Raw genomic sequence first — 125,027 nt, forward strand, 5'->3', positions numbered from 1 at the left:
TTTTACCATATTCCATTCATATATTTATGGATAAGGTAGCCCTTTATGTCCTTAAATTATGTCACTATCAATTTTCTTTTCCCTTTTAGTTCCATCATCTATAATAAGTTGTTTTTTTGTTTTCATTTGAATTGTAGTTTATTTTGGTTTAACTTTTTTATTTTTTATTTTATCTAAAATAAAACTTTATCTAATTCCATTTCATATTTTTTTTTCAAAGGTCATTGCTTTCTTCTTCCTTTTTTTGGGTAAATATCATCGTTTGTGTTACTAAAAAGTAGGAATAAGACGGGTAAGGAAAGATTTTTTATTTAAATAAATGATTGTTTTCATTTTCGGAATGAGAGACCTCATTGACATGGCTGACTATTCTTTCTCCATCTTGACAAAAGGTGAAATCCTTAAATGTATCTAATGATTATAAGACAGCAAATATAGCAGAAAAAAATATGCAACTTTTTAGGATAAAATCTATTTTTCTTGTTTGAAGTCCATCACTAGTATGAAGTGCAATTTTTTTATTTTTAATTTTATCATGCTCAGGGATATGTGATAATATATTAGAAACCATATAAAATTTAATTTAATAGTATTATTTTGCTTTGTGAGTGAGATTGAACTTGATCATCTTATGTTGTGTAACAAGATGACCATTCACCAACTCTTTTATATGCTTTCTTATTCGCTTTTTAAATTAGGAAAAATTATTATTCCATATCTGAGGTTTGACCAACTTAATTAAGTAGTTCCTATAGTCTGGTCAAATATGTAGTGCATACTTGACATTTGATTTTGTCATTCTAAATAATCTTTCAGTCCAATTTTTTCGGTTTCTGTCGTTGAATCATAAGAAAAAGATTTTAATATCCTCACCATTATAAGAAGACACGAAAATCTTTTTATTAACCGTCTTGTCATCTTCTACAACAGCTTATGCAATAATACCCAAAATTTTTTTTTATTAATTAGGCACATATAATTATTTATTGGCATAATTATAAATATAGTGTCTCAACTCTTGAATTTTTCTACTTTGGTGTCTCAACAAAAAAGTTTTGCAATCAAATGTATGAACTCCAAAATTATTTTCAATCGGGTGTCTCCATCCTACGTAGCATGCTGAAAATATAAATAGGACGGGAAAAATCCACTAAGGTTTAAAATAAAGCCAAATAAGGGGACACTTATACTGCCACATTGGATTAATATGTAAAAAACATTATTAGAATTTATCAGATGACATTGGTGCCCTTACTATTAAAGCTTGTTTTAAAACTAGAAGAATGATTTATTCAAAACAACGTTGATTATGCTTATATGGCAACAGAGAAATACAATGAAGCTTCAGTTCAGCTTTTCATGAACAAGCTTGGTTATATCAAGTTCAAGACACCTTCTATTCTTGTAAATCTACTTAATCATCGATCTTTACGTGTATTATCAAGCATTCAAGTAACCAAACCCAACCCTCAAGAAGCTGAGCTTCTGTATTGCAAATTCTTGAATTCAACTGAGCTTTTTCCAAATGATATAAGCAATATACTGAACAGAGAGGGAGGGAGACAAAGTATTGTACCCAAAAAAAAAAAGAATTCCAGTCTTGGATTACCTAAAAGGAACATAAATTCAAAAAATTGGCACCTGATTTTCAAAATTACTTTAAAATAAGATCACCTTTTTTTCCCAATTTTTCTATAAAAATGAATTCAATAAATTAAAAAAATCAAAAAATAATTGGTGTTTCATTTCTAGTGGACTTGATTCAATTTTGATAAATAAGGAAAAAAAAATACTTATAGAAGAGATAGAGATAAATATCACATCAAATGGAGGAAATTCTAGTAGAGTTAGACTTAAATCTAAAAGCTAGGTTACCAACGAGAGTGGAAGGAGAGGGAATAAGATCGAGAATTGACAAGTGGAAGAGCAATCAACAACAAGATTTTGTTCAGCGATGAGGAATATGATGGTGTTATTGCCGATGATAATGAAAACACTGACTATGAAGCCATTGAAGTCTTAACTTACCATAGCAACTACAGTCATTTTGTCTCCCTCCCTCTGTGTTCAGTGTTCACCTTCTTTGGAGTTTTACTTGGAATGACCGTTGCGTTGCCTGAAGAGTAATAGTAAGGGCAACAACATCATTTCATAAATTCTAATAATGTTTTTTACACCTCAATCCAACGTGGTAGTATATGTGTCGTCCTATTTGGTTTCATTTGAAATCATCAGTCGACCCTTCTCATCCTATTTATATTTTCGGTATGCCACGGGATGGAGCACCTGATTAAAAATAATTTTGGGGTTCACACATTTGATTGTAAAACTTTTCCGTTGAGACACCAAAATAGATTATTTTCAATTATTAATTATTTAAGAATCAATTAACTAGTAAATTTATAAGAACGACATTTTCTTTTCTCCATTTTATTTTCCTCCCCAATCAAAGATAAGGTGGAAAATAATAAGGAGGGACAATGAATAGTAACAATCCTTTCTTATTTTCCTTTCTCCCCTTCCCAAAAATAGCATTAATCATTTTGTCACTACTAATTCTTAATTAATTTAATTTTTTCCTCTTTTGCCTATGTTTAATATTTAACATTCAATTGATTACTTTTATAGATTTACAATTATCACCAAACAGGGCATCTTTGCTTCTCTTTCCTTCTCTCCCATTAATTCCTTAATTGCATACAAAACCTTATTATTTAGCATCATGCATGCATCTTTCTATCTTCTCAGTATTTTAACCCTTAACGAGAGCCTCATAAAAATATTGCGCAGCAAGCATATCCACAACTGCAGAACCAACAGATTTCAACATAATAATCTCTTAATAATCTCTCCTTCTAGCTTCATCCCCTTTGATCAACTACACCAAATACCCAATATCCTATTTCTCAATCACTCCCTCTCTCGAGAGCTCTGAAAATCTCCCAAGCCTCTAGTAATGCAACCTCATTATCAACAAACACTCTCCCTCTCTTAATTGTGTAATCAACACATTCCTTTATTTTCTCCTTAAACGATCTAACCAAATCCAAATGCGCTCCTGCCTTCAGCTTCTCTCCTTTCACTAATGGCCTATTAACATTTAGCACAACACACAATATCACCCAATCCTAATCTTTATCCCACTTATGATCTAAGAAACAATTGTGAAACATTACATATATAAATGTTATTAATATTGTTAGTTTTGTAAAAAGTATCATCTCTAGGCTTATTATTAATGAATTATTTCTCATCCCGAGCCGTCATATTTTTTATCTCTGTTTTTTTTCGTAGAGCTAGGACTGGCGATGATAATACTTTTTAATCTCTCTAGGATCTTATATTCGATACTTGATAACTTAGTTTGATTACGTGTTATAAAAATATAGAAGCTATCATAAATGTACACACTTATGCCTATAGTGTGATGTTGTCATACCTTAATAAACAATTAATTTTGAAAGATTACACATGTAAAGTTTATTAATATTGTTAGTTTTGTTAAAAGGATCATCTCTAGGCTTATTATTAATGAATTATTTTTCATCCTGAGCCTTTATGGTCTTCTATCTCTGTTATTCTTCTTAGAGCTAGGACTGGTGATGATAATGCTTTTTAATCTCTCTAGGATCTTGTAGTCAATACTTGATAGCTTAGTTTGATTGCGTGTTATAAAAATATAGAAGCTATCACTTATGTACACACTTATGCCTATAGTGTGATGTTGTCATACCTTACATGATATTCAATAGGACCATTTTGTTGAGATATATTAATTACTTAATCTCTAATAGAGGAAAGCTCATGTTGGTGCATAATCACACTAAAGAACATACTCTTCCCAACCTAAACAAATTAGGGTGAAAAGTGAATGGATGCCATATGCATGAAACTGCATATATTTGCCTTTCCGATAAACCATCTCGTGTTAGGACCTACATAGAGCTTAATCAAAGGATCCACTTTTTACATGTTTCAATAATTTGTGAATTTGTTATGTTTCTTTCTCATAAGATACTTGAATTGCTTTGACAGGTAAACACGAGTCATTATGGAGTTGTTCTAGAGTCTTAAGAAGTTCAAATATTTTTACTCTAGTGGTATCAAAGGTAGGAATTTTATTGAGGAACTTAACAAATTCACTTCTCTTTTGATTTGCATATCTTTCTTTCAACATTGTCAAATGTTTCCTTTTCTAGGCCTATGAATGTGAAAACCTAAAGAAGTCTCCCCGCTTTCAAGCTATACTTCGAGTTACAAGTGCACCTAGGAAGAGGTTTCTCCACCAATATCAAAAGTTTCTCCCATGAATTGAATTCCAAAGGTGTACGACCTTTTCCATTTTGGAAGCCTCGAGGATTAAATAACTTGGAGGTAATTAACGTGCTCATTTTCATTATAACACATCAGATGATGAATTGTGCTTAGGGTGTTGCATACCTTCCTAATCCAATTGCTGTTTTATACATGAAATCTTGATTGTGATAAGGGCAAAATTTGACAAAGCAAAGGAAGAAGTGAATTATGATATGACAATCCTTACAGCTGATTTGAAGAAGTAAATATGATGTAGGTAATTCCTTCATTTTGTTTTAATATTATTGGATATGTATATAATAATTACATTGGCAAAGGAACATCGTATTTTATAATTTTCCTCTAAAATCAAGTTGTCTTAATTTTTAAATTATTAGATCACATATTTAATTGATATTTTTTTTCGCAACATACGAGTTGAAATAAATGTTAACTATTAATTTTTTTTTTGAAATTTAATGTAAAATATATAATTATGAGATTGCTTTTGTGTCTTGTTATATAGCCAACCTGATGAGACAATACTTAGAAAGTTAGGAATAGATTTATGATGTTATGCAATTGCAAACAAAGTCATACTTTTTTTTTTATTATAAATCATTTTGGCATTTACCATTATTCAATTATTTCAAATGAGGGTTTCATTGTTTTTCTTAATAATTTGATAATTTACAATAGTTTATCAAAAATAATAATATAATGAATTACAACAATTATTAAAATAATTATTTAAATACCCACACGTAAAGTGTGTTTTTTCGACTAGTAACATGTTATATTAGCAAACTATGTAACATGTTGAAAGAATTTTTTTCTAAAAAAGCCAATTATGAAGTTAATTATGTGCTTATAAACTTTAACAAAAAGTAAAAAAAAAAAGGGGAAAAATAATAAAATTATAAATGATGCTCTAAAAAAATGATTAATATTTTAGTTATTATAATAACTATCTATCTATAATATAATATCTACATATAAATTCAATAAATAATAAGCCAATCCAAATTAATCTTTATTTTAAGAAAATTTATTATTTTTATTTTATAAAATGCTAATAGATTTTGTGAATGTTTTTAGATAATATTATAAATTAATGATTACAAACAAAACAACAAGTACAAATAACAACAACACTAGATTTATTTCAAAAACTAAAGCACATTTATCTACATAATATAGCTTACTTACCAAAAAGATTGTAGCTTGAAAACTTGTGCAAATGTCACAAAAGGAGAGTTAATTTCATACAAACTATCAAAGTAAATCATAAAACAATCAAAATAATCGCAAACACCAAATCAAAATAGACATCCAAAGCCATTTATCATATATCCATTAAAAACATCTACAAAATTACAATAGTAAAAAAAAATCTAAGTATAATTATTGAAAATTATGGATTGCACAATTTATTTTCCGTCCTTCTTTAGAGTACAGTGAGTTATCTTTACTTCATTTTCTTCTCAACATCTTAATAAGACCAATAACAATAGTATGACGCATGGCACTAATAAAAAATCGAACTCAATGGATAATACTCGGAAAAGGTTTCCACCATCATGGACTTGGTTGGTATCATCTTCATGGACTTGATTGGTATCATATTCATGAACCTAGCCTTGGAGTATTTTGGGTGTTGTAGCAACTATTTGCAAATATGAAAAAAAAAAAAAAAATTCAATGAGCAATTGAATACACATAATGATCTAATAAATTAAATTGAAAGGAAAAAAAAAGAATAAACTATTGTGAAAGAAAAAAAAACATACAGAGAATAACCATTGTGAAAGAAAAAATATATAGAGATTTGAGACTCAACCAAGGAAAATACATATAGATAGATAGTTTTAGATAGATAAGATTAATTTCAAAAGTATTGTTTAATATAAAAAAATATTAATTTTTGAATTTTAAAAATATTTTAGTAGCCAATTAAATTGTAAATAGTAAAAAAATATATTTTTAAATAGATAAGATTAAATTTCAAATATATTGATTAATATCATAAAATATTAAATTTTCAATTTAAAAAATATTTTAGAGGCATCAATTTGTAAAAATGATTGAAAGAAGAAGGAAAGTAGGAATGTTCAAAGAATAGAGTGTCACATCATCATTTTTGAAATATTTTTTTCTTTAGGATTAAATAAGATAATAATCATTCTAATGAGATGCATTTTTCAGATATTTAATTAATGTTGATTTTTTTTTTGTTTTAAGTATTTATTTCTTTCCTAAAAAAAGCATTTGTTTTTTAAAATTTAATTTAACACATGCAATCATAGATATGTATAGATAAGTTTTGTCTTTTTTTCTATTTTTTTTATCTATATCTTATCACTTTAGATTTTTTAAAAATTTAATTTATTGTTATTAGATATTAGAGGCTTAAATGAAAATGAATTCTCATCTATGTATATATTTTTCTTTTAAAAGGATTTTTAATTACGAATTGATCTTTTTTCTTTAACAAATCATTTACTACTATACGTTCTCTTGCTTACTAGATAGTTTTATTCAATTACATAATTCGAAAATTTGAATTGTCATTAATTGAGATACTCATTTATTAATGTGACGAGGGTATAGTTTCAATGCAGCCTTTTTTTTTTTTTAATTATGATTTTCATTTTAGTTTTGTGTACGATGACTTAGTTTGTATGTTTTTATTTTAGTTTTGAATTCCATTGTAAAAAAACACCCATGTATTGGATGGACATTGATCTAGTTAACTTATAGTTCAGTAGTAATTACACTTACAATTTCATAATAGACTGGGTTCAAATTCTTTTACCAATACTTAAAAAAAAAAAAAAACAAAAGACTGCAATTTACCGAGTTGGTTGGATTACAGTTACAAGTTTTACAGTCAACTTGGTTTCGGTTTCTTCGTTTTTACCATTCAACGGCTAATGCCGGACCGGAGTCAGCAGACCAGATCAGTCGTTTAAAGACTGCTCGATTCCCATGTTGTTTTCCTTTTCCTTCCTTCCTTCCCCCACTTCAGTCTACATCTATTTTATATTTGCTTCAACTTCAACCCCATTTCTCTCTCTCTCTCTCTCTCTCTCCCTCGAAAACCGCTACTGCAACTACTGCTCTTAATTTCGACAAAATCAAATCAAATCCTTTCAATGTTACTATTTTAGCAGCCCTGCATCATCCATGCTAGGGCTGCAAAACTAGAAGAAATAACAATGGTGTTTAAGAACAAACTCTTCTTTTCTTCAAAGAAATCGGATCCCTCTAGTCCTGATGGATCATCCAATAGTCCTCGATCAGTTGGCTCTAATTCTCCGATCCGATCCGACAAGAAAAAACCCAAATCTACTTCTTCTTCATCTAAAGAGGAAAGTCCAACTGCTCATACTACTTCTGGTTTTGCATGTAGACAAACGCAAGTCAAGGATGGAGTCAAGAAGAAGGAATCATCGGTAAAGGGTAAGGAAACTGCTGCTCAGTCGCCACGTAGACTAGGTTTGTCGAGTTCTGCCTCCAAAAAGCCTGCTGCTGCGGCGGACGCGAAGGACACTCCCGCCTCTTCGGTGTCTCCGATATTGGCGTCTTCCTTAGGATTGAATAAGATAAAGACGAGATCGGGTCCATTACCGCAAGAGAGCTTTTTCAGTTTTAGAGGGGATAAAGGGTCTGGAGTGCTGGGGTCCAGTAACTTATCGAGGCCTGGTGGCGGAGATGTGGGGCCCACTTCAACTTCTGGGTCAGGGAAGAAGAAGGAGGTAGTTGGACAGAGTAGGATGATGGGATTTCAAGGGAGTAGTACTGGTGGTGATAACAGTTATAACCGGGGTATTATATCACCTGGAAGTGGGCAGTCTAGAGAGGTAAGTCCCAATTTGCAGGCAAGGTCCCGGTTGCAGAATGGGGATTCATCAACAGAGGCAGGTAATGCCTTTTTAGCTAGTTTATTTGTGGATGTAATATTCAGCACTACTTGCATACTGTGACTTGTTATGGTAATTTGATGTGAGGGTGAGTGCACTTGCAGTTATCTGCACTACTCATTGATCTCATATTTGGTCTTTTATCCTTTGATTGATTGGGATTTTTTCTTTTTGGGTTTAGTAGTGGATTTTGTTAGTGACTGTAGGAGATGCTTGTTTATTTATAGGTCGCTTTTGCTTGAAATGGGGATTGAAGATGATAGTTTGTGATTTGGGCTTTAGCTTTTACGAGCTTTAAAGGATAGAGTGGTCTTGTTTTGCCATTACAAGTTACATTGGTGGCAACTATAGATGAATCTCTATCTTACTTATATCGTTATATAGGTTCTTAAGTATGTACCCTACTGGTGTCTCGCTTTGATTCTGATGGAGAAGATTACCGTCATCCAAAGTAGTTAATATTGATAGTTTGTGTATCCCTGAATCCCAAGGACATAGGAATTCATTTGAACAATCATTATAGCTGTTTTTTCTAAGAAAGTTTTAGCACTCATGCCTTTAAATCCTAGAAGTTAGGTGATTCAAAACGCATAATGTCTGGAAGAGTTGCCATCCATTACCTTTTTCAAAATCAAATAAAGGAAGTGTTGTAAGGGGTTGCTTGCTCTTTGCTGTATTAGAATATCGACATTGCCCCAAACTCCTGATCCATCCTGGTTCTATTTCACCATGCGTCTAGGCTGGGATTCTAAATTTTGTACTTACATTACATAGAAGCTTCAAAGCCTCATCTTTGTGTTGTCATCCATTATTTGTAGGAAATAAAATCTAGAAGGAAGGATGGCATTCTAAGTAGATGTATTTGTAAGTCTGTTATTGGCTCCTAGGTTCAGGTTTCATATTGATACTGATAAGATGCATAAAGTCTTTGAGCTTGATTTGCAGCATTCTTGCTTAGTGGTTCTGTGTGATCTGACTTGTTACCTAATGATAAATTATGTGATACAGGGATGGAGTGATATGGATTAGAAAACTTAGCTGGCACCATAGTTGTGTATTTAATTTATTCTACCCATCATGTTTCCCCCCTATTTAGAATATATATAAGAACAGTTCTTACAGTTTTATGTTTAAAATTTCTGACATGAAGAGACAATCAAATTCTTTACCAAGGTTGCTCAGTTTGTTAGAAAACATATAATTGAGAAGTTATATAGAGTTTGCCCACTTTTTGTTTGCTGAATTTCTTCCTTCTCTTGTTTTGTAATCTGAAAGTTAGAAGGCATTTTTAAACAGATGTCAGTATGGGGTTGGGAGGGAAGAGAGTTACTTTTTGTAAAATGGGAGGTTCACTCTCCCTATCAGCAAGGATGAACTGGAGTTAAAAATAATCTTGCTTTTTGACAAATCTTTTCTTGGAAAATTCTTATGAAACTGTGTTAGAGAGAACGGTTATTGTGGAGTTAGATTTGTTGGGTAATGATCTTTGAATTTCTACATGTATATACACTAGTTCATTATATTTATATGTGTGCAGTAAGTTGGTCTTTTATGTGTAAAAAGATGAAAGATGGTCAATCATCATATTTGTGCTGTTAGGTTGTAGCGGGACTGTGGTCACTGATCTTGCATTTTTTGCTGAATTCCAAATGGTTCAAACTGCTTTAAGCTGTTCGAAAGTTGAGGACAATGCCTAGCATGGACGATGCTTGAAGGCAGTGTTGTTCTAGTACTGTTTGAAAATATGTTGTCAGATAGGAGAACTTTTCAGGGTTTGAGTTTTCTATAGTTGCAGATAAAATTGAGGATTATGTATTCTCTCTATTCATATTTGCACTTATTATTAAGTGTTCTAGCTATTTTCTCAAGTTTGTTAAGGCCCATCTTTGTCTTTTCTTGTTTTCTCTTTTAGGTGCTTTGCTTTTGTATATCATTGTAGATAGGTGGTGCTTGCCTTTATGCATCTAGCTAGCATGTTTTTTTTTTTTAATAAATAAATAAATACTAAATCAGGAAATTATACTGTAAGTATTTTGTGACCATAAAAGGAACTGGGAGTCTCAAAATTTAAGACAACAATGCTATTGTTAAGGATTAGTTGTAAATAGAGTTCTATTAGGAGTTAGATTCCTAATTAGTTTATGATTTGTATTCCTAAATAGCTAGGTAGCATAGGAATTCTTTATATATAGACCTATGTAATCGATTGATGAGATACAAGAAATACAACTACAATATTAATCTCTCAACGTGGTATCAGAGCCTTCCATTCAAAAAAAAAAAAAAAAAAAAAAAAAAAGCCAAACTCAAATCTCTGTCTCGCACAAAAGCAAGCCATGGGTCAAGGACCATCTGGCAATCGGCAAGGCCTTCCCGGACACTGAAAATCCAATGGAGGCAACAAGAAAGATAAGAAATTCGAGCCAGCAGCACCACCCGCTCGTGTTGGTCGCAAACAGTGCAAGCAAAAAGGACCAAAGGCTGCTGCTCAGTTGCCGACGTTGGCTTGAAGAGAGACGTGCAACCCAGTGAGTTGCATCGTCATTCTTGGGCTTATTCAATAGGTTTGTTTGCTGTGATTCTGTTACAGCTGTGTCGGGCAGTCCTCTGCTACTGTTGTTGCTTTAATTTGCTGCGGAAACATATTTTTCCTTTGCTGTGACAATTGGTTTAGGTAATTTTTGGTGATTTTCTAGTGATTCCTTATTGCATTAGGGTTTGGTACTGCACCTTTGCTGCAGTTATGGGTATTCTGCTTTTGAACCTTCTCCTTTGTCGAGAGCACTGCAACCCCAGTGAGTTGCATTGTGTTCTTGGCCTTCAATGGTGTGCTCCGTTTGCCAGATTTTCCTTTGTTGCGTTTCTGAATATTTGCGCTACTGGGCTTCCTCTTTGAGGCATTGATTATGGAAGCTTGAAATAGTCCTGTGAGTTGTTTTCTGGTTCAATGAGATTTGTTTAGACAACCTAAGTGTGTTGTCTTGATTCTACTACTACTATTTGGTTTGGGATTCTTTATTGCTATAATGAAGTGGGTACAGTTGCTGATTATGGTATTGTGCTTTGCTGAAAGTAGTAGTTTGTAACAAGTTGAGCATGATTAATATCTATGCTCCAACTTGAGGGGGAGTGTTAAGGATTAGTTGTAAATAGAGTTCTATTAGGAGTTAGATTCCTAATTAGTTTATGATTTGTATTCCTAAATAGCTAGGTAGCATAGGAATTCCTTATATATATAAACCTATGTAATCGATTGATGAGATACAAGAAATACAACTACAATATTAATCTCTCAACAGCTATTTTCAAGAATGATTCTAGTACAGTTTATAACATGCATTAGCAACTTCCTTGCAAATGCTCTATTTCTTTTCAAAGGTTCATTTCAAGCTACATAAGTAATCACTCAACATGATGCACAAGTTTGTAGGTGAAGGAAGTTTGAACTTTCAGGTTGAGTGCCTTTTTAGTGCTTCCCTTTTTGTCTTATTCTTACCATATTTTGTTAGTTTAATTTTGAGTGTATGGGAATGGACAAACACATGTGAGTCGTTCTTTTAAATTTTTTACCCATGTTACATAGGACAGTGGATGATAAACACACAACCACTTAAGTTACATTGCACAAATTGATATTTGATAATAGTGATCCTTGTACTGAACTAGTTGTTTGAGTGTCATTTGCTATCTTTATCGTATTCATGATCTAAGCAACAATTTTGAAAGATTACACATGTAAAGTTATTACTATTGTTAGTCTTGTTAAAAGGATCATATCTAGGCTTATTATTAATGAATTATTTCTCATCTTGAGCCTTCATGGTCTTCTATCTTTGTTCTTTTTCTTAGAGCTAGGACTGGTGATGATAATGCTTTCTAATCTCTCTAGGATCTTGTAGTCAATACTTGATAGCTTAGTTTGATTACGTGTTATAAAAATATAGAAGCTATCACATATGTACACACTTATGCCTATAGTGTGATGTTGTCATACCTTAAATGATATTCAATAGGACCTTTTTGTTGAGTTATATTAATTACTTAATCTCTAACAGAGGAATGCTCATGTTGGTGCATAATCACACTGAAGAACATACTCTTCCCAGCCTAAAACAAATTAGGGTGAAAAGTGAATGGATGCCATATGCATGAAACTACATATATCTGCCTTTCCGACAAACCATCTCGTGTTAGTACCTGCATAGAGCTTAATCAATTGGATCCACTTGTTACATGTTTCAATAATTTGTGAATTTATTTTGTTTCTTTCTCATAAGATACTTGAATTGCTTTGACAGGTAGACACGAGTCATCATGGAGTCGCTCTGGAGTCTTAAGAAGTTCAGATGTTTTTACTCCAGAGGTATCAGAGGTAGGAATTTCATTGAGGAACTTAACAAATTCACTTCTCTTTTAATTTGCATATTTTTCATTCAACATTGTCAAATGTTTCCTTTTCTAGACCTATGACTGTGAGAACCCAAAGGAGTCTGAATCTCCGCGCTTTCAAGCTATACTTCGAGTTACAAGTGCACCTAGGAAGAGGTTTCCTGCTGATATCAAAAGTTTCTCCCATGAATTGAATTCCAAAGGTGTACGGCCTTTCCCATTTTGGAAGCCTCGAGGGTTAAATAACTTGGAGGTAATTAATGTGCTCATTTCCATTGTAACACATCAGATGATGAATTGTGCTTCAGGGTGTTGCATGCCTTCCTAATCCCCTTGTTTTATACAGGAAATCTTGGTCGTGATACGGGCAAAATTTGACAAAGCAAAGGAAGAAGTGAATTCTGATCTGGCAATCTTTGCAGCAGATCTGGTTGGAATCCTTGAAAAAAATGCAGAAAGTCATCCCGAGTGGCAGGAAACCATTGAGGACTTATTGGTCTTGGCTCGGAGTTGTGCTATGACATCACCTAGTGAGTTTTGGCTTCAGTGTGAAGGTATAGTGCAAGAATTGGATGACAGACGCCAAGAACTTCCTCCGGGAATGTTGAAGCAGCTTCATACCCGAATGCTTTTCATTCTTACAAGGTGCACTAGGTTATTGCAATTTCACAAGGAAAGTGGGCTGGCTGAGGATGAAAATGTTTTTCACCTTCGTCAATCTAGGCTTCTGCATTCTGATGATAAACGTATTCCTCTTGGCCCTGGAAGGGAAGGGAAAAGTTCTAGTGCTGCTAAGGCATCAAAAACAGCATCAACTAGAAAATCGTATAGTCAAGAGCAGCATCATGGCTTGGATTGGAACAGAGATCAGATTGCACAGCCGGGAAATTCACTCCCTACTACTGATGGCACTTCAAAGAGCATGGATTCTCCTGGGAGTCGGGATCGGATGGCTTCTTGGAAGAAACTCCCATCTCCAGTAGCAAAAAACATGAAGGATGCTCCTTTAAAGGAGCTTGGTAGCAAGGTTGAACCTCTGAAAACGTTGAACAGCAGGATTGGAATTTCTGATGCAGATCTGGTTGCCACTAAGCTTTCAGAGATTCCTACAGCTAAAGATTCACATGAACATTCCACAAAGCACCAACATAAAGTTTCTTGGGGTTACTGGGGTGATCAGCAGAATATTTTTGATGAGAGTTCAATAATTTGTCGCATTTGTGAGGAGGAGGTTCCGACATCTCACGTTGAAGATCATTCAAGAATTTGTGCAATTGCTGATCGCTGTGATCAGAAGGGCCTAAGTGTGAATGAACGTCTTGCCAGAATTTCTGAAACTCTTGAAAAGATGATAGAGACATTTGCACAGAAGGATATCCAACATGCAGCAGGAAGCCCAGATGTTGCCAAAGTATCGAATTCCAGTGTGACTGAAGAGTCTGATGTTCTCTCTCCGAAACTCAGTGATTGGTCCCGGAGAGGTTCAGAGGACATGCTAGACTGTTTTCCTGAAGCTGATAATTATATTTTTATGGATGATTTAAAGGGTTTGCCATCAATGTCATGTAAAACTCGTTTTGGTCCAAAATCTGATCAGGGAATGGCAACATCATCAGCAGGTAGCATGACTCCTAGATCTCCATCATCATCATTGACACCTAGAACCAGTCAGATAGATTTGCTCCTGGCAGGGAAAGGAGCTTTTTCTGAGAATGATGACATTCCACAGGTATTTTTGTAGTGTAATTTATTCATCTTCCGTTTAACAAACCCTGGTTGATCTTTATTCATCTTCCTTCTTAATAAAACCTTCGTGATATTTATTTAAATTCTATCCATCTTTACCTTAGTATCTTTATCAAGATACTTATATATTATATAATTTCTCTATGCAGCAGTATGATATTTGACTTTCTTTTCTTTTAAGTTTTAAGTCTAATCCTAAATGTTTCTTATGTAATAGTCTATAAATTAAAAGACACGTGAAGACGATGCTTTGAAAACCTTTTCTTTGAAATTGTTAAAGAACACAATCAATTAGCTTGATGTTTTGGTTGTCCCATTGTTGTCAAAGGACCAGAAATCCTAGCAGCACTTTTAGGTTTGGGTGAGAGGGATTCTTTTTAGTCTTGAAATGGTGTTTAGATGGACCTAATTGATGACTTTGCAAATAAATTTCAGTAATGCTGTTGTCTAGCTAAATTTCCTTTTACTATGATGCAGATGAATGAACTTGCTGATATCGCTAGATGTGTAGCAAATACACCTTTAGATGATGATCGTTCCATGCCCTATTTACTTACATGCCTTGAAGACTTGCGGGTTGTCATTGACCGAAGAAAGTTTGATGCACATACTGTTGAGACTTTTGGGACACGCATAGAAAAGCTTATTCGGTAGGTAATATTGTTTAATCATTATAATGTTTGACCGTGTTGAGCACATCTTATGCACTTTGAAGTTTCAATTTATCTTTCAACTCAAAGTCAACTCGTGTTCTTGTGGAAAGTTTCAATGGCTAACTTCCTATTAAAGATGTTAATTGCCCTTGTTTTGTTTTGAGCTCTGATTCTTCAGGGAGAAGTATTTGCAGCTCTGTGAACTTGTAGAAGATGACAAGGTTGATATAACGAGTACTGTAATTGACGAGGATACCCCTTTGGAAGATGATGTGGTCCGAAGCTTGAGAACAAGCCCCATACATTCTAAGGACCGTACCTCAATAGATGATTTTGAGATAATAAAACCAATCAGTCGTGGTGCATTTGGACGAGTTTTCTTGGCTAAAAAGAGAACAACAGGAGATCTTTTTGCCATAAAGGTACTAGGCATTTTGTTCACATTTTACTCCAATTTATTTTCCTGTATGCTTCTTTTCAAGAGCTTGCCATTCTTACCAAGTTGATTTCATTTCCCATTCAACTAACCATAATGTTGGAGCTTTTATGGTGTCCCCTCAAGTTCAATCCTTTCTCTAAATTTGATTTGTTAAAATTGGCAATTTATGCAATAGACTTAGGAATATTTGAATTGAGAACAGTTTCTTTGGAGTTGTAATATGGTTTAGCTTCATCACTCTAGAATCAGATTCCTAGCCATATGTAATAGCTCTATTGCCAGGACCTTCTCCGAGTTGTCACATTTTCTAAATGATCGTTTCCTGTTTGCATATACGGTATTAGGACAACTGTCTAGAAAAATAGATGAAAACAAGAAAACTAACTATTTTCGTCATCCAAACATATAGAATTATTCTTGCTATTTATAATTAGAAATAATTGATTTCTACATAGAGATACCAGAACTAGGTAATTCCCTGGCAACCGGCTTGGAATTTCCTGATAATGGTTCCTTCTTTTTCCACATTTCTAAATTTATATTTCATTCTGCTTAATCTGTAGTTTAATTTTCTATCACTTAATTAAGTTACTGATCAAATACTCTAATTAATAATGTCCTTGGGATGGGAATGAAATTCAATTGGACTTAGACATACATCCAGTAAATTTTAGTGTTAGTTCTGTCCTGTAGAAACAGAGTCATTAATCTAATTGGCCTGATTTGTGTTTGATTTGGGATGGATAGGAGATCTGTCTGGTGGTGCTTTTATGTCAAGCTGGGGCTTTAAAATAGGAGACTTTGGGGTTTGGGCTTTAGGAACAAAGTCTAGGTGATCAAGAGCAGCAAGAATTTGAGAATCAGCTTCTAGGCAGCAGCAAATTATTAAGTTTTGGGTTTGATTTAGTTGCATTGAGCAATAGGAAATATAGGAGAACTATACTAGTATTTATATTTTGTAATGGTGAAGCAATAGGATGAGTTACAGGGTTAGTTAAAGCAAGAAAAGAATGAAATTTGTCGCTGTTGGGATGCTGGCAGCAAAACCCAAAGAGAAGTGAAGGGGGGAAGTGAGTCTACCACAGAGAAGATGAAGAATGAAGGGGAGAACAAAAGGAAAAAGAAGTTATACAACAGCCAAAACATTGCTGAAGTACAGGAACTAGATTGAATTTAAACCATTGTGAATGAAGTAATAATGACTTAAGTGTCTATCGCAAATTCAGAAAAACGAATGCAACATGATGTGTAATTTATTAATCTTCCTATTATTTCTGTTCTATGCCTTTCTCTTAATGACTATTGGGCAAATGAAATGTGAATTTAATTGTCTATGCATTTGTTACAGGTCCTCAAAAAAGCAGACATGATTCGTAAAAATGCTGTTGAAAGTATACTCGCAGAACGAGATATTTTAATTTCAGTTCGCAATCCTTTTGTGGTGAGCAGGTCTAGCTTGCATTAGCATTTTGGCATGCCTTGAGATATACTTGCCTATTCTAACATGAATGTGAACTTGTCAGGTTCGATTCTTTTATTCTTTTACTTGTCGTGAGAATTTGTATCTTGTGATGGAGTATCTAAATGGAGGAGATCTATACTCCTTGCTTAGAAATTTGGGCTGCTTAGATGAAGATGTTGCTCGTATATATATTGCAGAAGTTGTAAGTATCTGTTGGTCTTTGATGATATGAAAGGGGTGATGTTATTTCTACAATCTAAATGACTGCCACAACCTTGAAAGATATAATTAGTATGAGTTGACATAATCTACATTTGCTCAATTATCATTTCTTTACTATGACCTGTTTGTTATTCTCTTTCATTTCTCTGTCAAAGGCCAAACCCCAAGTCCTACCATATTTGGTGTTTTTTAAGAGGTTCCCTAACTATCTAGCTGAATCAAGATCTCTGGACTGATTAAGAAACGTTTACTCCACATGCTATCCCTCTTAGGAAGTGGATATTCAAAAAGTTTGGCCAAGCATATTGCAATTAACCAAAGGGTAAAACATATATAAGTTGAAAACCAAGAAAAGGAAAAAATCTGCACTTAATTTTGGGTTACTGTATGGTATTTTAAAATGCCACTCAAATTGAAACAGAGAAAGGTAGAGATGGAGTTGGGCGTTTTTTTTTTTTTTTTTTTTTTTTTTTTTTTTTTGGGGGGGGGGGGATATACGAGGAGAAAGGAAGATCAAATAATAATATGGATATTTTGGTCTAGTTAGACATTGAGGTTGTGGATTTAGTAAGAATGGTTGTGGAACTAGCCCCATCCCTACAAAAACTTTTTGCAATATTGGACAGCCTGTAAATTTGATTATTATTTGCTTCTAAGGTGCTGGCTTTGGAATATCTACACTCGCTGCGTGTGGTACATCGTGATTTGAAACCTGATAATCTGTTGATTGCACATGATGGTCATATCAAGGTAATTGCTTGTCTTACATTTTCAGCTACTCTCTTTCTTGATAAATATGAGGAGTTCTACATTTTAATGCCATTCAAGTATTTTTCTAGACATGGATTATAATTATTCTTGAACAACATGCAAGTTTGGTGTGATGTAAAACCAGGGAAGAAATTGAAACACACAAGAAGAATAAGTTTTGAGGGCTATGAAAAGTACTCGTGCTTACTGTAACCATAGCAAAAGAAGATCCAAAAATGGAAAAAAAAAAATCAAAACTAATTTAATGTTTTATCATCAAAGTACAAAACTGAACTTAAAAGAGTCCCTAGTGGTGTTTATAAATAGGCAATAAAATAGCTGTAAACCCAACAATAAAGTTAATACCTAAAGTAATTTAAATAATTAAAATAACCCTAAATAAACTATTTACAAAATTTCTTTCTACAATAGGTTGACCTAAAATCTTTAACAGACAATCCTGCATCGTTCCCCCTTGGTTGAGGAAAACTTGACTTCAAAGAGTTGAATTGCAAATAAGATTACTGAAGTTTAGAATTCAAAAATTGAAATTCCTCTTTAGAATTCCATGTAGGTTGTAATTTGGATGACCAAACCACTTTACAAGAAATCTTCTAGGACCTCATTGAGAGGAAGTCACAAATGCATAATTTAGCAGCTTCAATCTCGTCTTGTTGTTATGAAATATGTGGTGGTGTAGGTATTTGTGAACCTGCAGAAAACACTAGAAGGAAATTTAAGCGGCTTAAAATTGCTTGATAAGGTGTTAAATTCTACATGTTGAAAACAACATAAATATTCATGCGATTAGGCAAACCTAGTAGATAATTGTTAGATTCGAGTATATGAACGTTGGAAACTGGCCCAATGGTTGAGGTATGTGATTTCTTTAGGGGATCTTTAGGGTATCTTTCAGGGCAGATACGTACCATGTCATAATCAACAACATTGAACTCCATTTTTATTATGCATGTTAGTCAAGTTTATAATTTCCATTAGTGCAATCTTTTGCTGATCTTTGCATGTAAATCATGAATATGTTGGGCAAACGATTTATACGGTTGTTAGATTTTGAATATCTGGAAGAAGAGGAACAAGGTCAATGGAAAAGGAAAAGGGCAATAACCATGAACTGTTTTAAAAGGACTTTGTACCTATTGAATGAGTTACAGAATTATTATAGGCAAACTTAACAATAGAAAGAACTAAATTCCAAATATAGTTCTTCTCTCCTACAATGTTCCTAAGAAAATAACCTAAACTACATTTAACAGCTTCAATTTGACCATCTATTTACAAGTAGTGGGAAGTAACTTCCAAAGTGTTCCAAAACCAACCAGCAAATTTAACGTTCTATTAGACACAATAGAATGTGGCAAACTACGGAATTTAACATTTTTAAGAACAATAAAACTATATGTGAAGTATTAGTTATTTTACTACATGGAGTGAAGTTTTTCATTTTAAAAACCTAACTACAATGAGTAAAGTAGAATCATGTTCTTGGGCTTGTGAATTAGTGAGTTTATAAGCCACTGTTATATTTCTTAGCCTTTGCTAACTGACAAGTTTGAGGCTATGATACAATCTCTAGCAACATCTCTTTTCAAAGATGCCAAATAAAATTATCCTCAACAAGTGCATTGGTCGTTTTTACTAAAATCTCTAGCTAACCCACCTATATGCATCTCCCATAACAAAAGTCTAAGTGAAGTATGAGGAGTGCATAATTTAGTCGCTTTGAACAAATAACCATTATAAATAACAAACTCAATGTAAGCTTGACGGTTACCATTATTTGCCTTTTGAAAAATTATCCTATAATTAGGACAAATGGTTTACTCATCTTTCATTATCTCAGATCTAATCACTTGTGAATTCATCGCATTAAGGATTGCAACTACACAATTATAGGCATCAACTGCTTTTTTTTTTTCCAACAACAAAATATGCTTGAGAACCAAAAAAAGAAATAAAATGTTCGGTAAAATGGCACAAGGAAAATGACGTACTAACAAAGGCTCTTCTGACTACTACATTACTAAGGACTTAATTGAGACAAAGCATTGATGAATTTGGTTTAAGACCCATAACCATGTCCAATCCATTCTACCAAATTTACTTAAAGACCTGTGGAATATTAATGTTATTAAAGCCCTTGTACGAGCAACCAAATAGTCAATAAACATATATCTTAAATGGTATAAATATCTCCTTGTTTCCTTTGTCAAGGTGTTAATGCATCAATTTTCTTTTTTTTCCTTTTATTAGAAAACATAGTGCTGAAAGAAAAAGAAATGTTCCTTTCTAGAGGAAATATAAGGATGACCTGATTTAGAGATACGTAGAATACAGTTTAGTCATGGTCCCACCAATACGTATGTTCATAGTCCTCTTGGTAGAAGCATTATTTAAAATTTAGGTTACTGCCGCCATGACTTTTAGAAGGTTGAACTGGAGCATAATTTTGGTGCATTTGGCATTTCTTATATCCATGTGTAGGAGGTTAAGGTGAGGTGGGGTGCTAGGAACTTCTCAATGATGAGAAAAAAGGGATAATAGAAAAATAAAGTGGCAGATTCAAGTGTTGCAACTTTCATTCTTTGTTTAAATGATTCTTAATCTTGGTCTTTTGAGGATTGGCTACATTGTTAAAGGCGCAAAGGGTCTTAGAGCCTAGGCGCAATGCGCAACGCGAAGGCGCATGCCTGAGCAAGATGAGGCGCAAAAATAAAGAAAAAATTGGAAAAATATAAAATAATTCTAAAATTGAACAAAAAATTCATATTAATAATATGAAACATATAAAATCTTAAATCACACTATAATACTTGGAATATCTAAATATAATTGAAACTAAATGCATAAAAAGATGTTAAGAATTATAACCATAGCTTTAATATATTCTATTTCTTTTATTTATTTTTTATTAATAGCAGTCTGTAAACACAAACAAGACTGCATATATGAAAAAGGAAAACGCTAAAATTTGTTGGTGGCATAAAAAAAAAGGCGCGCTTTTCTTTTTGCCTTGCGCCTGCGCCTGGGCGAGGGCTTCTTTCTAGATGCGTGCGCCTCCGTAAGGCCGCCCACCTTTTTGCTCTTGAGGCTCCAGGACTTGCACCTTGAGTCAGGTGCGCTTTTCACAACTATGCCTCAAATTAGGACTAATATAGCATGTTGCTCATTAGGAATGTTGATCTGGCAACAATACATTAGCTGTCACCTACCATAACCTTTCTCTTTTATCCAAGTCTCGTGACTGACAATATACAGTCCAACTTCATAATAATGTACTATAATGCATTGATTTACACAATAATGACAACTAAGCCTTGTCCCAAATTAGTTGGAGTTGGCTATATGAATCTTTTGTTTCTAATATCCTCTCTAATCAAATTAATAGCAGTGCAAGGCGAAGTATAAGTCGGAAAAATTTTGAAATACTTTTTGGAGAAAATTTTTGAAAGGGTAATTTTAAAATCATTTGATATATTTATAAATAGAACAAATCATAAGATAGGCAACACCAACAGTTTCATCTATGAAACCCTCCTTCTGGAACATAGAGCTTAGATATTTGAATGATTGCACTTGAGCACCACACTACCATCTAATCTAACCTTACTTTCTTACTTATCACCTAAACCAAACTCGTAGTGCATGTATTCCATCTTACTTCTGCTTGGCCTAAAACCCTTATCCTCAAGAATTCTCCTTAGTTCCAGCTTTTGGTTTAGTGCATTGATTTATACATTGAAAAATCATGTAACTAGCAAATAAGAAAAACTAATGTGCGATTTTTGGAATGGTATGTTGCAAATTTCTTTCCCTAAAATACATTCTTTAGATGATATGAGGGGAGGAAGATCAGTAGCACTTATAGATGAACTTGTTTCACATGTTATTAAAATGTCTAAGGCCTCTTTCATATCTTTTTTGACTATGGATGATCAAAAGGTAAAAACTGAATGATGCTGAACTTATATGACTATAAGGTCATGCTTCAAGCTTTCTCCACGAGCAATATATGCTTGGAAAACTAAAATGAAGATTTATATTCTTTTTGAACAGTTGACAGACTTCGGTCTTTCCAAGGTTGGTCTCATCAACAGCACTGATGATTTATCTGGCCCAGCTGTTAGTGGGACCTCTATGCTTGTGGATGATGAACCACAAGTATCAACTTCTGAGGATCAGCAGGATAGACGGAAGAAACGTTCTGCTGTGGGTACGCCTGACTATTTGGCACCAGAGATACTTTTAGGAACAGGACATGGTTTGTATAGCCCTTTTTACTTTAAGGTGCTGTTATTATCTTTGTCTTGTTTGGCAATTTGACATTAGATAAATTGTGAACTTTTTGTCCTGGTTGGACTACCTAAGATGCAAAAAATCACTGTTTCAATCTCAAATCCACAAACATACCGATTTCATTATTGGCCAATGATTACCCACCATCCCCTTCCCCCTCTCTCTCTTTCTCCTTTGTCCTTTTTCTCAATCATACTAATGTACTGGAAAATTGATTTTGATCTTTGATTTTCTTCAGGCACAACTGCAGATTGGTGGTCAGTGGGTGTTATCTTATTTGAGTTGATTGTTGGTATTCCGCCGTTTAATGCAGAGCATCCCCAGGTTAATCTCATTTTTCTGATAAGATTTAGTTCTGAATTGCGGATTCTATGCTTATTTGGATTTCTTTTTAAGGATTTTTGTTTTTCTTATGTTTTTTCATTTTGTTTTTCTTGTTTTTTCGCTTTTGTTTTGTTTCTTTTGTCTACTTAATGTGTATTCTCTGAACAATGAAGTAGAGATCTTTTTTGTTCAGGACCCGTTGAATAAAAGTATGGAATGCTAGATTTTTATCTAAGGTTTTTTTCCCTTTATTGTCTAAGTATTCCCCTACATTGCTTTATTCTTGCCATGGTTAGTATCCTGGAAACAATACGAGCTGACATGTTATTTAGGGTGATTTATATTGTAAGTTTAACGTGCATTTTCTCTGTTGCTGTTCCATCCTTTTCTATATTTAATATGTTGTGCACTTAACATGTATAGTTTGCTTCTTGAATGTTTTGGAAAGATGCACGTGTTAAATGAATGGTGCCGGAGTTTATTTTTATTGATATAGGCTTGGTGGGGTATTTTATATTGGTAAATGGGCCTTTGTGTTTTGGGATTGACATGCTCAGGTTAGTCTCAGGGAAAGTATCAGTCTATGATTCGAAAGACATGTTTTCATTAGAAAATTTCTAGTGGATGAGACTGTTTTTTGTATTTGGGACCATTTCTTTTATAGATTTGAGACTCTGTGTAACTGCAGTTTGATCCCGTTGGATTGTCAAATGAATGGATGTAATGGTTTGTTATGGTCAGAATTGACCCTGTCATTTAGATTCATCTGTCAGCTGCATTTCAATTATTTCTCCTGGTGGATTTGACAGTGATGGAACTGTAAATTATCGTAATGATTACGATCAGGAGACCAAAGACATTTCTTTTCTCTTCTCATTATTTCATTGTTCGTGCTACAGGAAGGTACAACTATGATGTGAAGAAATTGATAGAAGGAAAATGAATCATGTTGAGTCCAAAATCAGATTTGATAAATTAACCTACTATGTTAAGTCTCAGGGACCTCAGTTTAAATGCATATATGATGCTGGTAGACAAACTCACTATAATTGCTTCTGGCTGAGGCTTACGTCAAAGTTCTGATGATATTTCAATACAATGAATTCCATTTCATATTGCTATGTCTGCAATGAACTCTGAAAAATTTTATAAATATGCAAATTCCTTGTTGTATGATGCCTTTGAAATGGTTAAGTAAATAACTAAAATCTACCTGGAGTGTAGCATAATCTGCCCCTTCATCCCTACCATTATACAATTAGGCGTTTTAGTCAAAGTGCAAGACTTTGTGGGACTATTGTTTTACAATATAATAGTTTAGCACTAAAATAAGATCAATTTTTAAAATTGTTACTACTAATAGTCTAGTTTAAAGTTCAGGGGCTGAAGTATAATGAAAAATTAAGTATTATATTACAGACTAAACAGTGTGAAATCAGTAATAAACCTCAACAAAGAAAGTGGCCAATTTTGAAATTATATGGATGGAAGTGTATGTTATGCTAAAGCTTGGTAGGTGTTAGTAATTTGCTCATGGTATTTCAATCTTCTTTTTACGGCTGCACTCATATTTTCTCTTTTGCTTCTAGAAAATATTTGATAATATTCTCAACCGCAAGATACCTTGGCCCCGGGTGCCTGAAGAAATGAGCCCTGAAGCATGGGACCTAATTGATAGGTAAGAGAGCGATATAGTATACGTGGCAATTTAAAAATATTGGGAGACCTGAATTTTTTGTTTGGTCTGATAATTTCTTTCATCTGCAAAATTGCTGACTTTTTTGTTTCATGCAATTATTCTTTGACATGCAAATGTACCTGTTAGAATATTTAATTATTTATTTGCATATATTAGATTACTAATCCTCATTTGCATGGCATATAGATAAATTATTGATAATGTTAAATCTAAAGTGCTAATACTATCACTCTATAGGTTATTAACGGAAGATCCTCATCAGAGACTTGGAGCTGGAGGAGCATCTGAGGTGATGTTGGTTTCTATTTCCGTTTTTCATTTTGAGCTGAGTGCATCTTATGGCATGGTGTTCTGTAATCTTGTTAGACATTGCAATAATAGAAGCCGAAATTTGATCCAGGTGAAGCAGCATGTATTCTTTAAAGATATTAACTGGGACACGCTTGCTAGACAGAAGGTCTGAATGCCTTTTCTATCAATCAGTAAAATGACTCCTCTCACAATCTTTGGCTAAATTGGTTTTATTGTGACACATCAACATTTGTTGCTGTTTAGGCTGCATTTGTTCCCAGTTCAGAGAGTGCGCTTGACACAAGTTACTTCACAAGTCGCTACTCATGGAATCATTCAGATGACCACGTATATCCAGCCAGTGATTTTGAGGATTCTAGTGATGCTGACAGCTTGAGTGGCAGCAGTAGCTGCCTAAGCAATCGCCAAGATGAAGTGGTATTTTTATTCTTAAAAGCGGGTTAAAGTTTTGCAAATTTCTATTTAGTTCAATTGCATAAGTGGAAAATTTAATCTTCATGCATAATAATAAGCAGGGAGATGAATGTGGGGGTCTAGCAGAGTTTGAGTCTGGCTCGTCCGTCAATTACTCATTCAGCAATTTCTCTTTCAAGGTATTTTCTTCACCTCTAACCCTGAGTTCGTTTCTCCATAGTTTATCTCATCATGGACTTAAAGTTCTGAGTTATGTGAATGAAAAGACAAAAATGTTTGGGTTTTAAAGTTACCTGTGTTCTTTCAAAAGTGGAGAATAAATTAATTGATAATATAAATATGTGAACAAAACCTGTATTAACTGCAATACCTTTGGTCAGGCTCAGTTCAAAAAAAGAAAGGAAAAAAAAAACTATGCAAAGTAAAAAAAATTGTTCTTGGCCCCCTGCTTGCATGGAAAAAAGCAGGCCATAGTTGGTTTGGTTTCCCTAAAATTTAGTGCAGGTTTTTTATTTTTGTCCATGCTTTTTGTTGTAGAATCTCTCCCAGCTTGCATCTATCAACTATGACCTTCTCTCCAAGGGTTGGAAGGACGATCCATCCACGAATCCTAATTCATGACCTCAGTATTGCATGTGAAGAGCTGCAACAGTGTCTTTTGGCGTGGATCAAATTGGGAATTTATAAGGGTGCCCGATTGTTGGTGTTGTTTGTATACCCTGTACATGTATGACTTTAATAAAATGTCTACATGCGTGAGTTTTTCAGTAACATCTTTTGACTTGTTTAACGATTTAGTAAAATATAATAATGTCTCTCTTGCAGAAACAGAAGAGAAGTTGAAGTACTGAAGCTGCTTCGGGATGTGCTTTTTACATATTATAGGTGATGCATTCCGCGCTGGGGTTCCAATTTTATTGTCTGAGTTGTTTTGTTTGAGCTGAGGATGTTAGTGTACCATAATTTAATGCCACAGTGTTGGTTCACTGTCGTAACCTATGGTGTATTGTTTGTGATTTTTGCCCCATACCAATGAGACACGTCCCTATGTTCAGTTCAGTGTAACATGTTGTACATTACATTTTGATCAAACTTGCAAACTTCTTTTGAGTTACAAAATTGTTACAATTCGACATTGGCCTCATATATCTATTATCTATTTTCAGGGTCACTGAAAGCTAGCTTTCTATGAACTTAAGCTGATAATTTATTTATTTATTTTGGTAAAGATGTATATTCTATTAGCAGTTTAGCTTGGGAGGTTTCTTGCATTTAAGCATTTTTTTTTTTTTTTTCTGTCTCCTTTCTATTTCATGCATATGAATTCGTTTAGCTTTTTCTCTCTTTTCCTGATCTGGTTTATATGAAAATTGTATGTAACATATCTATATTAATAGTATTATGAAATTAGTAGATGTTCTATATATACATGTGACTTCTCATAAAACAAAGGGATGAAGGAATTAGTGAGGATTACTCTCATATTCCCAACAATGGAAAAGTAATAACCAGGCAATAAAGTCCAATTCCAAGATAAAACGTTTTAATAATAATTCATTTACTTGGGGGAATTAAAGCATACACCTGCAGTAGCTCTGACAAGAATTTGAAGAAGAAAATAATAAAAAAAAAGGAACAGGAAATTGCCCGAAATTCTTGAAATTCATGAAGAGACACGTTAATAGTAATCGTGTTGGGAATAGCAAAGCCCTCTATCTTTCGTGGCGGTCTTATTTCTAGCTTCAGGCATGGTTATTTCTTAACTAGATTATTTTTTCATTAAATGACGCGTTTTGATTATTCTATTTCTTTTTATTTCTTAAATCTAGATTTTAAATATATATATATATAATTCGCGTGATATCCACACGATCAACTTTGATTTTTAAAATTATTTTCATTAAATATTTAAGATTTCAAAAGCTTTTAGGTGTTGTTTGTGAAGCTGCTTCATCTTGGTTGTGGGACCACCAAGCCTAACACTTAGTTATGGCTTCCTCCTCCAATTCAAATATTTGCAGTCCTAATCTTCTTCTCTTTTCAGATGCGATCCAGGATTTTCCACCATCTTCACAACGAAGTTGCAAGCTTAAGATCTTAGACATGTTAGCATTGTAGCTCATTATTTTTCAACCCAAATAATCACCGCCGTCTCATTCCAATATAGAATCAACACAAAAATAAAAATAAACTAAGCATCAAAAGAAATAAAAAAAAAATACCACTAAAAATCAATCGATAAATATCAGAAAATAATAAAGCTCATAAAAGATCTAAGTTAAGCGAAATGAATATAATTTGGAAATCCTAAGCCAAAGCAAAAGCTAATAAACTTCCTACAATTACTGTTTGGCGAGAATAACTCTATTAACTCTGTCGTCGTAAGCAAAGTTATCATTTGATAGCACTTAGCCTCACTCTACTTGCATTCCTTTTGATCTATTGATCATTCCTCAAGTTTTATGAATTTTTTGGTAATTTTTTCATAAAAAGTATAAAAATTTCTATAGGTTTTGATATTGTGTAACTTTTATTATTGCGTGTTTTTGTTTCTGTATCCATTAAAATTTGTTCTTGATCTATGATTTTTTTTTTAGTAAAATTGAAAAAGATTGACGTTAGAGAAATTCTTAATGAAGGCAAAAAAAAAAAAAAAAAAAAAAAAAAAATTAAAACACTTAATAATCGGCTGTGACAACACGGTAGTGGATGTGACTTGTAAATGCTCAGCTGATAGTTCTGGACTTTACAAGATTTTCAATGGAAGGAGACAAGGATTTATTTCTTTTTTTTTTTTTTTTTCATTCAATGTATTCTATCTCACGTACTTTTTATACCATGTACATCACGCGTGCTGATCCAAGATGAAAAAATGGGTTTATTAAGCCATTTTACTTAAATTGCTGGGTTATTTTTGACAAAAAAAAGTTGAGTTTTGCTCATTTTGAATATCAGGCCCAAATTCAGGGGCCAGATTGACCAATTTTCCAATTAATTTTGGATGAATTGCTCCTTCCATGCCAACCAGCTAAAATTAATCTTCAATAACAGTTCGCATCAGAATAATATATAAATTTCTACAATTTTCCTCTTTTTCATCTGATCTCTTTTTTCATTTCGTTCTCTTATCCTCTCTTAGAAAATAACCCTAGCCGCCAATCACCTATCAAAAGTTACGGCAAAAATATAATCACAACTTCTTCTTCTTCTTCTTCTTTTATGTAACCGAACCCTCCATCGCTATTCAAGCTCATTGCTACCCTTGTCTTTTGCCAGCCGCTTTCAAGCTTCACTATCCGCTGTACCTTTTTTAACAGTCCAGCAATCTGTTTTCTCCTTTGTGAATTTGGTGTTGAAAGGAGTCGAAGTGACCGCTCCGTCTCTCTCGGTCTCACCATTGGCCTTATCAGTCACCGGTGCCGTTGTCGCCAATTTCTATCGGTTAGTCTGGGTACTTCCTAGTCCAGATCTCATTTTTATTTTTTTATTTATTTATTTTTAAGTTCTGATGGAGAATTTGAAGAGTAGTCGTCTTGCATTTGCATATTTACTACTTCTTTTTTTTTTTAATTTCTGTCTGGAATTCAGGTAACTTAGTTTCTCAAATGGGTGTTTATGATTTATGATTTCACAAATAGTTAATTGCAAAGTTTTCTGTCTTATTATCGATCTACTGTTCTTTTTTTTTTTAAAAAAAAAAATTTATTTGCAATTTCCTTTTGGATTTCAGGACAGTTCCTCAGATGAAAATGGGTTCCATCTAGATAGGTTTTTGGATTAAAGAAGCGTATATGTACTTAAGAAATTTGGAAATGAGCTTGATTTTCAGGTTAAGAAATCATTTACCAAATGGCTTTTCTACAAAAAGCTTATTTTCGCCATTGGTCCCATTGAGTTTCATGAGCTTGAATGGGGTGTTGTGTCGAGGTTTTGCCCAATCTCTGAGAAAAGATGAGGATGAAGAAGAAGAGGTTGAAATTGATCAGAGGAGACTCCCGACTGATTATGATCCTGCAACTTTTGATCCCACGGAGCATCGTAGTCCACCAACTGAGCGTGTTTTCAGGCTTGTTGATGAAATTTCGGGGCTAACTTTGGTGGAAGTTGCTGAACTAAGTTCCATTATAATGAGAAAGAAAGGAATGACTGAATTGCCTGTTGTAGGGATTATGAAGGGTGGTGCTGCTGGATTGGCTGGAATGGCGGTGAAGGCATCAGCTGCTTCTGCCAAGGAAGAGAAGAAACCTGAGAAGACTGTTTTTGAATTGAAGTTGGAGTCATTTGAAGCTGCTTCAAAGATTAAGATAATCAAGGAGGTTCGGAGTTTTACTGATTTGGGTCTTAAGGAAGCCAAGGATTTAGTAGAGAAGACGCCATCAGTGCTGAAAACTGGAGTATCAAAGGAAGAAGGAGAGAAAATAATTGAGAAGATGAAAGCAGTTGGGGCCAAAGTTGTGATGGAATAAGCCTAAGCCATTTTTTTACATTAGGCACTTCAACATCTGCAATATTTATCAAGTTTCAGGTGAGGATTTTGCTGGCTGTTACTCTTACTGTGTTATCTGTATTGCCAAGAAGTTTTGTTGTTGAAATTGAGAAAAAGAAAAGTGGTATTATCAGTTTGTTGTTTAATTGCTCTAAGGGAGGAAAATCTTTTTTACTTTGATTTTTTTACTTATTGTTAAATGAGTCAAAGAAGGATAGTTAAGATCAGTCCAGAATATTGCATAAAACTTTGCTATGCTTCTGGTTTTAGAGATCTTCTATATGGAGATTCAACTAATAAAGAATAGTTTCTTTTCTTCATGTGCCTAAAAACAGTCCTTTTATTTCCATGTATCTGTTGTTCCACAAATTTGATTTTCACCATTTCTCCATCCTTGTACAACATAGGCACAACCCTTTGTGGTGATGATACAATGAGCAAGAGCATTTGGTCTTAGAATGCTTGGCATGTTTATGCGAATAATATAAATTTTTTTTATGCAATTATAAATTTACATTTGGGACCTTTTATTCGTTCATGTTTATGAATAGCAATTAGATGCAGTTATATGGAGACATATTCCCAAATGTACATCAATAACCTTTTGACATGTTAGTGCATTCATTTGTTTTAATACGAAGATTCTATCTGATGCAATTATTTTGTTGGGGAAGAGAGAGGACTGTTGGTGCTGTCTTTTGTGATTGCTTTGAAAGTTAAAGGTTCAACCTTTGGAGATTTTATTGAAATAAATTTGTATTTTCCAAAAAGTGTCCTTCTCTTGGGCTTGCTTTTTGGATGCATATGCTGGGGGTTAGCAATTTTTAGATTAAGTTTTAGTTAAAATGACCCAAATGACTAGAATTGACTCACCTAGCTCAGATGCTTGAATTAATAACCAATAAAAATATTGTTTTATTTAAAATAATAATTATTTATGATCATTTAGTGAGAAAAAAGGGTAATGGAAATAGTTTTAAAAAAATATGTATTTTGTTTAGTTTTGATTCATTGGTGAATCTATAAATTAAGTCTAGACAAGTCTAATTTCAAATATTCATTTTCTTGTTTGAATCTGATTAGGTTTAATTAGTCTTCATATTTTTTATAACAAAGCGGAGAATTGAGTTCTTTTGACTACATAGATAATTTTTACCATTAAATGATATAAGCATGCAATTTAAATTTATGAATTAAGTATTGCAATAGAGGCAAATATTCTATTATATTATTATCATTATTGCATCTTTTTTAGAAAAAAAAAAAATTAAATTCAATGTTACTTTTTTTTTTTTTTTTTTAACAGTAGTAGTAAATATATAAATCAAGAAGTTCAAATGTAATACTAGAATACAATATGAATTATTTAAATAAATGTGTGTGTATATTATATAAAGTGAAGAATTTTTTTTATAGAGTCCTTTTGTATTAGGGGTTTGGATTTGAAATAAATAAATTAAAATATAAAATCATTTATAGATGAATTTTCTGTATATAAATAAATTCTCGTATATGAAATTATATACAAATCAAATCAAATCTGAAACTTTTATCCTTAATGTAATAACTTATTTCAAAAAGCAACATAAATGTACCTAGTAGTTATGATTAATATCTATTTTTTAAAAATTATAAAAAAATCCAATTGAGAGAACAGAGAAAAATACACAAAAGATGAAAAGATGGAAACATTAGAGAGAGAGAGAGAGAGAGAGAGAGAGAACATTGAAATACATAACTATTATTTATAAACATTTATGATTATGAATTATTATATTAAATTTGATATAACAAGAAATTGTACATATATTTATCAATTGTATGATTATTAAAATATTAGATATAATATGTGAGACAACTTTCAATTTATATATCACATTTATAATAATAATAAATATTTTTTAAATGATAAAATATGAAAATTGTTGTAGGTTATATGATATATCTAAAAAATTACTATTTCCATATCATTTTATGTGTCTTTTAAATTTTTTTTACTTAGTCCCAAATTATATTGTTTGACAATAATATTTTTTTTTCTTTTAAATATTAAAACAATTGACCTTCATATAGTTTTTATAAATATTTTCAACAATAATATCAGATAGATGGTTAAAGCTTAACTGTTGTTGGTAGCAATTGGTAGCTAGTGATTGATTAAAAGGTATTTGGTACCATAAATAGGCATTTCTTAATGACAATATCCGATAGTCAATGCTTGATGGTGAAGATAGTGATCAAATATTAATTAATTCTCATGAGTCGGAACTGAAATTAATATAATATAATCAAAAGTATTTCTAATGTAATTATGATTCATGAGACGCTAAAAATATTTTCACTTACATTATATTATGTCTCGTTACCAAGTGTAATGTAAACCTTGAAGTTTGAATTTAGAGGTGAAACTCTTAGACAATTAGATTTTTTAAACATGCAGATTTAGTTATGCATTGCTCACTCCGTCCAACGTTAATAACAACATTTTATCTTTTTATAAGAATTAAGAAAATGATTGAAACATATTGATTTTATAAAAATATATAGTAAAATAGCTAAATTGCGCTTTTTAAAATTAAAACTTTGTCATTCAATTTTACTATAAAATTAATGTAATTTTATCTTATATTAAAGCATCGCCATTAGAGTAGTACTCTTATTTCATACCTTGATATGATGAAAAGTTTTCAGTTACATGTGTAGTCAAAATTTTAATTTTACTACAAGTCAAAATTTTAATTTTACTACAATCAGAGTAATGATAAAAAGAAAAAAAAAATTTAAATATAAAAATAAATTACACCTAATAAATATAGATAAAATTAAAAAAATAATTATTAATATACTAAATGAACACTTCAAAGTAAAATCCATATATATATATATATATATATATATATATATATATATATATATATATATATATATTAAAAAAAACTTTAAATAGCTGACTTGACATTCTTATTTCTATTTTTTTTCTTTTTTTTTACAATTTTTTTAATTTTTTAATCTCATTTCTTATCATTTCTTTTTTCTTTAATAATTTTTTTATCTATATATATAATAATTATATTAAATTTTAAATTTTAAATATTAATTTAAGAAAATTCTCTATCTTTTCCTTTAAATGCCAAAACTCATCTTCCTTTTTTCTATTTGTTTAATGACTCTTTCCTTCGTGAAGAATTCTCTCTTTGTCTACTCCACAACGTGAATATAAAGAGGAGGCAAAAAAAAAAAAAAAAAAAAAAAAAAAAAAAAAAATCCAACTTGAGAATAGTTTGTATATTATGGATTTCTTTTTTCATTATCCTCGTCTATGTATATTCCAAACTGGCCTAGATTATGACATGATATTATTTTAGTGACATTAATTAATGAGAAGAAGAAAAATGAAGCCGTTACATTTGCCATGAATGAACTGATTCACATAAAAGGTGATCTTGAAGACAATTTAAAATTGGCCCTCTATTTGAAGGTATATTATATACAACATATGCTTATCCATTTGATTTTTAGTACTGTTGACAGTATAGCCTAAATTATGGGCTCAAAAATTTTTCCAAATTAAGGAGATTAATAATTTTGTCATCTTATGATTTATATATAAACTATAAATTATAAAGTAAAATATACAACAATGAATCAATCCGCGCAATACGCGAGCCCGCAACTAGTTTATTATAACTAGCTCATGTTATTGTCCCCTATGCCTAACCAATAATACTTTAATAAGAGGGGGGAAAGGAAAAGAAGAAAGACTTACATATAACTAGTTTCTTAAGTTTTATAAGCGTTCTCCTCGGATAGAACTTGTGCTTCCTGTGGTAAGAAGCATATGGGCATTTGTTGGAGGATTTCTTATTCATCTATGAGATGTGGATCCACGGAGCATATGATCAGAGACTGTTTGAGGACTACAATTGGGATTGGACATGAGATTTGCGTCTATAAATTCAAGTGCCAATAGTCCAATGCTCATTGGAACAACGATGACCTTCAAAATATTGGCGGTTGTTTATTGTTAAGAAGGGCAACAATTGAATCAAAATATAGTGTGCCTAGTATGACATTTTTGTTGTCAATCGCTCTTATTAACCTACTCGGTGCTCTCATCAATCAGTCATCAATAAGCTATAGGTGTAGTTCTTCTATAACCTTTTTGGTGGATTCTCATCCTTTTTAGATTTTCTACTTGTGAAATCTACTTGAAAGTTTTAAACTTCCTAAAACTTTTGAGAAATTCCTACATTATGTAGGTACTTATCTTCTTAAATTTTGTAAGCTTAAGCTTAGCTTATAGAAATTTGGATGTTGGCTTCTATTTTAGACTAATGGGTCGGAATGGTCACAGAATGGTGTCAAAGAGTTTGACTTTGGATTCATTATGTTGGTTACCTAGACCAATTTTTGCTGCTACATCAATTACTATTCTGATATTATATCCTTGCAATTTGAAGCTAGATGATCCCTTTTGTGTAAAATTTCATTCTTTATACTATGTTTGAATAGAGGATCATTTATTTGACCATCCACATGTCTATTAAGTTTTTGACACATGAAAATGGCATCATGTCTATGATTGTATTTGAAATATCTTCATAATATTTTTATGATAGAGACTTGGTAATCATATTCATATGACTAAATTTCTTGTAATTGGTCATGTGTCTATGTGTGTGTGTGTGTGTAACGTTTGTGCATGGCTTGCAAGGTTTGTATACTTTACACCATTATATTTGCAATTTGCTAACTAATCAATAGTAGAATGTTATACGGTCGAGCTAATTGCATGAGGTTGTTAATCTTAATGCTCTTTTTTTGTTGCATTTAATATGAATTGAATATTGTAATTAGCATAGTGATGTTGTATGCTCATATTACCATTTATAGTTTACCATATGGTGGTCAGCACAAGAATTTCTCCAAAAGAGGAATATTTCAATTAATAAATGGAAAAGAAGTCTAATTGATGCAACTTGTCATATATATATATATATATATATATATATATATATATATATATATATATATATATATATATACTCTTAAAGTGTGTATATTAGAGCTTGAGAACATCCTAAGATAAGTCTTTTAACTCTCTTATTTATCTATTATAAACCACAATCTCCAAGAACTAGCTAAGGTAAACATATGGTTCAATATCGTCAGCCTAAACATAATGTAATGTAATCAAATATATTATGTTATATCTTTAGCCATATTTGTCTTATGTTGTGAAATATAATATAATGTAATCAAATGCATTACATTATATCTCATGCCGAGGAACTAAACTCATCCTAAGCAAAAAATCAAACATCTTCTACGAGTTACCCATCAAACTCCTTAAATCAACTTATATACATAATTGATCCATAAAGTATTAAATTTATTTTTTTTCAAAAGAGAAGATCAAAACACTACACATACATCCTATATTAAACTACTCAATTAATATTATGATGACATGAGTGCCCCGAAAAACAGCTTTAGCTAGGTTTGCTCACTAGTGGGCATAAGGATTAACTTTGTGAAAGTATGAGTGACATTGTAAATTCAATCCCTCACTAGCACCTGCTTGATAGAATTAATTGAGGGAGCAACTCTTTGAAGATTCAAGATCAATCCTTTATCATTTTCACAACAGTGATATTATCACATTAAACCCTCCAACTCAAAGTGCAACCTTCATTTTCTTATTCCATGAACGAGAACTATTAAATTTTTTATGGTACTTTTACACTGAAATAATTTGAATATTTAAATTTATGTTGCTATAATACTTACTTAGAGAGAGAGAGAGAGAGAGAGAGAGAGGGCGAAGAAATACCATCCATGTGTTTAATATATTATTAATTGTTATGGCAACCAATAATAAGCTACTGGTGCATGAACTTCCCCTATAAGCTCCATCATTATACTCCTCTTTGAGACTATAACATCCACACAAGTGATAGCTACCTCATACTACTCATCAAATACATCTCTAGGGTTTACATAGCTGTGCAAAGAAGCAAGGGATCCCTAAGGGTCGATACTCATATGAAATAGAGAAATCAAGTCAAACCTCAATGTCAAATTCTAGAAAGAGAGAGAGTAAGTAAGTTTACCAAGTCAACAGTAAGATGGTTTAAGCAATATTGATGATTGGAGAGATTTTCTATATGAATGGTAGTCAATCTACTCCCTCTATACTAAGGGCTTGAGAAAGAAGAACATTCTAATCCTCATTGGGATAGACACAGTGGGCTTCTAGAGAAGCCCATACTTGATCCCATATATATGGAAGTAGATGGAATAAAAGAAAAAAAGTAGGTAAAACAACAAAATAAAAAAAAAAAAGTAGAGGAAGAGAAAACAAAACGTATCTTAATGTGCCACCAAAATTTGGCCTAGACTTTCAAGTCCATACCATTACAATAACAAATGAAGTAATATCGGGTAATAACCATGTCTATCAATAACTGTGAAACCATAAATCATTTTTATAAAAAAATGTGAAGTAGACACAATGGGCAATACATTATTTTCTCAAGCATTGCTAAAAACCTACATTCACTGCTATCCCTCATACTATATATATCATTTGGCCAATATCCTTCTTTTCCACACCACTAATCTTTTAAAACACAAATTTAAAAATCAATAAAACATTTGTTATCAAATCATACTTTCTTCCTCTTAAAACTCATAAAACATCAAAACAATACTTTCTTAAAATTATAAATCAGTTTGTGAAAGCATATCTTAAAATCAAAAACTTCTTAAGTTTAACCAAAAACAGAAAAGGAGTAGCGCACTAACTAACCTTCACTAGGATGCTCTATTAGCTTCTCCCTCTTATCCAGTGGTGTCTTCTCTGATCCTCTCCTCTCAGAAGCTGTGGCATGAAATTAACACTAACATTAATTCCATACTACTAAAAATTCATACATTCATATTCTTAAGAATGCAATTAAGCATTGAATCAAGTAGTCATGATTTTCCTTAAATTATCCTTTTTACCCATTTTAATATTATGAGATTTTCTCTTAAACATGAAATGCTTAAATTTCAACACTTAATATCACTGAATAACACTAAACTAACTCACCAAAAACAAGAAAATATAAAAACAATATCAATGCCAAAAATTCAAGTATACGTCAAATGTCTCCTTGGCATTTTCCATGAAATTCCTGTTCTAATCAATCAATTAAACCACATATTCTTTAATAGCTCATCAAGTACTAACATAAAATCACTTGAATATAATTTCAATACTCCTCCTTTAAAAATCCTTACCTAGGTATCTTTTTATGCTTAAGATCTTCTTTCTTTCTTTCTCATTTAGGCATAATTTCATCATCATTTCAAGTTAAATAATTTATTAACAACTTCAATTTTATTAAAGTCATTCATAGCACAAAACCCTTAAATTACATAATTTTAAGCAAAAACTCCAAAATCTATGCCAAAGCATAACAGACAAAGAAATCACCATAAACATACTTAAACATTTCCATACACTCTGAAAACAACCATAATCAATCATCTCCTTAAATATCTCAACAAACCAAAAACTTCCATAACCATATTTCATAATTCAAATTCATGATATGCTGAAGATTGACCCGTAAAATTCAAAAAAAAAAAAGTAAGAGTTCACTAACCTTATGTGATTTCTCACTTCTAATCCTCTTAAAACCAAGTAGTTCTTATGATTGAAAGCTTGAAAATTTTCTTCTCTCTAATGGAGGTTCGGCCAAGAAGGTAAAATGGGAGGAGGTAAGTTTTGTCTTTAGCTTATATGTTATGCAAATCTTAACAAATTCATCAATCCCCCTCCATGTCCTTTTTGCCGAATTTCCAAATGGTCCCTCCATAAATTTACATACTTATCTTTAATTATATAATTGGTTTCCAACTATTTAGTCATTCTAATTTATAGCGAATTTGATTTAATATTAATCCATTAAATGCTAAATCAAAGTGCTACATCCACATAATGTCAAAAAAAAAAAAAAAACTAAACATCCATATAAGTTTATCGGTTACAATCCTACAACTGCGGAGTTCACTAACAGATAGATATAAATAAGTTTTTGTACATATAGCTATATAATTTAAATAACTGCTAACTCTAAAGGTTACTTTTCTAGCTCTGCGGTGGAGGAAACAGAGCTTTAGTAGAAACAGTGAGGAATCTACTTCCTAGAAAAATTGAATAAAAGAGAAGTGAGTTTTATAATGAATAATGATTAATGCATAATACAAGTATTCACACCAAATGCTTCCTAAAATACTAAAATGGACACAGTCAAGCATACCACCCATAAGTAATCGCACCTTCAAATAATCAAACATGTGAAAATTGGTCAGTAGCATCACCAAAACCCCCGACAAGCCGTTATCACACATGGCCCGCCCTCTCAAATGTGTGCACCAAGGAGCTGATCCCCATACATGGTCGACCGGTCTCATTCTCGTTTGACCAACCCTCTTATTTTTTTTCGTCCTCTCTTTTTTTCCATTACGTGGGAAGAGAAGGAGAGAGAGAAACCGGAGCTTCATCGTCGACTAGAGAGAAGTTGGAGTCGACCGCTCATACAGGAGTCGTCGAAAAATCAAGGAGCTCGAGACCAGATTTCTTGATCTAGTGAAATCACAGTTCTCCTGCAATAGCTACGCTAGTTGCGCTAGCGGGAAATAGCAGATGAGAGGGAGAGAGGGGCGACAGCGGTAGGAGGCGGTGGCGTTGGTTGGTGAATGAAAAAGAAAGGGGAGGGGTGGCTGTGGTCTGGGCTAACGGGAAGGGGAGAAAGGAGGAGATGGGTTTTTTGGGGTAGAATGGGGATTTCTGGGTTTTATAGAGCTTTCTAATTGGCTATATGTTGGTCGGGTTTGATTAGGATCTGGTTTGGCTCAAATCATAGGTTTTGAATGATTTTTCAATTGGTTTAATTTGATTTGAGGTTTGGTTTTTCAATGTGCAAATGAATTTACATTAAGCTTTTTAAAACAAAAAATTCACAAGCTATTATTTATTTATTTTAAATATAATAATGTCTATAACATCATTGGTTAAAAGTAATAATTAAATTTTTAAATGAAAATTTTTTAAAAAAATTTTTTTAAAAAAAATTTTCTGAGTTCTTTCAAAATATTTCTTTCTAATTGTAAATGATATAGGATTATTGTATATAAAAATTTTTAAACAATTTTTGAATATATTACCTATTTTTACATATATTAGCGAAGGCCCGTGCATCGCGCGGGTTGCTTTATTATTTTTTTAAAAAATAATTATTTTATTAATGTTTATTAATTTATAATTTATAAATTGCATTTACTAATAAATTAACAAAAACAAAAAGATCTCTTAACTAAAAAATAAACTCCAGAAGTTTAAATAAAGTGTACCAATAAATATGATCATACATATAAAGTTTTGAAAATGAAAAACTAATTTAAGAGTCTTGTTTAATAGTTTCTTTTTAAAATATAAAATTTAGAATATATATATAACAATGACCATATTTTGGATTCAATGATCACTTCATTCAACGGTTTGAGAAATTCAACCAATTCCATAAGGCCAGGTTTATACACCAATGAAATTAAATCATTTAACATCATTACAATCAAAAGAAATAATGTTGTAAATGCGAAAGTTTATATTAGTATCAATCTAGCACATACAAGATATTTCTTTTCTGCTCGAAGTTATACTGAAAAATAGAAAGAATTCATACTAACATAAATTAGTGAAGCAAATTGATGCTCAAATAACGGTACATATTGAGATTTTAAAAAAAGAAGAATCGCATATTCAAAATCAAGTGGAATAATTTTAAGCATATAACTTCAATCATACACGATTTTAATTGGATATCATTGCTGGGTAGGAACGATGACAAAAGCAAAAAGCTCTTCTTGGAAATGCATGATTCCAAGAGATATTGAATTTGATGAGGAGTGCGATGATTGAAGCTTACCCGCGAGAAGATAATTGGATTGTAAATGTAAGTAAAAATGTGTGAAATACACTAACTGATACCCTATGCAAAAGAAAGAAAAAAAATTCAATATACATTAAACTAACAAAAGAAAGAAGCAAAGTAGTAACCATATAGGTATACAATTAAAAACAAACAAACTATATATTTTATGCAAAACAATCATCTTGTTTATTTAAGCCAATAACTACGATTATATATAGATATAGATAAAGGTATAAAATTAAAAATTTTCAAAAGCCAAATTATCTTTAAAAAATTTTAAATTTTGAAAAAAAAACCGAATATCAAATAAAATAGAATATTTTTTAAATTAGATTAGATTTCAAAATATATTGCTATTATGTAAATATTAATTTTTTAAAATTAAAAAAATATAATCATCCAATCAAAACATAGAAAAATAAAGAAAAAAAATTCAAAAATTCCAATTAAAATTTTTCAAAAGCCAAATTATTTTTAAAAAATTTTAAATTTTAGAAAATAAAAATCAAATACCAAAAAAATAAAATAGTTGTTAAATTAGATTAGATTTCAAAATATATTGTTATTATCTAAATATTAATTTTAAAATTAAAAAAAATATAACCATTCAACCAAAACATAGAAAAATAAAGAAAAAAAATCTAAAAAAAGATAAAATAGAATTCTCAAAGATTAGAGTGCCAACTCACATCTTTTTGATTCAGGATTATATATATATATATATATATGGAAATAGGGGGAAATAATGAGATTTTCGATAATATTCTTAGTAAAATTTAAAATATTATAAAATAATCTTAATCACAGCCAATTAAAAAATTTTATCTTAAAAACATATGTATAATATTTAATTATAATTTTAAATATTTTGATTAGGATAGATATAAATGTAAAGAAAAATATTAAAAATATATAATATTTGATTGTAATTTAAAATATTTTGATTAGAAAACTTTTAATTCTTTTAAAATTTGATTGTACTTTTTTATAAATTTATTATTAAATATTCATTTACACATAATTAAGCCGTTGAAAATTATTAATTTTTATTTTATTTTTAGAAAATATTTAATTTTAAATTTCTATATTCTTTATTTCCTACAATTTGGTTTATATAAAATTGATATTTTAACTTTTCCTTTGATTTTATTGTATATATTTTATTGAAACTAAATTTTTAAATAAATACATGTAAATAATTAAGCCTTTCAAAATTTATAAGTTTTAATTTATTTAAATTTATTTTATTTAAATAAATAAATATGATTAAGGAATTTGAAAAATTTTATATTTTGACTTTCAAAGTTATTTTTAAATATTTGATTTTATTATTTGAATGTGATTTAAAAGTTTTTATATTAGGGGAGGGAAAGAAAAGAAAAAATATATTCTTTATTTTTAATATTATTTTTTTCTTTATATTTGTATAATTTGATTGGATGTATTTTTTTGACTTTGGCTTTAGTTTTTCCGTTAGAATAAAATTTCATTAAATCATCGCCTTTCCAGTTAAAAGAGAAGCAATTTTCAAGATTCAAATTGATATTTTTTTTAAATAATTTGGTTCTTATTATATTTGCCTTTTGGAAATAAGTTTTTATTTTCTACTTTTTTCCATTACTCAATCAATTTTAACTACTATCCTATTCATTTAGTAAGAGATTTGTATCTCCATTGCAATAAATAGATAGCCTCCTGATGATTAATATTTTTAATTTCTATCTCTTATATCCTAAATTTGTTTGATTCAAAGGGAAGTAATGTTTGGAAAATTGAAAAGAATAATAGAACTATATATTTCTATTTTTGGGTCATTTTTTTGGGTTTTAAGGATCCGCATATATGAATATGTTCATTTGTCTAATACATTGAGTAATACATTGTTACTACAGCCAAAGTAGTTACCACTAGCATTTTGGCTCACGTTATTTTTTTAACAATTCAAATTATTTTTTCCTTTCTTTTCTTTTTATATAGCCAAATACGTAGTATGACAAATTAATTTAATTGTACTCTCAACTTTGCAGAGACCAATTATGCACTTGAAGTTTACACCAAATAAACAATTTTCCATGCTCCCAAGGGTGTGTATATAGCAAAGAAGATGGGTAGGATAAATCAACGGAAATGGGTCCAATTTCATTTAGACATGCGAAAGTTTAAAAATAAAAACAAGTAACGTTGTTTTGTTGTTTTAAAAATAAAATTTCATTTTTAAAGAGCTCTAAATGGCGACATTCGAGCAAGCACTGCCCAACGATCCTCAAGCCGGAGAGAAGATCTTCAAGACGAAGTGCGCCCAATGCCATACCGTCGAAAAAAGCGCCCGCCATAAACACCTGATTTGAGTGTGCTTTTTAGGAGACAATCTGGCGCAACTGCTGGATATTCCTACTCTACAGCTAATAAAAACATGGTTGTGATTTGGAGCGAGAATACATTGTATGATTATTTGCTTTGTGATTATCCGGTGACCACCATTTACAAGTACTTTTGAAGGAAAATGTAGCTTCTGTGAAGGAAAATTGAAAACAACAAAGTTGATATTTAAGAAATAACGCTCTACACCTGAGGAAGTGGCAGATTGATAGAGATGGAACCTATCATATTGAAACTAAAGTTACATCAATTTTTTTATATCCTTTTGTCTCTCTCCCTTGCACTTTTTAATTTGCTAATCCATACATGACAAGTTTCATTGTCATCACTCACGTGTCTCAGGCCAAAAGGGCAACATTTTGATTTTTGATAGCTTATAATGACCATTGCATTAGCTTTCTTGAGTCTGTCATCTAGTGTGGAAAATCTTCTCATACTAACACCAAAACCTTTAATTTGATCTTCATTTATGATGTGTTGAATTCAATAAATTAATGTGTTTGCAGGTAAATTGGCATTCCATTAATGGAGATGAGTGCAAAAAAATGCTATGAATGTAGAGTAGGCTTTCATGATAATGGTCGCTAATATCAAAAAGAGATAGAGTTTTTGAATGTCATTGTCATTTTTCTATATTTTGTATTATAAATGGAAATGCTCTATTTTTGCTCAATGCGATTGTTGTTTCATACGCAGAGGAGGAGAGAGAGAGAGACTTTTGGACGGGGATTAGTGAGGTTTTTTTTTTTTTTTTTTTTTTTTTTAAATTATTGATGTGTAAATAAAATTGGGTCCCATTTTTATTTATTTATCCTACTCAGCTTTTTTATAATACACGCACGGTTGCCAAGGTCGAAAGGTATTTATTTGGTGCAAAATTTTTGACTTAAAGTGCATAATTGGTTCCCAGCAAAGTTGGGAGTACTGTAGGATTAATTTATCAAAGTTTAGAGGGCAATCTACGTATTAGCCATTTTTATATTATATACAAATAAAACATTAAACCTTAGATTATTAACAATGAATTTACTACTTTTAATGCTACTAGTTCTTTTATGATGTGTGTTGCACGTTAATTTTGCTCATTTTATATTAGTTTAATTTTTTTATTTATATAATATTGAAGTATAAATTCTTATTTAGATTAAAATAAAAATAATGAATTTTTTTTAACATGTCTTACAATGTAAAATCTAATTGAAAATAAAACAACATTTTTCCTTCTCTGTTTAATAAAAAAATATAATGTTATTATTATTAATTATATAAATAACTAAAAATTTGCATTTACCATATTGCTAAATATTTTATAATTTGACGATACTATGACATTAATCTAATAAATCAATACTTGCTCCATATAAAATATAAATTTGATATTGACATCAATTATTTTAATAAGATGAAGTTAAGTTCAAATTTTATCAATGGTATATAGTATTTTGGGCTCCATGTGTTTTGCACAAAATCTAAAATTAAATTGCTTAAAGTTTAAAGTTCCATATAGGGATCAATGTGCAAATAATAATATTGGCAATGGAAGATCGTTTATCAAGTTTATAAATAAATAAAAATGAGATTATATTCAAAAATTTCAAAGTCCTACATATTTATTAAAAAATATTTAAAAAAATTAAAATCTCAAAGGTCTAATTATCTTTATATCAATTTTAAAATTGCTTTAAAAAAGTACATCTAACTAAGTCATAAAAAATTAAATGAAATTCAATAAATTTTTTTAAAAAAAGTAGAATAAACTATTGAATAAGAAGATAGCTCTTGAATTTTCTCTTTTTTTTTTTATCTTTAAATTTAAAAGCTGAAAATGGAAATGCTAGCAAACATGCCTAAATAACCATTTTTTCATTAATTCAAAATTTATAGCCTATTTTTTAAAAAAAGATTTCATTAGACTAAAAAAGGAAAAACATTCTTACTTGATATATTAGTAAAATACTATAATTCCATAATGTGTAAATACAATAATGTGTAAATAATCCAAATAAGTCTAAATCAAAGAGAAAATTTAAAAAAATTATTTTAATTTCATTGTATTTAACTAGTAGACTTCAATGGTAAATTATTTAACCATATTTTAAAAAACTCAGAACATAATAAATTAAAAGAATTTAAGTTTCATTTTCGATATTTAAATTAATGTTTTAATTTACCTCCTAGAAAGCAATATATCATGTGAGAATCTATAATTAAGAACATCAAAATCTATTAATTATAAAAATTATTAGAAAATAATACTGCAAGATCAAATAGAGAATATAAATGTACATATTTTATCAAATTAAAATCCATAAAAAATCTAAGTAAAAGGATATTTAAAATAAAAAATGGAATTTATTTTCTCAACTTAAAAGGTTCTTTAAAAGGATAAATGAACATATTTTCTCCAATTAGAATGCATTAAAAATCTAATTAAAAGGATATATTCGAAATTTCAGATGTCATTCTATTAGTATCGGTGAGGAACTTTTTTTTTTCTTTTTCTTTTTCCTTTTCCTTTCTATATCTTCACGAATAGAATAGGAGGTTGTTGACCGTTTCATTGCACAGTCTTCATATTCACCGGTTTATGGAGGTTGATAAAAGAAATAACACTTAATGAATTTTCTCAAAAAAAAAAAAAATTTATCAATTTGATTTATATTATTTTGCTGCTTTTGATATCAATTTTGTCCAATGTAGTCGAGCTCCCAATATATTATCATATAATAGATTTAAATATGTGAAATAATATAAAATAGTATAAATTATTTAATTAATATTTGGATAAATTGGTAAATTAATTTTAAAAGATTAAAAAGTCAAGCTCTATGAGCCATCAACTTTCACCTTATCGTTGATGATTAAAGGGGAAAAAACTTATTTGTCAAGAAATAAAATTTTTATTAATTTAATTACTTTGAAAATTTAATTAGACTAAAATTTCTAATACAATTTAGATTCAAATAGGAAATTAATACAATCAATCAAAATTAAAGTACCTTTATTTTCAACCAATAAAATTAAAGTTTTCAAAATATTTGAAATGCTTAATTATCTATATGTATTTGTTTAAAAAATAATTTTAATAAATTATTTCTAATCAACTAATAAAATGTAATTTTCTAATTGATATTCAAATTTCATCTAAGGCGTGATCAGAAATCCCACTATTTTCTCCCCCCATTCATATATAGTATAGATATAGACTTTTTTTTTTAGTTCTAATATACCTGGAGGTTATATTTTCCTCCATATGGACTTTAATCCATTTTACTTCAAATGAGAATGAGCATGAGAATGAGAACATGATTATCACATTCTATTTGATATACAAAATAAAGAAGACAATTATTACATATTCAGACATATGTCGAGACAAATAAAGAACATAAACTAGTAAATAGTTACTAAATATAATAGGCAAAAGATCTCAAAATACATGCCAAAAGACAAAATTTGATGAAGTAAGATTAAATTTGACATCAATTTTTTTTATTTCCCCTATAAAAATAGTCCCTCTCTAATTTTGGAGTCTAGTCCCAACCTTAATGGATAGTTTGATGATAAAGTCTATATCTAATTCTGATAGTTTGATCAAAATGAGCATATATAACATATCAATTATCAGACCAATTGCAAAGTTTTAACTCATACTTTAGTAAAATTATACCACAACAAGAAAGAAATTAGTAGAAATGTGGTAGGGGCAATTTTGGGTTTTGAAGAAGTAATCATATTTTGGGTCTGGTTTCATGGTGGGTGACCCGATCCAATTTTCGTCATTGAAGAAATGAAATCGAAAAAATTAGGTAATCAAATTAGACTAAACGAGAGCAAAAAGTGTTTACGCAGAGGAAGATAAACTGCTTCTCTTTCGCTTTGTGCATAGGCAGATAATCGATGATGTCTACTCGCAGTGGGAGATGCCTTACTGTTTTTCGGATTCGTCGGCCAATGGATATTTTTGGTTCCGTTTCTTTTAGTAGTTCTAAAAGTAGTACTCATTTGAGAGGTAAAGGCAATTCTGATTCATTCCACAACATTGATGATTGTTTAGCTTCCTTTAATTTGATGCTTCATAGTAATCCTCCTTCCCCTATTAAGGAATTCAGTAAATTGTTATCTGCACTTGTTCGAATGAAACATTATGCTACTGTCATTTCTCTCTCTGAACAGATGGAAATGTTTGGAATTTCACATAATATTTATTATTTTAATATTTTGATTAATTGCTTCTGCCACCTGGACCATGTGGATTTTGGGTACTCTCTTATGGGAAAAATCTTCAAACTTGGTTTGAAGCCTGACGTTGTAACGTTTAATACCGTAATCCATGGGCTTTGTAGGGAGGATAAATTTGGTGAAGCTGTGGATTTGTTTGATGATATTGTTGAAAAAGGGTATCGACCTGATGTTTATACCTATACTGTGATTGTGAATGGTCTTTGTAAAATTGGGAAAACCAATGTTGCCATTGGTATTCTGAAAAGAATGGTGGAGAAAGGTTGCCTGCCTAATGTGGTGTCATTTAATGCTATCATTGACAGCCTCTGCAAGGATAGACTTGTTACCAAGGCATTAGACCTCTTCTTCAAAATAAAGAGCGAAGGTATCTTACCTGATGTTGTGACCTACAGCACCTTAATCCGAGGTTTGTGTATATCAAGCAGATGGAAGGAAGCTTTTATGTTGCTTAACCAAATGTTGAGAGCAAACGTCACACCAGATTTAATTACCTTCAATACTTTGGTTGATGGACTTTGTAAGGAAGGAAAGGTTTCAAGGGCTCATGGTGTAGTCAAATTGATGATGCAGGGAGGAACAAAGCCTAATGTTATCACCTACAGTTCATTAATGGACGGATATTGTTTACACAACCAAGTGGATCAAGCTAGAGAAATTTTTAACCTGATGGTAAGCAAGGGCTGTACTCCTACTGTTGTTACCTACAGCATCTTGATTCATTGTTACTGTAAGAGAAAAAGGATAGATGAGGCAATGCGGCTTCTTGATGAAATGCCTTGCAAAGGCTTGATGCCTGACGATTTTACTTATAGTTCTCTTATACGTGGCTTGTGTAAAGCAAAGGGCCCTTGGGCTGCACATAAGTTTTTCAAGGACTTGTGTGCTAGTGGCTATTCTCCCAGCGTGGTGGTGTACTCAGTTTTGATAGATGGCTTTTGTAAGCATAGCTGTCTTGATATGGCATTGGATCTATTTCATGAAATGCAAAAGAACTTGTTGAAGCCTCACCTTATTATTTATAATACCCTAATTGATGGTATATTCAGAGCTGGAAAGGTTAACGATGCAAAGGAATTGTTTTCTAGACTTTCCATAGAAGGGTTGCATCCTGATGTTTGTACATACACTATAATTGTCAAAGGACTTTGTAAAGAAGGATTATTAGATGAAGCATTAAAGGTGTTCAGGAAAATGGAAGGGAATGGTTGCTCACCAGATGATTGCTCTTATAATGTGATTATCCAAGGATATCTCCAACACAACGATTTGTCCATGGCAAAACAACTTATTGATGAAATGGTTGGCAAGGGGTTTTCTGCAGATGCCACTACCATGGAGTTGGTAGTAAACAATGATCTGCTTGTGAAAAAGCTACTGAGCTGCTCTACAAGTTCTCAAGGTGTAAAGTTGGAATAATTGTTGTGCAGTCACAGGAGGTATTGTTCTGTTTTGAGTTTAATTCATCATCTTATGGTTCTATATATTTGTTCTGCAGCTGGCCTTGGCAATAATTTAGAATATTAATTGTATTTATTTGCTTTCTTTCTCTTGAATTTGCTGCGTAGCGTACCCATTGAATCTGGCATAAAAAAGAGAGAACTGGTTGTTTATATTTGCTTATTATATTTCAAACTAGTTTTCTATTTACCTTCAATATGTAGTTTAATCCATATTATTTTGAAATTATGCTCTATTTTCAGCAATTCAATATTTTGAATTCAGTATGTGGTGGTTGTATTATATTTGAATTCAATATTTTGAATTTGCTATCAAGAGGAAAAAGGGAGCAGTGTTTTTTCTTTTCACTTGTTAATTTGTAATTTTTGTTCCCTTATTTTAGCAAAAACAACTGTCTTATTTTACTAAAATATTTAGGTATTACACTTACCTTTTGTCTAATAAATAATAAATTTTTGAGCAAATTGACTATATTACACTTAATTCAATACATCCCAAATACCAAAATTTTGAAGAAGTGAAGCACTAATTATTGATCATATAGAAAGAGTAAACATGAAAAAAAATTTATTACTCTTTAAAACCATAAATGTTACAAATACTTTGAAATATAGTACTTTCTTAAATAAGACAAGTATTTCGAAACTTAGGTAGTTGATTATAACATAGACGAACAGTTAATACCGTCTGATTGATATCTAATCATGCAAATGGTAATCAATGTAGCATTAATTTATCTTTGTTAAGTACCCCTTCGTCCTAAAAAGATAGTTCATCTTTCCCATTTGATTTGTTTCAAAATATAGTCAATCTTTCTTTTTGGTATTATAGTTAATGCTTCAATTGTCTTTTATACCCTTATTAAATTGTCAATTATATCTTTATTAAATTTTATCTTATTTTTAATGACTCTCATTAATTCTTATTTATTATTCCAATACAATAATTGCTCATGTGTTATTTAAAGTGGGCATAATAAAAAAATTATATAAATAAAATTGTCCTTTAGCCATAATAAATGTTAATTTTTTAATCTATGTAAAAATAGAAAGTGAACTATCTTTTTGGGACGGAGCGAATAAATCATAACTAAATAAATAATAAAATAACTAAATAAATAATAAAATTCTAGCTAATTAAATATATTAGAAAAATAAGAAAAAGCAATAATAATTTAAATTATGGTGCAAGTAAATAATTAATACAAATTAAATTAAACTTATCATAAAAACATTTGAAATCAAATAAAATTACCTAAATTATTAAAATAAAAAATAAATTTGGAAAGCCAGAATTAAAATGTAATATAACAAAATAAATAAAACAAAATTAAAGCATGAGGACAATCAAAACCATTAATTGATATGCTTCCTCTAATCAACTGGTGCATAAGGCCCTGCTATTGGTGCGTCAAGGCTTAACAACAGGTGCATAAGACTCTTACTTACTGATCCATAATTGATATGAATAAAATGAATTTTTAACATTTTTGTGGACAAAAATCACTCAATTCAGCCACAAAAACTCAGATTCTCCATTCATATTAATACCAAATTGATTATAAACATCTCCATTGTATTTAAACGGTTATTCTCCAAAAAAAAAAAAAAACATATTAAATAAAGTAATATAATAATATCAAATAGCTCTAATCAAACTACAAAGAGAATACAATACCTTTAGTTTAGATTAGATTTTTGAGTTTGAGAATTCTAAATCTAAACGCTTGCTAGATGTTATTCTCATAAATCGTAAACAAGAATTGTTTTTGACTAAAACAATAGAATTCTCGTAAATCATAGATAAGAACGAAAGAACAACAAAATGGATTTTTATATGCAATGATGCTCTCAGCTTAAGAAGTTTTTCTTTATCTTTTTTTTTTTTTTTTTTTTTTGAATTGATTCTCATTGATTGATTATCCAAGATACGCTCATCTTCTTCGTAATAAGGAGTTCTTGATTTAATCTCCCAAAAATCCTTCTTTCTCTCTTCTGCCTTACGCTCTTGTCTCTTTTTTTCTCTCTATTTGTTGTTGACCTTCTTTCTCTTTTGTTGTGTTTTTCCTTTTTAGTGTTAACTCATTATTTGCCCTTCTCTATTTTTCTCTCCTTAATTGATAAGAATCTCTTCTTTTCACTCCCCTACTTTTCTTCTCTCTTCAATTCTTACCTTCAATTTTTTCCCTACGCTAACTCTCTCCCTTTTTTTTTTTTTTTTTTTTTTTTTTTTTCTACAGACCCTTTTATTTGTCCTCCAATAGTTACTAATTACTTGAGGGTAATTACTAATTATTTTTTGAATTTTGTATTTCGAGCTTTTGCTAATTATTTTTTAGGCTTTAAATATATTCTTAGCCTAAACCAAAATTCAATTCTAAAATATAGTCTAATATCTATGAAAATTATAAACCAAGCAATCCGTAAAATTACCAACGTTAAATTAAGGGAAAATTATTATTTAATCCCTCAGGTTTGACATAATTATCTAAGTAATCCCTGACGTTTTATATAATATATAACTAGTCCCCGACCTTTAACTCCGTCTAATTAAAAGGTCATTCTGTCAGAAAATGTGGTGTTTTGCCGTTAAAATTACTTAAAAACAAAGAGAGACATTTTATAAGGACACATTATGCCCTTATTGAACTGTCCATCAAAAGAAAGAGGTTTGACCATATTAGATAGGAAAGAAACGCAGAGAAAGGAAGAAAAAGGGGAAAACACCCAAAACCCAAAATAGGATTTACAGGTAACTAGAGAAAAGATAACCGACATGTCTTCTTCAAGCGCAGCCGATAGAGCATGGGAAGGAAGATTTGTGAATATGTATTGCAAGTGTGGGAAAAAAAGCAGGCATTAGGATCTCAGAGACACAAAAAAATAAAAACCGACTCTATTATTACTGTATTGATAATGCATGCGAGTCTTTCCTTGGATGGTGTAAAGCTATAGATTTATCTGATCGATCTCAAGGAAGCGATTTGGAAGTGAGGCAAAGAAGTGTAGCTACTGACTTGTTTGAATTGAAGGAAGATATGTTGTATTTGAAGAGGGAGCTGATGAAAATGTACACTGAGATTGTGACAATTGGAGAAAAAAGGGAATGCTTGGAGTCAGAGATTGGCAGCTTGAAGAAGTTGATTTTCATATGCATGATGGCTATCATGATGCTTTTTACCTTACTTGTAATTTTGCTCTACAAGAGTAACTGAGGATTGTGATTTATTTATTTATTGTATTTTGGGTACTTTGGGTAGTTTTTGTAGTGGGATGTTTTAATGTGGTGGGTTAGTTGTTGAATGTTAGTAACTCAAGTGGGCACAGCCAATTTGCAGATGAACTGAATGTAATATACCTTTTGCAAGAAAATGTATACTTATTAACTTTAAATTCGTTTGGTGTTAATTATCACAAATGCAGAGCAAAAATAATATAGAATATTTTTCTACTTGTAAATATTTTTTACTAGTTCCATTCTCATTAATCAAATGTTTCCAATACACAAAAGACAAAACAACATGTTTACATAATGTGCATTACAAAAAAAATCTCAAATCAAACTTGACCCACATGCACTAGAGTGTTTACAAATAGTTCCATTCTCATTAATCAAATGTTTCCAATTCACAAAAGACAAAAGCAACATATTTACATAATGTGCATTACAAAAAAGAACTCAAATCAAACTTGGTCCACATGCGCTGGAGTGTTTTCTATAACACACTTGCGTGTTTGCTGTCAAGAAAACGACAGACATAAAGAGGAAAAAAAAAGTGACACATTTGTTCCTGTGCTTGCTAGAAAATCAAAAGATTCTTTATTCTCCCTTTCTTAATATCTTCTCACCAGCAGCACCTCTTCCCACAAAATACACATAGCAGGATCTCTATATGAATTACTGCAACATGGGAAGCACAAAATACCATCTGCATCATATGAATCCGCAAAAAACCATCTTCAACATATCAACAAAAAAACCAAGTCTGCAACATATTAACACAGAACAAAAAATGTCTATTTAAGATATAGGAGCTCCTCTCCCTCTCAAACCAGAAGCACATCTCCCTCTCAAACCCGAAGCACCTCTCCCTCTTGTTGCAGCAACGCCTCTCCCTCTTGAACCAATAACACCTCTTCCCATAATAGCAACAGATCCAGATGATCTTTTTCCTCCTCTTTGCACAAGTTGTTTATTCTAATAAAACAAATGGGATATACATTAAAACCAACATAATATAAAACAACATAGTAACTATTCAAATTGCAAAAGTGAATCTGACTTGAGACTTGGCTGCTGGGACTTGCTGGCATGTTCTTTTATTATGGCCTAGTTGCTTGCATGTCACACACCTAACTATGCAAGATCTTTTTGCTGTGCTTAGATCAGCTTCTCCCTCTTGAAGTATTCTCCTTTCTTTTGATCTATCAGGCTTCCTTTTAACATTTGGAGCCTTTAGGACTAGAAATTCAATTTGTGGTGGGATGTTGTAATTTGGGATTGGATGAATGTGTCACGCCCCGACTCTAATCACCAGAGGAATTGTCCGCTTTGGTGTAGTCCACGGACGCCCTACACCGCAGTGTAATCCCCGCACGCCCTACACCTCACGGTTTTGTCCCGCAGGTGAAATGGGAAACTTCCCAGGAGGTCACCCATCCTAGGATTTTCATTAAGCGAGCACGCTTAACCCTGGAGTTCTTCCAACTCTCCAGTTCCACCAAAAGGTGCATCTAATGATTAGTTTCCCCCTTTTCGATATATGATTCGATTCATTCCTGTGTCCCGCATTCCACTACCCTAGCTAGCCTGCCATCCTAAGATCGCTTTGCCGGGTCGGGATGTCACAGGCCCACTAGCTTCCACGTGGTTCGTCCTCGAACCATACATCTACTGGAGGGGATCCGGCTCTGATACCAACTGTCATGCCCCGACTCTAATCACTAGAGGAATTGTCCGCTTTGGTGTAGTCCACGAACGCCCTACACCTCAGTGTAGTCCCCGCACGATTTTGTCCCGCAGGTGAAATGGGAAACTTCCCAGGAGGTCACCCATCCTGAGATTTCTATTAAGCGAGCACGCTTAACCCTGGAGTTCTTCCAACTCTCCAGCCATTCCACCAAAAGGCGCTTCTAATGATTAGTTTCCCCCTTTTCGATATATGATTGGATTCATTCCTGTGTCCCGCATTCCATTACCCTAGCTAGCCTGCCATCCTAGGATCGCTTTGCCAGGTCGGGATGTCACAGGCCCACCAGCTTCCGCGTGGTTCGTCCTCGAACCATACATCTACTAGAGGGGGTCCGGCTCTGATACCAACTGTCACGCCCCGACTCTAATCACTAGAGAAATTGTCCGCTTTAGATCAAGCCAAATCTCCCATACAAGATTGGCAAGACCCGCACGGTTTTGTCCCGCAGGTGAAATGGGAAACTTCCCAGGAGGTCACCCATCTTGAGATTTTTGTTAAGCGAGCATGCTTAACCCTGGAGTTCTTCTAACTCTCTAGCCATTCCACCAAAAGGCGCTTCTAATGATTAGTTTCCCCCGTTTCGATATATGATTCGATTCATTCCTGTGTCCCGCATTCCACTACCCTAACTAGCCTGCCATCCTAAGATCGCTTTGCCGGGTCGGGATGTCACAGGAGGAGGAAGTTTCCCATTTCACCTGCGGGACAAAACCGTGAGGTGTAGGGCGTGCGGGGACTACACTGCGGTGTAGGGCGTCCGTAGACTACACTAAAGCGGACAATTCCTTTGGTGATTAGAGTCAGGGCGTGACAGTTGGTATCAGAGCCGGACCCCCTCCAGTAGATGTATGGTTCGAGGACGAACCACGCTGAAGCTGGTGGGCCTGTGACATCCCGACCCGGCAAAGCGATCCTAGGATGGCATGCTAGCTAGGGTAGTGGAATGCGGGACACAGGAATGAATCGAATCATATATCGAAAAGGGGGAACCTAATCATTAGAGGCGCATTTTGGTGGAATGGCTGGAGAGTTGGAAGAACTCCAGGGTTAAGCGTGCTCGCTTAACGGAAATCCTAGGATGGGTGACCTCCTGGGAAGTTTCCCATTTCACCTACGGGATAAAACCGTGAGGTGTAGGGCATGCGGGGACTACACTGCGGTGTAGGGCGTCCGTGGACTACACCAAAGCGGACAATTCCTCTGGTGATTAGAGTCAGGGCGTGGCAGAATGACTCCTTTGTAAGCCTTTATATACTTCTCTACTGTGAAATACTCATCACAAAAGTCTTCAAGATTGAGTCTCATATATCCAAGTGTAATGCAAGCATGTTTACATGGAAGACCTGAAATGTCCCAATAATTGCAGGTGCATGTCCTTTTCCCAATGTCAACGGTAAAAGCCATAGGCCCCTTTCTCACCTCAAACTCATTATTGTTACTTGGTAGTATCTTGCATTGTCTAGATTCTTTTATCAATCTGTTCAATGCACTCTTGCATTTTGGAGTCACTCTCCCTTCCCAAGTAGCAGCCATTGCAAACCTTTTATGAAGCCTAACCATATATTTCTGCCTAATAGAGTCTATTAGCTCAACAATTGGTTTGCTCCTCGAGTTTCCAAGCCAGCTGTTGAAACTCTCTGTCATGTTATTTGTCACGTCAATGCTTTTAGCTGCTGGACGAAAGGCATGTCTAGTCCAATGTGAAAGAGGAATATCCAGTAACCATTTTGCAGCCTTTCTCTCATTCTTAGCCTCAACATTCTTCATATGCTGCTTAAATGCATAACTATGGCTAGACTTAGCTGCCATCCAAAATTCCTTCCTCAACATCACCCTGGAAATTGCTTCTTGAAGTTCATTAATAAATGTTGACATCAATATCTATGGATTGAACCTTCAAACTGTGTCGTCACAGCCTCAAGCAATCCCTATGTTCAAAAAGAATTCAACATCATTAGCTAAATAGGTGAAAGTGAATTATGAAATACTTTGGAGGAAGTTACCTTTTGTCTGTGTGAAATGAATGTCCATGGCTTTGAATTACATCCAGGTCCAATGCAATGTCTAAGATAGTCAAGGAAGAAGGTCCATGTTGCAGTGCTTTCATTTTGAACAATTCCAAAAGCTAGTGGGAACACCCCCTTTATTCCCATCTAGTGTAATAGCATTCAGTAAACATCCTCCAAAAGGGCCCTTGAGGAAGCATCCATCCAATCCAATGAGAGGCCTACATACCTCCAAAAATCCCACTTTCATTACTTCAAAACATATGAAAATGGAACTAAAGACAAGTGGCTCATTCAAATTGTTCCTTGGCATTGATTCAAATTTTATGCATGTGACATCCTACTGAATTGAGTAGTTTCATAGAGTCGAGTCGAGTCGGGCCGAACTAGAACCCGGTTCGAGCCATTTAAATCCAGAGTGGGGTAGAATGGGATGTGCACTAAAATAAGGAAAAGAAGTGGACTTACTTGAATGAAACAAAAAGATTAAAGTATAACGAGTAGGACTTACTTGCACTAAAATATAAAGTTTAGGTATTAAAATGTAACCTATGGAAAACGTAGGTACTATTTGGTAATTTTAACATACAGTCAAAGAGATATTTGGAGAGTACACGAGACTTTCATTTCATTTTCCCTTTCTTCATCTTCATCTTCAGCGTCTTCTTCATCTTCATCTTCCTCTTCATCTCCTTCATCTTTCTCTTCAGCTCCTTCCTTTCTCCATCAATTTTCATGTGATTCAAACACTAAATTCAACCTAGAACTCTATCCAAGTAAGTAGCCTTTCTTGAATTTCATAATTTAGTGATATTTTAGATGATTTATAAGATGTTCTTATGTATAGGAGAAGTGAGCTCAAAGTTAGAAGAAAAGGAAGCTAAGAAGAAGATTTAAAGCTCTTTTGGGTGAAGGTTTGATATCTCTTTTAGTTTTTCACATTGTCTTGCATGAGCACTTGTGTAGTATGTTGATAATGCAAAGATATGTTGCTGAATGTTGAATTAGAGGTCTGTAAATGGTGATAAAGCATGGGATGAATTGAATGAATGAAGTAGATATTGATTTCATGCTGAACCAGGTTTGTTGGACCACTGACCAGTAACTTCACCCTGATTTTGACTCTGTTTAACGATGGAATTAGGAAGTGGTATAGAAGAGTTATTTGTTCCTCTATGTTTTAGCTTTCCATGAGTTTTTGAATCACCTAAATTGGACTTATAAATTGAAATATATAACCAATATAGTACAGACTATGCAGGCTGGAAACCAACAGTCTGGGCGGACTGGAAGTTGTTAATTGAGGTAAATATTTGATTACCTTACCAACGTAATTAAGAGATGTGGCAGAAGACCAATTTGTACCCTAATGTGTTAGCTAACCATAGAATGCAGAATCACCTAAATTGGAGTTATAAATTGAGAGCTGTGACCAAAATAGTATAACCTGTGCAGGCTGGCAACCAACAGCTGGGCAGACTGGCAGTTGCTACTTGAGCTCAATATTTGACTACCTTACCAACGTAATTAAGAGATGTGGTAGAAGACAAATTTGTATCCTAATGTGTTAGCTAACCATAGAATGTAGAATCACTTAAATTAGAGTTATAAATTGAGAGATATGACCAAAATAGTACAAACTAGGCAGGCTGGAAACCAACAGCTGGGCAGACTAGCAGTTGCTACTTGAGCTCAATATTTGACTATAGTACCAACATAATTAAGAGATATGATAGAAGACAAAGTTGTACCTTAATGTGTTAGCTAACAATAGAATGTAGAATTACTGCAATTGGACTTATGAATACAGAGTTATGCTAGAAATTGTGAAACATGTATAGGCTGCCCTGTCAGATTTCAAGGTTACATTAGAAATGATGTTGGGATGTATATGTAGCTTCATGCAGCCTAAGATTAGTACTGAATTTGAACCTTCTGAGTTGAGTTAAATTAACAGCAATAAATCCCTTAATCTGACCGGTAGAAATTAGGTTATTTAATGATTGGTATAAGTTGCATCGCGGGTGCATCAATTAGATTTCCATGCAAATTAGTTTACAAGTTATCAATTGTGTGCATTTACTTCTATTTATCTATGAAATCCTCTTAAAGCATGAAACAGGTTAGAAACATACAAAAGGAGACAACATACAGGTAAACAGTATGGTTTATGAAGTTGATGAAGAATTTAATATGCTTTTGTTTTGTATTATTGAAATAACAATAATATGCTCCATTGAGGTTAGGCAGAAATCACGTAGATAAGACTATGTCGCGACATAGGATAGCAGATCTGCGTCCCATACAATTTGGTACTTCGGCTACAGGCCGTTGAGTGGATATGATTTATATACGGGCCGTAGCACCCCAGCCATACAGTATTCATCCAGTTTCATATAGTATTCATCCAGTTCTTCTTATCTCTTAGGTTTCACTATAACCTTATGGAGCCATACAATTATGAGATTATATTATTTATCACTTATAGGATGTTGACTAAAAATTTCATAAGTTATACAGCATAATGAACAGCAAATAAGTTACTGAAAGTATAATGAAATGTGTGTTTATATGTTTATTTATACATTGATATCATGAAAGTATAATGATATGTGTGCTTGCATGTTTACTTATAAGTTGAGATATCCACTGAGCTTTATTTGCTCAGCGAGTTACTTGTTCAACTCGTAGGTTTTGGAACTGGACTGTAGAGAGTCATCTTACAACTGCTGCAGTTCATCTTTTAAAGATCCAGTCTTCAGGGTAGCTACTTATTTTGATATTTTGGTTTGTCTATACTTATCATGGCATGTACAGGGCATATAGTTGGGCCCATTTCATTTTGGAAACTAGTTTAATGTCTTGTAACTATTAAGTACATATCTATATATAAATAATGTAAAAAGCAACAGCTTGACATCATATTCAGCACACAGAATGATATTAGCATGAAAGGACATAGGTTCAACCAGAGTGTAGCGTCTCGGCTCTGTTCATTCGAGTTAACGGGTGGACCGAGAAGGGATGTTACAAATTTTGGTATCAGAGCACTAGTTTAGTTTCCCGGGCTTGTATGCACATGTCATTATAGTGTACTTGCCATGACTACCCTGATGAACTAAGCAGTTGTTATTCTTTTAGGGAGGATGTCACAGGAAGATGAAAGTGAGTCACACGCCTCCAGAGCAGTGGAGGGTAAGGCTCCAGTGGCACCAGGTCAGGAGGTGTTGTTAAAACAACTTGCAGATACTTTTAGATAGATTGCAGGGGTAGTACCTCAAGCACCAGTGGTAGTAGACAGAGAAAGAAAGCCACCATTAGAAAAGATTAGAAAATATGGTGCGAAAGAATTCAGGGCTAGCAAGAATGACAGTCCAGAAACAGCTGAGTATTGGTTAAATGGTACTTTAAGAGTCCTGGAGCAATTACAGTGTACACCAGAGGACAAGTTGATTTGTGCCACGTCATTACTGATAGATGAGGCATACACATGGTGGACTACTGTTCAGCAGAGAGTACCAACAGAGCAGTGTACCTGGCAATTCTTTTTAGATGAATTCAAGAAAAAGTTCATCACAGAGGCTTACCTTAATGCGAGAAGGAAGGAATTCTTATACCTTAGGCAGAACAGAATGTCAGTTGCAGAAAATGAAAGAGAATTCACCAGACTCAGCAGGTATGGTGACCGGATAGTGATAAGTGTTATTTTTATAGTATTTTTATTGTAATTTTGATTAAAATTTCTATTTCTTTTAATTTATTTAATTAGTTTTTATGTAATATTGATATGTTTTTATTTAAAAGCTTCCTTGAAATACAACTCACTTGATTTTGAGGAAAAATGTAGGGTTTGGCAAGAAAAAGGACAAAAATAAGGTAAAAATTCATTAAGCACGCCCGTGCTACAGTAGCACGCCCGTGCTACAGCGCCCGTGCTGTTATTGCATAAGACTTCCAGAGGAGTGAACGCCCCAGACCGTGCTACAGTGCACGCCCGTGCCAAGCAAGGAATCCTAAACTTAGTCAAAAGTTGCCAACCAACTTCCACCAATTTATGGAGCTAATCTTGGACAACTTTCCTCACATGCAAACCAAGGTCCAATCTATGCACATGGGTAAGTCATGATTGAAGAAAATGGAGACCTAAAAGAGAGCTTTACAACCTAACAAAAGAAGACTTTGATCATTAAACCATGTGGAATCCTATCTCAAAGAAGTCTTGAAAAAGAAGAGTAGAGTTCATCCCACACGTTATCCCCATTCCATCACATTACACATTACACTCCACTCTCCATCTTTCTCTCATTCTCTTAGTCTTGTACATAGTTTTATTTTCTTTTGAAGTTAAGTATTCAAGAGTTGTGCAAAGGTTCAAGGAAGCCATCCAAGCAATTTATCACTAGTTCTTATTTCTAAACTCTTAATCTTGTTTATTTCTTTCATTATCTTTATTGATTATGGAATATTTATCAAGTATTGTTGAGTTTTATTTAAGTACTATGTGTAACTAAACTCTTATACTAGGGGGTTTGATGTAGCTTAATCTCTTTTCCAATTTATGCAATTAGATTTATTTTTCCTTATTCAAGTTATGATTTATTAATGAACTTAATGCTTCTAGGCAGAATTTTCCCCTAGATTGATTTATTTCAATTATCAATATCGGAAGAAGGATCTTTGATATGAAAAGGTTAATAAAACACATGAGAATAATAACTTGATGCGGAAGCTATATGGTTTGACTCATGGGGGGTTTTCATAAGTTAATGACCTTAGGTTATGAATTCACCAAACAAACCATAAAACTTAATGATTTAATTAATGTTTGATTGCGCTATTGGAAAATAGGTAATTAGACCGGGTTAAAATAGCTAACAATACATCGGGAGAGCTTGTTAGTGATTTTTGGGTTGTTTCCCCTACTTGAATAATTAAATTGATCAATGAACTAATGAAATAAATTGGATAGAGTTAAGTGAAATCAAAACCCCTAGTAGTTTTACTTCCTTGATTTCTTTAATCAATAATTGCTTGCTTAACTTCTTATTTTTACTTGTTAAATTTAATTTCTACAAACAATTTCCTCAATCATCGTTTAAATAATAACAAGATAACATAATTTTGGTACTTGGATTACAATCCCTGTGGATACGATACTCTACTCATCATATATTACTTGTGGCGATTCGTACACTTACGAAATAAGCTGTCAAGTTTTTGGCGCCGTTGCCGGGGATTGGCAATACCAATATCAATACGAATTATCTTGTTATTAATTTAGACATTTTGTTTTTATTTCTTGATTAAAATATTTGTTTATATTATTTGTAGTTTCTTGTTTCTCTGTTTTTATTGATTTTTATTTTCATTATTTTCTTGCGAAGTATTTTGAGATGTTTCATCAACAAGTAGTCGCAAGTTTCATTCAACAACATTTAGAGCCATTTTATGCAGCTTGGGCAAGATTTAATGAATTATTGGAAAAATGTCCTTATCATAATTTTGCTAATAAATATCTCCCTTACATATTCTATTGTGGACTAGATGAAGAGACAAAGAGTTGGGTCGATAATGGATTTTCTGCAACCGGTATTCACCTTCTGGAAAGCAGCTATGAAAATGTACTTTATATGTTAAATGATATGGCAGATTTTGACTACCATTGGCATCGGGATCATTCATTGCAGGGCTGGGATCACCAATATCCTCAAAATTTTGAGTATGAAGAAGAAAGACAAAAGAATTTAGAGGAGGATTTGATTGCTGCCCTTACTAAATCTCACATTGAATTTATGAATGAAACTCGTGAGAATTTTAAAATCCAACAAACAGCAATAGAGAATTTGGAGGTACAAGCAGCAAAATTGATAACCATGGCAATTAATGGATATCGAAATGAGGAATGCAATTCTGAGGAAACTTCATGGGAAATTGCATATTTAGAAGAAGTAAAACCTACATGTGAAAAATGCAACTCTTTTGAAGACGAATTAAATCTCAATTTCTTGTTTCCAGATATGATTATTAATGACCATGAAAAATGTGAGGTACAACTGGAAGGGACATTGGATAAGAGTTTAAATGAAAATAAGTAGAAAGCAATATTGGTGGATGAAGAAATAATTGAGACAATTGATTTGAGCTCATCAATGGTCTTTATATATACACCACCAGAAGATCCTTTCTTTCCAATAATACCACATTTAATAAACTGTGTTTTCCATGATCTAATGCAGGTTTCTTCCCAAGTTCATTCAAAGCGAGATGTTGTTGATATGACGAGCATAAATTTTTTCAACCTAGCCAATCTTGAGGGCATTTTCAACCAAGACCCATGTGTGATACTACATGATACATACTATGGGCGAATGCCGTTATTTGATAAACTTCTCAAAAGTCGAGTTTAAAGACTTTAAACAAAACGCTAATGGGAGGCAACCCATCATTTTCTTTCTCTTCCTTTGCAAATTTTTATGTTATTTTCTTTTCTTTATTTTTATTTTTACCTATATTTTTCATTTTTTCTCCCATCCTTAACCCATTATTGTCTTTTATTTTGATGTTTTATACTCATATTGCAGGTCCAAAAAAAAAAAAAGTCAGGCTCTTGCACCCCCTAGGCCGTGCTATCCAGCACCCCCGTGCTACAGTGGCACGCCCGTGCTACAGTGCACGCCCTGGCCCGTGCAAGCCTCTGACTCTTGGAATGGAAAAAAGCACGCTCGTGCTACAGTCCCCGTGCTACAGTTGCACCCCCGTGCTACAGTTGCACGCCCTGGCCATGCTACCCTCTGACTCTTGGAGTGGTGCTACAGTGCCCGTGCTACAACCGTGCTACAGTGCCGTGCTACAGCTACAGTTCTTGGCTACAGTGCATGCTTCCTTTCCATTTTTATTTTTTTAATTTTTTTTTTAGATTTTTTTTCTCTTAACAATTATGCCTATATAATAATAATAATAATAATAATTATTATTATTATTATTATTATGTTATGTTGTTATATCTTTTTATTTTGTGTAGTATTTAATCCTTTCTCACTATTAGAATGTAGGCATTGGAGCTATGCACTTGGCTTCCTTGAATTTTATTGTATTTTTCAATACAATAGTGGTAAGGTGTTCTTAACTCTATTTTATTTTTCCACCTTGTTTTGATAATATATGATAAGTTTAGGGAATTGATCTTATTTTTGCACACATTGGGGACAATGTGCTAGATTAAGTTGGGGAAAGGAAAATTTTAGTTAAAATTTTATTTTATTTTATTTTTATTTTATTTTTTTTTGTTTATTTCATTAGTTTAATATGGATGGAATAATTATGACCGAAATTTATGATTTATCTTAAAATCATTAACATTTGAATAAATTAATGATGTTTCCAAAGTTAATTGTTTTTAACCAAATTGATATTGTTAACATACTTCTTTGATTTAACCAATTGTTTAGAAAATTTTGAATCGTAACTTGAATATAAAACAAGGGACACTAAAGCCATATTACATGTATGTTTTAAATCAATAAATGATGAAGGTTTTATTTTAAACAAAGTAGTAGGGAGCATAAAATGCAATTACTTATTACTTATATTCCTATAAATATATAAGTGGTATGGAGCATAAAATGCAACCACAAAAGAAGAAAAAGATGAGAAGTGGTATGGAGCATAAAATGCAACCAATTTCTTTAATAGAAGTAGGTTACCTAAAAATGCCTTGAGATGAGAAATATTACATGTAGGCTAAACTTGTCCCAAGTAACTAATATTATAAAGAAGGAGACAAAAATATTCCTTACTAATGTTTAATAAAAAGAATATGTTATATTAATTTTGGCTAGAAATAACTAACATAGGAAATATATACAATTTATTCTTATGTTAATAATTTGGATATTTATTAAATTCGTGAATAATTATTCCCTACTATATTAAGCTAGCTTTCTTAGTTTTTAGTTTGTTGCTTGAGGACAAGCAATGGTTTAAGTTTGGGGAATTTTGATAAGTGTTATTTTTATAGTATTTTTATTGTAATTTTGATTAAAATTTCTATTGCTTTTAATTTATTTAATTAGTTTTTATGTAATATTGATATGTTTTTATTTAAAAGCTTCCTTGAAATACAACTCACTTGATTTTGAGGAAAAATGTAGGGTTTGGCAAGAAAAAGGACAAAAATGAGGTAAAAATTCATTAAGCACGCCCGTGCTACAGTAGCACGCCCGTGCTACAGCGCCCGTGCTTTTATTGCATAAGACTTCCAGAGAAGTGCACGCCCCAGACCGTGCTACAGTGCACGCCCGTGCCAAGCAAGGAATCCTAAACTTAGTCAAAAGTTGCCAACCAACTTCCACCAATTTATGGAGCTAATCTTGGACAACTTTCCTCACATGCAAACCAAGGTCCAATCTATGCACATGGGTAAGTCATGATTGAAGAAAATGGAGACCTAAAAGAGAGCTTTACAACCTAACAAAAGAAGACTTTGATCATTAAACCATGTGGAATCCTATCTCAAAGAAGTCTTGAAAAAGAAGAGTAGAGTTCATCCCACACGTTATCCCCATTCCATCACATTACACATTACACTCCACTCTCCATCTTTCTCTCATTCTCTTAGTCTTGTACATAGTTTTATTTTCTTTTGAAGTTAAGTATTCAAGAGTTGTGCAAAGGTTCAAGGAAGCCATCCAAGCAATTTATCACTAGTTCTTATTTCTAAACTCTTAATCTTGTTTATTTCTTTCATTATCTTTATTGATTATGGAATATTTATCAAGTATTGTTGAGTTTTATTTAAGTACTATGTGTAACTAAACTCTTATACTAGGGGGTTTGATGTAGCTTAATCTCTTTTCCAATTTATGCAATTAGATTTATTTTTCCTTATTCAAGTTATGATTTATTAATGAACTTAATGCTTCTAGGCAGAATTTTCCCCTAGATTGATTTATTTCAATTATCAATATCGGAAGAAGGATCTTTGATATGAAAAGGTTAATAAAACACATGAGAATAATAACTTGATGCGGAAGCTATATGGTTTGACTCATGGGGGGTTTTCATAAGTTAATGACCTTAGGTTATGAATTCACCAAACAAACCATAAAACTTAATGATTTAATTAATGTTTGATTGCGCTATTGGAAAATAGGTAATTAGACCGGGTTAAAATAGCTAACAATACATCGGGAGAGCTTGTTAGTGATTTTTGGGTTGTTTCCCCTACTTGAATAATTAAATTGATCAATGAACTAATGAAATAAATTGGATAGAGTTAAGTGAAATCAAAACCCCTAGTAGTTTTACTTCCTTGATTTCTTTAATCAATAATTGCTTGCTTAACTTCTTATTTTTACTTGTTAAATTTAATTTCTACAAACAATTTCCTCAATCATCGTTTAAATAATAACAAGATAACATAATTTTGGTACTTGGATTACAATCCCTGTGGATACGATACTCTACTCATCATATATTACTTGTGGCGATTCGTACACTTACGAAATAAGCTGTCAAGTTTTTGGCGCCGTTGCCGGGGATTGGCAATACCAATATCAATACGAATTATCTTGTTATTAATTTAGACATTTTGTTTTTATTTCTTGATTAAAATATTTGTTTATATTATTTGTAGTTTCTTGTTTCTCTGTTTTTATTGATTTTTATTTTCATTATTTTCTTGCGAAGTATTTTGAGATGTTTCATCAACAAGTAGTCGCAAGTTTCATTCAACAACATTTAGAGCCATTTTATGCAGCTTGGGCAAGATTTAATGAATTATTGGAAAAATGTCCTTATCATAATTTTGCTAATAAATATCTCCCTTACATATTCTATTGTGGACTAGATGAAGAGACAAAGAGTTGGGTCGATAATGGATTTTCTGCAACCGGTATTCACCTTCTGGAAAGCAGCTATGAAAATGTACTTTATATGTTAAATGATATGGCAGATTTTGACTACCATTGGCATCGGGATCATTCATTGCAGGGCTGGGATCACCAATATCCTCAAAATTTTGAGTATGAAGAAGAAAGACAAAAGAATTTAGAGGAGGATTTGATTGCTGCCCTTACTAAATCTCACATTGAATTTATGAATGAAACTCGTGAGAATTTTAAAATCCAACAAACAGCAATAGAGAATTTGGAGGTACAAGCAGCAAAATTGATAACCATGGCAATTAATGGATATCGAAATGAGGAATGCAATTCTGAGGAAACTTCATGGGAAATTGCATATTTAGAAGAAGTAAAACCTACATGTGAAAAATGCAACTCTTTTGAAGACGAATTAAATCTCAATTTCTTGTTTCCAGATATGATTATTAATGACCATGAAAAATGTGAGGTACAACTGGAAGGGACATTGGATAAGAGTTTAAATGAAAATAAGTAGAAAGCAATATTGGTGGATGAAGAAATAATTGAGACAATTGATTTGAGCTCATCAATGGTCTTTATATATACACCACCAGAAGATCCTTTCTTTCCAATAATACCACATTTAATAAACTGTGTTTTCCATGATCTAATGCAGGTTTCTTCCCAAGTTCATTCAAAGCGAGATGTTGTTGATATGACGAGCATAAATTTTTTCAACCTAGCCAATCTTGAGGGCATTTTCAACCAAGACCCATGTGTGATACTACATGATACATACTATGGGCGAATGCCGTTATTTGATAAACTTCTCAAAAGTCGAGTTTAAAGACTTTAAACAAAACGCTAATGGGAGGCAACCCATCATTTTCTTTCTCTTCCTTTGCAAATTTTTATGTTATTTTCTTTTCTTTATTTTTATTTTTACCTATATTTTTCATTTTTTCTCCCATCCTTAACCCATTATTGTCTTTTATTTTGATGTTTTATACTCATATTGCAGGTCCAAAAAAAAAAAAAGTCAGGCTCTTGCACCCCCTAGGCCGTGCTATCCAGCACCCCCGTGCTACAGTGGCACGCCCGTGCTACAGTGCACGCCCTGGCCCGTGCAAGCCTCTGACTCTTGGAATGGAAAAAAGCACGCTCGTGCTACAGTCCCCGTGCTACAGTTGCACCCCCGTGCTACAGTTGCACGCCCTGGCCATGCTACCCTCTGACTCTTGGAGTGGTGCTACAGTGCCCGTGCTACAACCGTGCTACAGTGCCGTGCTACAGCTACAGTTCTTGGCTACAGTGCATGCTTCCTTTCCATTTTTATTTTTTTAATTTTTTTTTTTAGATTTTTTTTCTCTTAACAATTATGCCTATATAATAATAATAATAATAATAATTATTATTATTATTATTATTATGTTATGTTGTTATATCTTTTTATTTTTGTGTAGTATTTAATCCTTTCTCACTATTAGAATGTAGGCATTGGAGCTATGCACTTGGCTTCCTTGAATTTTATTGTATTTTTCAATACAATAGTGGTAAGGTGTTCTTAACTCTATTTTATTTTTCCACCTTGTTTTGATAATATATGATAAGTTTAGGGAATTGATCTTATTTTTGCACACATTGGGGACAATGTGCTAGATTAAGTTGGGGAAAGGAAAATTTTAGTTAAAATTTTATTTTATTTTATTTTTTATTTTATTTTTTTTTGTTTATTTCATTAGTTTAATATGGATGGAATAATTATGACCGAAATTTATGATTTATCTTAAAATCATTAACATTTGAATAAATTAATGATGTTTCCAAAGTTAATTGTTTTTAACCAAATTGATATTGTTAACATACTTCTTTGATTTAACCAATTGTTTAGAAAATTTTGAATCGTAACTTGAATATAAAACAAGGGACACTAAAGCCATATTACATGTATGTTTTAAATCAATAAATGATGAAGGTTTTATTTTAAACAAAGTAGTAGGGAGCATAAAATGCAATTACTTATTACTTATATTCCTATAAATATATAAGTGGTATGGAGCATAAAATGCAACCACAAAAGAAGAAAAAGATGAGAAGTGGTATGGAGCATAAAATGCAACCAATTTCTTTAATAGAAGTAGGTTACCTAAAAATGCCTTGAGATGAGAAATATTACATGTAGGCTAAACTTGTCCCAAGTAACTAATATTATAAAGAAGGAGACAAAAATATTCCTTACTAATGTTTAATAAAAAGAATATGTTATATTAATTTTGGCTAGAAATAACTAACATAGGAAATATATACAATTTATTCTTATGTTAATAATTTGGATATTTATTAAATTCGTGAATAATTATTCCCTACTATATTAAGCTAGCTTTCTTAGTTTTTAGTTTGTTGCTTGAGGACAAGCAATGGTTTAAGTTTGGGGAATTTTGATAAGTGTTATTTTTATAGTATTTTTATTGTAATTTTGATTAAAATTTCTATTGCTTTTAATTTATTTAATTAGTTTTTATGTAATATTGATATGTTTTTATTTAAAAGCTTCCTTGAAATACAACTCACTTGATTTTGAGGAAAAATGTAGGGTTTGGCAAGAAAAAGGACAAAAATGAGGTAAAAATTCATTAAGCACGCCCGTGCTACAGTAGCACGCCCGTGCTACAGCGCCCGTGCTTTTATTGCATAAGACTTCCAGAGAAGTGCACGCCCCAGACCGTGCTACAGTGCACGCCCGTGCCAAGCAAGGAATCCTAAACTTAGTCAAAAGTTGCCAACCAACTTCCACCAATTTATGGAGCTAATCTTGGACAACTTTCCTCACATGCAAACCAAGGTCCAATCTATGCACATGGGTAAGTCATGATTGAAGAAAATGGAGACCTAAAAGAGAGCTTTACAACCTAACAAAAGAAGACTTTGATCATTAAACCATGTGGAATCCTATCTCAAAGAAGTCTTGAAAAAGAAGAGTAGAGTTCATCCCACACGTTATCCCCATTCCATCACATTACACATTACACTCCACTCTCCATCTTTCTCTCATTCTCTTAGTCTTGTACATAGTTTTATTTTCTTTTGAAGTTAAGTATTCAAGAGTTGTGCAAAGGTTCAAGGAAGCCATCCAAGCAATTTATCACTAGTTCTTATTTCTAAACTCTTAATCTTGTTTATTTCTTTCATTATCTTTATTGATTATGGAATATTTATCAAGTATTGTTGAGTTTTATTTAAGTACTATGTGTAACTAAACTCTTATACTAGGGGGTTTGATGTAGCTTAATCTCTTTTCCAATTTATGCAATTAGATTTATTTTTCCTTATTCAAGTTATGATTTATTAATGAACTTAATGCTTCTAGGCAGAATTTTCCCCTAGATTGATTTATTTCAATTATCTCTATCGGAAGAAGGATCTTTGATATGAAAAGGTTAATAAAACACATGAGAATAATAACTTGATGCGGAAGCTATATGGTTTGACTCATGGGGGGTTTTCATAAGTTAATGACCTTAGGTTATGAATTCACCAAACAAACCATAAAACTTAATGATTTAATTAATGTTTGATTGCGCTATTGGAAAATAGGTAATTAGACCGGGTTAAAATAGCTAACAATACATCGGGAGAGCTTGTTAGTGATTTTTGGGTTGTTTCCCCTACTTGAATAATTAAATTGATCAATGAACTAATGAAATAAATTGGATAGAGTTAAGTGAAATCAAAACCCCTAGTAGTTTTACTTCCTTGATTTCTTTAATCAATAATTGCTTGCTTAACTTCTTATTTTTACTTGTTAAATTTAATTTCTACAAACAATTTCCTCAATCATCGTTTAAATAATAACAAGATAACATAATTTTGGTACTTGGATTACAATCCCTGTGGATACGATACTCTACTCATCATATATTACTTGTGGCGATTCGTACACTTACGAAATACGCTGTCAGATAGTGGCTACAGAGGCAGAGAGATGTAAAAAGTTTCAGGACGGCCTGAACGATGAGATTCAGATGGGAGTGGTAGCTTCCAGATTTAGAGAGTTCTCAGCTTTGGTAAAGGCAGCTCAGGAGATAGAACGAATTCAGGCCAGTCAGCGTACTAGATGCCAGCGGTCTCAGCAGAAGAGAGATCAGACTCAGAGTGCACCCAGTACATATCAGTCGGAGAGCAAGAGATTCAGAGGTGCTAGTACTTCAGCTGGTCCTAGGCGTCCCTTTAGCCAAGGCACAGTTAAGGGTGCCAACGCGCCAGCGGTATCAGTCCTGGCTAGTTCTACCGGTGGTAGTCGAGGGTCAGGTAGAGGAACTGGTAGAGGTGCAGGGTCAGATGGTTATACTTTTCCACCTTGTGAGCATTGTGGCAGACGGCATGGTGGAGATTGTTGGATGGTGACTGGTAGATGCATGATATGCGGAGCATCAGACCATCAGAAGAAGGATTGTCCTAAGAGCGCGGAAGTTCCTACACAGTTCATCGCAGGCAGAGGTAGAGGTCGGAGTAGAGGTGAGAGCTCCGGAGGGCAGAGACTGTGGATAGACCCGATACCAGAGTTTCAGCCAGGGTCTATGCTATGCGAGCCAAGGAAGATGAGGAAGCTCTAGATGTCATAGTTGGTGTGTTTTCTTTATTTTATCATACAGTTTATGCTTTACTTGATCCTGGATCATCACATTCATACATTAGCGTACCTAAACACTGGGTTAAAGGGTTAGCAGTTGCACATGTGAGTCAGGGTATTTTGGTTACTAATCCATTAGGAGATGCAGTAAAAACCCATACAGTGGTCAAAGGATGTCCAGTTGTTATTCATGGAAAGGAGTTTCCAGGAGATCTTATAGAGTTGCCATTCAGAGAATTTGATATTATTCTAGGGATGGATTGGCTATCCAGACATCAGGCTATAGTTGATTGTGCAAAGAAAAGGGTGACATTATATACAGCAGCAGGGGAAGAGATTACAGTAGTCGGGAAGTGGCGAGATTTTCTAGGTAATGTGATATCAGCCATGGCAGCAAAAAGATTAATTCAGAAGGGTTGTGAAGTATACTTGGTATGTGCATTGAAAGCAGAGAAAGAAAAGTCAAAAATACAAGACATACCAATAGTGTGTGATTATCCAGATGTATTTCCAAAAGAGTTACCAGGGTTACCACCAAGGAGGGAAGTGGAGTTTACCATAGATGTCTATCCTGGAGCAGCACCAGTATCAATTGCACCTTACAGAATGGCACCAGTAGAGCTAAAAGAGTTAAAGATTCAGCTGCAGGAGTTATTAGACAAAGGCTTTATTCGACCCAGTGTATCACCTTGGGGAGCACCAGTGTTATTCGTAAAGAAGAAAGATGGATCACTCAGACTGTGCGTTGACTATAGACAGTTGAATAAGCTGACAATCAAGAATAAGTATCCATTGCCTCGAATCGATGATTTGTTTGATCAGCTAAAGGGTGCAGGCATGTTTTCTAAGATCGACCTCAGGTCGGGATACCATCAGCTACGAATAAAGGAAGAAGATATATCTAAGACTACATTCAGGACCCGATATGGTCATTATGAATTTTTAGTAATGCCATTCGATCTCACAAATGCACCAGTGGTTTTCATGGATCTCATGAACCGCGTGTTTCACTCATATCTGGATCAGTTCGTGGTGGTGTTTATAGATGACATTTTGGTCTACTCCAGAGAAAGGGTTGAACATGATAAACATTTGCGGATTGTACTTCAGACACTGAGGGATAAACAGCTGTATGCCAAGCTCAGTAAGTGTGAGTTTTGGCTGAAAGAAGTTTCTTTCTTAGGACATGTGGTGTCATTAGAGGGTATCAGAGTGGATCCTAAGAAGATTGAAGCTATTGTTGATTGGAGACCACCTAGGAATGTCACAGAAGTCCGAAGTTTTCTAGGTTTAGCCGGCTATTACAGAAAGTTCGTAAAGGGATTCTCCATCATTGCATCACCTTTAATAAGATTGTTGAAGAAAGAGGTTGTATTCCAATGGGATGATAGGTGTTAGTAGAGTTTTGAAACTTTGAAGAAAAAGTTGACTGAAGCACCAGTGTTAACCCAGCCAGTGTCAGGTAAAGAATTTGAGATTTACAATGATGCCTCTCATACTGGGTTAGGATGTGTACTCATGCAAGACAGGAAAGTGGTAGCTTATATATCCAGACAATTGAAGCCGCATGAATTGAATTATCCAACCCATGATTTTGAATTGGCAACCATTATTCTAGTGTTCAAAGTATGGAGGCATTATCTGTACGGTGAAAAGTGTTACATCTACACAGATCATCAGAGTTTAAAGTATTTACCGACACAGAAAGACTTGAATTCAAGACAACGAAAGTGGATGCAGATTCTGGCTAATTATGATTATGTCATTAATTACCATCCGGGCAAAGCTAATGTGGTAGCTGATGCCCTTAGTCGAAAATCATTGTATGCTTTGAGATCAATGAGAATCAGCATGGAGTTGCAACAGCAGGGAGCTATTCTAGCACAGATGCAAGTACAACCATCTTGGGTTCAGGAAGTTGCAGAAGCACAGAAGAAAGATGAGCAAATAGCATTATGGGTTATACAAGTACAGGAAGACCATGGTGGGAAATTCAGATTGGATAACAGTGGAGTATTATGCTATGAAGACAGAGTTGCTGTACCACAGAAAGGGGAGATCAGACAGAAGATTTTGCATGAAGCTCACAACAGTCCATATACAATGCATCCACGCAGTACTAAGATGTATCAAGATTTAAAGAAAGGCTATTGGTGGCCGGGCATGAAGAAAGACATTGGAAATTTTGTAACAAGATGTTTGACATGTCAACAAGTAAAAGCAGAACATCAATTGCCAGCTGGGTTGCTTCATCCAATAACAGTGCCAACATGGAAATGGGATCAGATCACGATGGATTTTGTTACTAGATTACCTCAGACGCAACGGAAGCATGATGCAGTATGGGTAATTGTTGACAGATTAACCAAGTCAGCGCACTTTCTACCAGTCAGGATGGACTATTCTCTGGACAAGTTAGCAGAAATCTATGTTAGAGAAATAGTTCGACTACATGGAGTTCCATCATCCATTATATCTGATCGTGATCCAAGGTTTACATCGAAGTTCTAGGGTAAACTGCAGGAAGCATTAGGAACGAAACTGCATTTTAGCACTGCATTTCATCCTCAGACAGACGGTCAGTCAGAGAGAGTAATTCAAATCCTAGAAGACATGATGAGATCATGTGTTATAGAATTTGAAGGCAGCTGGGACAAATATGTACATCTCATGGAATTTGCCTACAACAACTGCTATCAATCAAGCATTAAGATGGCCCCATATGAAGCGTTGTATGGTAGAAAATGCAGGACACCTGTGTGTTGGACAGAACTTAGTGAGAAGAAGACTCTGGGTCCAGAATTGGTTAGAGAAACAGAAGAGAAAGTGGAAATCATCAGAAAACGGCTGAAAGAAGCAAGTGATCGACAGAAGTCCTATGCTGATTTAAAGAGAAAAGACATTGAGTATACGGTCGGTGATAAAGTATTTCTAAAAGTGTCACCATGGAAAAAGATCCTAAGGTTTGGAAGAAAGGGTAAGCTTAGTCCTAGGTTCATTGGTCCATACGAGATTGTTGAACGTGTAGGACCATTAGCCTATCGCCTAGCGTTACCTTCGACATTAGATCGAATTCAAAATGTCTTCCACGTATCAATGTTAAGGAGAACAGATCAAACCCATCACTCGTGTTATCAGCAGAAGAGATTGAAATTCAGCCAGATCTCACTTATGAAGAAGAACCAGTTCAGATCCTAGCCAGAGAAATTAAGGAATTGCGAAACAAGAAAATAGCATTGGTAAAAGTTCTTTGGAGGAATCATAAAACTGAAGAAGCAACTTGGGAATCTGAAGAAACCATGCGACAACAGTATCCGCAATTATTCACAACAGGTAAACTTCGGGACGAAGTTTTTTATTTAGGCGGGGAGAACTGTGACATCCTACTGAATTGAGTAGTTGCATAGAGTCGAGTCGAGTCGGACCGAACTAGAACCCGGTTCGAGCTATTTAAATCCAGAGTGGGGTAGAATGGGATGTGAACTAAAATAAGGAAAAGAAGTGGACTTACTTGAATGAAACAAAAAGATTAAAGGATAAGGAGTAGGACTTACTTGCACTAAAATATAAAGTTTAGGTATTAAAATATAACATATGGAAAATGTAGGTACTATTTGGTAATTTTAACATACAATCAAAGAGATATTTGGAGAGTACACGAGAATTTCATTTCATTTTCCCTTTCTTCATCTTCATCTTCAGCGTCTTCTTCATCTTCATCTTCCTCTTCATCTCCTTCATCTTTCTCTTCATCTCCTTCCTTTCTCCTTCAATTTTCATATGATTCAAACACTAAATTCAATTTAGAACTCTATCCAAGTAAGTAGCCTTTCTTGAATTTCATAATTTAGTGATATTTTAGATGATTTATAAGATGTTCTTAAGTATAGGAGAAGTGAGCTCAAAGTTAGAAGAAAAGGAAGCTAAGAAGAAGATTTAAAGCTCTTTTGGGTGAAGGTTTGATATCTCTTTTAGTTTTTCATATTGTCTTGCATGAGCACTTGTGTAGTGTGTTGATAATGCAAAGATATGTTGATAAATTTTGAATTAGAGGTCTGTAAATGGTGATAAAGCATGGGATGAATTGAATGAATGAAGTAGATATTGATTTCATGTTGAACCAGGTTTGTTGGACCACTGACCAGTAACTTCACCCTGATTTTGATTCTGTTTAACGATGGAATTAGGAAGTGGTATAGAAGCGTTATTTGTTCCTCTATGTTTTAGCTGTTCATGAGTTTTTGAATCACCTAAATTGGACTTATAAATTGAAAGATATAACCAAAATAGTACAGACTATGCAGGCTGGAATCCAACAGTCTGGGCAGACTGGAAGTTGTTAATTGAGGTAAATATTTGATTACCTTACCAACGTAATTAAGAGATGTGGCAGAAGACCAATTTGTACCCTAATGTGTTAGCTAACCATAGAATGCAGAATCACCTAAATTGGAGTTATAAATTGAGATCTGTGATCAAAATAGTATAACCTGTGCAGGCTGGCAACCAATAGCTGGGCAGACTGGTAGTTGCTACTTGAGCTCAATATTTGACTACCTTACCAACGTAATTAAGAGATATGTTAGAAGAACAATTTGTATCCTAATGTGTTAGCTAACCAAAGAATGTAGAATCACCTAAATTGGAGTTATAAATTGAGAGATATGACCAAAATAGTACAAACTAGGCAGGCTGGAAACCAACAGCTGGGCAGACTGGCAGTTGCTGCTTGAGCTCAATATTTGACTACCGTACCAACGTAATTAAGAGATGTGATAGAAGACAAAGTTGTACCTTAATGTGTTTAGCTAACAATAGAATGTAGAATTACTGCAATTGGACTTATGAATATAGAGTTATGTTAGAAATTGTGAAACATGTACAGGCTGCCCTGTCAGATTTCAAGGTTACATTAGAAATGATGTTGGGATGTATATGTAGCTTCATGCAGCCTAAGATTAGTACTGAATTTGAACCTTCTGAGTTGAGTTAAATTAACAGCAATAAATTCCTTAATCTGACCGGTAGAAATTAGGTTATTTAATGATTGGTACAAGTTGCATCGCGGGTGCATCAATTAGATTTCCATGCAAATTAGTTTACAAGTTATCAATTGTGTGCATTTACTTCTATTTATCTATGAAATCCTCTTAAAGCATGAAACGGTTAGAAACATACAGAAGGAGACAACATACAGGTAAACAGTATGGTTTATGAAGTTGATGAAGAATTTAATATGCTTTTGTTTTGTATTATTGAAATACCAATAATATGCTCCATTGAGGTTAGGTAGAAACCACGTAGATAAGACTATGTCGCGACATAGGATAGCAGATTTGCGCCCCATACAGTTTGGTACTCTGGCTACAGGCCGTTGAGTGGATATGATTTATATACGGGCCATAGCAGCCCAGCCATACAGTATTCATCCAGTTTCATATAGTATTCATCCAGTTCTTCTTATCTCTTAGGATTCACTGTAACCTTATGGAGCCATACAGTTATGAGATTATATTATTTATCACTTATAGGATGTTGACTAAAAATTTCATAAGTCATACAGCATAATGAACAGTAAATAAGTTACTGAAAGTATAATGAAATGTGTGTTTATATGTTTATTTATACATTGATATCATGAAAGTATAATGATATGTGTGCTTGCATGTTTATTTATAAGTTGAGATATCCACTGAGCTTTATTTGCTCAGCGAGTTACTTGTTTAACTCGTAGGTTTTGGAACTAGACCGTAGAGAGTCATCTTACAACTGCTGTAGTTCATCTTTTGAAGATCCAGTCTTCAGGGTAGCTACTTATTTTGATATTTTGGTTTGTCTATGCTTATCATGGCATGTACAGGGCATATAGTTGGGCCCATTTCATTTTGGAAACTAGTTTAATGTCTTGTAACTATTAAGTACATATCTATATATAAATAATGTAAAAAGCAACAGCTTGACATCATATTCAGCTCACATATTGATATTAGCATGAAAGGACATAGGTTCAACCAGAGTGTAGCATCTCGGCTCAGTTCATTCGAGTTAACGGGTGGACCGGGAAGGGATTTTACAATGCAGGTTCCGAGGTTTGACATTTGAAGATGTGCAATATATTCATGCAACTTATTGTAGCTCTCCTCGTGTGAACCTGCAACTTGCTCTCTAGCGGCTGTCCTTGACTTATGAAGCTGCCAATATTGAGTCTCAATGCCCCATTTTTCCTTCAACTCAGATTGCATTAAAGCATAGCTCATTCTTGGATCAACAGCCAATTGAGATTCCAGTTTCTTCTTCACCCACTTTGTTGTTGCATTTGGATTCTTGTTGTTTAATGGCCTCATGCATGTATGCTCAGATTGTAGGGTTTTTACTACAAAAGTGACTAAGTCTGGAGCCACACTAGCATGGAACCTAAATGTGCAGCCCTTCCCTTACATTTTGCAGTCACTCTTCTACTATCATTCTTGATCATCCTTCTTATGAACCCTCCCCTAACAGCATAATCCCTTAAAGCTTCCCTACAACTATCAACACTTAAGAATGCATGCCCAACTCTGAATTCAATATCACCTTCAACTGGTGTTTCAAACATATTGTCATATATTTTCTTCCAAGGATCTCCTGTTTTCTTTATAACTCTTCTCCTTCTTGGTGCATCAGCCTCCATGTCACTACTTGCAGCTGACTGTTCCTTGTCAATATCAACATCACTGAGACCAGCATCAACATCATTATTCAAGTCAACTTCCTCTTCTGGATATGTTTCCACACCCTCAAGTGTTTTAGATTCACTACTCTCATCTTCAGTACCAGAAAAGACATAGTCATCATCTGTGGACTGGCTATCAACAACAGTTTCTGTTTATCCCTCTTCCCCCTCCAATGGTTGTTCTTGTTGTACCCTATGTCTAAAGCTGTAAGAGGCTCCAACTGCAATTGATCTTTTCCCCTTCCTATTATCCCTATTCACATTTTCCTCATGAAGATTTGCCCTGCCTCTACACCGCCCTCTCCCCCTCCCTTTGCCCCTGCCTAAACCATTTACATAGCCTGAATACTCAGTGTCGTCAGCCAACACAATATCGCACATCTGTGATCCTATCAAAATTTCTGCCCCCTTCCCCCTACCACTACCTGTACCCTCTGTATTTCTAATCCCACCACCTACATTTCTTGCTCAATAATGATCACATCTCCAAGATCCCCACTTATCTCAGTCTGTGACCCAATATTACATTCTGCCTCCCCACACCATTACCTGGAACTTCCCTATTAGGCTGCAAATTTTCATGATGTAAACCCATATTATCTACCACTTGACTGTGGAACACACTTGGCATAACAACACTCTATTCACCTTGCTTCCTAACCAAATTCAGTTCAATAAAAGCAGTGTCCTTGAATCTTTCAAACATTAAAGTCACGTCTGCATCTTTCTCTATTCTATAATTTTGAGAACCTGTAATATCCACATTCTGTGAACTTTGCATACGTTTTGTAAGAGAACAATGTAGCTCATTCTGTTAGGTTGTGCATCATACAAATATACAGTATCCCCTTCATATATGACCCCAATAGTGTAACTTTCAAGCAAAGCCATCAAATTCAAGTTTTCCTACATTGTAATTTAACACATGTGTTAAAAATAAGCATTAACGTCTGCAAAAACCCTAAATGCATTATCATTATAGAAGTAAGAACTCATAACGATGCTGGCGCATTTCAATATACCAAAAATCATCATCATAAACATCCTCAAAAATATGGATTTCCAATTTTTTCAAGGAAAAACTAAAATGGGTCTCAGTTACTGGTATTTACCTCGAAATGAAGCTTTAAGATTGTGATTCCACGCAAACGAAGCACTACATGCTACGAGCATTCATTTCGTGTCGTTAAGAAACATCATTTTCTAGAAAAATTCTTCAAAACTTGAACTAGCGATGAAGACGTTTTTTGAGTGAGAAGTTTTCGTTTGGAGAATAGCAGCGATGTGGGTCGGTCTTTTCATTTCCCTCGCTTGAAAGGTCATACTGGTCCACGTCAGTGAGGGAGGGGTGTTTTAGTATTTTCGTCTTCAATTAACGACAAAACAGACCATTTTCAAACGAAATGACTTTTTAATTAGACAGAGTTAAAGGTCAGGGATGTGTTATATATTATATAAAACGTCGGGGATTACTTAAACAATTATGGTAAACCTTAGGGACCTATAAATAATTTTTCCTTAAACTAATTAGAAAATCGAAGGGTTTTCATCATCAGGCATAAGGGTAACAACTAAGCATTAACAGTAATATTTTTCACAATTACAAAAAATTAGTCTCTATTGGTTACTATTTAATCTATATTGTACATAATTTTTTAACAATTACAACTATTATTTGTCTCAATTCAATCATTGTTCTTTTTTCATTTTTGTACATAATATTAGCAATTCTATACTATATCACATCAATAATTATACATATACTAAAACGAAAACCATAATCACTGTTCAAGGAACAGTGATTTGGCTTCTCTTATATTACCTATTTTATCCTTTATTATTGCATGTGAGTCACTTAATACTACTTTTTTTTTTTTTTATTCGGAAAAAATGCTAACGATTAGGGGACAGAAAGGTCAATTGGCGTAATTGCCACATGACATTTTGTGGGTCATAGGAACAGTGTTTTAGATTTCCTCATATTACCCATTTTGTCCTTCTTTACTATTATAAATCCAATCGACGTCTATAGCGGTGCTTTTGGCTTTTGTCAAAAAAAAAAAAAATATATATATATATATATATATATATATATATATATATATATATATATATTTATGGACATAAATGTCAATAGAATAATGATAAAAAATAATAGGCATATGACATTCTGTGGGTCTCATGTCCATATATATATATATATTTTTTTCAGTATGTGTGTTTTAATGTTTTATATGGAGTATAAGAATATATATAAATAAATATATATATATATATATATATATATATATAAAAGAATATATATATATTTGTTATTATTGAAATTTAATTTCAGTCATGTTTAATTTTTTTTTTTTTAACGAAGGTTACTTAAGGGAGCCCATTTATTTTAATATAGTATATAGATGAGTTAATTTAATTATAACTTATATTTTTTAGATTGGCCATGATACTATAAAAAAATTAATTATTTTTTTATTAAGTCTAGCTATATCAATTGTATGATTTTTTTTTAAGTTTAGGTATATCAATTATATAATGTTTTACTAAATTCAATTAATTTTATTAATAATGATTTCTTTGAAAAAATAATGATCGTTTTAAGTAATAAAATAATTATATAAACATTGATTAATTTATGATTTTTTAAATAGTAATTTATGTATTATCATGCGATTCAAGTTTTTCTGTTGCTGATATATCGTACCTATAAATTTTTTAGGCCAAGGCCATATATAATGTTTATCAGACACAAAACATTATTTTTTAGATAATTTGACATTCATTTTTTCTTTATTTATATTGCTTTATAAATTACAATTAGAATTTTTTCTGTCAATTAAAAACAATGGTCATTAATTAAATTGATACTTTATATATTAAATTGATCCTAATTAATTTTAAAAATTTTTCGATTAAATTTTATTTCAATTAACTTCAACCTATTTTAAGTTAAACATGTAGTTTTTTTATTTATTTAAAACAAGTAAAAATTAGAAGACGCATAAGCTCTACTCAAAAGAAATGAAATAATACTAAAAGAATCTTCCTGTTCAACCGTATAAAATAATGAGAATTTATTTATATCGATAGATTTGGTTCATATTTTTAAGATGTATGATTTAAGTTTATTTTTTTTATCTTATTACATAATATTCATGTGAGGCATTTTTTTTATAAATTTAATTCTAATTTTTTATATTATATTAAATAATTAATTTTTTTTCAAATAAGTATTGACTTTCAATAAAAGAATTTATAAAGATATTTAAATCTTATTTTTCAATATTACATGGGTGAAGGTTTAATTAAATTAATTGCACATATGTTAAATGGACCAAACTACGTTCCAAAATAACATATTGTTAATGTATAGTATATATAAATATTTTAATTAAATTTTATATTAATATTATTTGTGAAAAGATAAATAAAGTTATGAAGATGAGTTTTGACTAAATTCTTATTAATGTGTATAATTACTAAATAATACCTATATTTTTTTTAGTTTTTAAAAATAAAATAATTAAATAATTTTTTGAATATATCTTTTTTTTATCAAAACCGCAGCGTAGCGCGGGTGTACTCGCTTGTTAAATACTAAATTAATTCCACTAAAATTCAAAAACACAAAAGGCTAAAAAGGTGAAGTTTTAGCACATTCGATTAGGCATGGCCACCGGTTCGGTTCTAACCGGAACCGAACCGGAACCGAACCGTACTGTAGACGGACCGAAACTGGACCGAAACCGGCGGTTTAAAATTTTGAACCGAAACCGGCGGTTCAAGGGCCGGTTAAGGTTCATATGAATGTTAAAAAATGAACCTGAACCGGCCCGGAACCGGCGGTTAACCGGCGGTTTCGGTCCGGTTCGAACCGGATTCACAAACAAAATTATTTGATGTAATAATACTTAATTTATAAAAAGTAGTGAAAAAAACATCATCATTAAACCTTTTATAAAACATCATCATTTATAAAAAAACATCATCATTGAACCTTTTATAAAATATTATCATTTATGAAAAAATATCTTCACTAGCCGTTGAACCTTTTGTTTTACACAATTTTTTTCAAGGTTCAAACGGCTAGCAGGTGTCATTGTCAATAACATTTAATTTTTTTAGTTTTGGTAAATAAATTTTATTAATTTATTATAATTTACTAAATTATTCAAAAATATAATTGTTTTTTTTCTGTTATAAGGGACAATTTGGAAAACTACATAAATGAAAAATATGTATAAATATGATGAGTTGATTATTTTTTTTCACAACCAATTATATCCTATCTCTCCTCTTCTTAATATTGCTTTATTTTCATAAATCCAATTCTAAATTCCATTAATTTCATATTCCATTTATTCATTTTTTTCCATAATTCCATTTAAAATTATGGCACACAATTCACAAAGCTCCAAGGGAAAGCGAGTTGCTCAAAGCGTAGAATAAATTGATTCAAACGATCCATTGATTGATTTTTCATCACAAGAAGCAATGTCTCCTAATATTTCAATAGGTAAACCACCAAAATCAGATATGTTTAAGAAGCACTTTGCAAAAATTGTTCAAGATAATAGAAAAATCAATGCGGTTCGATGTAATTATTGTAAAAAAGAATATGCGATGATGATGATTCCGACTCTCAATAATGTGGAAATGTAAGAGTGTGTTGACGATTGGACTAGAACGGCGTTGAGAACTCAAGACCAGCAAAATTCAAGCGATGATGATGATTCCGACTCATTAACGGAGATTAGTGGCGCCGATGACTAAAATTAATTGTAATAATTGGGAGGTTATTTTCCAATGAAATAAAAAAAAAGAACTACGTGAGCTTTGATTTTCTATAATTTTCAAGAGGATACGTAGGTAATTAAATTAAAATTTTTCAATTTTAATTTAATTCAAGCCCAAAATAAAAAAAAAATTATAATTTTCTATATTATTGAGTTAGCAAAATTTGTAAATTTAATGTAATAATATTTCTAAGTTAATAGAAGTTTTTGTTTTAAAATTTTATAATAATTTATTTAGTTAATAAAATTTAAACATTTTAAAACTATTATTTATTCATGAATTCGAAATCAAAATTTTATTATTTTTTTTTAAATTTGCGTAATGTCGGAACCGAATCGGAACCGTAATTTGAACCGTCGGTTCGCCGGAACCGTGCTGAACCGTGCCGGAACCGGAACCGGACCGGAACCGGAGGTTCGAGGGTCGGTTCCGGTTCAAAATTTTAAACATCTCAAACCGGCGGTTCAATGAACCGAAACCGGCGGTTCATTGAACCGGCCATGCCTACATTCGATTATTATAACCAACACTCTGTTTGGGAAGAGTGGATTTTAAGGGAGGAAAGAAAACGTGGATGGAAACTATCAAAGAAAACTAACTTTCTCCTGTTTGGAAAAGGAGGGAAAATTTCGAAGGAAGGAATTTGGTCTTTATTTTCCTTCCGGGTCCACCTAACTGGATTCTCTCAAATCAGAGAGAAAATGAGCAAATGAAGAGGGAAAATTTCACTGTGCAACGTGAAATTACAGAAATTCCCCAAAAAATCTTGCTCCGAAAATCGAGCCCTAGGTCTTTCCCCAAAACGAACATTGAAGACATTGCCAAATGAGACAGCCAAGGGACTTTGCGTTACTGTAAAGCTTACGGTGCAGAATCGTCAGGCCAAGGTAACGGTGGTGCAATCGACGGCGGTTGGTGATCAAAGCACTCAAGGAGCCCAAGAGAAGAACGCTAAAATGGCAAGCACTCAAAGTACTCAAATACCAGTTGTTAGCCATTGATCTTGCATGTAGGTTCATCATTCTTGGTGGTTCTCTATCTTTTGAGGTGATCCAGTCGAATAATTTCTTGTTGCATGTTCTTAGATTTGGAGAAATCTGGGATTTTTCGGTGGTTGCTTCACTTCAATGGGTTATGCCTAATGATTTGTATTTTGCAAGTCTTTATTGGATATGGTGTTTGGAATTTTTCTGAAGTATAATGTGTTTATTGCTACTGAGGAAGGAAAATTGAGGATAATTATTTTTTGTTTTTGCTAATGTGAAGGAAAAAGTGAAGATGATGCTTAATGGAATTAGATCTATAACTTCTGGAGAAAATTTTGATGGTTGTGTTCCATTCTTTTTGCTAATGCTTCTCCAAGTCCCTTTTCTATCCCTGGTTTTGATTTCAATTTAGATTTGGATCTTTGATTTGCTTTTGATTAATTTACAAGAACTTGATTTTTGGGTTGGGTATTTGAAAGAGAAAGGTATTAGAAATATTCAAAATTCAAAATTGATTATTTGCTTTTCTCTCCTCATTTTTTTCAAAAAACAAAAAACAAAATCACCATTTTAAATTCTAGTAATGTTAAACAAATCCTAAATCTACCTTTTAGTTCAATAAAAGAAATATTATTCAAATGTAAATTGAAAAAATTATAAGTAAAAAGTCATCGTGTATGTTTTTATCCAATAATTAAATTTTAGTCAGTAAAATATGAAATAAATTGTATACCTTCTTTATCTTTTCTTTTCTTTTTTGACAGTTTCTTTTACATTGCTTTGCTTATATATATATATGTACGTATGAATTGTGTATTATAATTCTCAAGCAAAAAAAATATTATATTCTTTCTTTCAACGCTTCAAGGGTATGGAAGGTTAAAATGGTAAATTAATAATTATAATTTATTTTTTCTAAATCTTTTCAAACAATAAAGATATAATATTTTTTTGCTTCCTCACCTTTATTTTCAAACAATAAAGATATTAATTATAATCAATTAATAATTATAATATCTTTTCAAACAATTTTGGGTTTTGAAGAAGTAATCATATTTCGGGTCTGGTTTCACGGTGGGTGACCCGATCCAATTTTCGTCATTGAAGAAAAGAAATCGAAAAAATTAGTCTAAACGAGAGCAAAAACTATTTCCTTCCGAAAACTGTTTACGCAGAGGAAGATAAACTGCTTCTCTTTCGCTTTGTGCAGAGGCAGATAATCGATGATGTCTACTAGCAGCGGGAGATGCCTTACTGTGTTTCGGCTTCGTCGGCCAATGGATATTTTTGGTTCCGTTTCTTTTAGTAGTTCTAAAAGCAGTAATCATTTGAGAGGTAAAAGCAAATCTGGTTCATTCCACAACATTGATGATTGTTTAGCTTCCTTTAATTTGATGCTTCATAGTAATCCTCCTTCCCCTATTAAGGAATTTAGTAAATTGTTCTCTGCACTTGTTCGAATGAAACATTATGCTACCGTCATTTCTCTGTCTAAACAGATGGAAATGTTTGGAATTTCACATAATATTTATTCTTTTAATGTTTTGATTAATTGCTTCTGCCACCTAGACTGTGTGGATTTTGGATACTCTCTTATGGGAAAAATCTTCAAACTAGGTTTTCAGCCTACCATTGTAACGTTTAATACCTTAATCCATGGGCTTTGTAGGGTGGATAAATTTGGTGAAGCTGTGGATTTGTTTGATGATATTGTTGAAAAAGGGTATCCACCTGATGTTTATACCTATAATGTGATTGTCAATGGTCTTTGTAAAATTGGGAAAACCAACGTGGCCTTTGGTGTTCTGAAAAGAATGGTCGAGGAAGGTTGCCTGCCTGATTTGGTGTCATACAGTGCTATCATTGACAGCCTCTGCAAGGACACATTGGTTACTGAGGCATTAGACCTCTTCTTCAAAATAAAGAGCGAAGGTATCTTACCTGATGTTGTGACCTACAGCACCTTAATCCGCGGTTTGTGTATGTCAAGCAGATGGAAGGAAGCATTTATGTTGCTTAACCAAATGTTGAGAGCAAACATCACACCAAATATAATTACCTTCAATACTTTGGTTGATGGACTTTGTAAGGAAGGAAAGGTTTCAAAGGCTCATGGCGTAGTCAAATTGATGATGCAGAGAGGAATAGAAACTGATGTTATCACCTACAATTCATTGATGGATGGATATTGTGTACACAACGAAGTGGATCAAGCTAGAGAAATTTTTGACATGATGACAAGGCAGGGTTGTGCACCTACTGTTGTTACCTACAGCATCTTGATTCGTTGTTACTGTAAGATAAAAAGGATAGATGAAGCAATGCGGCTTCTTGATGAAATGCCTTGCAAAGGCTTGATGCCTGATGATTTTACTTATAGTTCTCTTATACGTGGCTTGTGTAAAGCAAAGAGCCCTTGGGCTGCACGTAAGTTTTTCAAGGACTTGTGTGCTAGTGGCTATTCTCCCAACGTGGTGGTGTACTCGGTTTTGATAGATGGCTTTTGTAAGCATAGTTGTCTTGATATGGCGTTGGATCTTTTTAACGAAATGCAAAAGAACTTGTTGAAGCCTAACCTTATTATTTATAATACCCTAATTGATGGTATGTTCAAGGCTGGGAAGGTTAAAGATGCAAACGAACTGTTTTCTAGACTTCCCATAGAAGGGTTGTATCCTGATGTTTGCACATACAATACAATGGTCAATGGACTTTGTAAAGAAGGATTATTAGATGAAGCATTGAAGGTTTTTAAGGAAATGGAAGGGAAGGGTTGCTTACCAAATAGTTGCTCTTATAATGTGATTATCCAAGGATATCTCCGACACAATGATTTGTCTATGGCAACAGAACTAATTGATGAAATGGTTGGCAAGGGTTTTTCTGCAGATGCAACTACCGTGGAGTTGGTAGTAAACAATGATGTGCTTGTGAAAAAGCTACTGAGCTGCTCTAAAAGTTCTCAAGGTGTAAAGTTGAAGTGAGATTTTAAGAAAGAACAATTGTTAGACAGTCACAGGAGATGTTGTTCTGTTTTGGGTTATCTGACTTAAATTTGTCTCTATTTTCTGCAATTCAATATTTATATTTGTATCCGGCTTCTATGCAGCTGGCCTTGGCAATAAGTTGTAATACTAATTGTTTTTGTTTGCTATTAATGAGAAAAAAAGTGGCAGTGTTTTTTCTTTTCACTTGTTAAAATCTGCTGTCCAAGAGAATTTCTAATATTTGTTTCCTTACTCTACTTAGCAGAGCTGTAAATAAGATGACGTATTTCATTGCAAAAGCTTGTAATAAATTGGCAAATTTTTTGTTGCAGGCTTTTACAATGAAATTTAGACTCTGAAATTCAGGAGATTGTGATCTAAATCTTCTGGAAGCTTACGTTGAGAAGGAAATTTTGGAAGCAAATTAGCAATATTTTTTGCCATCTCTAAATAGGAGGTATGTTTATTGAAAATTCTCCCACCACAAGCTAATAGCAAGTCCTTAAATGCCTTTTTCTTGAAGGTCCAGTTGCCATTTTTCAAATTGAAATGATATAATGGAAGAAATCGTTGGCCGTAAATGGCTATAAATTCAACTGCTGCAAGAATGAACTCAAATTCCTCTTCAGACATGTAACATGGGAAACTAATCCTTGTCCATCCTGCCTTTACTCCAACATACCCCTGTAAAAATTCATCAATTTTGTTGGTAAATTTCTCTATATTTACTTTTTGTTGCAGTATTTTTCACATTGTCAAATGATCACATTGTAACATACCAAATTACCTTTTGTATTGCCGATCTAATTGCAAGAGAGGTAGTCTGATTGATGTTGAGCAAAAAATGACCATAAGGACCAGCACAGGCACACCCACCTCTAGACTGAATTCCAAACAAGTCATTAAGCAAAACAGCAACAAAAGCTTCATGTAAAGGCTTATCTCTTTTGTTTCCTGTCTCTGCCCACATGTAAAGATCTTCTTCTCCCTTTGCCTTTAAAAATTCACTACTAGTAGTTGTAGAATATATGAGGAAGGAAAATATAGCTTGTCTTTGTTTTCTCTTGCTATTATTTTTTCCTAAAACCCATATATTTTTGTTGGATTTCAGCCTCTCTAATGCTTTTTCTATGTAGTTGTTTTCTTGTTTTTCAATCCTTTAAACTCGTAAATTATGTTCCTCAAAATTGAATTTGACAACCTATGAGATCAACTTAAAAAGCAAACAATGGAAACTGGTCATACTCAATAACAATTCCATTTATTTATCTAAACATAAAGAAAAATAAAACTATTAAAGATTCATATATGATCCAATAGTAAAAATTTGTATAATAACATTCTAATCTACTTATATTTATCATCAATTTATTAATAACTATTAATTGATGCAGACAGCCTTCTTTTAGTTGATCTCGGATTTTCCTTATAACCAGGCTTAAGAACGGTTATTTAGGCCACCAAAAAAAAAAAAAAGAGGAATAAGGACTTTGTCACGACACGTTTCCGTGGGTCGGATCGGCACTAGAGCCTAGATAAGCTTAAGGCCCCCGAGGCCCGTAGTAGGCCTCAATCACTAAAATTCCACTTTTTTTTAATATAAATTTCAAACATTCAGCCCATATTACTATGCAAAATAAATCTCATAAATATTTTATACCTCGGCCCAAATTTAACATCTTAAACATTTCATGGATTGAATCCAATTTACAATATGTTACATTTATAATATGGCTCTCAGAATCATTTCATCTATATTAATACACGACTAAACATATGTAAATTCTACAACTGTAGAGTCACTAACTGTTTGGTATATATAGCTTTTTATACATATAATTACATAGTAAAATAATTATGGAACTAGAAAAATTTCTCTATTGCCTTGCGCCGAAGAAACATAGCCTAAATCGAATTAAAGAAAAATTTACTTCCTGAAAAATCAAACAAGACATGTGAGTTTTCTAAGGAGTAATAATTATTGCACATCACACGCATTCATACAAATGTGTAAATATATCAATCTAGTCATCCGACTAGTTATATGCTCACGCAGTCAGTCACACAATTGACATGTCACCAGCACTCACAATCATTAACATCTTCATATAATCACATTACGTGGAAATTGGTCTGTGGCGTCACCGAAACCCCCGATGAGCCGTCCTCCCACATGGCCCATCCTCTCATAACGTGTACACTAGGGAGCCGATCCCCCATAAATGGCCGACCGGTCTAATCCTCACTTGACCAGCCCTCTCATTGTTTTTCCATTCTCTCTTTTCTTTTCCATACCATCAGGAGGACACCATGTGGTTTTCCATATCATCCATATCATATCATCAGGTGCACACGGGAGCGTTGATCTCCCCATACATGGCCGACGGTATTGTAGACCGTCCTCATAGTCCCATGGTGACCCACTTCATCCCAATTCCACACAAACATGGCAAAACATTGTCACATCACAACTAATCAAGCATTGCAATTAAGTGCAGACATATTGATCAATTAAACATCGTAATGCGATGCACAATTAGACATCCATACTCAAATGCAAATAAATAAATAAATAAATAAATAATAATGAAAATAAATACATAATTGAATAATTAAACAAATAATAATAATAATAATGATAATAATTAAATAATTGGAGCACTTATTTTATTATGTATCAAGTTATAAAATTAATCTAAATAAATTTATTAATCATGTTATTAATTGAAACTAGTTTAGGTTCAATCGAAATTTCAGCAACACCTTCCTTAAAATTTGACTAAAGCACAATTCAATAATATAATATCAAGCTCATCCGTCGGGCAATTCACATCAGCTCATCCCATCCGCCATGACCATATTCAACAATCATCCATCACACTCACATATATACACTTAATAATTCCAATGATATTACCAATCATTACGATTGCTATAATATATATCATTTTAGATCTACATGATCATTTCGATATAATACACGTGTTTCAGTTTCTAATAACAACTAATACATATTCACTTAACCAAATAAGATTATTTATTAAATCATAAGCTCATTAGAATTACACACCTAACCACCCTTAACTGACTAAGCTCTCATTTTACTTCTCTTATGCATAACCAACTAGTTTTAGGCTAATGGTTATCCAATTATCTAATTAATTGTTTCCAATTTAATTATGTTTCACATTCTATTACCAACGATTATTCTAAAGGACTTAAATTCTAAAGTTTCAAAATTATTTGTATTTAATTAAGGCAAATAGCAATTTTAATTACATACTCATAATCTAGTATAATCACAACTTCTAATAATTGTATCCTAGGTTCACATTCTCCTAAAAATTCTTCAATTAATTCACAACTTCAACCTAATATTTCGCAACCCTTCAATTTGAAATTAACTAACTTATTCAATAAATTTAAATTTGGAATTTACACCAAAAATTAGGAATCAAAAGGTAGAAGATGAAAAATAAATAATAAAAAAAGAATTTTTTTTGTTGTTTTCATTTGCTTTTATATATGTACAAATAATCAAAAGGCGAAAGTGGCAGATTTTGATTCACCACTATCTTCTTCATCTTTGTTTTGTCACTCAAGGAGTTTAAAGTGTCCAAAGATTCTGCACCTGCCTCAAACGGTTGCTCTACAGGTGATATACATAAGAGTAAATTGAATAACATAAAAGAAAATAAAAAGCTATATAAAAAGAAATTCAAATTATATATGCCAATTGGAAAGAAAGAATAAAAAAAAACCAACAACTTGACAAGCTTTTTTGTCCTGTGTACGAAATCGCGATAAGTAATAAAGAATAAGTAAAGAACCATCCCACAAGAATTGTATACCAAGTACTAAAATTGTTTTAACTTATTATTATTTAGACGACAATAAAGAGAATTATTTTGATGAAAATCTAAATAAGTAAAGAGAAATAAAAGCAATCAAACAAAACAATTCGATGAAAATAAACTAAAGGATTAAAAGTTACTAGGGATTTTGATTTCATTTAATTCTATCCAATTTATTTTATTAGTTTGTTAATCAGTTTTAATTGTTCAAGTAGGGAAAACAGCTCTAAAATCACTAACAAGTTCTCCCAATGTATTATTAACTATTTTACCTAGTCTAATTACCTATCTTCCAATAGTGCAATCAAACATGAATTAAATGATTAAGTTTTATGGTTTTTTAATGAATTCATAACCTAAGGTTGTTAACTTATAAAAATCCTCCATGAGTCAAACCATATAGCTTCTGCATCAAGTTATTATTTCCATGTAATTTATTATCTTTTTCATATCAAAAACCCTTCTCACGATAGTGATTAATGAAATATATCAATCCGGGAAAAAAACTCTGCCTGGAAGTATTAAGTTCAATAATAAATTATACTATGAACAAAGAAAAATAAATCTAATCTTATAAATTGGAATCGAATTTAAGCTATATCAAATCCCTAGTATGAGAGTTTAATTCGACATAGTAATTAAATAAAACTCAATTGAATTTGTAAACAATCTGATAAAGAATAACAAACAAAAAGAGAGTTTAGAATAAAAAATAGGCGACGGTAAGCTTCAACGACTTCCTTGAATCTTGACATAAATTTTCAGCACTTGAATTCTTGAGAGAGAAATTGTGGAGGAATTTTTAGAGCAAAAGATGGTATGTCAAAAGTCCCATTTCATAGCTAGTCTCTCTCTTTTATAGACTTTTTGAAAATATCTTCCTAATCCTTTTAGGAAAGTAGATCTCCTATTGAATAAGAAACCTTCTTGAGGTAGAAAACTGTTTAGGCTTGGAGTATCTCCTCAATTAGGACTCTTTCAGCGTCTAAATAGGATTTTCTTGATTGGCATGTCAGAAAAACATCTCATGCGGGTCCATGCAAGCGGCACGGGCTAGAATTGACGTTTTTTACCCAAGGTAAAGTCTGATCTTCAACACGGGCGTGTTGATTGGCATGGCTTGGGCTTGCTCGACTCTGAGTCCCTAAGGTGGATGCAGCATGGCCGTGCTCTTTGGCACGACTTGGGCATGCCAGGGTCTGGGAATTTCAATGCAATTGCAGCACGGGCGTGCTAGGGTGAGCACGCTCAAGGATTGACAACCTCTTGTAGCACGAGCGTGCTGATTGGCACGGGCTGGGCATGCTAGCTTCTCAATCTCTGTTCAATTCAACACAGCACGGGGTGCTAGATGACATGCCCCGGGCGTGCTAGAGTCTGAACCTAGGAATACTCTTTTCTGTATTTTTGGTTATTTTCTATAAAAATGCTGCAAAGTTTCCCAAGCTCAAGTAAAATGTGATTCAAGGAAGCTTTAAATAAAAATATGTAATAGCCTGAATTTTTATTTTCAAAACTTTTGAATTTTTAATAAATCAAAAATCTGAATTTGCGACTGTATGGGCTTCAGTGCCGAGTAATTTTAATCTGGGCCTAAATTGCGAGTTGGGCTCAAGCCCAAAACAAGTTATCGGAACTTCTAGTTGAAAATAATTTAAACTTTTTAGAATCGATATTGGAACACTTAAAATAATAATAAAAATTAGATTTACCGATTAGTAATCCTAAATTTAATTAAATTAATTAAATAAATCAAATTAAAGAGACTAAAATGGGGTTATTCAGTAAATAATTAATTGTTGATAGACAGGAACCGTAAATTGGCTTAAAGTTTCTTGAAACCAAGAGAAAAACCAGATAGTCAAACAAAAATAGAGCTAAATCATTGAGTTGAACCAAACCGATTCGAATCGAACCGGAATGGCCCAGAACCCTCTAGAAACGCCTTCTTTTTTTTTCTTTTCTCTTCTCCTTCCCCTGGATCGCGCGACCTCCTCCTCCTCCTCCTCTCTTCTTCTTCTTTTTCTTCTTTCTTTCTTTTTCTTTCCTGCGCCTGCGACTCCGTTGCTGGCAGAAGCAGATCGCGCCTCCACCAGTTCAAGCGGAGCCATCGCGCGCCACTGTCGCTCCTCACTGTCGCTCGCCGTTCTTCTTAGCCTCTGTCCAGGCGAGCACCGTCGGCAGGAGCAGCGCCTCAACGTGTCAGTTGTGCCTCAGCTTAGTTGCAGCTCCAGCGCGCCTCCGACCACCAGGAGCAGATCTGTCGCGCCTGCCATTGCACCGCCAGCTACTCCGCCGCCAGATCGCGCCACCACTGCAACTCAGCCCCTCATGCGTCGACCTCAGGTGGTCCAGCCGCTTCTAGCGCGCGTAGTTTCGATCCGGCACGCGTAAAAGTCCGATCTAGCAACCTGCGACAGAAATTTCTAAATTTCGGGTATAAATTAATTCTAATAATTTCATTTAGCAAGTTTGATTAGTTGAATTAATTTAATTTAGTGTTGATCCGTCGGTTAATAAAAATATACGTGATTAATTAAAATTAAATTCTGGTAATAAATAAAATTGCTGGGAAATTTATGGAATTAAAGAAAAATTAACAAAATATTGTTGATGTGGATAAATGTGAAGGACGGGCTAATTGACTGGATTGATTGCCCGCTGGATTGGGCTATGAGAACTTGATAAAATGATTGACTGAGTTAATTGGTGGATAGTTGAATTGTAGGGGAGGTGCTGTCGAAATTTTGGTAGAAAATAAAATAAAATTTATTATGGAACATTAATTTACTAACGGCACTTATCTGAAATATATAAACAAATAAATAAATAAACAAGAGTAATGAATTTATATATAGTTTAATAAATTAAATACCGACTAAAATTATAATCATTATTAATATTCATATTTATGTTAGTATTATCATAAAATATTACTTAACAACTAACTAAACGTTTTATTTAAAGGCAATAACTTAGAATAAATAAATAAATAAGGAAATCCAATATATATATATATATATATATATATATATATATATATATATATATATATATAGTTTAAATTAATAAGTGAATTAAATAACTGATAACCAAGACTAATACACGAATAAGAAATATAATCTGTCAAATTAAAATTCTTACTTAGAATTTTATTGTTTATTTTAGAGGTGTATAAAATTCCGAAATGCGAGGACAAAGGCTGGAAGCATGTGGCTAGAAAGGCAGTCCCCTTAGAGGACAATAAAGAACTGTGAGTAGTGTTAGATAACTAGTATCATCCGCTTGCATTCATGCATTCACGGCTAAATGTTATCATGCATTATTTTGTTGAATTGCCATATTATGATGCACTATTTGTTGATATTAAAAATTGTTTGATTACTTGTGCTATGAATATACTGTGCCTTGTTTGTGTGGAATTGGGATGACGTGGACCACCATGGGTTTGTGAGGACGGTCTGTGATATGGATCCTGAATATGATATGACATGGAATTTGACCGTCGGCCGGGAAAATGGGAGATCGGCGCCCCCGTGTGCACCTGATGATATGGATTGTATGGAAAACCACAGGATGGCTTCTTGTTGTTGCGCACCTGATAATCTAGATTTGATTGTAGCCCGCAGGGTGGCCTCCTGTTGTGAGCACTTGATGATCTAGATTGGATGGAAACCACCGGGTTGCCTCCTGTTGGTATGGAAAAGAAAAGAGAGAATGGAAAAACAATGAGAGGACTGGTCAGTGAGGATTAGACCAGTTGGCCGTATGGGGGATCGGCTCCCTGGTGCACATGTATGAGAGGGCGAGCCATGTGTGAGGACGGCTCGTTGGGGTTTCAGGTGGTGCCACTGACTGATTTCCACGTGATGTGATTATATGAAGGTGATAATAATTGTGATTGCTGTTGTATTGCCATTTGTGTGACAAACTGCATGATCATATAATTAAACGAATGATCAAATTAAAATGTTTTAGTATTTGTGTGATTGTGTGGGGTGAGAGGGTTATCTAACCCTACTCATTGAGTTTGGCGCTCACCCCTGCCTATTATTTTTTTTTCAGGTAATAGAAAGAAATGCCTTATGGAGTTGACACATTATTTATAGAAGACTGTTAATAATTGAAATATCAATGTAAATGTAAAAGTAGAGTTCCGCAATTGTATTCCAACTGGGTTGTAAATGAATAAATAGAGTATAGACATTTATTATATTGACTGTACGGTGGATATATTTGTAAATAGAATGCGAGTTTTAAATAATGCAGGCTTACTACGGGCTTCGGGGGCCTTAAGCCCACCCAGGTCCTAGTGCCGGTCCAGCCCACGGAAATGGGTCGTGACAAAATATAAATAAAACTAAATAAAAACTAATTAAAGTAATAAAAAATATAGAAAAATCCTAATAAAAACTATATTAAAAATACTATAAAAAATAACACCTATCGATAACATAAAAGAAAATAAAAAGCTATATAAAAAGAAATTCAAATTATATATGCTTAATTGGAAAGAAAGAATAAAAAAAAACCTGCAAAATTGAAAAAAAAAACTACTATTCAAATAAGAAATTAAAGAGATATTCCTAAAGCATAGGAGAGAAAAAAAAAAAAAAAAACCAGAGAGATGCCGCTAAAGCATAAAAAACAGAAACATATAAATATATATAGAAGTATACATATATGTAAAGATGTAGATAAGAACAATATTGTAATTCCTTTTAAATGTAATTATCTAGTTATCTAGTTAAATAATTTAAAATGTTCAAACTCATAATCATCTAAACATATCTTCTAAAATAATTATAAATAAATTTTGATTTTGAAAATATATTTGACAACCAATCAACTTGTAGAAAAATAAATTAAAATTTTAAAAATTCTTGAAAAAAGAAAAATAGAAAGTTGGATGGCAAAAGAGTGCTGAATTTTCTCTTTGATCAGCTTTTATATAGATATATAAATAGATATTAAATTTTTTATTGGCCATAAGATACTTCAGAATATCTCAAAATTTATTAAAATATTTTAGAAAATCCTATTATTTCCGCACTTTGCTTTTGATTAAATGTTGAGATACATAGATATAGTCTTATAGTATGTGCAATTTTTCTGTTTATAGAAGAAAATCATCCAACCGGTTTTGCAGAAACTAAATATGAGCTGATACAATATGATATAATGACAACCAATATTTGTGAAAAAATAAAAAAAACTAAAATGTTGACTTTAGAAATAAAAAAATTTTGAAAAATTTAGATATATATAAAATAGATATAAAAAGAAAATGATTCAAAATTTTAAAAGTGAATATATATATATATAACCCGCAAAACAATATTGTTTGTACTTTTTTTTTTGCATTTTAATGTTTATTTTAAAATTAAGATAACAATCTATTTTTTGAAAAATTAATATCCGAATTAAGCAATGATTGAATATTCGATGAGGATAATATGTTGAAATAATAATATTAAAATAATATAATAAAAAGTTTTCAAATCAATAAATAAAAAATTATTAAAAAAGCTCGATTGATTAATAATTTAATATCCTAATTTATCAATCGTTAAAAACTCAAGTTATTTAATGAACTCAAATTATTATCGGTTATCTAAAAGGATATTTTAGAATTTCTAAAATTTCATTAAAGTTATCAAAACTAATCCCATTATTCCCTCTCATTCACTCTTTTATACTACTTCCGTTCCATAATACTTATCACATTTGAGAAAATAGTTTGTTTCAAAATACTCGTCACATCTTCAGTTTCAAAGAGTAATAAATAATTTTTTTTTTATGATTACCCTTTGTATATTAATTATTACTTCAATTTAATAGTTTTCTTAAAAAATTAATATCAAATTAATGATAATATAATCAATTTACTCAATAATTTATTGTAACTTAGACAAGTTTAATGATTTTCTTAAGTGATGTGAAATTTTAAATGTGACAAGTAGTATTTAGTATACATGTGTTACAACCTGTTTCTGTGAATGTGACTGGCACTAGGACCTAGGTAAGTTTAAGGCCACCGAGACCCATAGTAAGCCTTGAGAAATTATTTATCAATCGTTCAATCTAGTAGAAATATCTCGAAAAGACAACCACAATAAGAATATTCAACTGGATGATCCAATATAATGATAACAATCCAAATTTTTTTCAAAGGGCCTAAATAAAATACAATATACTTATCATTTATTCAATTTTCTCAGGACTGTATTGCATGCATTCATAAAGTATAATCATAATCTCATTCATTGGGCTCGGGTAAAATATTCAACTTATAATTTCAACCAAAGATTCAAATTTATCAAAATAGAATTAATGAAAATTGGATTCATATAATAGGAGACATTCCTTAGCCTGAAAGATATGTGGCCATGAAATAGGGATTAAGTGGAACAGAATTGACTGGGTGGTAAAGTCGTAAAAACACCTATTTCTTTCATATTTTGGACAAACCTCCCTTTTTCTTTTCTATTGTAATTTCCGGATTATTATATGATGATCCAATAATTACATATCCGATTTGACCTATGGACGAATATGCTAGCATATGTTTCATGTTTGTTTGGTTAATAGCAATGAGATTCCCTTAAATAATAAAATAATAATAAAAAAGGAAAAAAATAACTATATAATAAATAATAACTATAACTACATATATATATAATAAATTATTATTATTGCATACATGACACTCCTATAGTAATTGCAGATATCTGCAGCTGCAGAGTTGAAACGGCATATAGATAAGACCGAGCTTCCATATATTACATATCATAACTAAAATAATACTAAAATTTGAAATTACTTTTCTAGCTTCGCGATGAAGGAAATATAGTTTTAACTGGAACGATGGAGAATCTACTTCCTAAAAAAATTAAATAAACAGAAGTAAGTTTTACAACTTAGTTAATAATAATAAATAATGCATATAACAAGCATTCACATGAAATGCTTCCTAATATACTAAAATGAATATCCAATCAGTCAAACACGTGACACAACACAACATCCACATAGAAGTAGTAGATGTTGGTAATGAGTCAATGGTGTCACTAAAACCCCGACGAACCGTCCTTACACATCGCCCGCCTTTTCTTACTTTACTCTTTGAGAATCTTGAAACTCCTCCTTCAACAAGTCTCACGCTTTCTTGATTGTCTTTGCACCCATAATTCTTGGAAAAATACTCTCATCCTCAGAGCTTTGAATGGCTTTGGAGCCTCCTTTATTTGCTACTTAATTTGTGCAAGAGTAGGATTTTTATTTTTATGGTGGTGATTCATAATCTTTTTCCACTACATTCCATAAATCATGAGCTTTCAAGAAACTCTTCATCTTGATTACCCAAAATCACGATTTTGACCTTTGAAGATGGATGGTGCTGGAATTGAAACTCTGGAAGCCATAATTCACTTCTCTCTTCCTTCCTCTTTCTCGCTCAAGTAATAAACTAATCTCAGGCCCCTTAAAATCTCTGCAAGTTCTGGTACCATTTTAAGGTGTTTCTAAAATGGAGATGGAGAGAGAGATTTCTAATTTCTTATTACATTCGGAAACTGCTACATGAAAATATATAGCTTTGGGGCTGGAAAAATAAGAGGCAAATTTGAAATTTGATTTTGAATTCTAATTGATCAAATTTCAAACTTGATTAGACACAGATTACACAAAAAGGACCTAATTACATCAGCAGCTATGGGCTGAAAATCAAAGGAACTAAAATTACAAAATAAATACAAAATACAACGTATAAGTTTTGAGTGTTTTGCTACAATAGCAACTCAACATGAATGCCTGAATCTTTGGCAAATAAACAGAATCAAGCATTATCACAAGTATTATCTGCTATACACGACTAGCATTGGCTTCTATAGGAAAACTAATGTTAATGATTTTTACAATAGTGGGTTGCCTTTAAATCTCACAGTAGATAGCCATGGCATCATATTGCACTGAGCTGTAATACTTAGCTAATCTTGTTATCGATTATGTTCAAAGTGCAGAGCAGCACAATCAGGATCATTAGGGCTTATTTCAGCAAGGAAAACAGCAGAAAGCAGGACATTTTAAAGTTAATATATCCGACTTTTTTGGTTGAGCACTGTCAGGCCATTGATTTAGGGCATTTGGAAGTCGAACTGAAGAGTGTAGTTGTGAATTCAGTTAGTCAAGTGGCTAAGAAGATTCTTGACAATTGGAGCTAATCCTGAGCTTCATCTTCAAGATTTTATGAGAGATTTGCTTAGGGTTTCCGATGACAAATATGTGTTTGTAGCCAATGCTTTAATTTCCGTCTAGAAAGGTGCTTTCAGAGACACTGAAGGCTGTTTTGCCAGAAGAAGTTGAGGCTGCAGGAAATGCCATTGAGAGTGGAAATTCTGCAATTCCTAAGAGGATTGGAGTATAGTTCTCCAATTTACAAATTTGTGAGTTGGGTACTGAGCTTCTAACTTAAGGTCGCCAGGCGATGAATTTGGATAATAGTTGACCGACTTCTTGAACAGCTCAAGGTTTGGGAAGGTAAGCCTCTGCCATTCTGCTAAAGAGGGTCTTTCTTCAACTGTACTGTGATTGTTGTTATCCTCCGAATGTTTACATTTCCTGCCTTGTTTTCTACAATGTCATTTTGAAAATTCTGTATCTAAACCAATTTCTTTACAGCAGTGACTTCAATTCATGACAACTTTACAAATAGCTGCATTTCAATTCCAGTGTTATATCTCCCATATTATATTATATACATATGCAAACTATCAAAATACCAAAAGTAAAAAAGGATAGAAATTTCCATTAAGAAAAATTAACTTGATATACAATATTAGAAATGAAGCAAGGATTCGACCATATACAAGAGTAATTCTGCACAAATCCAACCACAAGAACTATTCCTGAACGCATGGAACTACAGACCAAAAAATGTGCTCCAGAAACTGAAGCTCGAAAGTATCAGCAAAAGATCAAAGAGTTGATACACAAAGTAGATGTCAATCATCATCTGATAAACAAACGACCTCGCTTGGACATGCAACATCTGTCCTTTTATCATTTAGCTGGCCAATTTCAGGCATCACCAAGGGGTCTGTGTTAGAACCTAGACGTGTTAGTGGGTGAGAGTTTGAATTTCTATTTGTTTGATTTTCTACATCCCTTAGCAACTCAAGTGCAGATGGAGATGGGTTAGACAGAGGTGATGAAATTCTTGCAGTTTCAGGTCGATTTGAAATATTGCGATAATGAGATTGTTGTGGTCGCAATGGAAGCTGGGTGGGTGTGGTAGAGGTTGTGAGGGGGTTACTGGGCACCTGCACACTAGGCATCACAATTGAAGGAGAAGGAACATTTGTTGAAGTTGTGGATGCTGAAGATCTGAAAGGTTGTAGGTGTGGGGCGGGAGCTCGAATTTCACTACCAATTTGGAGATTGCCAGTAGTAGGGGAGATAGAGCTAATAAGAGGAGGTCTTGTTTGGGTGCCTGAGAAAAGTGTTGAGGAATGATGAACAACCTGCACAGATGGAGCTTTACCATGTGAGCCAGGGGCAGTGAGCTGTGGGCCACTGGCAGGCAGACCACTGACAGTGGCATTCCGCTGTGCAGTGGGCTGCGATGATATCTGAAGCAACTGCTGCATGAAACTTGAAGCCACCTCTGCCAGAAACAAATAGGAGTTCAATAGAGATAAGGGACAAAAAATCAACGGATTTTTAATGTGGTTCCATGATCTCTACTTCTATTTTTATCAATTTTCTATTATCAACAATCTCAAATGTCGCTTACCTCGATGCACACCAGGCCTACCAGATGCTTTCATGTCCATACACTTAGATCTGAATGCCTCAGCCAAGATCTTGTTCATAAGAACTTTATTTTGATTTGTATCCAATTCTTTCTTCTTAAGAATGAATTCAGATTCCACCTCCTGAAGTTTAATCTCATACTTTCTACGAATTTGAGCGACAACTTCCTCTATCTCTTTTTCACAATCAGATTTTAGCCGCAGCTTCTGCAAAAATAGAAAGGGAATTTTAATGAAAGGGATAATACTGAGCCTTTCATTAACATAGAAGAACATTAGGCATATAGGGAACTAACATCATCCTCATAAACGCTGATGATTTGGTCTGTTTCTTTGCGTATTCTATCCAATTCATTTTGAAGTGGATCAGGATATGATGGCAGAGGAGGCATTAGGACAGGGGGTTCAGTTCGTGCAAGGCGATTATTAACTACAGAAGAAATGGGTGGATGCTGTGTAACATGTGTTGCAGGCTGCAAAGTCGCCTGATTTGAGTGTTCCATTTGGTTCTCTAGTATTTGAGTTGAAGCCTCGATGGCGTTGTTATTGATAAGACCATCATAGGTTAGCTGACTTTCAATTCCACTATCTAAAGGTAAATCCATGGCCTCAAGACAAAAAGCAGAATCCAAGGATGCTGACGACTGTGTTTGCAGCACATGCTCTACAACTGGTATATCATTATCAGTTTGAGTAGAAGCTACAGCATCGTCAGGAGATGCCACGGAAGCCTCAACCTGCTGCAAAGTATTGTGATTTCCAGTTGCTGTTGCGACTCTATCTTGCGATCTAGCAGATGCTGTTGGCAGAGGAGATTCATCTTGAACTGCCTAAAACAAGTGAGGATTTTTTAAGTGATTAGCATTTTTTGATTTTTCCACTGGAAAACTAAACTCGATGTCAGAAAGCCACAAATTCAATGAAGTAGGAAAAATAAGACGGAATAATATCATTGTTAACTGACGAAGTCATGATTGTATCAAACTAATTATTTAAGAACCAATACTTCAAAAGCCCCAAAAGCAATCATGCATAAATTGAAACAGGTAAACTTACCGGACATGGTTCTTGAAGATGATCATCTTCATTAATGACAGATATTACTGTGTCCTGCTGATTAGCATTATTAGAGGCGGCCTCTCCACATGCTTCATTGATCTCTCCACCGTGGCAACCACCCACCACTAATTCGCTAGGATTATTTTCAGATCCTCGTGATGCAATCACTCCATCTTGCTGATCAATTCTGGCAATGAAGGATGAAGCCATGACACAAACTCCATCATTATCCTTATTCGTACAGAAACCCTCTGCTACTCCAGCAGTTCTATCCGATGATTGAGGACCTTGATCATTGACAGCATCGTCCGCTTGAACCTCTCCATCCTGCTTCTTACCAGTTTCACCATCATCAACTACTTCACCAGGAGTAGATTCAGGCAATACTGATTGAGACTCCCCATCCTGTTGGCTGAGGCCAGCTGTTCTATCAGAGCAATCAGAATTTTCTTTGCTGATAATCTTATCCACCAGAACCTTTCCATCCGGCTGCTTACCAGTTCTATCATCCACAACAGTATTGGAAGCATTTTTTGGCACTCCAGACGAAACCTTTCCACTTTGTTGGTCCCCAGCAGTACTTGTGGAGCAAGGATCTTGATTAAAAATACAAACCACTTCATCCTGCTGGTCAACTTCAGAAGCATCACCACAGGAAATGGCGTGAACTCCATCTTCTTTGTGAACAATGGTGTTGCCATCATCCAAAGCTTCAGGAGCTCCCATCTTCTCTAGATAACCAGGGGAACTGACCTTCTCAGGCAGTCCCATTGGAATCTTTTTAGGCACCAGTAACGTGGCTCCATTAGGACTTTGTTCATTAGATGACAGTTCATGAACAGTGTTCTCCAAACCATCATTCGAATTAACAACCTCAGACACGCCCAATAAAACACCTGTATTAGGAATTTGTTCTTCAGATGAATTAATATTTACAGTCTCAACATTTGTTAATCCATCCCTCGAGCTTATTCCCATTGAAACTCTCAATGGATCCTCTCCATCAGTAGTCTGTTCATTTGTAGGTGGTACCCCAGGTAGCATATCCACCTTATCGTTTGAACTTAAAGTTTCAAGGACTTCCAGCAGAGCCTCCCTATCTTGCACACTTCCAACTCCTTTAGGATTCTGTTCTTTCATATGAGAATTTAAAGAGACAACATTTTCTTGATTATTTTCAATTTCATTGGAAGGTAGCTTATTCATTAATTCCGACTCTGCCCAGGATTTCACTCCATCCAGCCAACATGCTTTCCTCTCTTTCAACTTCTTCATTGCCAACAGGTGAGTAGCCTCAAGATCTTGAAGCCGTATCTCCTTCTGAAGCTCAAGTTCTTCAAACTTCTTTGCATATTCAATATCAAGTAACTTGAGTTTATCTGTTCTCATTGAACTATTACTATGCAAACGAATAACAGCTGCCTCTGTTTTTTGTTTATTCTCAAGTTGTGCCTTCTCTTCTTTGAACTTTCTTTCAATTTCCTCTTTTTGTTCCTTTTGCTTCTGTGAGAGTTGTGTCATCTGTTTATGGCATTTCTTCTCAATATCTTTGATACTTTTCAAAACATCTTGCTGTGCCAATCCCAGCTGTGAAAGTACCTTCTCATCAAAGAATTCTTGGCCATGTTCTTCAAACCCTACTCTCACCTTTTGCAGGACAAACAGCGTTGGCTGTGATGATCTTGCATGTAAATGGTCCTTGTTCAATGATTGAGAAGCCTTTGGAGAAGAGGAAAGAGTACAATTCCCTGTATGATATAAAAACATTTTCTTCAGACACCGCAACAGAGAATAAACATAATCTGCCTCTTCTTTCTTGCAGCTGAAATTTAAATGCTGTTTTGCATGGGCAAGCGATTCTTTGTGACCAAGTTTGTGCTTTAGCAAAGAAGCTGCAGTCCAACACTGAAATTTGTACACAACAATAGTGTAAAAACGTTAACCAACGTCATCTAAACATGCAGGTTTCCACAAACCAAAAACACAAGAATAATATGAGACATGCCAAGTAATTTACATAGAGATACAAGCAAAAATATTCACACACATTGATGCAGAAGCCCATGAGTTTTTCATAGGATCATTCAGCAGATACGCATTGTGTTCTTTAAAAATGCCAAGTAATTTACATACACATACAAGCAAACATATTCACACATTGATGCAGAAACACCTAAGTTTTTTTCACAGGAACATTCAGCAAGCACACATTGTGTTCTCACAACCTCACTGAACTTGTCTTAAACTAAATTTCTAGGAAAAATACACAGAAAAAAAGAAGAAAAGGAATTAGAGAGGTCGGTCCTCATTCCATGGTTGACACATTTGTTTCCAAGGCTACTGTCTAATTTAATCTTCATTTGAATGAAACCATTATTTCATTTCACTTGAGTTTATTTTGAAAGTGTAGAAGTTAACAGATCATGTCCTTGTGAAAATAATTTACAAGGAAGACTGGAAATAATGTGCACCTTCCATGCATAATTCTCATGTGCACTTGCATATTTAATACATTAATTCATTCTGACATTTTTCCTATTTGTGACAGAACTAATTCTGCCTGTTTTCTCTTATTAGAAAATTTAGCAGTCATCTCTCTTTTCTTTTTCCATCTGGAAATTGAGTGCATGACTGGATTTAGGTTTAGGAGATATTTTCCATTGTGCTTATTGCTCAAAAAGGTCTGAACTTTATCCAACTTACAACTATGCTTGAATCACTAAAGTAGCCAATTATAGCCTGAAGGTTTCTTATTAGTTATAATTATGACGAGTGTAACTGAAGGAAGCCGACTGCATGTCTAACACAATTAGATATATCCATAACCTTTCACAGTTTGAAAGAAACATCTCCCACAGCTTCTTAATTTGTCCTTCTTTAGGCTGCCAATCTGTTATGACTTGTTCTTTTATTCTTTTTCAGCTCCTACATACTGCAGTTTTACTTCTAACTTATACAATTGTTCCCAAAGAGAGGGCAGAATGCTTTGAACCCACCTCTCCAATTTTGAAAGTTTCTGTACTTTTGCTAAAACAACTCAATAGCATAGAAAAAGAAAGAAAAATAATTTGGCCACATAAAATGCGAAGTAAAATAAATTGGCCACATGAAATGCAAAGACACGGTACAAGGTCAGCATAAAAGAGGTCCTTGAGATTCAAAAGTAACTCTGAAAATATATACTTAACCATTGCACCAAGACATTTTCATGATATCCTTAACATGTCAAGCATGATAGACTTCTTGTAGGGGAAGTTTTCACCAAGGCAACATCAACAAGGTAAAGAGTAAATAAGAAAGGATCATATCCTAATTTAATTGAAGGAAATATAAACCAACTAATAGTAGATCAACTGTCAGTTGAATAGCAAAAACAACAAAATCATTAAATTGACATCTAGTTATCCAAGTGGATTAAATCGAGTAAACAAAATAATTTCCAAATTAATGCAAGCAATACATATAATTCAGGCATTTTTACCCTTTTCACTGGAATATATGGGCAAGTTCTTATTCTTAATGCAAACATAGAAGCTGGCAACACATTGAAAATTCATTCAGAAGAAAGCAAATGATCACACAGCATGTATACAGAAGAAAATTCTAACCAGGGCTATCTGAAATGCCTGCAGAATGTTTTCTGATTCTCTGCTAACACGATGATTATTCATAACATATTCAAGCAAACTTTGAGCCATAGCCTTCACATCTTCCTGCAATGAGAGAATGACATCAGTACATATTATAAAACATAAATTGGCCCGAGTATATAATACTGCTAATCCTATGACATCCCTGTATGGCATGACGTAGATGCACAAGGGCCCACCAGGGAGCACACTGTCACAATGCTCAAAAAGATAAAATATATAACAAAATTATAATGCTTTAAAAGAAGAAAGCAGAACTTTGGGATGAAGCTGGGAGAAAAAGCAGGCATTGAAGAAAAAATTCCAATTTCAAGAAGTATTTTCAACCTAAATTATCTCAGTGGGTCCAGGAAAAACACTCTCTTAGCTTGACAAATCTCAAGTACCATATTAATCCTGATATTACTTTAACAATTGCAAAGCTCATTACAGGGTTCAAGCCTGATTAGATGAAACACTTTATGCTTATAGGAAAATCTTTATTATGCTTTTATCAATTCTAAAACCAAGCACAGCAGAAGCAGCAATGACATAGAATGCCCAACTCACTATACCATATCACATGCACAAAGAAGAAAAAGAAATCCCTTACACTTTCCTTTTAGCAAAGAAAGTAGGGGGGAAAAAGAAAATGAGGAAGTAAATAAAAGAAAAAGGGAAATTTTTATTTTCCTTCCTTGTGTATATATATATAGGAGGAAATTAAAATTATTTTCCTTTTTCCTCCACAGGCACATTGTTATAACTTTTTCTATTTCCCCTCCAATTTGGAGAGAAAAATTTGGATGGAAAATAACACTTATCTTTCTTTCACTCTTTCTTCCCCATCCTAAACAAGGGGAAATCATAATTCCCCCCTATTTTCCTCTATTTTTTTCCCCTTGTTTTCTACTCATCCAAACAAAGGTTTAGAGATGGGAAACAAATATAAACATGAACTGCAAATTAACTTATTTAGGAGGGAAATGAAATGCATTACCGGGAGACGTAGAATTTCACAAAGTTTTGCTATGCGTGGCCTTAAACCAAGATGAAGACTCTTTTGCAAATCAGGGAAATTCATTCCTTCATCAGCTCCTCGTACCTCTGATAAATTATTAACCAAAATTTTGGCCGTCAAAGCTTGGTCACCATGGCCGATGTTAAGACGACCAATTGGCCCAGACGTTGATCTATGCATAAAATGTGATGAAGGTCTAAAACTCCCTGAAGGAACAAGAGACACTATGAGAAAGTTAATACAGGAATCAAGAAAGATAAAGCACTTCTTCAATGGAACAAGATAGACCATCTTGAGTATGATAATGAACAGAATTACCGAGTCAATCAACAATATTTACCTTTACTGCCCCCAGCAACTATATTCCCTGCAGAAAGTGCAGGTCTAAGAGAGATCAAATTAACTTCATTGTTGGCAACTTTTTTCTGGCCCTTCACAATTTCATCAACCTTATCTTCTGGTTTCTTGAGTATATCATCACAGCGCTGAACCCTCTTCCGGTTCCTTTGAGACAAACTAGATGGGTATTTCCACTTTGGATGTTTTCCCTCCAACAGTTTTCTCCAGAATTCATGGGGCAGCTCTTCACTTGATTGAATTTTCAGTTCACTAGGCAATGGACAATCAGTACAATAAATTCCTGAATTTTGTTTAACTTTCAAAATTAAGGAGTTGCTGCCTGTGTCATTGCACTTGGCATTTTGAGAGAGTACATTCAAGAACTGCTGGATAATATCTTTGAGAGGCAACTGCTCCAATGAGGGACTTAAACTGGTGACTGACATACCACCACTGTGAAACTCATCCAACTTACTGAATAGATAAGAAACTCCCCACATAAGTAGACTGTGACTAGTGGGTCGGCTTATGCTCTGTAAATCACTATCAATTATCTTACCTTGCTTTGCAAATATCAGAACATTTTCTTCCACAGTACAAGAGGAATATAGACGAAATATTTTTAACTGTTCTGACTGTGTATCAAGTGTTATCTTTTGTAGGTTCCTTAAATCATTTGTCGGGGTCCAATCACTATTAAATATGATAACAGTATCAACTGAAGACAGTTTGATGCTGGGAAGACAAGCACAGGTTTCTAACAAGAATACAAAACTCCCTTTCTGATTATTGAAGTTGTTAAGAGCAGCCTGCTTCCTTGTAGGAAGAACATATTGATCAAGACGTTCGTAAGAATCCTTACCAAATCTTTGACGCACAAAATCATCCAAAATATCTCCAATATGATACTTCCCAGAACCACAAGACTGTCACCCAAAAACATCTTACATAAGAAAAATAGCATTGCAAAAAATTTGAAGAGCAAAAAGTGTACCAAAGTGCAGTGTCCGCAAATAATAGAGAGGGAGGCAGTAAATAGAAAAACTGGGTAAATTCAATTATGCTCCAAAATTGATTAAAATATCAAACAGAACATAAAATTGTGTGCAATCATGGCAATGGTTTGATCCACATAGAAGACTAGAAAAACTTTTCTCCACACCCAAGGAAAACCATTTATATCTAAAACTAACATCAATGTGAAATTACTGAATTCCATTTATTGAAATTCAATTAAAAAGAAAAGTTCAACAAGAAATTTCTGGTCACTTCAATTGTGAGATAGTTTTTCATCAGGTAATCATTAAACATAATTTATGAACGGACTAATGATCAAATCAATCCTAAACTTTGCATGCTTTGTCAATAGGGAGCTGCAATTTCCACAGCTATTATGGCTATTGCCACAGCCGAAAATATTATAAATCCTAAGTTGCCCTTACCATGAGAGTTGTCATTAATGTTAGATGTAGATTCAGAGGCAAGATGTCGAGTTTTGGTGAGGTAGCAGTCAAAGTGTCAAACACTTTGAAGAGAGAAAAAAAGAGAGATGAAATGAAAAGAAAAAGGAAAAACTTATTTAACGGGTATGTTAGGAATTTAATATTTTAAGCCATGGCAATAACCATAATAGCTGCGGAAATGGAAGTTCCCTTTCAATATTATCTTTCTTTCAACTTTATCAATTAGGACATAAGTTACTGATTTTGTTCCAATCATGTCCAATGGGTTTAGAGTGTATACAGTTAGTAGCATAGCACTAAGCTTGAAGGTGAACATGAATATAACTTGCTGACTTGGAATTAGTAGGCCCCACTTGAGCTCTAACAGCTACCACATACTGTCATTTTGTAAATTTTTTTCTACTTATAAAGTTGCTAAAAAGCTTCATGAGTTTAATATGGCAGCTCTTAGTGTTTCAGGGGGGTTCCATACCATTCAAGTCAACAACTTTTATTCACATTCCAGTATACGTCCCCCTAGAACTGGCATCAGAACAGGGTATCGTCAATTCAAACAAGCATATTGCAGAAAGAGATCAAAACAAACAATATCCAGAAAGATAAAAAAAATAAAAAAAAGAAAAAAATAATTAAAAAATTAGAATGCAACAAATCCTTGTGAAGCATATACCTTGAAAAGAATTAGCACTTTTAAACCTTTGTTTCTTATCTCAGAAAGCATTGCGTCGAGAATTTGTAACTTGCCACTTGCTTTTATTCCAATATCTAAAAAGTCAGCTGCATTACGACCTTTTGTCAACTCAGGTTGCAGCTGTGGATCCATGATGTAGGGATGATCACAGCACTGTCAATAATAATCACATTCATGAATTGCAACTAGAAACATATGAACCCAATAGCTTAGTTTTTTCCCATTAGCAATTATGAAAAGGTTAAATAATTCAGAGCTCCAATAGATGCAAAGAAAATAAGTCAAATTTGAACATAGGAAAAGCTCAGGGTGAAAAATATATTACATGGTTGAAGATACTGCCAAAGTTCCAATTAGTAAGTTCTCCAAACAGCTCAATCATATTGCTTTTCATAATGTCAATATTATTTGTAGTTAAAAAAAAAATAAAAATGCTAGGGAAACTACACAACAATCACCATGAACCTCGAATCTGAAGCTTATGAAACAATGTGCATGGGGCAACTACTATGGTAAAAGTCTGAAAATTACCAATTTCTATGCCCATGCAGAACTGGTAGAAAGCACCACACATTTTGACTAAGGTGGTGTTCAATAACACCATTAAGCAGTTAAAAGTTGTTTGATAATGCTTATCTACATCACTTAAAAATCTTGATTAAGCTAAAATTCACTTAAAATTGCAAGTGAAGAATTTTAGCTACTTACACCAAATACAATAAGTAAATAAGCTTTTAAATAATTTTATAATTTTTGAATTGCATTACTTAAATTATTCAGCACTTAATATTTAGATCTTAAATTTTCAAAACTCAGTCTTCAGTTTCTCTAAATACCACGGCAGTAGATGACACACTCATTAGACGCACACAAAAGAATACACTAAAAGGTGAACAAATGTGATGAAGACAATACAGCTCAAATCATAGAACAACTAGATCTCATGCAAACAATCAGACTAACCTTTCGAGTAGAGATAAGAATGTCACGAAGTGCCCCAACAAGATCATTCTTTGAGGGTGAAAAAAGTGATAAAGAATTCATAAGCAGAGTAGCACAATACTGCTCAAGTTGTATGTTGGGTATCTGTACAGGAACCCAATATTCTACATATCTCGAAGATTCAGGCTTTGAACCAGTAACAATAAACTTAGACAACCTCTCTTTTGAATTACCAATCTTGTGGTTGGAATTAGTTACCAAGTCCTCACAGCTATTTCTATCACTTTGACGATCAAGCAGAGACAGCAAATGCTCAATTACACCATCCTGCAAAATCCAGCATGATATAAGCCGTTCATTGATTGTGTTTGTATGTTTTGTGTGTTTTGGGGGATTGCAGAATTAAAGAGCAAAGCAGAAGAAAAATGCCATACTCGCACAACACACCTTTAGTTGGCCATTGACAAGGAGAAGCCTCATATCAGTACTTAAACTCTTAATTTGTTCAAAATGTGAATACATTTTAGAGCGTTGGCACTCATCAACTATTACTGCTTCCCATTTTTCCAATGCAAGTTCATTTAGATCCTGCAAAACCATATATTAAAATCAAGAACAAGTGCTATGACAAGTAAACCTAGAAAAATGCATTTATGACAAAGAACAAAAAAGACAAGCTATCAGTCTGATATTCTCTTAACACTCGTGTCAAAAGTCATGCACATTGCAAGGTATACCTCTGCAACAACTTCGGGAGAGGTTATAAGTACATCAAACATTATGCCCCCTTCTAGTCCATAAAACTCAAAAGCCTTAATACTTCGTCGCATATCTTTGTCTCCACAGTAAGCCACAGTATTAACATAAGGAGCTAAATGAAACAACTCTTCATCCCACAAAGGAATTGCAGCAGAAGTTGTGATGATCAGAAAAGGCCGATAGACATCAGATGACAAAGATGAAATAAATGAAATCACCTTCACAATTCGCTCCTGCAGACATAGCAAGCACTTGCATATTTTTAGCATGCGCTTACAGGATAAAAATGAAAGACGTTGAAGAAAGTAACGAACAAATAGAATGTTACAGAAACATTAACACAAAGGTAATGAAACAAGGGCTTTATAATCATAAATCCATGATGATAAACTGAATAAATGAATGTGAAAACAATGCAGCAAAACCCATTGTTCATTCTAGCAGGCCCAGGTCCACCACTATAAACAATATGCAATAATATTATGAATGAATGAACCAAATATTCTGCATGTTATATATATGCATAGCACAAATGCAAAAAGAAACATGGTACTGAATTTGTTTATGTCGAGCATCAAATTCTGCTCTTTAGTAAAGAGAATATTATTAAATTAGATACTCTGGGTATTCTACAAACATTTGTTACAAAATCAAACAGTAACATGATGACAAGCTTAAATCAAAGTGTAACTGTTTGAGCTTACCTGATCATCAATTAAAACATTCTTCCCCTTGTACCAACGCTCACGAAGATTGTTGACAAAGTCCAAATGATTATTACCAAGCCTAGCTACACTGTCAGCTGACAACTTCAATGATTTAAGTGAAGAAACTTTTTTCATCTCAAGTTTCTGCAGGTAATAAACCAACAAAAATAATTTCATAGGATTAAAAAGAATATATATAAATCATCATATTCAAACGACTGAAAACAAACAAATAAATTAACTGCTTAACAAATAAAACAAATGGTTTGTAGTCTCAGAAGCAGATAAAAGAACCACATAACTGAAAAGCATCCTTAACTAGTGATATATCTTTAATGTATTCTTATTCTAACCTTTTTCTTAATATCTTTTTTATTTTGAAATTTGGTAACTAAGATCAGTAAGATGTCTCCTATATCAACAATCAAATTCTTTTGACTTCAAAAAAGAGCAAATTCACATTCAATTTGATCTCATGAGGCCATCCATCAGAACTCACAAAGCCAAGTAAACAATTATATAAGTTGTGATTGGCAGACTCTTCCTTCTTCTTCAGTGAAATTGTAATGGAATTAAGAGAGGGAAGAGGAGGACCTGGGGGAGGGGGGGGGGGAGGAGAGAGGGAGAAGCGTGATCAAAATAGAGATTTCAAGATTTGTTCAAAACATTAATTCAAGCAAGGATACTACTCTTATCTGGAACCTTTTATCCCAATAAACAATGCCCATGAATATTAAAACAATTTCAAAAGGAAAATAGTGTGTAATGGAACACATATGACTTTTAATATTCAACCGTGCAGACCTTCTTTGCCCTCTCATGGCGATTTTCATAATCTCTTATGAGGTTCAGTGCTTTTGGAAATTTCAGAAAAGTAGTTTCCAACTCCCATGTTGCATGCCCATAATCAAGACCACACCATTTTACAAGCCACTCATAATGACCATCCAAAACGTCATTAGCATGCCCCCGATGAATCTCATCTTGTTGCTTGGGAACCAACCATTTATGTAGCAAACGGTGTGGCTCAGTCCACTCCTGCTTCCATTTTGTGCTCTGTATCACAAGAAACTTTGAGAAAAAAAAATAGTAATTCATAAAGTAAAGCAATTAACTACAAATAATGTCACCATTCATAATTTGTTTAACCATCCAGCAAAGGGAAGGGGAAACAGTAAAAAAAAATTTGAACCTGGTTTTTTCGGTTAAATTTTGCAACAAGTGAAGGTGCTTCGAGAAGAAGTTGACTTTCTGGCACCCATCGATTATGAACATGAGCAAGGCCTTTGTATTTAACAAAAAATTGCTTCTCTTGCAATCCTAGACAGAAATCTCATCTTAGCAAGAAGTCATTATAGGCAATCATTCACAAGTTGATAATAAAAGTTCAGAGCATATCTAATAACTTAAATAATTTCTCACATGACAACTAGTAGCACTAAAGCAGCACACTTATGAACTAGGCAAACAGTTCATACCAAAATCGGAGTTATTATACAATATTTTGCACATACCATTTTTACCCGTTGCCTCCACTTCTTTAGTATCCCAGATTGATTCCACTCCTCCGGAAACTGAATGTACACCTAATTTTATCTTCTTCCAAACACAAGCAAGACAATACCAAACTCCAAGAGGAAAATCCTTCAAAGGAGGATCTAGGCAAAAAAGATGATAGCTTCTCTTACACCCCCTTCCATCACAACACCTGAAATTTCATAAAAGAATAACACACAAAGTATATAATATGTATACATTGTGTCACAAAAAGTATATCAAGGCAAATCACAACAGTCACATGTCACAAAACAGTAGCAGCGTTATTGATAGCCAAGATATAGGTAACTAGCCAAGAAACCTAAGGATTAAAATCACACAATTCACCAAAAAATTCACAAATAAAAATTAAAGGACTAATTTTAAAGACCATGAAACCACAGACTTTACGTTCCGTTCTGATAGGTGTGTATATTTCTGTCATCAATGCTGACATATTATTATATTCATATATTTCCCAGTTAAAGTATTCAAATGCTATTACCTGTGGTTTAACTTCCCAAATAATCTTATTACTAAGCGATTTTTGCAATAAGAAAGAAGAGTTACCCACAATAGCTTTCCACCAAGCTTGCAGATGAGACATGTATTTTGATTGCCGTCCAGTTGAAAATCTAGAGTAGACTCTTTACATTGCAAGTTGGGCATGCCTTGTTCGTCAAGCCTTTCAGTAACACTGCTTCCAATTCCCCTTCTATCCTAATGCAATACATAAGAACAATGACAGAATTCTTAACAAGGTACCTTATTCATCTAGGACAAATAAAACAATATTCACATGCTTTGAATATCAATGATGCAGCGTAAGACCACAGCCAAATTGCTTGGAATGCACAAGCAAACACAAGTACCATCAAAATTAGAATTTCTGAGATTTATAGAAGGTATATACTGATGGTTCAGCCAATAAAAGCTAAATCATGAAAAGGAAACAATTAGAATGTTTACCTAGAACTCATTAGTTCTCAAATATCACGTTCCTCAAAAACTAAAAGATTAACCCTTTTTAATTGTGTAGATTATACACCAAGGTCCCCTATTATTTTGTTCTTCATAGGCTCCAAAATTAAGGAAGTTGCACATTTCACCCACCATGTGGCTTTTCCACTCAGCAAAAATGAGTCTGACTCCCCAGAATCTACATAACGCCTTAGGTATAATCCAATGGACTGCAACAGTTGAAAAGGCAAAACTTACTAGATACGGACACAAGTGTCACCATAACGGGAGACGAAATTGTAGCTTCCAACTATGTGTTGTAGGGGTGTCGTGGCTCAACTATAGTGGCATTTCCTCATGCCATACCTCAAGTTTACACCTTTGCTTTAGTAAGGGGGAGTGCTGATAGCCAACATCACTTGTATTAAAGAATTGTCTTGGCCTTCTTGTGGCTGCCCCCTGCCTACAAGAGGTGCCACATATTGCCTTGACACAATGCTTGATTTATCAATGAAAATGATCCCTTGTTGCCACTATGGGCAACATTTGTCATGTTGTGTTATCTGTAGCTTACTAATTTGATATGTAGCCGGGCCTGTGACATAACCCCCGCCAAGAAGAAACATAGCAATCTCACAAAATGACAGAAGAAAATGGAGTGTATAAATGTGATGTTTCTTTTATGCTACATATATTTCTAGTAACATACGTATCCAACCACATAAAAGGGAGATTTGGAAATTATGATTTTGTTTCAGCTCATTTAAGGTTTTGAAACACTTAATAATACTGCTTTTGTAGGATAGCAAAGCAACTAAAGTTTTCCCCGTCTTGAAAAGGGAAAAGTGTTGACAAAGCAATTAGGTATAATATAGTTTAAAAAAAAACTTGCAAAAAAAAATATATATTTTTTTTAATATATATAAATATAAAATGCTTAAATAAAAATTAAATGTAAAACTACCTTTAATTATATTTACCTCCAAAATATTTTTGAGAGAGGATCTAACATTTAGCATATGCCATATACAGAATAATTTAGTGTTTAAGTACCATAGACACATACATAGTGTATGCCAACCATATAAAATTATACACTTTCCAAACCTTTCAATTTTTATAGAAAGTCTTTAACTTGTTAATCCAATAAAGTTGTATTAATATATAAAATTTTTATTATTTCATTCGTTAATTTTACAATTTTTTTTTTTTTCCAAACCATGTGTCCTTGATTTACTTTTATTTAAACTACATGCTTGTTGTAAATTTAGATTAAGAATTATTTGGGGCCAATATCAAAAATTTTTTTTTTCCAATATCTAATTTAACAAAAATATCCTATTATTCAATTGAAGTTATTATTTCACCTTTTATTTTCATAGATACATCTTCTAAATTTATCGTAAAAGTATACAGTTGGTTTGAATTAATAATGGTATTATCTAATTCCAAAGTCCCAAAAAATTAAAAATTCAGTCTTTTCTTTTTAATAGTGTATAAACCTTTTGGTCCAACTCAATAACTTTGTGCTTATTATGGTAAGTTGTTGAATTAATTTTCAATTGATGTGCAAAACAAACGTAAAAGAAATTTAATTAAGATGTCTAGTGCTAAACAATTTGATTTTGCATGGACCATGTGACCCACAAAACGCCGTGTGGTGGTGACTGCCCATACACCTGCCACATTCCAGTCATGTCTTGTCCTAATGACAGTTATCTCCCTAGTACAACAAAGCTCCATGCTGTCTTTATTTTTATTTTTTTACTGGTACAAGGATGAGTATAAGGAGAATGGTAACTAACCATCCCCTCGGTCATGTTACAGAAACAGTATCAAGAGGATGGGTTTTAGTATATAAAATAATAATTTGAAATCACAAGAAACTGTTGCAGTACTAGAATGCTGCATTGGAGGAAAATAACAAAAAAACAAGTAAAACAGTTAGGCACTCAAGGCTAACATATCAAACTGTCTTCTTATTCTATATCATTATACTATCAAAAACAGAATATTTCAAATCCATTTAAAGACCTCTGAAGGACAAGAACTAAATAAATATATGGATAGAACAAAAAAAAACCAACCTCAGTTAAAGAGGTACCACAGTTATCCTGGTTTAAATTTGTGCCGCAAGAGCAAAGGTCTTGCTGTTCAGAATCGTGATTGACCCTGCAAAGCATGCAAATAAAAGAAACTTGAAAAATTAATATATGGCACCGAGGCAGACACTAAATCAACCATGAATCTGGCACAAAACAGAAAATATAGATCTCAAATATTTGTTTTTTACCAGCTCCAATTTGGGCAAATTTGTGGGACTGTCAGTTAGAAAGACCATGCAAGAACATTGCCGGTTTACACATTTGCACTTTTTTTCAAGAATTAATAAAGCTAACAAATAACCCCAAGGATTACCCAAAACAATAGAGATTACATGCTTAGCTTAATGAAACCACACTCATCCAAAATGTGGCAGTATGGGACCCAAGTGGATCTCTGCTGCACAACAAATCACCCATAGTTACGATACTTGTGCTCATACAACTACAAGATAAATTAGAACCACCATGCTCATACACCTGAGACACAAATTAGAACAGTTCTGCTCATGCACCTGAGACAAATTATATGCAATGTTGAAGTAGAAAACTCATTGGATAAACAAAGAGGTATACAACTTTTGTTATGCAGCAACTAAAAAAGTTGTCATTCTTAGGATCATTAATGCAATACGTGACAAATTCCGATATTAAGCCTTTAGTTTTTTTCCATATGCAGAAATTCATAATTCCAGAAATCTTGGGATAGGCTACACATATATCGTCAATAAAAATTAAGGGATTACATTCTACATGATTCAAAAATGTTTCATACATAGTAAACTAACCAATTCCAAGGAATACTTGAAGTAAGTAGTGTGATACTATGTCATGTCCTATGAGTTGAAAATTTTCATAAAAATAGTAATTGAAGGAGGCTAGAATACCACGTGCAGTCTATAACTATCAGTAAAATGATCACTGCCAAATATATCTTCAATGTTATCACCATATTCACAATTTGTTTGCAATTCAATAGCAGAAAAACATTTCTGTCCATTTCTTGCAGCCATCGAGTATTATACCAATGCCCACATAATCTACATCAAATATTCCCAAGAACTTAATAGCCATATAAACAGTGGACTATCTATTTAAACTGGCGTTCTGAATAGCCATCCCTTTAAGGCCGTCCACAACGATGTAAGCCGCTAATCAACAAATGACAATGAGATGAAACTGGAAAGCACAAAACCACTTGCTACTCAACTATAAGCACAATTAAAATGAAAATGACTAATACATAAGAGAGACGAGATCTTACAACTTCAAGTTTAAAAGGTTATGCAGTCATGCATAAAGCTGCAGAATGCACTACATAAATTAATCATCTAGTGAACTATCAACCAAAGAAACAAAACTACTCAATGGAATAGTGCAAAGTCAGTACCTTTGCCTCTTAAAACATGAGGCACAAGTCTCAATATTTTCATTTCTGTGCTGAGAAGAAGTGATGGCATCAGTAGCACCAGAATCCATATTAATTGCATTTCTTTTTCTCTTTGAAGGTGTTTCCTTATAACCACTCTCCAACCCAACATCGTTTTCTGGTGCCCCTTTATTCATTGACATGAGATTTACCAGCTCAGGTTCCAAATTTTTCTTTGCCATTTCAGCAACATCATCCAGATCTTCAGCCATTGCTTTATGAGATGACAATAGCGCACAATCAACATCCTTGGATCCTTCAACACTGTCTCCAACGTCAGATAGATGACCTTCCCTCATAAACCTCTGATTCTGACTGGACTGGGAAGCCTCCAACCCCATATTATTTTCCAATATCTCATTTGCAGGTTTTGCTACATTAAAATTGGATTCTTCCAAAGTTCTTTCTGAATTTCTCCCAGCACAGGTTTCTCTCAATTTCTGCAACTTGCCTTGGATGCATTGGTTGCCCCAATCAACATTCTTGGGAGCACCACCTGCACTATTGCTGCTACATTCTTGAGATAATTTATCCTCCTGGTTCAGCTCCTTGCAATTACCTAGAGAGTTGAGTAAAAACATATGATTATTAGAGAACACTTGATCGGCATTGCTTTGACATAAATACAATTTCCGTGCATCTCAAACGGCCATGAGCCACCTGATAACTTTAAAGAAAAAAAATCAGCAGTTCAAGATGTTGCTTTAATCCAACTCACACCTCAGGTTTGTAACTCATTTTCTCAAAGATATGAACTTCCAAACAAATTCCAGAGGCAAATAAACTAAACTAACAAAAGATACTTGGCTACCTGCAAATTTGACTTCCTTTGGTTGCTGCTTGAATAATTGTCTATACATACGAGCATCCATTCTCTTTTTTCCAACCTGAACAGATTTCACAACCTGTTTCTCACTTTTACCAACTTCTTTAGTTTCAAGCGTTAACTGTTTCACACTCTTCTCCTTTTTTAGCTTTTTCTTTGTAACCGATAATCCCAAGCTTTTATTTGACTTCTTTGACCCAGAAGAACTGGAAGAAGATTGCTTCTTACCCCGCTCAGACCTTCTCAAAGGGCTTGGTGAGCTTTGCTTCTCAACTCTCTCGGATTTTCTCTTAAAATCTGGTGTTGAAGTCTGCTTATCAAGTCGCTCAGACTTTCGAGTACTTGAAGCGCTTGGAATCATATTCTTCTTTGATGGTGTTTCTCTACCCGATCGTCTCAAACCAGATGTATATGATGTTTCAGCACGTGAACTAGTTGAGGGGTTGCCAGCAACTGCTTTAGAATTGTTGTTTTCATCATCCTTAACTTTGGGGCTAGATCTACTATTATTTGACATCCACTATGTTCTACAGGAAAAAGAATGAAATAAGATTCCGCTAAACTAGGGGTTACTGTTTCTAAAGATTTCTCACATGATAGTATGGATTCATAATATGGATTTGATAAGTAATCAGTATGATAATTCATACTAAATCAGTCATCATTATTGTATGAATCCAATATAGACCAGACATAGCAATGTATCACAGTCGGCATAACAAATCAGCTAAATGCAGCAAGATAACAATAAGCAATTTAGGTTCACAAGCATATCAAACCAGCAGCAGGCAATAATCATTATCTTAATTTGATTGATAACGACTAATCAGCAACATAAGGAGCAAAAACAATTACAACAGAAAATAAAAATATAATCTAAAACAGGGGGTCATAAGAAAGTTAAGCCAGAGTAAAACATGAAAACTTTAAAAAGTAATCAGTGCATGACTTTTAGCAGGGATTGAGCAAAAGCAGATGCGAAAACAAAAAAAAATTCTCAAAAGGTTTTGCTAAGGCCATTTAAACAAGGAAACCAAGATCAATATATCACAGATAGTCATCAACCCAACTATCATGGTAGCAAAATAATTTGATTGCGGGGGAAATCTAACAGAGGTTTAGAGTAGCAAAAATAGAGTCAATTTAAGTGTTAAGCAAACTCTCAATTAGAAGAGTAAATATAAACAAAATCACTTCTAAAAAAATAAGAATTTTTACCTTAAATTGAGTATCCAATTAGAATTATCAATAAATTCAGATATCAAATTAAAAAAATCATTTTGAAAAGGAGAACAAGAGTTCAAAAAGGCAGCAATTTTCATAAGGGTATCAGAAACGCAATGCCCAAAACCGAATATGTTAAATTAAGAATAAATAGGTTCAAACAGCAAATATGGAAAGAAATAAGTGAGAAAAGCTTTAGAGCAGTAATTAAAAAATTGGGAAAACAATGCATTTTAAGAGCTATTGAATATTTCAGTTTTGAGAACTAACTAGTGAAAAATAGAAGAGAACAAGGAAATACAAGAGAAGTAAGGAGAATGACAGTAAAACGGAAGAAGAGCAACTCACCGGAAGAATGAAAAGCGTAGCTGCAGGAGGGAGAAAGACGAGAGAGAGAGCAGAGACGCAGCAGTTGAGAGAAGAGAGAATTGATCAGGAGAGAACCCAAAGAGAAATCGCTGAACGTTCAAGAGTGCCAAGATTGTTTGCGCTTTGAGTTTTCCGGCGCAGAAAATATGATCTCCGCCGGAATTTTGGTCGGTGTGATGATTTTCAGCAAGTTCTGGTAGTTTTCCGCCGGATTTGAGTGAGGTTTGCGAGAGGAACAGCCACTTGGAGAGAGCGCTCGAATGAGAACAGGGATTTGAAAGAAAAATAAATAAACGATTTGGGTAGATGGTCTGTACCAGTTAATCATAGGGATCAAAATACTTTTAATCCTAAATTAAAGTCATATTAACATTTATGTTCTTAAAAAAGAATTATATCTCTCTAGCTTCAAGAAATAACTTTGAAATAATGGTGTAAATGAGCCTAGCTGTCTAACAAGTTGTTCGTGCATGACTGAAAAAAGTTAAGAAAGTTCGGGTTGAATCGATTTCGACTCTGCTTGTTTAGCAAAACGAGTCGAACTCGAGTTAAATGATATTCAGCTCGAAAGTTCATCAAATCTTATTGAACTTTTATATATATATATATATATATATATTAGTGTTTTTGTGACATGCATTACATATTGGCTATATTCATTATATATTCATTTTGTTGTACTCTTTTAATTTTTGTTAGTATATAATATTAAAGTATAAATTTTTATTTAGATTAAAATAAATACAAGTGGTTAATTGATATTATATTTTGCCGTACAAGCTACTCGTACTTATTATGTACTTAATTCTATTTTTATATAATGAGGTGATCTCAAACTAAATTGATAATAGTAATTATTTTGGTTATAGTGACAATATTACTTACTCAGTGTATTAGAGAGAAAATGGAACATATCAACATATACACAAATTCTTAAAACCCAAAAAATGACCCAAAATAGAAATATATAGTTCTAGTTTTTGTTCAATTTCCTAAATATTATTTTCTTCCACTTCAAACAGATTTAGAATATAAGAGAAAAAACATCAATAAAATTAAAAATGCTTAATCATCAAAAATAAAATACAGAATAAAATATAAAATAAAACTAAGAATAAAACTCTTTTCAGAACTCAACTAACAAAAAAAGTTTCAATTATATATACTAAAAATATATCAATAAAATATTATATATTTTTAAAATTAAAATTTTAAACTGTTCATCTAACCTACACATATATATTCATTTTATTTAAAATAAATTTTGAAAAGTAAAAATTTATAAATTTAAAAACTTTAATTGTGTATTCTATTTGAAATTTTATTTTTTAAAATATATATCAAATCATAAAAACATAAAAAAAATTAATAATATATTTTTTTCTCTTTTATCTCTCTCCTAAATAAATATTTATGTATATTCTATTTCAAAATATTTTTAAAAAATATATCCAATCAAATCATACAAATAAAAAAAAAGAATATTAATGAAAAAAATATACTTTTTTCATTTGTTATTTCTCTCCAAAATAAAATATTTTAAATTATAATTAAAATAGAATCAAATATTTAAAAAATAAAATAAAAATTTTCAAATGTCTCCCTATCATATATATTTATTAAAAATAAATTTAAAAAAAGATAACACTTAAAATTTGAAATGTTTAAAAATTATAATAGTTACAACTTTTTTCATAAAAAATGTTTAAAATTTGAAATGTTTAAGAATATACTTTTTTTTCATTTTTTATTTGTAATTATTATAATTTTTAAAAATTATAATAAAAATTATTTGCACAGATAAATTTTTCAGACAAAGAGAAAGTTTTAAAATCTTTGTTTGTGCAACATTTTATTTTTTTTTAGAAATTTTTAAATTCTTTTATATTCTTATTAGACAATTTAAATAATCTAATAATATTTTAATAATTATCTATGTAAAATCTAGCCCGATTAGCTGAATTTTTAAATTCAAAACACAACTAATCTATATCTATCTATGGAGATATATCTACTTCAGTATATATATGTTTAAAGATGTAGATTTGCAATCAAAATGTTGTTTGTGCAAAATAGCCCCTCTCTCTCTCTCTCTCTCTCTCTCTCTCTCTCTCTCTCTCTCTCTCTCTCTCTCTCTCTCTCTCTCTCTCTCTCTCTCTCTCTCTCTCTCTCTCTCTCTCTCTCTCTCTCTCTATATATATATATATATATATATATATATATATATATACACACACGCGTTTAAAGATGTGGATTTGTAATCAAAACGTTGTTTATGCAATAGCCTCCAAGAGAATGTGGATTTGCAATCAAAGTGTTGTTCTTGCGATATGTGCAATATTCTACAAAGAACGTTGGACTTACGTGCAATACTCTATAAAGAACGTTCGACTTGCAAAATAGCCTCTCTCTCTCTCTCTCTCTCTCTCTCTCTCTCTCTCTCTCTCTATATATATATATATATATATATATATATATAGAACAATCTACATAAGTCATATATATGTATAGCACTAAGATTATTACTAGGATTTAAATAAATATAGGCACACTGAATTTCAGAGGATCATGAATGACATATTAATATGTCATTCATGATCCTCTGAAATTCCCTTAAATTGCCACCATCGTTTAAACCAATTTGGGATTTTGAAATCAGTGCGTATATTTTGATCAAAATATATTAACCATGAATGAGTAGTGGTGGGATTTTGAAGACAAAATATCGTATCCCATGCTTTTTTATAATCAAAATAATTATAACTCATATTATATTTATGTAATCCTTTAAATTTTACTGGTGTTACTAAAGAAGGTACGGGCCAATCCTTAGGATGGATGACGCGTTTTATTTTTATAGAAGAATAAGAAATAATGCCATTTTTATCAAAAGTATGTTTGATGTTGACTGATTCAGTATCTAATAATATATTATTATAATAAGCCTGAGGTTTTGACAAATCTGTTGGCATAAAAAACCAATTCTCAGGATAATAATTTTTTATAATTTGCCAAGGATTGGTATGATTATATCCATCCTCAACTTCGATTTCAAAATCAAATAAATTTTTATCAAACCATTTATGTATACTACTAGTAGATTTATATTGGATTTTTGGCAAATCCACAGCCATCAACGGATTTGATAACTCTTTACTGTCTACCGTTTGAGACAGAGTAGCCGTATCATGAGCGGATACGATCGCTTTAGATTTAGAAGACATACCTGGGTCCTCTGTGGAAGAGGATGCCATACCCTGCAGGGCTTTAATTACTTCGGGAGATTGAGAAAGTTCTTCAATCCATTTTTTAAGATCTTTAGGAGGAGTGGTTTTAGTGTTTAAGGTTTTAAGGTCTTCAGAGTGCTCAGAAAGAGCTTTAGTTGGGGAGCCGGAATTTTGTTTAATTTCTTTCCCTTTATCCTTCTTTCTTCCCATGGTTCTGTAAGAATTCTCTAGTTAGAAAGTCTGGAATATTATTATCATTGCCTTTAATATATTCTATGTCAAATTCAAAAATACTTAAAAGTGCCTGCCATCGAGCAAAAATTTGTTTAGAGGCAAGATTTTGGACATCTTTCAGCAGAACATCTTTTGCAGATTTACAATCAATACGAAGTAAAAATTTTTGATTTAAAAGATCAGATTGAAATTTATTTATGCAAATAACAATACTTAAAATTTCTTTTTTAATAGTAGAATAATTTAATTGAGTTGGAGTCCAATGACCTGAAGTATATTGGATGATCCTTTCTTTACCATTTACTTTTTGTTTTAAAATGCCTCCATAACCAATATTAGAAGCATCAGTTTCAACAATTTTAAAAGCATTAGGATCAGGAATATATAAGTAAGGAATTTCTTTTACCAATGATTTTATCTTTTTTATTAATTGAGTATGCTGAGTTGTCCAAGGACCAGCATTTTTACAAAGTCTATTATGTAATGGTTTTATCATGCAATTTAAATTGGGATAAAAATCAATTACATAATTTAAACAACCAAGAAAACGTTGTAATTGGGGTTTGTTAGTAATTTCATCAGGAAATTTTTCACCAAAAACAAGTGCTCTTTCTATAGGTTGAATCTTACCTTGTTCAATATAATGGCCTAAAAATCTAATTTTAGTTTTGAATAGATCCATCTTTGTTTTACTAAGTGCTAAACCATTTTGCCTAATTACCATACAAAAAGTTTTTAAGTGTTTAAAATGATCATCAATAGTTTGACTAAATATTAACACATCATCAATGTATACTATACAAAATTTACTATAGGGATTAAATATGTCATTCATGATCCTCTGAAATTCAGAAGGAGCATTTTTTAATCCAAAAGGCATTACATTCCATTCATATTGACCAAATGGAACTGTGAATGCTGTTTTATATCTGTCTTTAGGATCAATTTGAATCTGCCAATAACCAGATTTCATATCAAATTTACTAAAAATATTTGCATTGTATAATTTCTTTAGTAGGTCTTTTTTATTAGGAATTGGATATCTGATCCATTTTAAAGCTGTATTTAATGGTTTATAATTTATTACTAGTCTTGGAACACCTCGTTCAATTTCAGCATTTTTATTGACATAAAAAGCTGCACATGACCAAGGACTTCTAGATTTACAAATTAATTTTTTATTTATTAAATCTTGAATTTCTATTTTACAATGCTCAATTAATTCAGGATTCATCTGAATTGGTCGAGCTTTAGTTTTAATAGTTTTTTCATCAAAATCTTTTTCATATGGTAAATCTACCATGTGTTGTTTACGATCCCAAAATGCACTTGGATGCTCAGCACATAGTTCTTTTTCCATTAATGTTTGGAGATTTTGAATTTTTTGTTTAACAAGATCTCTGCCTAATTGAGTTTGAATTCTATTTAAATGGATATTGTTATTTAAATCTTTTATATTTTCTTCTTTTGATTTTATTAAAGAATTGATTTCTAATATTTTAACTGAATGAGCTTTTAACAAATTTAATTGTTTTGTTTTAGGTTTTTCTGTAAATTCTAATCTAGCTCTACTATTTCTTATTTTGAATTTAATACAATCTTCTTTTACTGAGTATGGTGTTATTAGGTTTATAAAAGGAGTACCTAAAATGACCATATAATTTATTTGAGGAGATAATAAAAATACTGTGTTTATTTCTAATTCTTGATTTATGATTATTGCATCTGTCTTTCCTATAATTTCAAGTTTAGATTTATTGGCTGTACTTAATTTTTCACTAGTTTTTAACCAATATCTTTTAGGAACTAGATCAGATTTTATACAGTTTAAATCTGCACCTGTGTCAAAGAGTGCAATTGCATCTATCACAAAATTATTTATTTGAATGTTTATTTTTACTAAATATTTTCGTGAAGTGATTTCTTGTAATAAATTGAGAAAATTACAATCTACATCTTCATCTAATTCATTTATTTTTAAATTATTATCTGGTTCGTCTTCTTCTGAAGAAGAACTGGAAATAAGTTGAGATTCTAATATTTTTATTTTGTTAGAATTCTGTTGAAATTGAAGTTTTAATTCATGAACTTCATTTTTTAAAGTTTTAATTTCATTGCGTAATTCTTTAGTAGATATGTCAATATTCTCTTTTTTCCCTTTATTTTTATTTAAAATAGTGGTTAAATCATAAGTATTAGGTTGAATTTTAGGAGTGATATCTGGTACTTCTTTTTCTTTATCAAAGCTTTGAATTAATTTTTTAAGAAGTTTTGCTTTAGTTTCTTGGTCTTCTATTGTATTTACTACTTGTAATAATGTACTTTGATCTTTACTAAGCATATTTATGGATTTGTTGGATGAACTGGAAAAACTTGTGGTAGTCCCTAATTCATCAATTTGATTTTCACTTTCATCAATTTCAGATTCCGAAGAATCAGAATCAATATATAATTCATAAATTTTATTTAAAACATCATCTTCTAATTTTAATTCATGTAATCTTTTATTAAATTTACAAAATTTAGATGTATGCCCTTTTTTTTCCACAATTGTAACAAGTCAAATTTTTATAAGAAGTTTTAGTTGTAGATTTAGAAGGTCGTTTATCTTTGTGTTTATAAGAAGGTTTTGTTCTCTTTTTACTATAGAATTTATCTTGACTAGGTGTAGACCTATATTGTTTTTTGGAGTATTTATTTCTATAATATTTTTTAGGTTTAGTTGTTTTAGAACATTGACCATCACATCGTTGGTTTGATATGAAATTATAATCAAATTGCTTACAAAACGATCCTAATTCTTTTTTAGTTTTTTGCATTTCATATTTTAATTTTCTTTGAAGTTTTAAGTCTTGACAAATTTGTAAACCTTCCTTTTGGATTATACTAATTAGCTGTCCATATGTTAATTTATTATAAGGAATAGGTTGTCCAAATTGTTGCTTTATATGATTTCTAACTTTTTCTCCTAAAAAATAAGGTAGTCCAGCCAAAAACTTTTCTTTCCAAAAGCTTTGATTGGAATCTTCTCTTAACATTAATCTAGTGAGAAAAGTAGTTTTATAATGTTGAAAATCACCTAAATTTCTACATTTAAGATTACTTAATAATTCGGCATTTTTATCTTTTATGTGAGATGGATCTCCTATAAAATGTAATGAAATAGTAAGAATTAAGGTTGCAACTGCATCCTGAATTACCTCACCATTTTCATCATAAATAGGTTCACCGTCATCATTTACTTGAACTGAATTTAAGATTTCTAAATGTTGTTGATCAGTGAGATGATAATCCCACCAACCTTTTAATTGGCCTGTAAAGCCAGCTATAATGATTTCTGCTATAGCTCTATCTGAAATAATAGATTGAGTTTTATAAGCATTTGCAGCCATTGTCATTTGTTGCAAAATACTTAATATATTATATTCACTTAAACCATCTATGTTCCATTCATAAATAGTTGAAGCATTATATTTAAATTGAGATATAGTATTAGGTTTATCAATTATACCTAGGTCTGGTGCCCGATTTACTAGTTCTCTATGATGATTTATAGGATTGATTTCAAATTGTTTAATATTTTCTGAGTCAGGTTCACTAACATCAGAGTTGGTGTTTTCTTCTATCATGTTTATATTTCTTGATCCTGATGAAGGAGGAGTTTCTGGGGTTACATGTTGGGTAGTGTTAGAACGAACTTGGATTTTACTTAATTGATCTTTTAGTGTATTTACAAATTCATTTTTACTAGATTGAGAAATTTGATAAGGTTTAAACATATGAGTTTTTACCTTTTCTTTACCTTTTACAGTCTCATTAACAATTGGTTTTTCTTCTAATAAATTTTCTATTCGTTTTAATTGTGTATTTAAACAAATTAAACTGGCATTACTAAAATTATTTTGTTCAATTAATTTATTATTTATATCATTTTCCCTTATATTTTTAAATGGAGCACAGACAATTTCATGATCTTGATGTTTTAATTTACTAATTGTTTTAGGTGGAAAATCACTTTTAATTGTCTGATCATTTACTATCCATTCTGGTCTTTTATCTCTTACAGTAATTGGATTTAAACTTTTATTAGAAGAATTTTCTTTAATAAGTTTGTACCAATCAAAGAATTTAACTTCAGTTTGAGTATTTATTTTATAATCTAAATATTCATATTTTAATTCTTCAAAAGTATATTGTTTTAATATCTGTTTCATTTTAAGTAAATTTTTAATTTTAGATACTTCTTTTATTAAATTTTTTTCTATATCGTCTTTATTAAGTACATTTAATTCCCTGTGGAGTTCACTAACATTTTCAGTTATGGCTGAAGCTGTTGGTGATACTGGAGGTGTATTTACTAAATTTGATTGTTGATTAACATAATTATCTAC

At 32.8% G+C, this 125,027-nt stretch overlaps 7 protein-coding genes, 1 long non-coding RNA gene and 1 pseudogene across 16 annotated transcripts; 6 read left to right on the forward strand and 3 right to left on the reverse strand.

The window, feature by feature from the left end:
- Positions 1-7,293: 7,293 nt before the first annotated feature.
- LOC105627961 (Protein kinase superfamily protein) lies at positions 7,294-26,114 on the forward strand. Its single transcript, XM_089724708.1, has 18 exons — positions 7,294-8,220; positions 12,518-12,591; positions 12,682-12,861; positions 12,955-14,337; positions 14,832-15,004; positions 15,186-15,429; positions 16,795-16,887; positions 16,970-17,110; positions 17,788-17,880; positions 21,955-22,159; positions 22,433-22,518; positions 24,108-24,196; positions 24,455-24,506; positions 24,618-24,674; positions 24,773-24,946; positions 25,045-25,122; positions 25,481-25,670; positions 25,769-26,114. Exons 1-17 carry the CDS (start codon positions 7,515-7,517, stop codon positions 25,562-25,564), a joined length of 3,912 nt encoding a protein of 1,303 aa, XP_089580834.1. The 5' UTR covers positions 7,294-7,514; the 3' UTR covers positions 25,565-25,670; positions 25,769-26,114.
- A 1,777-nt stretch (positions 26,115-27,891) lies between these two features.
- Positions 27,892-29,749, forward strand: LOC105627960 (ribosomal protein L7/L12 domain-containing protein). Of its 4 annotated transcripts, none has more exons than XM_012209236.4 (2): positions 27,892-28,394; positions 28,679-29,749. In XM_012209236.4, the coding sequence occupies exon 2, from the start codon at positions 28,735-28,737 to the stop codon at positions 29,407-29,409; it is 675 nt and encodes a 224-aa protein (XP_012064626.1). In that variant the 5' UTR covers positions 27,892-28,394; positions 28,679-28,734; the 3' UTR covers positions 29,410-29,749. The 4 variants fall into 4 exon arrangements, with proteins under 4 accessions (XP_012064626.1, XP_012064627.1, XP_012064624.1 ...); XM_012209237.4 differs by having other exon boundaries at positions 27,892-28,384; XM_012209234.4 differs by having other exon boundaries at positions 27,893-28,394; positions 28,674-29,749.
- Positions 29,750-45,520: 15,771 nt separating this feature from the next.
- LOC105627969 (uncharacterized) lies at positions 45,521-47,725 on the forward strand. Its single transcript, XM_089724636.1, has one exon. It carries the CDS (start codon positions 45,695-45,697, stop codon positions 47,453-47,455), a length of 1,761 nt encoding a protein of 586 aa, XP_089580762.1. The 5' UTR covers positions 45,521-45,694; the 3' UTR covers positions 47,456-47,725.
- A 5,893-nt stretch (positions 47,726-53,618) lies between these two features.
- LOC149494176 (uncharacterized) lies at positions 53,619-54,236 on the reverse strand. The gene has a single exon (XM_089724988.1). The coding sequence runs from the start codon at positions 54,234-54,236 to the stop codon at positions 53,619-53,621; it is 618 nt and encodes a 205-aa protein (XP_089581114.1).
- A 26,812-nt stretch (positions 54,237-81,048) lies between these two features.
- LOC105640027 (uncharacterized) lies at positions 81,049-84,657 on the forward strand. 2 transcript variants are annotated; one of them, XM_089724566.1, is made up of 2 exons: positions 81,049-81,489; positions 82,677-84,657. In XM_089724566.1, exon 2 carries the CDS (start codon positions 82,690-82,692, stop codon positions 84,448-84,450), a length of 1,761 nt encoding a protein of 586 aa, XP_089580692.1. In that variant the 5' UTR covers positions 81,049-81,489; positions 82,677-82,689; the 3' UTR covers positions 84,451-84,657. The 2 variants fall into 2 exon arrangements, with proteins under 2 accessions (XP_089580692.1, XP_089580693.1); XM_089724567.1 differs by lacking the exon at positions 81,049-81,489 and having other exon boundaries at positions 82,677-82,801; positions 83,136-84,657.
- Positions 84,658-84,801: 144 nt separating this feature from the next.
- LOC149494177 (uncharacterized) lies at positions 84,802-85,423 on the reverse strand. Its single transcript, XM_089724989.1, has 2 exons — positions 85,241-85,423; positions 84,802-85,137 (listed from the first exon to the last, which is right to left on the reverse strand). Exons 1-2 carry the CDS (start codon positions 85,421-85,423, stop codon positions 84,802-84,804), a joined length of 519 nt encoding a protein of 172 aa, XP_089581115.1.
- A 4,780-nt stretch (positions 85,424-90,203) lies between these two features.
- LOC149494178 (uncharacterized) lies at positions 90,204-92,520 on the forward strand. Its single transcript, XR_016322001.1, has 3 exons — positions 90,204-90,744; positions 91,476-91,560; positions 92,373-92,520. It is a non-coding gene; the product is annotated as an uncharacterized LOC149494178 (long non-coding RNA).
- Positions 92,521-95,293: 2,773 nt separating this feature from the next.
- LOC149494179 (phenylalanine ammonia-lyase pseudogene) lies at positions 95,294-97,008 on the forward strand (annotated as a pseudogene).
- Positions 97,009-97,093: 85 nt separating this feature from the next.
- On the reverse strand, positions 97,094-117,501 carry LOC105627959 (uncharacterized). 5 transcript variants are annotated; one of them, XM_089724652.1, is made up of 20 exons: positions 117,155-117,490; positions 115,568-116,109; positions 114,718-115,315; positions 113,313-113,397; positions 110,840-110,985; positions 110,244-110,437; positions 109,922-110,049; positions 109,534-109,785; positions 108,727-108,873; positions 108,001-108,255; positions 107,711-107,851; positions 107,285-107,590; positions 106,301-106,441; positions 104,169-105,093; positions 103,808-104,052; positions 102,787-102,891; positions 99,176-101,083; positions 98,416-98,949; positions 98,101-98,326; positions 97,094-97,971 (listed from the first exon to the last, which is right to left on the reverse strand). In XM_089724652.1, exons 2-20 carry the CDS (start codon positions 116,097-116,099, stop codon positions 97,310-97,312), a joined length of 7,530 nt encoding a protein of 2,509 aa, XP_089580778.1. In that variant the 5' UTR covers positions 116,100-116,109; positions 117,155-117,490; the 3' UTR covers positions 97,094-97,309. The 5 variants fall into 5 exon arrangements, with proteins under 5 accessions (XP_089580778.1, XP_089580777.1, XP_089580776.1 ...); XM_089724651.1 differs by having other exon boundaries at positions 103,808-104,034; positions 106,301-106,474; XM_089724650.1 differs by having other exon boundaries at positions 106,301-106,474.
- Between the last annotated feature and the right edge of the window lie 7,526 nt (positions 117,502-125,027).

This window comes from Jatropha curcas, chromosome 8 (assembly GCF_041381405.1).
Source record: "Jatropha curcas cultivar XTBG-Jc1 chromosome 8, XTBG_Jcur_1.0, whole genome shotgun sequence".
Classification (NCBI taxonomy): domain Eukaryota; kingdom Viridiplantae; phylum Streptophyta; class Magnoliopsida; order Malpighiales; family Euphorbiaceae; genus Jatropha; species Jatropha curcas.

Bases quoted from the DNA above. Each gene is read 5' to 3' on its own strand.
- LOC105627969 (XM_089724636.1), top strand. From the start codon at position 45,695: ATGATGTCTACTCGCAGTGGGAGATGCCTTACTGTTTTTCGGATTCGT.
- LOC149494176 (XM_089724988.1), bottom strand. From the start codon at position 54,236: ATGAAGAATGTTGAGGCTAAGAATGAGAGAAAGGCTGCAAAATGGTTA.
- LOC105627961 (XM_089724708.1), top strand. From the start codon at position 7,515: ATGGTGTTTAAGAACAAACTCTTCTTTTCTTCAAAGAAATCGGATCCC. The intron at 8,221-12,517 runs GTAATGCCTTTT...TTGCTTTGACAG, and splicing joins GGATTCATCAACAGAGGCAG to GTAGACACGAGTCATCATGG. The intron at 17,111-17,787 runs GTAAGTATCTGT...TTTGCTTCTAAG, and splicing joins GTATATATATTGCAGAAGTT to GTGCTGGCTTTGGAATATCT.
- LOC105627959 (XM_089724650.1), bottom strand. From the start codon at position 116,099: ATGTCAAATAATAGTAGATCTAGCCCCAAAGTTAAGGATGATGAAAAC. The intron at 108,256-108,726 runs GTAAGCTCAAAC...CTATGTCTGCAG, and splicing joins ATGTTTTAATTGATGATCAG to GAGCGAATTGTGAAGGTGAT. The intron at 104,053-104,168 runs GTAAATATTGTT...ACTTTCTCATAG, and splicing joins AGTTGCTGGGGGCAGTAAAG to TGTCTCTTGTTCCTTCAGGG.
- LOC149494177 (XM_089724989.1), bottom strand. From the start codon at position 85,423: ATGTGGGCAGAGACAGGAAACAAAAGAGATAAGCCTTTACATGAAGCT. The intron at 85,138-85,240 runs GTAATTTGGTAT...GAATTTTTACAG, and splicing joins TTAGATCGGCAATACAAAAG to GGGTATGTTGGAGTAAAGGC.
- LOC105627960 (XM_012209236.4), top strand. From the start codon at position 28,735: ATGTACTTAAGAAATTTGGAAATGAGCTTGATTTTCAGGTTAAGAAAT.
- LOC105640027 (XM_089724566.1), top strand. From the start codon at position 82,690: ATGATGTCTACTAGCAGCGGGAGATGCCTTACTGTGTTTCGGCTTCGT.